This window comes from Lagenorhynchus albirostris, chromosome 7 (genome assembly GCF_949774975.1).
Source record: "Lagenorhynchus albirostris chromosome 7, mLagAlb1.1, whole genome shotgun sequence".
Classification (NCBI taxonomy): domain Eukaryota; kingdom Metazoa; phylum Chordata; class Mammalia; order Artiodactyla; family Delphinidae; genus Lagenorhynchus; species Lagenorhynchus albirostris.
In genome coordinates this window covers 1,791,505-1,931,158 of record NC_083101.1, presented here as the reverse complement: position 1 = coordinate 1,931,158, position 139,654 = coordinate 1,791,505, and the positions used below count along the sequence as shown (strand labels likewise).

Sequence of the window (139,654 nt, the reverse complement as noted above, 5' to 3'; positions counted from 1 at the left end):
ACTCCCCAGGAATACATTTTTTTAAATGAACTGAAGTCCATCCTCTATCAGGTTTCCTCAGTTTTCCCCTAAGTCCCTGTCCTGTCCCAGGACCCGCGTGGCAGTTGGTCCTCATGTCTCCTGGGGCTCCTCTGGGCTGTGACAGTTTCTCAGGCTTCACCAGCGTTTGATGACCTTGACTGGCGGAGGACTGGACAGAGATCCCGTAGATTGTCTCTCCGTCAGGCTTTGTCTGATGTTTTGACCGGACTGGGGTGGTGGTGACTGGGGAGACCTCGGAGGTGAGGTGCCCTTCTCACGCCATGGAACCAGGGGTGCAGGCCATCACCATGCCCTGTCACTGCCGAGGTGACCCTGGTCACCGGCTGAGCTGTAGTCAGGTTTCTCCCCGTACATCGCTCCTTCCCTCCCCCTGCATGTTTTATCCTCTGGAAGGAGTCTGCGCACAGCCCACTCCTGGGGGGGTATCCTGCCCCCCAGCGTGTCTGCACGTATTACCTGGGGCTCTGCACGGAGGGCTGCCCCTGGTCTCCCGTTTCTGTGTCTGTTCAGCCATTTCTCTACGGCCGTGTGCTCACGCGGACGCTGGTTTTGCACTTTGGAGTACACACTGCATTACTTTTCACTTTACTGTCCCAGCTTTGGCCCCGGGGGGTGGGGTGTGGCTTTCAGGGCTCCTGTGTCCTTTACCATACTCCACCAACGTGGGTCCTTTTCTCTCCCCTGGGAATTTTTTAAATATATATTTAAAAATTGTGGTAAAATACACATAACAAGATTTACCATGTTTAAGGGTCCAGTTCTCTTGCATTAAGCACATTTCTCACTGTTGTGCAGTCATCCCCACCTCTGTCTCCGGAACTTTCTCATCTTCCAAAACGGACACTCTGTCCCCCCTAGACGCTCACTCCCCATCACCCCCCGCACCGAGCCCCGGCCCCGCCCCCTCCTTTCTGTCTCTGTGGATGCGATTCCCCTAGGGCTTCCTGTGAGCGGATCCTACAGGACCTGTCCTGCTGTGTGGGCTCACTTCACTCGGCAGGACATCCTCCAGGTCCATCCATGCTCCACGGCGTCAGGATTCCCTCCCTTCTAATGTGGAATTGTTCGTCTGCACCCTCACTGACCACCACGGGATCTGTCACTTCCCAGGAAGGCACCCTACCCTTGGGGGAGGGGGCAAGCCTGAGATGCAGGCGGAGGGGGCCGTCCCGGACCCTCTGATCCCCCAGGAGAGCCTGGGCTGACCTGCTTCCGCACACAGCTGTCATCAGCTCAGCACAGGTGTCGCTGAGGGGGGCTGGGCCTGGGGATGGGGACCACTGAGGAGACTCCTGCACCCTCATCCGGGGCTGTCAGGGCGGGTGGTAGTGGCCAGGCCCCAGCTCTCAGGCTCCGGGGACCCCACACCAGCCTTGGCCCCGCGCCCCCCCGGAGCAGCCCCTAGCCCCCATGGTGCCTTAGCGTGTCTGGAGAGTTTCCAAACCCCTATCGTAGCATCCCACAAACCAGAGCTGTTGAGAGCCCCTGAGAGGCACCATGCAGATACACCGCCAGCAGGCATGATTTGAACGAAACAAAATTAATTTCTTTCCGGGAATGAACGACCTCTTCCAGAGGCATCTCCCCACAGGGGCTCGCCTGCCCGAGAGGTGCCCTGGGTCGCCCCCCGCCTCCGCGGCTGAGACCCCAGAGACCCCAGCCTGGCTCTGCAGCGTCATCGCCACGCACCCCTTGGGAGAAACTCAGGCTTGAAGGTCTGGCCCGAGGACACGCTGAGGGTGACCAAGGAGAGCCAGCATTCTGCCTCCGCCACCTCGGCTGACACACAGGCGGCCTCAGGCCAAGCTGGGCGTCCCCAGGGGCTCTTGGCCACCAGGTAAGGGACTTGAGCACAGTCCTTGTGCTGGTTGTCCCCTCTCCCCACCCCCCGGGGCCAACGCACACTTAGGGTGGCCCTCCAGGGGTCTGCCCTCCACAGAGGGCTCACCTCTGACAGAGGCGCCTGGACCGGAGGCCGCAGGGGCCGAGCCCCGCCAGCTGATGCCTCTCTCCGCCCAGACTTTTGTCTCCCCACCTTTTAACTAGAGATGAGCCTGGCCCCGCCTCCCCGGCAGGCTGTGGGTGGGGGCGGATCCCAGGAGAAGGATGCGGGTCCGCCTTGTGAAGGGCAGAACGTCTCACAACGTGAAATCAAAACTGAGCGAAGGCCCAGGCCACCAGCCCTTGTCCCGCACCAGAGCCTTTGGGGTGCGCCGGCGCTCAGGCTGGGTGGGGCTTGAAGTGAGGCCGTCCCTGCACGCAGGGGCCCCCTGTGACGTGGGGTGCGAGAGTGGAGCAAGTCTGTGCAGGACCAGGGCGCCCCCCTGCCACGTCTGTCCGGGTGGGCAGTGAGCTGGAAACTGGGGGCAGGGCGGGCAGAGTGCCGTGACCTCGTGACCTCGGTCCCACACGCGCAGCTGCACCTGCAAATCCCTGCCACTCACGCGGCACCACTCCTGCCTCGGGGGCCAGGCCACTAAGAGGAGGGGAAACTGAGGCACGGGGGGGGCTCCTTGAGATGAACTGGCTAACCTCCCACCCCTACTCGCCCCCGGTTCCTCCAGCAACACCAGAACTTTCAGGGAGGGGCGGGTTTCTGAGAGGCCCCACCTCAGTCAGATGATTCTGCCATGAGGGGCGCCCCTGCCCCTCGGAACAGTCACGGACGAGCCCACAGCCAACCCCATTCTCCCTCCCCTCCCCCGCCCCGGCATCCCTGGAGTCCGGCCACTGCGGACCACACGCGCTGCATTGAGAAGGGTCCCCGCCGAGGAGGCACTGGGAACACGGCGTCCCTTGGTGCCCGGCCAGGCAGCCCGCCTGCCCTCCCTCTCCGCAGCCCCCGGGAGGACCCTTGCAGCAGGAGCTGCTGAGTTCTCGGGCACTGCCCACCTCCAGACACGCTCCGTGCGCGGCGCAGGCCCCGAGGACGCCCGGCCTGCCTGTGAGCCGAGGAGGTGATGGCGGTCGCTCCCACCTGCCCTGGACAGCGGGGCGCCAGGAGCCCACCCACCCGCCTGGGCTGCACTGGGCGGTGGTTCCAGGTCACCCCTCCTTCCTCTGGGTCTGGCCAGCTCGGGTCTCAGGGCTGACCCCGGTTTGGTGCTGGCTCTGCCCCCTTCTGCACGTCTCAGGTTCTCGCGGGGACACTGGTCATTTTGAATGTCCAGCGCTGGGCACCCGCATGTAACCATCCCCAGGCCGTGCTTGGTAAGCGCTGCAGGGTTGTTGCTCCCGCACGGGGCCCCTCAGGCAGCGGCGGGCCCAGCACAGCCCCGCGTGCCGAGGCCTCTTCCATCTGCCCCTCCCAGGGCTCCTCTCCATCTTGCTCCCAACCACCCCAGTCCTTGCATCCCCCCTGCAGGCTTGTTCCTTCCCCGGCCCTGACTCGTGCTGGACACAGGGTCTTCTCCACTGCACCTCCTCCATGAAGCCTCCCCAGATTGCTCCTCCAGCATCACCTGGCCGAGGTGGACCTGACTTGTCCTTCCAGGGCTTAGGGGACAGGGCTCCCTCCCAGAGGCTCACCCTACCTGTACTCACCACGACCCGCAGCAGCACTGCCAGGACAGAAGGTGGGTGTGGAGGTTGTGGTGTGGGCTTGTCTGAGGTCACCAGACCCTGGCTGGCAGAATTGGGACCTGACCCAAGCCTTACTCAGGCCCTGAGTGTGGGGTCAGTCGGCCTGACCTCTGTAGGGAGGATTCAGGGGCCGGACACTGGAGGGCCCCCGGCTGCAGCCAGCCAGGGGACCCGCAGGCGAGGGCCGCCAGGCCTCCTCGTACTTGGGGTGGGCTGGGAGGCGAGGGTGCAGTGGCTGGACAGGAAAGGCCCAGGCGTTGGGGAGAGCGGCTGCGGCTCCGTCGTGGCCCGCGAGCAGCAGGCAGCGTCGCGTCTCGGCACGAGTCCCCTCGGCATCCCGCCCGGGCCCTGGAGCAGACGCCTCCCGACGCCCCCAGAGCCATTTGAACCCCCTTCCAGCCTGGGAGACCCTTGGAGTCCCCTCAGGCCCCGGCCCAGCCACCACCCCTCACAGACGCCACCCTGAGCTGGGACGGACCAAGATCTGCACCCCATCCAAGAGCAGACAGCCCGCAGGCCCCCTAGGAAGGGTCCCTACCCTTGTGCTCTTGTCAAAGCCTGAGCCGCCAGAGGCACAGCTGACCATCCCCCAGGGAGCGAGCAAGGCTTGGGGGGTGGATGGAGGACACGTGGGTCGGGGCCGAGGGACCACCGCCTCCTACAGCTTCCCAGCAAGGTGACCCTCCCGGCTCCGGCTGGGTGCACAGCAGAGGCTGGAAAAAAACTTTCCAGCGAGAAATTGCCTGTGCGGGTGACCCCAGCCAGTCCACTCTCACCCAGGCCCCTCACCACGGTGGGAGGACAGGCAAGCCCAGCCCAGGCCAACCAGGAAGGGGGATCGGGCCGGAGCTGGAGGGGCCCCACCCTGGCTGTCTCCAGCCCTGGGACCAGGGTCCCCCCCTGCAGTTGACCCTTGGCCTGTCTTCCACCTCACGCCTAGGTGGCCTCCGTGGTCTCTTGGGCCCCAAACACCTGCTGGGAGCTGCCCGGGCCGAGGCCTCTCCCGGAGCCCCCGAGACCCCCCCATCCCAGCTTCCTGTCAGCCCCCAGCATGGGCCGAAAGGGCCCTCCTGCCCCAGCTGACGCCTGCAAGTGACACCGGAGTAGTAATTCCCGGTTAAATAGGCACAAAACTGAGGACTGCGGAGCGATTACCCAAACGGACTGGGTATTGAAAACAAATACCCGGTTAGCGCCGCTTCTGCCGGGTGCACATGGCCATACACGGGGACAGGGCGGCCACTGGGCCATGAATATGGAAACCTGCTTCCTTGGGGTTGCGGGCTCTTCAACGAGGCTGCGTCTCAGAGTCAGCAGAGGGGAGAGGACTGCTCCATGCCTGATTTATCGGCAGGAAGGCTTTGCAGTCCTTCAGATTAATAAAAATATTTAATAAAGAATCAGGATGGTTTATCTGTAATGCAAAGAGAATCACATTGCCTATATTTTTATTACTGCAAACTTGGAAGCGGGAAGAACTGATGATATAACCTACTGTATAAATGGCAAAAATACCCATTCTGGTTATGGGCTCCGCTCCACAGTCTCCCTCTGCCCTATAGACATAACGTATTCGCTTGCCTCTTCCGGCTGATTTCCGCGTTGTAGAGTTTCATATCACCCTGCTCTCAGCAGCACAGGGAAGTGATTAAATAAGAAATAAATTTGGCTGTCATTGCATTCAAAATCAAATCAAGGATCATTTGTTACCCCAAATGAACCAGTTCTCCTTCCCTGCCCATAAGTAGGCTGCTGTTTGCCGAACCATTTAGAAAAGTATATATAGTCAGCTCGGCGCATAACGGCTTGTACTATAATATGATCTTCACGGGGCCGCCTCGCTGAGCTGCTGGGAGAACACATAAACAGCACGTGGCTTTTTTAATTTAAAGTTATAGGCCTGAGACTTTGCAGGCTCACCTGAGGTCCATCTGAGTCTCGCTGGGAGAAGCCCATGGCAAATCCTGGGGGCCCCCGGGACCCCCTCTCCACTCGTACCACCTGCCCTGGGAGGGAGGAGGGGCCGAAGCAGGTCCTGGGTGTGCACAGCCTCACCCGAAGCCACCCTAGTGGGGAGGAGGGGCCTGGGTGCTGCTTTGGGAAGCAGGGCCTGGACAGGGGAGATGTGAGGTGAACGCCCACACCCGGGACACTTTCTCAAGCTGAGTTAGGTCTCTGGCTTGGGCGCCCACCCGTGGCTGAGGAACAGAGGGGGCTGCAGGACACAGACGGAGGGGCCGAGGGGCTGGAACTTGGGCCTGCCCCATGGTGACCTGTCCATGGTGCTCAGTGGGCCCTCCTGCGCAGGCAGGGCACCAGGAGGCGGCTTTTAGAAGGGCTTCCAACAGAAACAGTTTCCCAGGGTCTAGCATTTAGAGGGACCAAGCTTCAGGAAATGCACTAACCCCTAATGCTGCGCCTCCAACCCGATGACGCCAGAGAAGAACCGCGTGAGGGTGACTGCAGTGCGCCTCGGGTGGTGGGCGTCCCTCCCACAGGCCCAGAGAACTTGTCCAAAGGCCAAGAAACCCGGCCAGGAGCAGGCCTGTCCCCCAGCCCAGACCACGATACCCGGCTGCCCTCTTGGTTAAACTGTGTCTGCTCAAGTCGAGGCCGTCTGCTGCTCAGGCATCAGAGGGTCTGAGACACCATCACCCGTGCGGCCGTGAGACGCTCACTCACACCCCTTTTCCTGGCACCCCGGCCCCTCCGAGGGAAAGCCAGGCACAGAGCCTGCGGAGGGAGCATCGGGTGTACCTGAGGGGCAGCGAGGCTAGGGAAGGTCCCATGCGGCCCCCACCTTGGCCCCCGGGGCCCCCTGAGCTGTAGTGGGAGTAGCGTCCCTGCCTCGACCGATGACAGCAGCAGGTAAAGGTGGGAGAGGACCCCCAGGTGGGGGGGACCGAGGCCCAGAGATAGGCAGGAGTGCTGGCCGTGCCGCGTGACCTTGAGCCCAGCACAGCATGGGGAAGGCGGGGCGATGGGAGGAGGCATTCCAAGATGGGAGGAGGCTCCCCCCTCCCGCCCGCGCCAGGACGTTAGCTGTGTGGGTCCCGGGGCCTGGAGCCGGGCGGTGTCCCAGCGGGCCAGGGCACTGCGGCTCCGGGCAACAGGTCAGCGACAGGACCCTGGCAGGGGCCCGTCAGCCCGCCTCTGACCTCCGACCTGACCTCTGACCCCTCCCCAGACTGAGCCCTGCATCACTGGACCCTCGCCTGTGTCTATCGAGCTGCCGGACACGCAGTGACAGGAAGGTCTGGGCAGCCCACCCAACCCCGTCCTCTGCCTCCCGGGGCTCGGGGACCCGCCGACCAGGCTGGGCGCCGGGGGGAGTCTGGTGCTGGGCCCGTCTGGAGAGTGTCCGCGGCTCTTTGCCAAGTACAGGGAGGTTAATGCCTGCACCTCGTTAATGGCTCGCTGTGCTATAATGTTCAGCATAAACTTAAAAATTAATTGCCTCACCTTCCGAGGCATCTTTAACTGCTCCTGAAAGGAGATATGGCTAATACATCGCTTTAAAGTCAATTCTCGTTAGAAGATGATGTTGGACCAAATTTCTTTTGCTGGCTCATTATTTCACACTTTCCCCTCCCTTGCAAAAACCTCTGTATGCACGTTTTGGCCTAATTTTTTAAATGCTCAAAGGAGAACAGCCAAGCCCTGGGCCTGGGGCTGGATCTGCGGCTGTGGGACGGGCCGTGGGCTCAGACCCCTGCCGGCCTCGGCCCGGGCGAGAGCGTCGGGGGCAGACTGACTAATGTCAGCCCCCAGGGACCCTCCTCCTTTCCAGGGCCCCTTGGAGTCCGTGAGGATGTTGAGGCATGACCCCTGGGTCATGGGACCAGCAGCCGCGTCCTATGGCTTTGGCACCCAGGCAGGGTCCGCCTGTCTCCCCCAGGACCTGAGCACCACATCCAGCTCCTCTGGGCCTCACTGTCCGACACTTGCAAAAACTAACGGGCACATCCTCTCCTGGCTGGGAGCAGGGGGGCTCTGCAATCGTCCTGTGCTGGACACACAGGAGGCGTGGGCCTCAGTGGACCCTGCGGGGTGGCTCCCCAGTGACCTGGCTCACAAACCAGGGGCCCCAGGAGGCGGGCGCCCAGACACGCTCAGGGAGGGACTGCAGGACCAGGCAAGGTGGCCCTGGCCCCGAGGGCCTGGCCAGTGGCTGGAAGTGCTACAAGGTCCACTGTGCGGGGGCGGGGCACATCACTGGCTCCTCCCGCCATTGGGCAGAACCCCCTCCGTCCCTCCCACCTAGGAGACGGGATAGGGTGATCGTCACCCCATTTCTGATGGTGGAGGAACTGAGGCCCAAGTGGGGCTCCTGATGGAAGAGCCAAGGCTAACAGGCCCAGGACCCCCATCTGCACCTCACCTGCAGCACCTCCCCCAGCCCCAAAAGCCACGCTTCTGTCTTTTTCTTTTCTTTTTAACTTTTTAAATTATTTTTTGCACCGCGCGGCACGTAGGATCTTAGCTCCCCGACCAGGGATTGAACCCGTGCCCCTGCAGTGGAAGCGTGCAGTCCTAACCACTGGACCGCCAGGGAAGTCCCTGCCTTTCCGTCCTAATATGACCTGTTCCCACGCATGTGCACAGTCGGGGCACACCTGGAGCCACCCACACTCTCTCGTTGAACCCTGAGCCCCTGCAGTTCCCCACCCCCTGCCCCTCGCTCTGCCTGTCAGTCCCCAAATGTCACCTCGGAGCCAAGGCCGAGGGTCCCCCGGCCAGAGAGGTGGGCGCCGGCCCCTCCTCTGGGCTCCTGGCTGCAGCTGGGGGCGAGGGTACCAGCTGCCCCAGGCTCCTGCCTAAAGCAGGTTGATTTTTATTACCCAGAGAGCAACAAATCACTCTCTGACAATAATCGGGATGAACAGACACTTAATTATGAGGCCACGAGACAGCACGATTATTAATTTTAAATTGTGCAACTCATTTCTGAAGACTGAGCCTGAGAGCTGCCGCGGGGCTCCTGGGGGCCTGGGAGCAGCTCAGAGGCTGGGGGGCTCCAGTGGGGCCCCAAAGCTCCTGCCAGCAGAGGGTCTGAGGAGACGGGGTCTGCAGGACCAGGTGTGGTCTGGGCACCGGGGGAGCCAGTGGGGCCCAGGCTCTGGGCCCCCAGAGGCTGCCCTGCCAGCAAGTACCTGGGTCCAACTGGGGCGCGGAGGCTGCACCTTTCCCAAAAGGATGGGGAAAGCCCCTTCAGCACAGGAGTGGTCGGCCTGAGCTCCCGATAAGAAGGGCCCCGGGACTGCACCCCTTCCTCTGGCCAAAGTGGGTCCTGGTATCAGTGTCTGCACAGGGAAAGGGACACCCCAGAGAACCCCAGGTGCTTGTGACCCTGATTGGCCACCAGGGGCCAGTGGAGGGGACCCGAGAGCAGACCAGGGCTGCCGGAGGGCCCAGGGCCCTGGCGCAGGGCTGACCTCAAGAAGCAGCCTGTCCCCAAGGCTCAGTGACACCTGCCCCTCAGCGCTTCCCAGATTTACCGTCTCCACAGAGCTCTGGAATTCCCCCTACGGTGTCTCCCGGCGAGGGGGGTGGTCCCAGATTCCTCCTGGGCCTGTGGGGCCTTAAGGACTGCAGAGGCCCCTGGGGGGACATGGGGGGGCTGGAGCTCCGTCACGAGGCTGCAGGGCCCCGAGTGCTGTGGGGACAGCCCGCCCCAGCCAGCTCCCCAGGGAGCCCGGCGGGAGCCCGGTGCCAGGCCGGGCAGCTTGCGTGAGCCGGCTGTGAGCCAAGCTGGCGGCTGGCAGCGCTTGGCAGGCGGCACGGAGGAGCGGGAAGGGTTGTTTGCAGACTGCGGACGACAGTTTCCCAGCTGAAACCTCGCTGGTTAAACAGAAGAAGGGAGCAGTGCCCACAGCAGATCCCCGCAGGCAGAGACAGAGGGCGGGGCCAGCCTGGGCTGCGGGCCGGGCATCACCGTGGGAACCTGGGAGAGATCTGGGGGCCTTGGAGCCCTGTGACGGGGTTCCCCCAGGTGGACTCCCTGGCGGGGGTGGGCTGACCACCCCGTCCTGGGAAGGAATTAGAGCAGGAATTAGACCCCTTTCCTTCTGGGTCCCAGGAGCGGCCCTCACTGCTCTCCACCAAGGCCCCCATGGCGCTGCACGGTGGGTGGGTGGGTGCCCGTTGACCCCCCCACCCTACGCAGGGGAGGGGGGTGCCTGGGGGCCTCAGTCTCCCTGAGTGTTCCAGCCCCTGTGTGTGTGTGCGTGTGTGTGTGTATGTGTGTCCAGGTGTGGAGTGGCTCTGCCGCACTCAGACTGCCTGGGATCCCGTCCGAGCACTAACCTCCTTGGCAATGTTGGGGGGATGGGGGACCCCCTGAAGCTCCCTGGGGAGCCCAGAGGGTGTGGGACTCCAATGTGGGGTGGGGGGTGGAGTGTGGAGCAGAGGAGGAGGGAGAGAAAGACAGAAGGGGAGGCTGGGAGGCCAGACCACAGGGAGTGAAGGGTTAGCAGCACAGACGGGCGTTCCTGCCCAGGAGGAGCCAGATAAAATACAGAAGACCCAGTTAAATCCGAATTTCAAATAAGCAATGGTTTTTTAAAGTATAAAGTATAGGTACGTCCCAAAACTGCGTAGGACATACTTATGCTAAAACAATTATTTCCTGTGAGTGTGAAATTCAGTTTTAACAAGGTGTTATGTATTTTCACTTGATAAATCTGGCCACCCTAGCCAGGGGAGACAGACGCTCGGGGCGCCCACCTTGCTGCAGGGCAGACCCCCAGCCCACAGCTTGCCCCTGCTCAGGGGTCCTGCTTGGTAGACACCGAGGGCGGCTGCCTCCCTCCTGGCTCTCCGGTTCCTTCACCCCACGGTCCTTTCTTGGAGGGACCAAGGACGAGAGGCCAGCGTTGAGCCAATCAGCCCCTTTCACAGAGGAAACGCTGGACCTAACTCTGTCCCTGGAAGCCCCGCTCCAGGTGTCTGGCGCCCAGCACTGGCGGACCCGCTGCAGGCCTCAGGTAGGTCCCGCAACCCCAGCCTCCCCTCCGGGCCACCCACAGAGGCCGCTCCTGTCCTCCTGAAGCAGGTGATAAATGTTCGCTTTTAGGGCCAACTGATAGATTATTAGAGATTATTAACAGCGTGGCTGCCAGTTACAGGAAGCGCGGTGCGGGGCGTTAGCCTGGTGGAGGTCAGAGAGCTAGTTTCCTCCGGTGTGGAGCCCGGAGCGCCCTCCCCTCTGTCTCAGGAGGGACGAAGTGACCAGATTTATTGCGGCCACAAGCGTTCATCAGGCACTTAGCGGCTTCCAGCCCCTGGTGTGAGGGGCAGTGGGGGGCTCTGGGGGCTGAGGTGGGAGAGTACTCCCGGAATTGCCCCTGCCTCTCCCACGGGGTGGGAGGGGGAGGGAGAGCCGGGGGAGGTAGGTGCTGGGGGTGTCCTGCTCCCCCCAGTGGCCCGTGCTCAGCAAAGCTTTGCTCTCCAGGCTCCGTGTCCACCCAGCCAACCCCCCACAGGTCCCCTCCCAGGCCCATCTCCTCCTGGCCACTGCGTATCCCTCCCCGCCCCCTGCCCCCCCCACCCCGCAGCCAGCCAGCCACGCAGAGGGGCCTGAACCGAGTCCCTTTCCCTCTCTGAGCCTCGGTCTCCTTTCCTGCAAAACGAACTAAGTGAGAGCTGCTTCTGGAGGGTTCCATGGCTTCCGCCAGGCCCACCCAAGGGTGGTAACTGCCCAAGGGTGGTAACTGCCGCACGTGGGACTCAAGCATGCGAGCTGTTCAGCTCTGGAGCGAGGACGGGGGGACAAGGGCTTCGGAAACCGAGGATGGGAAAGCCGCCCCCCCCCCCCCCGTCCCTACACGCCCTCCTGAGCGTCCCTGCAATTAAGGTGGTGATTGGATGTGGTACGGCCGCACCTCCATACTCTGAGGATAATCAATGGGTCTTTAATTTCCAGACAATAACGCTCTTATCAAATCTAAATTTCATGTGCTTCTGGAATCCTGAGAGTGTTGCTGCCCCACCGTCCGCTCCACTCTCAGTACAAACGCGGGAGCACGGGACTCAGAACAGCGACGTGCACCGAGGTGCTGGGGTTGACGGCACAGCTGCCCCTCCTGGGGGCGGCCCCTCCTCCCGCCCAGGCTGGCCCGCGGGTGGCCCGGCCCCAGAGCCAGCTGAGGAGTCTGACGGGAGAGACGGGTGTCGCAGGCCCAGCCTCAAGGCCACAGCAGTGTCCCGTCTCTCCAGGGCTGAGGCTCACTCGGCCACCGACCCAGAGCGGCTGGATCTGGGCCCCATCTTTGTTCAGGCCGTGCCTTTGCCCTCACCTCCTTCGGAGCCGCTCTGGGGCACTGCCGGCAGGAAACCTGTCCCGACCCACTGGCCACTGCCCAGGTCGCCCCCGGACCCTCTGCCCCTCCTCACAGGTGCCAGGGTGTCTCTGGGACTCGTTATGGGTGTCCGTGGGCGCTGGACTCAGAGCCCTGGGTCGGGTCTTGGCTTCTCCTCCAAACATCCATGTAGCTTAGACCCCTCCATAAAGGGGACAAGACGCTCACGTCCCGGGTGGCTGAGGGGCTTGGGGGGGTGGGGGCAACTTCCTCTCGCAGTCTGGGGGGCTGTGGTTCAGGGGTGGACGTGGGCTTGGGGGTGGGCCCACTGCGGACTCTGCAGTCCCTCCTCCCCTTCCCCTGCTACCTGGCCGCCTTGCCTCCACTTTGGTGGCCTGGCCTGCCCCTCAGGTTTCTAGAAGTTGCCCTGGAAGCCCCCCCACTGCGTCCCGGTCACCCCTGGTCTGGAAGGGGGTCAGGTAGTCCCTCCTGGGATCAGAGCGCCCTGGGCCAGCCCCGGACTGCAGCACACTTCCCCTTCCTGGCTCCTCCCATGATAACAGTGTCCCCTGCGTGGGCCAGTCACCTCCAGCCCTTTGTTTTGACCCCGAAGCTCTGGCAGAGCAGATCTCTCATCAGACACGAGCTCAATTAGTACAGAAGCACATCCCACCTCCACTGGGCTGCCCACCTGGGAAGCAAAGTAACCCACTGTCCCCCTGGGGTCGACAGGACCCCCACCTGCACTCGTGAGGCACCCCACCTGCGAGGTGGGCCCCTGTTCCGGGGAGTGTTGGGTGGAGGGTGATGCCCAGGCCAGCCTGACTCAGCTTCCCACCTCAGCTCCGTCACTCACTGGCCGTGAGGATTTTTTTTTAATTGTGATAACTAAAATACACAAAACATAAAATTTACCATTTTTAACCATAGTAACCTGAACGATTCAGTGGCATTAAGTACATTCCCTATGATGTTGTGCGGTCAACACCACTATCTAGTTTCAGGACTTTTCCCCCAGAATGAGACCCTGTACCATTAAGTAGTCACTCGCGTCCTTCCCTCCCTCCCTCGGCCCCCGGCAACCACGGATCTGCTTCGCCTCTCCTGGACATTTCACACACATGGAATCATACAATATCGGGTCCGGTTTCCTTGACTCATCCTGTGTTCAAGGACATCCACAGGGTAGCGTGAATCAGCCCTTCGTTCTTTTTTATGGTTGAATAATATTCCATCGTGTGGAGGGACCACATTTTGTTTATCCTTCATCTGTTGATGGACAGGCGGCTTGTTTCTACTTTTGGTTACTGTGAACACGCTGCAGTGAACAACGGTGTGCGATTTTGTTTAAACATCTGTCTTCAAGTCTCCGCGGTGTAAGCCTTGGAGTGCAATTCTTGGGTCCCATTGTGATTCTATGTTTGGCGCTTTGAGGAACTGCCAGGCTGTTTTCCACTTTGGCTGCACTACTTCAGTGTCACCAGCCGTGAGACTGGAGCCAGGCTCTGGCAGCCTTGGATTTTCCCATCTGTTAAACGGAAACCATCACCTCTCTCTCTCGGGCGTGTGAGGCAGAGTGAGGTGGGGGTGGTGTCCGCCACGTGGAAGGCCCTCCGCACGGGGCCCTGACGCGGGGGCCACAGTCCCTGTGCGCCTGCAGAGCGCTAGCCTCCTGTTCTTGAACGTGCCGGGCTGGTGCCCCCAGTGGACCCTGCGTCCCCCTTGGCCAGCGAAACCGTGAACACCGGAGCTCCTGTCTGCGGGCAACTGCCACGCACCAGCCACTGAGTTTGGTGCACCGAGTAGATGCTCTATAAATACTGAGTGGAGGGGTGATTTCTCCTTTCCATGACACCGCAGCAAGATAGAAACTGTTCTCTCTATTTTACAAAACCTCACACAAGTGACTTAGAAAGTCCCCAGCCAGAGGATGGAGCTGGGAGCCTGTCACAGGCCCGTCTGGCTCCTGAGTGCAGGGCCGGACATCAGGTTGTTCACTGCACGAGGACATCCGGCAGGGGGGATGGACGGAGCAAGTCTCCTGTCCCCATTCTGTCCCCTCCATCAGGCACCCGGAGATCCGCACAGAGGCACTGCAAGGTCTGGTGGAGGCCTGGGCAGGTCCTGGGGGGGCCCACACCTTGCCGGGCCTACCCGGGAAGCTCCGGGCCACCCCCTGCCGGGCCACCCCCTGACACAGGCACAGCTCATCTCTGACGCAGGAGTAAGCGGAGGCCAGACACAGGCCCGAGAGGGCCTGGACCCCAGAATAGCCCAGACCCAGCCTCTGTGGGAGGCCGGCTTTCCCTGGATTCTTGGTACAGAATCACCAGCTGAAATCCCCCAGGGCTCTGAGTGTGTGCGTGTGCTGGGAGCTGAATTTCTGCTTTGCCCTCACAGAACCCCCCGGGCCAGCATTCCCTGCACATACACCGTGCACCAGGCACCAGAGTGCGCCCTGTGAGCGCAGCCCTTTGAGGCCCCCAAACCCTGAGAGGCGGCGTCAGCACGATCCCATTTTATGGAGGAGAAACCCGGGCGCTTACCGAGGCCAAGCAGGGAATGAGCTCGGGACCCCTCCACCCCTCCCAACCTGGGGTGTGGGCGGGGCTGGGGTGCCCCCCAGGAGGCCAGCCCTGCCCCCACCCCGCCCCCTCCCTCCTGGAGCCTCCCCTGCCCCGTGGGCATTTCCTCGGAGAGTTTCCCATGTTTTGCAGAGCTGGATGGCAGCCTCATCCTCACGGTAATTGACTGCTCTCTAATCAAATTGATTTCCATTCCAGGGAGGCCTGCCGGGCCCCTCCATTCCAGGAACAGTATTTTGAGCACCGATGTATAATCAAATAGCAAAAAAGCAGAGGGCACCGTGGGCCTCGATGCCAATCGTATAAAAGCTAAATGGCCCGAGCTTTTAGGCCTAATCACTTCTGTGTTCCCACTCGGAGTGGGTCTGCAGCAACGCCCCAGCCTCTCCGGGTGGGGTCCGAGTGATCCACTTTCCCCGCCCCTCAGCCAGGCCGCCTTGCCAAGGCCAGCCTCCCCTCTGCTCTGCCCACTGCTCTGACTCTCTTCCCCTCCGGAGGGGCTCTGCCACTCGGTCTTGGAGGAACCTCTGGGGCCCAGCACTGGGGAGGCTGCAGAGCCGGGCGCGGAGTCAGCTCCAGCTCAGACTGCCTCTGGGTCTGCAGGAGGGGCAGGTGGAGGTCCTGACTCGAGTGAGTGCCCAGGGCCCGGGTGGAGACAGAGCCCAGCGCCGAGCTCCACGGCCCGCTGTAGCTCCCGGGAGCCCCGCAGCCAGTCCCTGAGCCCAGAGGGGCCCTTACCAGCCCCGACCTCTCCATGCTTCTCCCTCACCCCGCCCCTCAGGGGGCTTCATCTCTCCCCAGCTGGGGTGGGCCAGTCCAAGGCCCGTGTGTCCCTCGTCAGGGATGGGGTGCCTTGTGGCACAGGTGCCCTGAGGCAGCGCCTTCGCTCGCCCCCCCTGCTCTCAGACCTCGGGGTTGGATGCCTGGTGTGGCCGGCAGGGGCTCTGTGGGCTTCCATGGGGCGGGGCAGAGGTCAAGGGCATGGGCCTCCTTCCCACACCGCTGGCCAGCTGTGTGCTATGGCCACGCCCCTCTGCAGGCCTCAGGCTCGTCTGCTAGGTGTAACGGGGAGTGTGAGCATAGGCGATGGTTTCCTTGTCAGGATCGGGGTGACATGGATTTGGGGACCTCCTGGAACTGATGGGGGCCCTGGGGGCTGAGCTGCAGTCCTCAGGCCCCCACCGGAGGGACTGCTCAGGGTCAGAGCTCTGTAACAGCTGCAGTGCTGCCCTCAAAGCATCCCTGCTGACCCTCAGCTGAGGCCCCAGCCTCCCTTCCGGGACTTCAGCTCTCATCCCAGAAACTGAAAGCAGAATGGGTGCAGGCGTCTGTGCAGGGTCCCAGCTGAGACGGAGCTGCCCCACACCCTGGGGCAGAGGGGCGCCACGTCCCTCTGAGTCAAGGTCCAGACGCCCTCCCTGGCCCTCGGCCCTGACCCTGTGGTCTCGTCGGGCCTGTCCTGCAGGAGGAGACGGCTCATGCCTCCCGAGGTCCCTGCAAAGCCCCCACTGGTGGATCAGCCTGTGGTGACACTAAGATGGGTCTGGGGCAGCCCCTCCCCGGGACCAGCCGGCCCTCCACCCGCCTCCGGCAGGCAGCTCCGGGTCTATGGAACCAGCTCCAGTGCAGCCACGTAAGTAAGGTGGTGGGGCCCCGGCCCTGCAGTAAATCCTGCTGCCGTAGTTGGCAGCCCAGTGGGGAGACCCTTCCCCGGAGGATGGGCCTTGGCAGGCCGGGTCCTCCCTCCCACCTGAAGGGCCCCCAGCTCAGCAGACTGGGATGGCCGGAATCTGAGTCTGGGAGGAAGCCGCCCGGCACGTTTCTGCCGTCCTGGGTGGGGGAGGACCGCAAGGCAAGTGGATATAAAAGTTCAGAGCCTCTGTTTGGCCGTCACCCACCCCCCACCCCCAAGAGAACACCGCCAGCTGCGGGCAGGCCAGTAGGCCTTTACACGAGAGCTCCTCGGATGCACAAGGACAAGGTAACCCCCCCTTCAGAAAACGGGCAGAGGGGTGGGAGACACCTCACCAAAGTCAGGGGTCGGTCGGTCGGTGGCCAGCAGACGTGAACGGGGCCGTCACTCCGAGATGTTTAGAGCGAGCGGAGTGTGCTTTGCAGCCTAACTGATATGGCGAAAGTTGAAACCCCCCCGTCAAGCCCCGGTGTTGGTGAGAAGCGTGCCCCCCCCGCCCGCCCCGGGGGCTCCCAGGAGCCCAGCCTAGAGGAGCGGGCAAGGATGTGTGGCCCACAGCAAAAGTCTGGGGCCACTGCTGGGGACCCCGCCCGTCCCCCCCCGCTCCGCCAGCCCCAGGTGGGCGGGCGCCCAGGGCAGGGGCTTCAGCTCTGGGCCCTCGCCCCCCACAGGTGTCCCGAGTGGACCCCCCTTGCGGTGGGGACGAGGCTCAGGCCATGCACGCCACAGTCTGACCGGAGCGGCGGATGGACAGGTGGCACCTGGTGGTGGAGGAGCCGGTTCACCCTCTGCTGGTCCCGGCTGAGCCCATCCAACCTGCCAGCCTGGGGAAGCTCCCTCCCCTCAGCTAGGGGTCAGCCCAGTGAGGTCAGCCCAGGCAGGGGCCTGGTTCAAATGCTGGCTTTTCCCCCCTTCCAGCTATGTCCAGCTGACTTCATAAACTTCTCTGAGCCTCAGTTTCCCTGTCTGAAAAATGGGGCTGTGGTTGGCTCACTTCACAGGATTGTGGTGGGACTCCAGTGAGGCCCTGCATGGGCAGTGGGCGGGCAGAGGTCAGCCGGGGTTAAGCTCCATCCACCCCTGTGAGGCCCGAGGCATGCTGGGCGGAGACAGCTGAGGAAGGAGACCCAGACCACAGGTCCTCTGGAGGTCAAGTTCCCCACTCCTGCCTCAGGGGCTGTCCCCAGGGGGGCTGCCTAGGGAATCCTGCCAGGAGGCCAGCTTTGAACACCTGCCATTAGGAGTGACTTCCCCTCCCCCCCTTCCCGAGTGCAGCCCCCAAGCTGGGCGCCATGACCTCTGCCTCTGCCCCTGCCCCTGCTCCAGGGGAAGGGAGGCTGAGGGCCTGAGTGGAGTGAGGGCCAGAGATGGGGTGGCTTAACCAGCAGCCGGGGCCTGTCTGGGGTACAGGTGCGGGGCACCCTGGAACGTCCTGGGCCAGGAGAGCTGCCTGCTGGCGTGGCGCCCTAGCCGCCCTGCGCAAGGGGCCCTGTGCTACCTGGAACCGGTCCAACCGCGGAGAGTCCACGGGGCAAACCTGGCTGGCTCCTTGCCGGGCCACCCTGTCCTTACCTGATGGAACCCGGACAGAGCCACATACCTGGGCCAGCCCCGCCCTCAGGCAGGAGGGGAAACTGAGGCCTGGAGCCCAGTGCAGGTGGGCTCTGCCCCCGCCTGGTCAAGGCCTCTCCGCTCCCTACCTCTGACCGCCCTCCCTGGAGAATCAGGCTGCCTTTCCTGGAAACTGGGGCCTCCGCGGCCCTCCCCGCGAGGCAATGCGCCATCCATCTCCCAGCCCCACTTGTCTGGAGCTGTTAGTAAATTACGGTCCCAGGAGGCTGGGACCAGCTTCCCCTCCGCTGCTTCTCTGCTCAGCGAGGCCCGCTTCCAGAGGGTGGGGTGGGGGGGGCGGCTTTGGGTCTGGACGAGACCCCCAGCACCACCGCAGGACAGACTCCTCAGGCCCCCTCCCAGCTCCAGGCCTGGCCACTGGCCACAGACACCCCAGGGAAGCCCAAGCAGCCGGCCCAAGGGGGGAGATGGCCACGTGGTCTGAAACCCCCACTCTGTCACAGCAGGAGTCCTGTTGACACAATGTCACCGAATCCACCTTCTGCTTATCTCCCACCTCCCATGTGCCCTGACCTGTGTGTGGGGGGGCCCCAGGTGGCCGAAAGGTCTCAGAGCTGGGTGCCCCGGGGCAGCACAGAGAGGCAGGCACCATCCCTCCTGCCCTGCGGGCTCAGGACCCCACCCCCACCGGGCTCTGACCCTTTGTTCCTGAGGACAAAGGGCTCCCGGCTGAGCCTCCGGGTCCTGCTGACTCCGCACCCCCTCCCAGAGCAGGACAAAGGGGTGGGATGCAAAGGTTCTGATGCCTCAGCCAGTTTCTGTGGAGGCTACAAGGGCAGGGAGGCTGGCTGAAGGACGGAGGCTGGAGGGGACAGAGCCAGGCTGGCAGGTGCTCGAATCCCCTCCTCCTAGGACACCGGGAGGCTCGCATGGGGAAAGCAGCTGGGCTGGGCTGGGCGGCTGGAGCCAGAAGAACCCGGCAGGACCCCTGGGTTCAGAGCGGAGCCCTTCCTCAAGATACCCACCTCCCCACCCCCACCCCGGGCCCCAGCTCTTCCCGCCGCGGGGGCTCGGGGCCCGCCTGAATGGGGGCGTTTGGGGGCCCTCCAGGGGTGCAGCCTGTGGCCCCGAGGTTGGGTGTCTCCACCAGCCCAGGTGCGAGACCCGGAACCCACTGATTCAGCAGCTCTGAGGTCCCGGGCAGGAAGGGGAAGGGGCTTGTACAGGCCCAGCTGGCGGGTGAACCGGGCTCCGGGCAGCAGGGCGCAGCTCTGAACACAGGACCTGAAGCGCTCGGCCATCGGGGCTGGGCCCTGGGGTCGGCAGGCGCGCCTGGCTCTCCCCAAGCTTGCCCCTGTGTGTGATGTGGCCCCTGCAGGAGGGGGCAGATCAGGGCGACCCCAAACCAGCAGACCCACTGCTGCAGGGGCCCATCGGGAAGCCACGCCCACCCGTTTTAGACTCTGTGTCTGCTCCATGCTGGCCATGGCTCCAGGGGACCCTGTTCTGGGAAAGTCACACGAAGCAGACCTACAGACCCCTGCCCCTGGGGGAGGCAAGGTAAACAAGTGAGCAAATAAATCCACCCCTAGCTTGGGCACAGCAGCTGCTACAAAGCCTGAGAAAGCAGCAGAGGCCGGGGATGCTTCTAGAAGCAGGTCAGAGGTGAGCCTTCTGGACAAGACCTCGCAGCACAGAGCAGATGAGGAGCCCACCATCCAGGTGTCCGAGCGTCGGAATCGCGCGTGAGGGCCCCAGACCTGACCCGTGTCTGTGGGACACACTGACGCAAGGCCTCATCCACCGGGGCCCAGGGGAGCCCAGAAAGGTCCTATGGGTACAGCAGAGGAGCGCAGGGGGGACAGAGCTGCCAGGCCTGAATCAGAGAACCCCAGCCCTGGGCTGGCCTGGAGGGACGGTTCCAGGGACGGTCAGGGGATGGAGTAGCCTGGCCTGGCCCCGGGGCGGGGGGCGGGGGTTCCAGTCGAGCCAGGTGACCTGCTCCACCCATGTGCAATTTCCCCCTCCATCCACCTGGGGGCAGACCTAGCCCAGGAGCAGGGGAGGAAGGGGAGGGAGGCAGCCGCACACCTAGAGTGGCAGGCAGGTGAGCCAGGTGAGGTGGATGCCCCAGTTTGCAGACAAGAAAAAGAAAAGGAGAGCCTCACCAGTTCACCCGGAGCTCAGGGCCCTCCCCCAGGCACTGGACCTGAAGGACATCCTACCCGCCAGCCCCCTTCCCTTGTAAGATACTGGGGGGAGGGGGAGGTAAGTGGGGCAGGTGTGGATGGTGGGCAGCGAGGCTGGGGATGGCCCTTCCCCCGCCCAGGGCTCCCGGGTCTTGAGGGTGTCCTGGGATGGTTGACCACCCTGCTTCCAACAGCCCACCCCCTCCCTGGCTTCTCAATGTCGCCCCCCAACACCACTGGGCGAGCAAAGTGCAGGCAACCTGGGTTTGAACTGACTTTATTATTCTGTAAATGTGAATTTTACAAAGCGCTTTACAATGAACGATCACATCCTTTTGTTTGTTTGTAACGGATTTCGCCTCCTGAACCCGCTCTGAGCACACTGCAAGCCCTCGGTTTCCTGGTCGCTGGCGGACGTTGTCTTCTGAGTTACGATACGGTGTCAGCCGTGGCGAAAAAGCAACAGTCTGGACTCTGCCAATTAGCAGCACGGAAGAGAGGGAGGCGCCGGAGGAGCAAACAGAGGTTTCCTCCTTCTTCTTCAAAAAACAAAAAACAAAAAAAAAAAAAAAAAAAAAAGAAAAGTAAAACAAACAAAAAAAGCCAGCCTCTTCTGCAGCTGAAATGGAACTCAGTGTTACCGTGAAACAGGCCTCCTTTATACAGCACAGGACAATTTATTGATTTATTTTTAACAGTCGTGAGTTACAGTACTACATAACCGCTCCATGGACTCTTTACAGCAACCGTCTCCTTGTCAAAAGTCTCTTTTCCCCAAACATTCCGTCCAAAGGATGAATGGTCTATTTGCACCCAGTGCCATCCAAGTGTTCAAGTCAAAAATATTTATACATTTTATATTTAGTTCTTTTATTTTTTTTTGCTAAAAATAGTATTGCAAGTTTTGGCTTCTTTTGACATAAAAATTACAATCATCTGCAAAACGCTAACAGGGAAGCACTGACCAGAATTCAAGCAGGTCGTCCGATCTGAACGCTTTAGACGCTGCGTCACTTTCCTTTCCGTTTTTCTCAAATAAACAAAACAACAAACAAACAAACAGAACCCACAAACCCTTGCTAGGTTAGAAACACCTTGTACCGAGCCCCCCGTGGTCTCCGGCCACCGGCGGGTGACGCGCCCGGAGCTGGCTGGATGACGTAACGACAGATTCATGCAGCAGCAACATTTGGAAACAGTAGTTAAAGCTCAGGACGGCTCTGAACTCTCAATTCTGTGTTTAGGGTTTACTGCTGGCAGAGGCAAACAGAGGTTTTCTCTGAGTTTTCAGTTGGTTAATGGGCCCTAGGCCTTTTTCTACTTGCAGCAAGATATTTCCATAAAGATAACCCGTTGGAGGGGCATCTAAGCCATCAACGGCTAGGGTGGCACGCACGGGGCCAGTGCTGGAGGGTTCCGGCCATCAAATGGGGACAGGTCAGGGCCGGGCACACAGCAGACCCCTCCCAGGGCGAGCCTCTCTCTGCATTCCTCCTTCCTCTAAGGCCGCCGAGGAATGCGTTTTCACGGAGGAGAAACAGGCCCGGCTCTGGGACAGCGGGCAGGGGCCAAGGGCTGCACCTCAGAGGCCTCTCCCCTCGCCTCTCGTCCACATTCAGGGGCAAGGAAAGCCAATCAAATCAAATGCAAGGTTAAGCAACCACAGAGGACTCTGGGCGAGACCAGGCATGTGCAGAAAGCAAGATGGGATTCAAGTACCAAGGCCGCCGGCCCCGTGGGCGGCCCCACCGAGCTCACAGTATGTCGCATCTTCCCGTCCCTTCTCCTGGACCTTTGCACTCGTCCCAGCTGCTTCCCCAGCACACCCCGGCCGCTGGGGAGGGCAGGAGAGGGCAGGTGGCCGCTGGAGCTCAGGCCAGCCGCCCGCCACAGCCGCTGGGACGGGCCCAGTCCTTCTCTCCTCCAAAGGCGCTGACAGGACTTAGCTCTATGTAATAGTCTCTATGTAGTTATATGCGTATTGCTAATAGTCAAGCTTAGGGATAAAGGTGCAGACATCTCATAAATACTGAGTGGCTTGTCTCTCGGTCTACAGGGTCTGGGTGAGTCAGGATCACGCTCACAGGACAGGAATTAGTCGTCTTGTAAACAGAGGAGGGGGAGGGTCTGGTTCTCTTAATTGGTTTTCCTTGGGAAAAATGATCAGAAGATGCTAAGGCACTCTGGAAGGCCCCTCTGAGCCCAGGCCCGCCGCCGCCCACCCCGAGGAACATTCAGGACGCAGAGGGAGCGCCCCGGCAGATACAGTCATCAGCCACGCCCGTCTGCAACGCTCCCAACCCACGTCCACCGCGGGACACATTAGTGCAAAACGCTCGGCCTGGCCCGCCCGGGGCGCAGGGAGAGCTCAGAACCCATTCACATTTGATTATTATTAAAGTTTCACCTGTAGCTCTTGCCTTCCTTACCCAGAACAACAAAACAGACGGCGATTATAAACAATGAAAGGACAGAGGTCACGGGACATTGTGCTAGCCTGAGCGGCGGTGAGGCCGTCTCAGGGAGGCCGCCGTCTCAGGGAGGCCCCCGCCTCCCCCGCTGGACCAGCGGCACCCCTCCTCGTCCTGGCCTCGGGTGAGGGCCGTGCCCACCTTGGAGTGGAGGAGAAGGGAAGAGCGAGCCCTTCTGTCAACAGCCAGGACGGGCAGCCAGCCCCCAAAGGTCCCCAGGGATGGTGGAATGAAAGTGCAAACGTGGGGCAGGGACAGATGAGGGGACCTCCGTCTGGAGCGGGGGACGGTGGGGTCTGCCTCACCCACCACGCCCCGCCCCACAGCCTCCTGACAGCTTAGGGGGTGTGGCCTCCTCCCAACCCCAGGAGGACTTGGTCCTGGCCCCTGGTGGGCTGTGGGCCTGGGGGGGGGCCCTGCCAGCTCCAATCCCACCTGGGCCTGAGACAGAGGAGGCCCGCCTCTGGGCCAGGTGGTTGGTCCGAAGCCCCAGCAGGAAGGAGCTGCAGCCCCTTGGGCCGGGACCACAGGGCTCGGCCCTCCCTGCGCCAGTGCCCACCCAGGGTCCCCCGACCCCGGCCCGGAGCCATCAGCGCTCTCTGGAGGGCAGGCACCTGTGTGGCCTGGCTGGAAGGCGCCCCCGCCCACCCCCCCAGGTCTCCCCCAAGGGCCCTCCACAAGGGAGGGCTGCAGTCAGCAGGACGAGCCTAGCCCCCCGCTCTGTCCCCAGGCTGCCTCCCGCTGGGACCCACACGAGGGCGGCTCCACTTTGCGCGTCAGGAGGGTTGAGCCACGCCTGCCCGACAGGGGACGAGACGGGGGGAAGCAGCAGGCCCGCTCAAGTCTGGGGGTGGGGTGTGCCTCTGGCCAGGCCTGGGGGCTGCCTGGGACTCGAGGGGAAGGCAGCCCCTGGACGTCTGGACACGAGCACTTCGGACAGCCTGCGCCCCTCCCCGCAAACAGCAATTAAACTTCACAGTGAGCTTTCCAGCCTCAAACCAACACTTCCACGCCCCCGCCACCCCGCCCGCCATGCATTCCAGAACCCGTGCACCTGCAAATCGCCCCAGCTCAGGCCTGTGCCCACCATCCACCCACCCACCCACCGCGTCAGAGGCGTGCATACCCCAGGGCTCGGAGCACATCCGGGGGAGCCCAGCACCGAGGGGCCTGGCTCCAGCCCCATCCCAGCCCCCCGCTCCCTTCCTCCGGAACACACCCTGGCTGCACTTCAACAGGAGGTGAGTGGGACCTGGCCGGGGCGGGCAGGGGGACATGGTATCCAGGTGGACCCACCCCCAAGCCGTAGTGGGTTGGGGCAGGGACCCCAATCCTCCCTAATTTTTTTGCTCTTTTGGGTCTGAAAGTTTCCAAACCATACATGAAATAGATCTGAATTAAGACGAAAACAAATAAACAAACAAACATAAACCCAACGTGGCTGCGGACTGCGTGGGCTGCCCCGGGGCAGCGGCCCCACCTCACAGGATGGTGGGCGGGTGGCCAGGCTGGAGCCAGCAGGTGCCAGGGCCGGCAGCCCAGGCCCTGGGTCCCAGGTGGACCGAGGGTCCATGGAGCCGCAGGGGTCGGGCAGACCCCATGGGCGCGGGGCAGGAGAGCAGACGCAGCCCAGATCGCTTCCACCGCCCACAGTGACCAGCACAGCCCACCACTGTGCCGTCACCACCGCCCCCGCGTACGCTCACACACGCTCCGCACACACACCCACACCCCACACGCACGGCGGACCCGGCGGGCCTGAGCCCCGAGTCTCAGGAAGAAGGGAGAACAAGGAGTTTGGCCCCTGGGGGCCCAGCCCTGGCCCGTGGTCCCGGAGGAGTGGGGGGGTCCCCACGGGAAAGGAACGAGGGTCCCGAGACACGTGCTCCCGCCCCACAGGCCCCTGGCTTCGCCCCAGGCAGAGGGAGCCGTGGGGGCAGGAGGCCGGGCACCAGGGTCTGGCGGCCTCTCGCCCCCTCCCCGAACAGGGGGGAGGGAAAGCTACAACGTGGAGACTAACCTCTCGAATATCAAAAAGGAGCCCCGGGACCTTCCTCGCAACTAGGTCGCCAGGGGCCTAATCGTTTACAGTATAACGAATGCATTTGTTTCCTTCATGAATTTTAAATACAAGCAGAATAAAAATCACATTTTTTTCAGGCAACAGTAGCAGTTCAGTAGGTAAGTGGCTTGACCACATCTGTCTGTATTAGTAACGCATGCAAGCAGCTTCAGTACCCGCCTTGGCGCCCCGTCCGGCCTCGGGCCCCTACAAGGTCCCTGCGTACGGGCCCTCCGGTCTCCTCCCTGCGGCCGGCGTCGCGGGCCGGCTGCTGCTGGCGCTGCCCTGCTCGAAGGGCTGCGGGGGGCTCTGGCCCTCGGCGGGCAGCGGCTCGGGCGCGGCCACCTCCTGGACGACCGAGCCGGCCCCGTCGGCCTCCGAGCCGGCCTCGAAAGTGGGGTTGGCGGAGGTGCCCAGGTCGACATTCACAGCGTCAGTTCTCAGAGCCACGATGGCGGCCGCGTCGCCCCGCCGCTCGGCATAGATGCGCTGCTCAAACACCTGCGCGGTGGCAGGCGGGAACTCGGGGTCCAGGGGCGCGCTGGCGGCCGAGGAGCCCATGACCGTGCGGTACATCTCCACGCCCTCGGGCAGCATGGACTTGATCTTGGGCAGCCAGCGCTTGCGGACGCGGCGGGCATTGGTGCACATGTCCGCGGCGATCACGTTCATCTCGCTCTCCTTGAAGCTGGGGGCGAAGTTCTGACAGTACACTGCAAGGACAGGGCGTCAGGAGGTGGCGTGAGCGGCCACCCACCCGCAGGAATCCCACGATGCCGGCCCTCTGCCTCCTGAGGGGCCACGGGACTGAGATACCCTGGACAAGCCGGGGGCAGAGCACTCTGGGCCGGAGAGGCCGCCGCGGGGCCAGTGGGGCAGGCCGGGCACCTCCAGGGTCTCCTCCACTCTGTTCCCCTCTGGCAAGGGAGACCACAGGGCCACCGAGGCCTCTCCTGGGTCAGCCTGAAGACCAGCGGTCACCTTTCTCACTGCTGGAAGCCCCACCCTGCTCCTCTGGGACAGCCTGGGGGAACCTTCAGGGGAGGGGCAGTCAGAGCAAACAGGACCCCAGCCTGTGGCTCTAGCGGGAGCACAGAGGGCCCAGGGGGCTCTGGCTCCTCCGGACCACTGGCTGGCAGTGCGGCCTTGGGTGGGCCCCCATCTCTGGACCTCGCTTTCCCACTCTGTCCCACCCACCTTGCATCCTTGGTCAGACAAGCCTTTGAGAATCCCTGCCCTGGTGGAGTGGGAATTGGGGCGGGGCCTGGGCACCCACTCAGCTGTGAGGCTCGGGTCTCTCTGGGCCCGATCAAAGGGCTGGCATGGAGTGAGGAGGGGGCCGGCTGACACCTGTCTTCAGCCCAGTGCCCGGCCCGGAGACCCCAGCCCAGCAGTGGCGTCATCAACCGCAATAAGAACGATACGCCCTCTCCCTCCTCCTCTAGGAGCCTCACGACCCAGCCCTCCGAACAGCACGGAACCCAGAGGCGGGGCCCCCAGGGTGAGCCCCCTCCACTGTGAGCCCTGCTCTGGGGCAACACCAGCTGCACCCCCTCTCGGCATCTTCCCAGAGCCGCTGCCGGCACCCCACCCATGCTTTGGGACGCGATTACTGGCTGCAAAGGCCCCTCTTTGCTCTAAAACAGAATTAGCCTCACAAGAGAGATTTTTTAAGCCAGAAAACTAAGACAGTGTTTCGCGTGCCGACAGCTACAGGAGGACGTGCTCTTGGCTGGCCCGTGCCGGGCACCGGTGGCTTCCTCCTCGTCTGGGGGGTGCAGGGGGGGACGGGGGCGGCGGTCTGCCACCGAGATGGACCAGACTCCGCCCCCACGGGCCCGGCAGCGGGAGGCAGAAGCGGGCCGAGCAGATGGCAAAGGCTCAAAATAACCCCAAAATGTAAATAAGCGGTTTTGTTCCAAAAGGAAAATTAGATCTATTTCACATATTAAAATAGTTTCGCAGCTGAATTCATCACGCTTGGAAACCTACCAAGAATGTTAACACCTCGAGACCGGGCCCCCGCGAGCTGCTCTTTTCTCCCCCTCGACCCTGCGGCCCGGCTTGCTCCTGGGGAGAAGCCACCTTTCCCAGGCTAACATCCGAGGGCCTGGGGGCTCCTGGAGCTCCTCGAGATGCCTCCCCACCCCCGAGACCCCAGTCCTCCTCTTACATTTCACAGCGTTCAGGACGCGGCTGTCCAGCGGCTTGCGGCTCGGGTCACTGGTGGACGAGCGGATGCCCGTGCCACAGCTGTTGGCTAGCGTGTTCCTGGAGGGAGGACAGGAAGGGGGGCAGCGTGAGGCCGCCGGCTGGAGGGGACGCACGGGAACGGGGTCCCTGCCTGCACGCCCCACCGCCCCTTAGGGGAAGGAGCCCCCCCCAGTGGCGTGGAGCCGGTGTGGTTCTTCGCTTTGCGGGGACGGGGGTCCACAAGCCCTCCCCAGACCCGGGTCTGGCCGACGGCCTTGGGCTGACACCTGTGAGGTCGGGAAGGTGGGGGAGGCTGGACGCACGGCCTCGTCTAGAGAAGATTCTAGAGACCGCAGGGCCCGCGGGGGACCTACCTGTCGAAGAAGGTGGCGAGGAGGCGCCGCAGCAGCACCTTGTGCTTCACCCCTGCGCACAGGTGGCAGTTCATCAGCTGGCCACGCGTGATGTAGACGCCGGAGCCTGCGGCCGCCACACACAGAAGGGAGGCCCTCAGCCCCAGGCCCAGGGCCACGGGCGGCCCAGGGGCTGCTGCGGCCGGGGCGGGCGGCCCGCGGGTGAGGCAGGGTCTGGGGCAGCCCCCCTCCAGGCCTGGGACCCCACGCTCCAGGCCTTCCCCGCTGCACTGGGGCCCTGTCACCAGGAGCAGGCAGCCTTGGTCACACGCCTCAAAGGGCTGTCCCCGAACTGCCCTCCCAGCCTCGAGGGGGTGGCCTGGAGCCGACCTGCGTTTGCGTTTGGGAAACACTCATCTTGCCTCTCAGTTCTCCCTGAACACCGAAGAGCCGTGGGCAGTGATGGGAGCTGGAATCATGGAGGTCGGGCTGCAGCTCTCCCCTGCCCAGCACTGACCTCTCTGGGTGCCGGGACGGAAGAGCCGGCCCAGGGCGGAGACGGGACCGGTGAGCCCCGCAGCGCTCTTCACCCCGCAGTCTGGCCAGGCCGGGCCCCCGCCAGGGTTCAGGCCAACGAAGGACAGGGAGGACAGGAGCCTCGGGGAGGCCTGTTTACCCTGGACGCTGCCCGTGGAGAGGAGCTTCTGCAAGAGTCAGCCGTCGTGAAGAACACGGGCGCCTGCAGGGCCTCATCCGGGCCTCTGTCTACGATCTGACTTTTTACAGGGCCCGTGCTGAATCTCCTCATGGGAAAACATGAACATGGTTCCCTTCTGGGCGGCGGGGGGCAGGGCAGAGATGCGAGGACCCCTGTGAAAGCTGCCACTCCGGCCGCGGGGGCCCTTCCCCGCCTTAACGTTTTGTTCCCCACGAGCCAGGTCTCCAGAGAAGCCCACAGGCACCGGCTAAGAAGCACGTGGCTGACTCTAGATGGAGACCACCATTGGGCGTCTCCGGCCACGACACACCCAGGGCCCCGCAGGGCCTCACCCCACCCCAGGTCTGCAGAGCCTCAAACCCAAGGGCAGGGCAGGTCACCCTGAGCCACATGGGCCGGACGGCCCCCTCGCGGTGGGGAGATCTGTAAAGGGGGGCTTAGCAGGAGGCCTGGGGCCAGGTGGGGCCTGGCCAGGGAAGGCGGCCGGCCTGCGCCCTTCCCAACCCCCAACTGATAGGCCTCCCTGGGGACCACACCCATCCCCAGGGCCCCGAGAACCCAGCGTAGCCTGACGCTGGCGCTCCCTGAACAGAGAAGCTGGGTGCTGCTTGGAACGACGCCAGGCAGCAGGGGCGGGGGGGCTCGGGCATGGCCGGGGGCATCCCCACCCCACCCAGGTCCACCCAGACCAGCCAACACCGCCCAGCTGCCCTCCTGTCGGCTGAAAGGCGAGGCCGCCTGCTGAGGCGTGGTTCCAGAGGGGGGACGGCTCAGGCAGAAGGAACCCCATAACGTTGCCCAGGCGCGGCAGGCGGGTGCCGGTCAGGAGTGATGGCCCAGCAGCTCACGGAGGAAGAGGCAAGGCCCCATCAATCCTCATCTTCCCGCCAGACAGCCTTAAAAGTCTACAAGGAGGGACTTCCCTGGCGGTCCAGCGATTAGGGCTCTGCGCTCTCACTGCCCAGGGCCCGGGTTCAATCCCTGGTCGGGGAACTAAGATCCCACACTCCTCACAGCACGGACCAAAAAAAATCTACAAGGAGCTGTGAGGCCGAATGAATCCCAACACTGAGAAGATAAATATTTCCGACAGGCACGAGCCCTAAGGGGCTTTGGACCCCACCGTGTTGTTTGTTTTTACAGAAGAAACAAGTCCATTGCTGCCTGGGAGCTGCCTTTTGGAAGCTCTGGTCACTTACCCCTGGAAGAAGGCAATTGGACACTTGGGGAGCTGGGGGTGGGGTGGGGGGACTAGTAAACTGCAGGGACTTGGTTTTATCCCCGACCTAAATTAAAACACAAGCATGATTGCAGTCCCTGCCAATCAGAAGCCCGACCAGCCCAGGGGATTCAATTAAAATGCTAAATTAATTCAATTGAATAACTCCTCTTAATGACACATTCTTCTAAAAGGAAATTAGAGGAAATTTAAGATGTTCTTTTTTTTGACTGACTGGTGATGAGTCCATTGTTCACAGCTCGGAAGAAAAACTAAACGGCAGGGCAGCTGCATACAATAGACAGGGTGGGGGCGAGGCCTCACCTGCCACCAGCTCCAGCTTCTCGCCGGGGTCCCCCTCGGAGTAGAGCTTGGGGTGGCAGCGGTACCCGATCTGGCTGATGAGGCTGGCGGGCAGGGCCACCAGGTCGCGGCGGATGAGGACGCAGGAACGGCTCTCCAGTGGCACGGGCTCCGGCTTCTCTTGCACTGTGGGCCCAGACGCCACCCAGTCAGGGACACAGCAGATCTCCCCTCCTGCCCACCCAGGCCCGGAGCAGGCCTGCCGCATGCCCACCCTCCCGGCCCACCAGGTGCTGCCCCTGCCGGGAGGACCCGAGTGAACCAGAGAGCAGAGAAGGCAGGCGAGGGACTCCCAGCCGGCCTGGGAGCAAGTCGCTGGGGCCCTGGGAGGCTCCCAGGGTGGGGATGTCCAGCAGGCTGAGGCCTGCAGGGCGAGCGGGAATGAGGGCTCAGGGCTGGGGGTGGGGGCAGGGCGGAGGTTGGGCAGAGCGGGGGAGGGGAACAGATCTGTACGGTCAACCGCTCCCCAGCCTGTCTCCTCACAGCAGCCCCCCTGCACGCGGGCACCCCGCCCCCAGAGGCTGCACCACATATTCCTGGCCAAGAGCAGCGCCATGAGTGTTCGCCACCAGTAAAGCCAGGCGGTGGCGGCCGGGCAGCGCTGACGCCGTCTCCACGCCGGCTCCGGGCCTCCAGGCCGTCTGGGGGTGTTCCTGACAAACCACTCCTGGGGGCCATCCAGGGACCCCCGGGGTGCCAGCACCTGCAGCTACGATGGGGCGGGAGGATGGGGAGCGGGGGAGGGCCCCCGGAGTCCCCGCCCCACACCCTGAGCCCGAGCACCACGCACGGGACACCCAGCAGAGGATGGCCTCGGCCCCGCCCCCCCGCCCGGCCTCCTAACCACCCACCTACCCACGGGCCCTCTGGAGGGGCTCAAGGCTGGGCTGGGGGTTCCCTCTCGGGCTCATGGGGTGGAGGGGCCAGTCTATCGGGCACTTGCTGGGCACCCAGCACACCCAGGTGCCTCCCCAGGCGCTGGGAGGCCGAGGGCCTGCCCCCTGCTTGCAGGGAGTGCCCAGCCCTGAGGGTTCAGCAGGCGGCCAGGCCGGGTGAGGGCAGCGGCCACGTGGAGGCCCCCATGGTGGGCAGGACCCCACCTCACCAGGCTCGGCGCCCCAAGACCCTACAAGCAGGCCCCCACTTCCTGCCCTGCGCCTGCCCCCCGTCCCCTCCTCATTTTCCTGCCCGGCGCCTGCAGCCCAGGCAGCATCACATGCCCGGCCCCCACTGCACGGTCAGCTGCAGGCCCGTACCTGGCCGGGCTCTACCGCAGGCCGGCCTCCCCGTTCAGGCTCACACGCGGCCACCCGTCCAGCACTCCTCACCCTGCGGCCCGCACTCAAGCCATCCTGGCCAGACACAGGGCAGGGGCACGGCCTCCCTCCTCTGTGTCCCCAGCACATGGTGATCCTGGGTCACTCCTGGGAGGGCCACCTGCTCCCGGCAGCTGTCGTCGTTGAGAAATCACAGCTGCTCCAGGGCGGGCCCACGCCACACACCTGGCTGAGCAGCAAGGCCTGCAGGTGAAGGCCCCAGGGCCCGTCCCCCGGGCACCCACCCGTCACGCGGGCACCCAGGCAGGGTCTGCAGGTTGGAAAGGCTCCGGGCTGCTCTGATGGCCACCCAGGGCTGGGTTTTCCTTGCTGAGGACGGCGGCTCTCATTAGCAGCCTCAGTGACCGCTGTGGGGGAGAGCGCAGCTTGTAAACCTCTCAGGGCCCAGACACCCAGAGGGCAAGGCTGGGCTGGAAGCCCTCCTCCAGCAGCCTCAGGGCAGGGGCTGAGTGGCAGAGCCTGTGGCGGCGGGTCCAGAGGCCACTCCAAGATGGTCAGAGGCAGCCCCTTGGGCTGGCCGGTGTCCCATCCCCTCTGCACTGTGACACCCCTTTGGGGTCACAGGGAAATTCAGCAGAGGCACCTAAGTCTGGGGGAGGCCAGGTGGGGCTGGGAGAAGGACCTGGAAGCCCTTCAGGAGGGGGAGGTTGGCAAGGAAGGGTGCCCAAGCCCCAGACCTGGCACCGTGTGAGCATGGATTAGCCCCTAGTTATCTCTGCACCAAGCTCTTGTGGGGGAAAGGTCAGGGCTGCCCAGTCCCTGAAGGGCCAGCACCCCCCAAACCACAGGGCGAGTCCCGCGGGAGAAGGCAGGATGGTCAGTTCCAGCCCCGAGGATGGGTTGGGGACCCACCTGTTGCTCTAGCCCACCCGGCCTGGGTCTGGAATCACCCGCCCCGGAGTCAGCCCCAGTCCCCACCAGGGGACCCCCAGGCCACCCCTCCCCCTGTCCCCTCGGGGCTCAGCCGTTCCTAGGGAGGCACCTGTCAGCATGCACAGGGTGAGGGTGGCACGCGGTGCCTTCGGCCTGGCGGCGGCCGGTTCCAGTTCAAAGGAGGGAGTTTTCCTGAATCAGCCCAGCCCTGGGCGAGGCTGCAGCACAGCTCAGGGCAGAAGTCCGAAGGGTGGCCGCTCGGGGGGCTCGGGCAGCATTTCCCACCTGGCATGTTTGGGGAACGCTGACAGTGGGTGGGGGCAGGTCAGCAGAGAGCCACCAGAATCTTCCAAACCCGGAATTACCCAGGGGCTCAGGGAGCACAGGAAAAACCACCCGGATGATATTTTAAAACATAATTACCCGCCCGCCCCTCCCCCTCCCCTCCCCTCCCCCTCCCCCTCCGCCAAGTCTGCTGTGATTACACTCGCAGACGCAGACGCAGACTCCGGAGCAGGGCGCCGGCGCTGGCGCCGTGGCATTTACATAAAGAGCGCTCACCAGCAGACATAATCCCCACGTACAACTCCTCGGCCTCGATGTTCCTCACAGCAGAAGTTGTCTGCGCTCCACACGACTCCCGCCCCCCCAGCCCCAGCACGGCTCCCCTAGAGCCAGAGGCTGTCAGATCCAGAAGAGCCAAAAGAACCACTTCTATTTCTGCTCCGCCATGTGCCGGATACTCTGCACCCGCTAAAAATACCACCAGAGCGGCGGCTCATCTGGAAAGGTGCTCCGAGCTGCTTCACGTGCCCCCGGCCCTCCCCGCCCCGAATTACCCCCCACGGCCCGGCCCGAGCTTCCAGCGGCCTCCTTCTAGGGAGGGGCGCCGAGTTACAGACAGGTTCTGGAAACCCAGGAGAGTCTGTGCACCAGGGCTTAGTGACGGGGCCGCTCCAGTCTCCCCGGCGGCCTCTGGCGGGGTCACTCCAGTGCCTGACGGCAAGGGTGATGGGAGACCCCTCGGTGGGCTGTGGGCAGGGGTGTGGCAGCCTGCAGAGACCCCTCGGATCACACCCAGGTCTCCCTGCGCACGGGGGGATAACCGGCGGCCGCCTGCATCGTCAACGGCCCCGGTTATAACCCTTTATAACGTTGGTTTCTAGGATCGTGGGCTCCAAATACTTAGGCCCCGTGAAATTTGGAGAGAAGCGCGTGAAAGCAATTAGCTGTTTGTATCGGGGGGTGAGCAGTCCCTCTGTGTGTAGGGAAGGTGAGTCACGGTGGTAAAGGTCCCGATGGAACCATCTGGAACAGCAGCTAATCTGGGCAAACGGGCAGCAGGGACAGAGGCAGGCAGAAGCTTCCCTCAGACCACAAGGGCCGAAGAAGACACCAGTGTGTTCACAGGGTGCATGGTGGGCCCTGCAGGGTCTTCAAGGTCCTGCTGCCCCCACCACGACACCTGCCTGAACCCAAACAGGGGAGACATCACACAAGGGAGGTGAGCCCGACACGGACGGACACAGCCTGCAGGACCCACTCGTGTGAGGTCCCTGAAGGAGTCAGACCCACGGAGGCAGGAAGTGGACGGTGGGGCCTGGGGCTGGGGTGGGGGCAGGGGAGCAAGTGTCGAGTGGGGACAGTTTGGAAGATGAGAAAGTTCTGGAGGTGATGGCGGCACAATGTGCACGTACCTGGTTCTGTGCACTCAGAAGTGGTCTTAACAGTAAATCTTGTATCAGCTACGCTCTACCACAATAAAAAAAATTTCTTTAGAAGAATGAATGGGGGACTTCCCTGGTGGCGCAGTGGTTAAGAATCCACCTGCCAACGCAGGGGACACAGGTTCGAGCCCTGGTCCGGGAAGATCCCACATGCCGTGGAGCAACTAAGCCCGTGAGCCACAAGTGCTGAGCCCGCGTGCCACAACTACTGAAGCCCGTGTGCCTAGAGCCCGTGTTCTGCAACAAGAGAATCCACCGCAATGAGAAGCTCGTGCACCGCAACAAAGAGTAGCCCCCTCTCGCCGCAACTAGAGAAAGCCCACGCGCAGCAACGAAGACCCAACACGGCCAAAAAAAAAAAATGAATGGAAGGAGGGAAACTGGGAGGGTCACGTTGACCTCAGTCCTGAACTTCCTCAACCTCCTAAGGGTCAAAGACTGGGAATCTGAAGAAATCACTGGACCCTCTCCTTGGGCAACACACACCAAGACACCCGACCACAGGATGCTGTCATGTCCAGGAAGCCCCAAAGGGCCCCTGTTCCCGTCCCCAAATCCATAGTGTGTCCTAGGGAGTCACCATCAGAGACAGCATAAGCAGCCCCCGCCCCCGGGAGCCCCGGCAAGGTGGGTGACCACCGGCAGGTGCCCGAGCCGCCCTGGTCCAGCCGCAGTGTAGCTTTGCTGAGGTTGGGTGGGGCGGACAGGGGACAAAAAAGGTGATGCCCCCTCCACGGAAGTGTATGCCATTGGTTCAGATGGCAGCATAAGAAACCGAACCCCTAGTTCTTAATTATATAGAAAAATACAACTGAAAACCAAATGGAAAGAAAAATGCTGCACCACACCACCCGACACTGGCCCCCCACAGTGCACAGTGACCAGGCCTGCCAGACACACAGTGCACGGTCCGGAGACAGACCCACACAAGTACGCTCGGCCGGTCTGTGATAAGGATGCACACGTACCCAAAGAAGGAGGCGACAGTCTGCCAACAAACGGTGCCAGGTCACAGGTCACACACAGGCACAGACCCACGCGCTGAACCTCACACCTTACGCGAAGATGAACACGAGTGGGTCGCAGATCTAAACGTAAAACACAAAACTACAAAACTTTCACCAGAAAGTCTGTGATCTTGGCTTCAGCTAAAAGCCTAGACATGACTCCAAAAGCACAATCCCTAAAAGAAATTAAATGAGAAACTAAACTTCATCAAAATGAAAAACTCGTGTCTATAAAAGACGAGAAAACAAGCCAGCTACCACCGACCGAGGAAAGATCTGCAAACCACGTGTCTCCAGGGAGGCCTCTCGAAACTCAACAGGAGGAAAACGAAAAGCCCAATTTTAAAAACGGGCAGGGCTTCCCTGGTGGCGCAGTGGTTGAGAGTCCACCTGCCGATGCAGGGGACGCGGGTTCGTGCCCCGGTACGGGAAGATCCCACATGCCGCGGAGCGGCTGGGCCCGTGAGCCATGGCCGCTGAGCCTGCGCGTCCGGAGCCTGTGCTCCGCAACGGGAGAGGCCACAACAGTGAGAGGCTCGCGAATCGCAAAAAAAAAAAAAAAAAAAAAAAAAAACGGGCAAAAGCAGAAAGTAACACACCATTGTAAAGCAGTTATACTCCAATACAGATGCTAAAAGAAAACAAATGGGCGGAAGATCTGAACAGACACTTCGCCAGAGAACACATAGATGGAGATGCTCGACGTCCTGAGCCGTTAGAAAAATGGAAACTAAAGCCATGCTGAGACACCACCGCTCGTGATTAGGACGGCTCAGTGGGACCTGGGCGCAGCACGTGCCGGCAAGGACACGGAGCCACTGGAATGCTCGTCCCGGTGGTGAGGACACTGGAAACCATATGCACAGCTGAGCCAGCAATTCCACTTTTAGGTATTTACCCAGGAGAAGAAAGAGATGAGGGCTGGACGCGACGAACCCCGTACAGAAATGTCCACACCCACTCTGCTCACAGATGCCCCAAACGGGAAACACCCAATGTCCTGCGTCAGGGGAAGGGACAGCCAGGAAGCCATCCACGTGACAGTCACCACAGGGCCGCAAGAAGGAACAAATTATTGATGCACAACTTGGATGGATCCCAGGTTCACTGCGCCCAGCAGAGGGGCCAGTGTCCGGGGTTATCTCCCGGGCAGGTCCGTGTGTCGGACACGCTCCAAAGACAGAACCATGGGGACAGAGAACAGTGGCTGCCAGGGGATAGGGTTGGGGGGTGCCTGTCGGAGCAGCACGGTGGAGTCTTGGGGCGCTGGGGGTTGGTTGACGGAGCTGTTCTGGGCGGTGGACACTCAGACCACACCACCCCATGCCAGGTGGCCGCCTGGCCCTCCCCAGCCCCCTCCCGCTCAGCTCCGGGTGGCCTCCACTCGTGACAAACGCACCACGGGTGGGCGATCTAGCCCATCTCTGCAGCTGCCAGCTCAGTGCCAACCAGACTGGCAGTTTTGAAAGGGCCACACCCGTGAAGGACATCTGTGCACTGAACACACCTGTATCAGCATCCCAGGAACAGGGCAGGTGGTGGTTCCTACAGATGCACTTGGGCCCAGGCGGCTGGGGGGGTCACCACGGGCATCATTCTGTCTTTTACGTGACACCGACGTAACTGTGATACACCACCGACTGTAAGATGCATCCCATTTCTTGGATCTAAAACGGGGGCACGAAATGCATCCAAGAGCCAATGCAATTTGGCATGTGGGGTAAAAAATAGCAAAAGTCTGGCAGGGAAAAGCCAGTAAGAAAGAAAAATAAAGGTGGAAACAGAAACACGCGGCCAAGAGCCGGGAGGACCTGTGTGTAAACCCCAGCTGCCAGGACACAAAGGGACACAGCGGGTCTCCAGGCCCCGTGCTCAGGAAGTTACAGGCGTAGCTGCTGGGGAAGACGCAGGGCCGAGACCAGACCCCGGACGGTGCTCCAGCAGGGCTTTGTGGCCACCCGACCTGGTGACTGGCCCCGCGGGCCACGGCTCAGTACACCCGCAACTCCCTCTGGGCAGCTCCCCCTCCCACTGAATGGAAGCCCATCCCAATGAAACCTGGTGCTGCCCCTCCCCAGGCCCACGGTTCTGGGTTTTTCTGTCTCCTGCGCCCAAATCTGGCCCTAGGAGACCCCACCGGTCCCCTACCTGGTCTCCTCACCCCCACCACAGCGATCCCGGCAGCTCTTCTATCGCCAATCTGACCACGTCCCTTTTCTGTTCTCCATCCTCCTGTCCGGTGCTGACCTTGAGACGCTCGCAGCCTCTCCGCCCACCCGTGGATGCCTCTGGGGACCAGAGTGGGAGGCGGAGGGGCCACGTGGGAGAATGGCTTTTCACTGTATGATCGTTCTACATTCTTTAAGATAACGAGCACACGTGAGCTACACAAAAATACATGCACTGAACTTGTAAAATACCCCGGAGACGCCCACTGTGAGTAGGAGGCAGTAGCCAATAGTGGACTGAGTCCCTCGGCAAGAACAACTCTAAAAGCTGCATTTAAAAGAGTCGCCCAGTCGAGAGTATCATACTAAGTGAAGTAAATCAGACAGAGAAAGTGGTATCGTGAGATACCACTTATATGTGGAAACTTAAAAAATGATACAAATGAACTATTTACAAAACAGAAACAGACTCAACAGACATAGAAAACAAACTTACGGCGGCTTCCCTGGTGGCGCGGTGGTTAAGAATCCGCCTGGCAATGCAGGGGACATGGGTTTGAGCCCTGGTCCAGGAAGATCCCACATGCCACAGAGCAACTAAGCCTGTGCGCCACAACTACTGAGCCCACAAGCCACAACTACTGAGCCTGTGCTCTGGATCCCGTGAGTCACAACTACTGAGCCCATGTGCCACAACTACTGAAGCCCGCGTGCCTAGAGCCCATGCTCTGTCTGCAACAAGGGAAGCCACTGCAATGAGAAGCCAGCGTGCCACAACGAAGAGTAGCCCCTGCTCGCCGCAACTAGAGAAAGCTCGTGCACAGCAACGAAGACCCAACTCAGCCAAAAATGAAATAAATAAATTAATAAAAGAATGTGGTGTCCCGCGTATGGGCTGGACAAACACCGAGATTTGGGGCCTGCTGAGGAGGCGGTGCTCTGGGGAACACCCAGGCTTTCCGCCAAGACCTGGGAACAGCCAGGGCCCAGGAGCAGGGCAACCAGGAACGTCCAGCCTGACTTACTCCAGGAGGTCACATCACTGCTTGATAAATCCGACGGCCGCTCAGGCAAACCTCTAACAGGTCCCAGACCCTCTCTGGAGCAGCTCTGCTTAGAGCTTCCAAAATGTCTTCACACAATGTGAAGCATCCAATAAAAAATTACCAGCAATACAAGAAAGCAAAGCCAAATGATTAAAAAAAAAAAACCCCACAATTTACAAAGAGACATTAGATCAGACCCGTGGGCGGTCTGTAACAGGTTCAACAGGCAGACACCGCAGTTTCAAATAACTACTCTTAATTTGTGCAAGAAATGTACAAGATGGAGAATTTCACCAGAAAACTAGAATCAATAAAAACAATCAAATCCTAGAAATATGATTGGTTGAAAAGGAAATTAAACAGAGCACATGAGAAGACTGGTGAAGTGGAAAATAATTCAATCCAAAACTTCCAGGTTAAAGCAGCAGAAGAAAAAAGAAATAGAAAAGTCATAATACAGAATAAAAGTCACCTGGAATTCCCAGGACGTGGTGAATGCACACCATGTGTGTCACGGGAACCTGGGAAGGAGGGCGGGTGTGTGTAGGAAGCTATAATGACCCAGAACTCCAAACTGATTAAAGACATGAAGCCACATGAAGGAAGTGATCCCAGATAAGAGGGCGAGGGTAGGGAATTCCCTGGCGGTCCAATGGTGAGGACTCAGCGCTTTCAGTGCTGAGGGCGCAGGTTCAATCCCTGGTTGGGGAACTAAGATCCTGTAAGCTTCGCGTCAGGTGAACATCAGAGAGAAGGGTGCCAGGGCAGCTCTGCTGATGTAAGACCACGCAGACTTCAAAGCAAGAAACTCTCCTGGTGCTACAGGATATTTCACGATGGTAAGAGGACCAGGTCACCAGGAAGATGAAACAAGCCTGCAATTGACAGGCACCCAAATCAACACTTCATAATAACAGGCAGAACTAGAAGGAGAAATGGCAAACCTATAAGCCTCCCTGGAGATCTGAGCACCCCATCTCTTGAGCCAACATAAGAAGATAAAAACAAATCTGAAAGAGTATGCAAGATTTGATTTAACTATTGGTGCAACATAGCTTTTGTCTAGTGCCTATGGGACATTTGCTGGGGCACAGAGTCTCAAAAGACGTCAGAGCAATGAAGTGACCACAGGAAATTTAATTCAGAAATTACAACAAATAGATGACCGGAAAATCCAAAACATGTTTGAAAATTTAAGCAACACACCAGGACATACCCCAAGGGTCAAGAAAAGAAAAATCACGAAAGCACTGGGAAATATGTTTGATTGAATGATGATGGAAACACGACATATCAAAATGGGTTGGGTAGAATTAAGCTGTGCTGACCAGGAAATGGACAGCCCTGAAGTGCATATATTTTAAAAGGCTGAGAAATCAATCGATCAGAAAACTAGGAAAAGAATAGCAGATTAGGGCTTCCCTGGTGGCGCAGTGGTTGAGAGTCCGCCTGCCGATGCAGGAGACGCGGGTTCGTGCCCCGGTCCGCGAGGATCCCACATGCCGCGGAGCGGCTGGGCCCGTGAGCCATGGCCGCTGAGCCTGCGCGTCCGGAGCCTGTGCTCCGCAACGGAAGAGGCCACAACAGTGAGAGGCCCGCGTACCGCAAAAAAAAAAGAATAGCAGATTAACTCAGAGGAAGTAGAAATAAATTGAAATTAAAAAAATATATACGTAAGTACAGTGGACCCTTCGACAATGTGAGGGTTGGTGCGCTGACCCCCCTGAGCAGTTGAAAAGCTGCATATAACTTCTGTCTCCCCCCTAAACTTAACTACTAATAGCTTACTGTTAACCAAAAGCCTTACATGTGCAGTCAGTTCACACACATTTTGTGTATTTGTACTGTATTCTTAGTCCGCTAGAGAAAAGAAAATGTTAAGAAAATCATAAGGAAGAGAAAATACATTTACAGTACTAGACCGTATTCACCGAATATCTTAAGTTTACATCGTCTGTTTACAAGACGAATCACCTGTCTCTCAGTACCTGCATCAATATTGTCTTATGTGATATGGAACACTGTAGGTATTATACGTGTTACCAGCACTAGACATCAAAACAGAAATGTGAAAAAGAAATGCATATTTATTTATAGGTACTGTATTTATTGCAAAAGATCTGTGTATAAGTGGACCCGTGCAGTTCCAAGGTCAACTGTACACATGAGAGAGAAAAAGCCAAAAGTTGGTTCTTTGAAAAGACTCATATGTTGGAAAAATCTCTAGCAAGACTGAATGAAGGATAATGAGGCAAAAAGACACAAATTAACAATATTAATTGTTAATATGATATTAAAGTGACACAGCAGAGTCTACGGAACAGGGGCTGGCAAACTTCTACTGTAAAGGGCCAGAGGGTCGTCAGTCTTTTAGGCTGGGTTCTGTTGAATGTCCTTCGTTTTTGCTTTTTCTCCTTTACACACCACTTTAAAAATATAAACAGCATCGCTAGTTTGTGGGCTGTACCAAAACAGGCCATGGGGCAGATCTGACTCAAGTCACAGCCTGCCACTTTCTTCGATAAACATTAGGAAGATTTTAAGAGGATATAAGTAGTAGATTCATGCCAATAAATCTAAAAATTAGATGAAACCTATAAGCTTGAAGAGAAACACAACTTACCAACACTGACACAAGAAAAAGAAATTTGAACTTGGACCTAATAAAGACATGAATCTAATAAACACCGTCCTGCAAAACACTCCAGGCCTAAGTGGCTTCACCTGGGCATTACTTCAAATATTTAAGAAATGGACTAAGGTTATACAAACTCTTCCAGGTCATTTTTAAAAGGGGGGAAGGGTGATAATTGTCGAATCATTTTATGAGGCCAGATAACCTTGCTAGCGAAAAAGGGAGAGATTACCTTAAAGGAAAATGAGAGGGCACCCTCTCTCGTCCACAGAGTGGCAAAAATCCTAGAGAAAATATGAGGCAATATGAGAAGCATGGGCTTGTCCCACGCAGCCGGTGGCCCAGGCGCTGGGTCCAAACTCCCGCGCCTCTGATGTGGGTCTGGGGTACCTACACTGGCGCCCACACTGCGTGTGCCTTGTGTGGGTGGGGGGTATGCATTTAACAGGTTTCCCAATGTTTAGGCTGGAGCTCTGTGGTGGGCAGGGGGGCACCCCCGGCAGAAGCAGGGGCTCCACGCTCAGGGTCCGGCCAGATGGGAGCGGCTCCCTCGATGTAGCAACTGCTGGACACCTGGCAACCCACCTGAGGCCTCCTTCTAGGAGATGAACCCTGACTGGGGGTGGTCACAGCTCCAGAGAGCCCCCCCAAAAAGGGCAAAAAAATTAGGCAGTTGAACCCAGAGGGATGTAAAAAGGATACTACATCACAACGAGGTTGAGCTTATTCCCGAAACACAAGGTTTTTTAATATTCGAAAAAGCAATTTATAACATTAACAGAGCAGAAGAGGAAAACTATATGACCATTTCAATATTTAAAGAAAAGGCTGGGGCTTCCCTGGTGGCGCAGTGGTTGAGAATCTGCCTGCCAGTGCAGGGGACACAGGTCAAGCCCTGGTCCAGGAAGATCCCACATGTCACGGAGCGACTAAGCCCGTGCGCTACAACTACCGAAGCCCGTGCACCACAACTACTGAAGCCCATGCGCCACAACTACTGAAGCCCATGAGCCTAGAGCCCATGCTCCGCATCGAGAGAAGCCACTGCAACCAGAAGCCCTCGCACCACAACAAAGAGTAGCCCACACTCACTGCAACTAGAGAAAGCCCGCGCACAGCAACGAAGACCCAATGCAGCCAAAAATAAACAAACAAATAAATAAAAGGTCTCATTAAAAAAAAAAATAATAATCCACCACCTGCCAATGCAGGGGACACGGGTTCGAGCCCTGGTCCAGGAAGATCCCACATGCGCGAAGCAACTAAGCCCACGAGCCACAACTACTGAAGCCCGCGCGCCTAGAGCCCATGCTCCACAACAAGAGAAGCCACCGCAGTGAGAAGCCCACGCACCGCAAGGAAGAGTAGCCCCCGCTCGCCACAACTAAAGAAACCCACACGGAGCAACGTAAGACCCAATGCAGCCAAAAATATTTTTAAAATCCCCTTTAAAAAAAAAAAAAAAGTAAATCTTGAGCCCCACATCACACCACATTAAAAAAAAATCAATTCCAGATATACTTACTACAGAGAGAAAAGCCTTAATAACAAAGCAGGGGAGTCTGAATCTTGACTGTTAGAGGGGAAAACAGACGTAAGGAAGAGAGGAGGCTGGGAGAAGCCTAGGACATTGAGTTAAATTTGGAGATACCAGTACAAACTCGTGATTTTTAAATATATAAATTCCTAGCTCTGACTACTAAAAGGGTATAAAAACAGCACCCTAGTAGCAATAAGCAAACGTAGCACCCAGATCTTGGTTCCTAAATACCATTCCCCACTCAGAGGGAAAAAAGCTGACTCCAGGGCTGGGGAACAGAAAGCATAAGATGAGCCTGGGATATTTTGCTGAAAAAGACAATATGAAAATGCTTAAAAAAAAAAAGTAACTTTATACTAACACCAAATAAACAACAACAATAAGTGAAGGAATAAAATAAATAAGTAGGGGGTCTGGAGAAGCTCTTCCCTACAAAAGACCACCAACTAATAAATGTAGGAGTTACGGAGTTCTGATCACCACTTTGCAACCATCAGAGTAGTGATCAATCCAGGCAAGAGTCATCAACAAACACTAAAAGCGTTGGGTGAAAGGCTAATGACACACCTTCTCTTCTCACAGTGACTCTACCTGGCAGAGATCACCTTGACCAAACGACCTAAGGGGCCAGCACCAACACTGAGCCAGACCAGGGTCGTGGCTGGAGGAGGACACGGCATTGCTCCTGTGGAATTCCAGCAGAAACGCACACCAGGCACCCAACCCAGCAGACCCAGAGGGACCTTCTGCAAAACAGTCAGCCCATGTTCTTCCAAAAGGAAAGTCTCATGAAGGATAAAGGCTGAGAATCTATTCCAGAATAAAAGAAGAACCAGAAATGCAACGTGTGATTCTGAACTGAATACTGGATCAGAAAAACCCACATGACCACAAAGGACAATATTGAGACAACTGGAGGAATTTAAGCATGGAAATTTAAGCATCGTTGATTATATAGTAGTGCTGGGTCAAAACTGAATTTCCTGGGGACCTCCCTGGTGGTGCACTGGGTAAGACTCCGTGCTCCCAATGCAGGGCGCCCGGGTGCGATCCCTGGTCAGGGAGCTAGGTCCTGCACGCATACCGCAACGAAGATCCCACGTGCTGCAGCTGAAGACCCAGCACAGCCAAAAAAAATTTCCTGAGTTTTGAACACTGTCCTGTGTTTATGCAAGAGAATGTCCCGTTTGTAAGCAATGCTCAGTATTTTGGGGTAAAAGAGCATAATATCTGCAACTTGCCTTCAAATGGTTCAGAGAAAAAAAAAACAAACCTATACTTAAAAAAAGAAAAAGAACGACAAAGCAAAATGTGGCAAATTCTTACCAGCTAGTGAGTCTGAGGCAAAGGTATACAGGAGTTCTTTGTGCTTGTCTTGAAACACTTCTGTAAATTTAAAATGATTTCAAATCAAAAAGACAACTTTAAGGTACACAGAACATTACACTGATCTGGAGGTAAAGGAAGATTTCTTTAAACAAGATATAATAGCTATTGATAAAGAGAAAAAAGTTAATACACTTATTACATCAAAATTCTATTAAGAAGATGATAAGTTGCAGAGTGGGAGAAGATATTTACGACACTTGTCTGACAGAAGCGGTCTATTTGGAGTACAGAGAAGCTCACGAAAAGTTGTGAGAAAAGGACAGACAACTCACTCTACAAGTGTGGGAAAGAAGATTTAAATGGGCACTTCACAAAGGAAGACAGATAACCTGTCGAGAGTATGAAAAAACACTCAAAATCATTACTCATTATGGAAATTCCACTTAACTCCACTATGAGAGACTCAGGACAAGACTGCTGGTGCTCTACATCCACGATGTCCAGCACCTGTTACAAAATTAATAGATACGTGAAGAACCACAAAAAGGGGATCCCAAAGAGGAGAAAAATCAGTAGGTAGAAACACACCGAGAAATAACAAAGCGGAGAGCATTAGCAGGCAAAGGCTTTAACACCAGCTAGAAAATACCATCAGAACTTTAAAAAAAATGGAAAAGCAGGAACTCAATGAGGGCAGAAACGGAACATACAAATAAGAACAAAACGGAACTGCAGAAAAGATCGGCAACCATGAAGAAACAGCAATGGAAACGACGCCATCTAAAGCCTAAACAGAAAAAAAGGCTAAAAACTAATAAATAAACAGAGCCTGGGACCTCAGGGACAAAAACATGTTTAATTGGAGTTGTGGGGGGAGGGGCACAAGACATTTGAAGGAATAATGGTAGAAACGCACACGTCCAAAAAGCTCAATAAAATGTAAGCAGAAATAAAAGCTGCCTGAAAAGAAAAGACACAACTCGTACAGAGAAACTCAGAGAAGAATGACTATGATTTCCCGAGGAAAAAATATGCATTTCAGAAGACAAGAGAACGTCTACTGAAAGCAGAAAGTAACAGTCAGCCTAGGATTCTACATCCAGCAAAAACACCCTTCAAGAATGAAGGTGACAACTGTACAATGAAAACTGACTAATTTTATTATACATAAACTATACTTCAATAAGGCAGATTTTTTAAAAGGTGATATAAAGACCTCTTTGTGATTTTTCAGAATCCACTACTAGTCCATCACTAGGTTGAAGGAAATTCTTCAAGCAGAAGAAAAATAACACCAGGTAGAAACTCTAATCTATACGAAGTATGAGGAACTGGACAAGGTAAATATGTGGGTAAACATAATAGGCATTTTTTCATATGCTAAATTTCTTAAAAAAAATTAGACATCCACGTGGAAAAAAAATCAGAACCTCGATCCATGTCTCACACCTTATACAAAAATTAACTCAAAATGGGCCACAGACTAAATGTCAAACCCAAAGCCATAAGACATCTAGAAGAAAACACAGGGGAAAAAAAATTCTTATAATCTTGTTAGGTAAAGAATCAAATACACCACCAAAAGCATCATCTGTAAGAGAAATTACTGACCATTTAAACCTCATCAGGGGACTTCCCTGGCGGTCCAGTGGTTAAGAATCCGCCTTCCAACCCAGGGGACGTGGGTTCGATCTCTGGTCAGGGAACTAAGATCCCACATGCCGTGGGGCAACAAAGCCCGCGGACCACAACTACTGAGCCCGCACGCCGCAACTAGAGAGAAGCCTGCTTGCTGCAAAGAAGAGCCCTTGTGCCACAATTAAGACCCGACGCAGCCAAAAATAAGATTTAAAAATTTAAAAAATAAACTTCATCAAAATGTTAAAATGTCTATGAAAGACTCTAGTAAGAGAAAGAAAAGACCAACTGCAGTCTAGTAGAATATGTTTATGAGTCACATATCCAACACAGGACTTTCACACCTAGAATGTATAAGGAACACACCATATCAACAATACTCAATATTCAAACCACCCAATAAAAAGAGGGCAAAAGACTCGAAGAGGCACTTGACCAGAGCAGGTATACAGATGGCAAATAAATACACAAAGGGTGTTCCACATCATTAGACATTAGAGAAATACAAATGAACACTGCAGTGTGACACCACTATAGACCATGAGAATGGCTTTTAAAAAAAAGACAAACCCAAGTGCTGACAAGATCATGGAATGACAGGAACTCTCCTGCTTTGCTGGTGGCGATATAAAGTGACAGAACTATTTTAGACAAGAGTTTGGGCAATTTCTTATAAAGTTAAATATGCACTTACCATATGACCCACTATCTCATTCCTAGGCCAATTTACCAAAAAGAACTGACAATTCAAGTGTGCACAAAAACCTAGATGCCACGTTTGCAGCAGCTCAATCCATCACCACTAAAAACTAGAAATAAACCAAAGGTGCTTCGACTGGCAACTAGATAAACCCATCGTGGGAATACTATTCAGCAGTCCAAAAAAAAAAAAAAGAACCACGAACTCACACAACACGAATGGACCTCAAATGCATTCAATCAAAAGGCCACACACTGTGTGATTCCACTGATGAGACAGAAAACAGACCAGTGGTCGCAGGAGTTGGGAGAGAGGAAGAAAAGACTACAAAGGGGCCACAGGGGGATGATAAAATGTGGGAGGTGACTGCTCTGCATCTTGATTATGGAGGTGATCACATGACTATATACATTTGTTTAAACTCAGAGAACAATTTGCCCCAAAGAGTAAATTCTACTCTATTTAAATTTTAAAAGTGACTACAAGTGGAAAAAAGACAACTGTCGGTTTCAAGTAAAAACAATAACATCACCATAAGGCTTATAGCCTACGAAGAAGTAAAATACGTGACAACAATTTCACTAAGGACCGGAGCGGGGAAATGAAAACACACAGTTTTGAAAGTCTGAGTTCCACAGGAGGGGGTGATATACCTGAGAAGGTTGATGGGATAAGTCAAATATTCATGAGTCAGCTCCAGACGACCGAAGCATGGCGGGGGTGTGGGGGGGATGTCTAACCACTGGGTCGACAGCAGAGCTAAAGAGAAACTCTGGAAAAATTCAATCAGAAAGTGGTGGAAAAGAGGAAAAAAAGAAAACATGACTAATAAAAAACTAATAGTGAGATGACAGACCTGAACCTAACCCCCTTGAAAATTACACTAAATGTAAATGGTTGAAAGATTCCCAATAAAAGATGGTCAGACCGGATAAAAAAGCAGATCTCAATCATGTGCTATCTATAAGAATTGAGCTTTAAGACACAGGTAGGTTAACAGGAAAAGGGTGAAAACAGCCAACACCAGGTAAATAGTAAACATAAGAGAGCTGGTACGGCTATATTAATACCTGCATAGATCAGAAATGGATAAATTCCTTGAAAGACACAAATTACCATGGCTCGAACAAGATGTGAGAGAAATCTGAACAGTTCTACATCTAAACTAACAGAATGTATAATTGAAAACCTTCCCATAAGGAACAAAAACAACAACAAAACTGCAGGCCCAAGTGGCTTCACTGGTGAATGAATTCTATCAAATGCTTAAGAAAGAAATAACATCAAACTTACACACACTTTCAGAAAATTAAGGAGAAGAGACATAAGGTTAGCATATCCTCCTACAAAACCAGACACAGATACTACAGGCAAACTACGGATAATTAACCTTCATGAACTAGATGCAAAATTCCTTAAGAAAACATTAGCGAATTGAATTCAGCAATATATAAAACAATAAAACATAATGACCAAGTGGGACTTATCCCAGGAGTTCAAGGGTGGTACAACATTTAAAAATTAACTGATGATGGGCTTCCCTGGTGGCGCAGCGGTTGAGAGTCCGCCTGCCAATGCAGGGGACGCGGGTTCGTGCCCCGGTCCGGGAAGGTCCCACATGCCGCGGAGCGGCTGGGCCCGTGAGCCATGGCCGCTGAGCCTGCGCGTCCAGAGCCTGTGCTCCGCAACGGGAGAGGCCACGACAGTGAGAGGCCCGCGTACCGCAAAAAAAAAAAAAAAAAAAAAATTAACTGATGCAATACACCACATCAGTAAAATTAAGGAGAAAACCCACATCATAATTTCAGTAGATGAACAAAAAAGCAGTCCCGCGTGTACGTGGATGTTCACAGCAGCCCGATGATAGCGGCCACACACGACTGCCACTGGTGGCATGCCCACGGCATAGGAGAACACCATCCACCACAAGGACCAAGGACCCACACTCAGACCACACGGATGAATCAATCTCAAGATACAGTAAATGAAAAACGTCAAAAATAGAAGACTCCGTTCTGTGTGATCCCACTTAAGGAAAAATGATAGTGATGGAGACCAACGGGGGCTGCGGTGGTGGGATGGGGTGGGGAGGACGCGGGGAAACATCTGAGGGGAGTAAATTGTTGTGTATCTTGACCGTGGTACTTGACTCATTACAATGGCCAAACTCATCACCTGTATACTTGAAATAAAAAAGACGGGGAGAAAAAGGTGGGACTGCCCACCCAGCACAGGCAAGTCTCAAACTCATTCTGCTGACGAGACAGCCGGACCAGAGTGCAGACAGCCTGACTCTGTTTACGTGACGGACAAAAGTACCCAGAGGACAGAAAGCAGATCCGAGGCTGCCCGCGGCTGGGGGTGGGGGAGGGGATGCCAGCAAAGGGGCGCAAGGGCCTCCAGGGTGACGGACACGTCCTCCATCTGACTGTGCTAGTGGCGCCTCGCCCACATCTCAAACGGGTAACTTCATACCCGTGTCACCGAGGTATGTAAGTTACACCTCAATAAAACTGGTTTAAGAAGAACTCTCAGGGTGTTTGGGGGTGTGAGGGTTAAACGTGACACTGCATGGAAGCTGAGGCCAGGGAGCCAGGGGGCCGCGCCTGGAGGCCCTCAGGGATGAGCCCCGGATGGTGCCTGGGGTGCCCGGCCAGCCCTCAGGGCAGCCTCCGGGGTATACAGTGGGACAGACACATTGGTGTTGGCACCTCCTTCGCCTGGCCTGAGCTGCCAGGATGCTGCCTTAAAAGAGCGGGAACCCCCCGAGCCTGGGCAGGCCGCCCCCACCTGGGCACCACTGTAGGCAGGCCAGGGGTTGTGCTGGGCTCTAACGGTGCGGACGCTCCTGGCCCAGGGCAGGAGGCAGTGTGGGTGGCGGGGAGTGGGGCTTGCAGAACCCATCCTGACTGCTCCCTCTCTGTGGGACCCCCAAGCGACAGCTCGTGAGCTCTGAGCTGTGGGTGGGAGCAGCCGCCAACCCGGCTCCCCAGAGGCTCTGCTGGAGGGACGCCCTGCCGTGCGGAGGGGGGACGCTGCAGGCTGGGCCCGCCCCCCGTAAGATGGGACAGCAGCCGCGCTGACCTCACAGGCCATGCTGGGAAGGCCTGGCCCGGGGCGGGGCTCTGTCCTCCGGCGTGCGGCGGCCACCTGCAGCCTCTGCTCTGAGCGGCGGAACCCGGGAACAGACGTGCTGCCGCGTGCCAGGACCCCCTCCCGCGCACCACCAGGGTCCGTCCCACGTCCAGGCGTGGGGCAGCGGGCAGACCTGGAGGGGAAGGGAGAGCAGGGCCACACAGGGCCACCAGCTCACTGGCCACCAGCAGGGCACCCCGCGGCAGTCCCCTCCTGGGAAAGGGTGAAGGTGGAGGCTCGGGGCTGGTGCGTAAACACCTAGGCGGGCCTGTGGCTCAGAAGCCCATAGGGAGCACATCCGCCTGCCGGATTCAACATCTGCCCAGTGAGGGGGGTGGGCCTGGAGGCCAGAAGGGGGTCGGAACCGCAGAGACCAGGGGAGGGGGCCCGGGTTGGTGTGGGAACCTCCCCTCCATGCCCTCTGTCGTCTCATCCCCGCACCCCTCAGTCTCACTCCTGGGCCAAGGGGCAGCCTGCCCTGACGGTGGCCCCCCGCCACGATGAAACACCACGTCAGGGTCCAGTCTGGTGTCTCTCTGTGTCCACAGCAGGCAAGGGCAGGGACTACGCCCATCCTGGCCACCACTGCTCACAGCCTGTGGGTACAGGTGTGCCCAAAGAGAGTGAACAAGTAGAGACCATGGGAGCGGACCCCTCATGGCGGGGGGGGGGGTGCCCTCTGTGCCCTGCCCACCCCCGGAACCAAAACCAAGCCCCCCAGACCCGCGCTGCCTTGACCGGGCCGCCCCTGGCTCCTGCCCCACTCCCGGCTAGAGGCTGATGTGCAGAGAGATGCCCACCGGCTCTGGGCCCTGCGGAGCTGAAGCGCGAGCTGCCCTGAGCCCTGGGGTGGGGGGCTGAGCCCACTGCGATGTGGGGTGGGTCTGATCAGCCCCATCATGGTTAGGGCCTTCCCAGTGGCACCTCTCCTAACCTAACCAATTAGGAACCACCCAATATCCTCCAACAGGGAAGTGGATAAATCAACCACGGCATCTCCACGAACGGACGATGACACAGGACTTGGACAGAATGGAGGAACACACAGCATGGAAACGGGAAACCACGCGGGGGCTGCTGGGGGGAGGGATCCAGAGCCCATCCACTCATCTGTAACATTCAATTCCTCGATTTCCCAACAAGAAGCCCATCACGTGGGAGCTGCTAACAGCCCTTCACGGGGATGAGGGTGGGGACGGGGTCTCCAGTGCAGGGCTCTGCGCCCTTCGCCTTCCTGCACACGGCGTGCTGGAGAGAAGACCCCTGAGGGTCACTCAGGCCACCCCCTCCCTTGGCAGGTGGGGAAACCGAAAGGAGAAGGGACTCCTGAGACCCCTTACGGGCCAGTTCACCACAGAACCTTCCGGATTCCACCAGCTCGAGAGCCCTGCCCAACCCCTGTCCAGGCCCCGGCACGGGGCACCTGGCTATTCGGCTGCCCACGCGGGGTGTGAGGATGCCCCCTGGCCAGGCCAGGCCAGCACAGAGGGAGCCCGGGTTACGGGAAACCAGCGCCCAAGGGGCAGCCAGCCTTTGGGGACGGGCCCCTCTCTGCCTGCCCGGCCCCCACGGACCCTCCCCCCCAACCCTCTTCCCAGCGTGCCAGGTGCCCAGTGATGCCAGCGACGTCACTGCCGATAACCTAGATTTTAACCAAGAAATCACACACCCCCTCCCTGCCCCACTTACGGGCTCAGGGAGGAGAAAACCCAGACCGGAGCCTCCCAAGTCCTGTTGGAGACAGGCTCCCAGGCCACCGCCCCCAGTCTCGCAGCTTCCCTCCACCCCGTCCCACCTCCGACGCTCCCAGGGATGTGGGATGAGGGGCTCACAGGCCTTGGCTGACCCGTGCCCGGCCCCAGTAGGACCCAGCAGCTGGTCTCAGTGCGGGAGGGGCTGGTGAGGAAGCCCAGTCACAGTCAAGGCAGTGGGGCAGCTCGGTCTCCCAGGCCGCACCCCCAGCTGTCCACGGCCACCTCCCTTGGCTCCTTGGAAAATCCAAGGGTGCAGGTGAGGAGGGGGTCCAGGCTCATGCAGCCAGAGGGGCAGGTGCCCTCAGACGGGCTACCGCCCTGCACCCACACCTAGCAATTCCAACACCTGTGGTGTCTCTCACCGTCTCATACACACCAAGGCCCGAGGCCACACTGGCGGGAAGGGGGCCGTACAGGGAGGACCCTGGGGTGACACGTGAACTAGGGTCCTCTCCTGGTTCGGCACTGCACCACCAGGGACCACCGTTGGGCAGCCCCGCCCCTGGGCCCTCAGCCGATTCTGTCCTGACCCCTCCATTGAGCCCTGTCCAGCTGCTGGCATTGGGGTGTGGGCGGTCCTGCAGGGTTTGCCCTGAGCCCGTGTAGCCTGTTTTCCTGGGGGAGGGGCTTGGGAGCCAACCCAGCTCCCTCTGGCCCAGTCTGGGTGCCAACGGATCTTTCTACCCCCTGGGGGCTGTCAGGGAGATGGCGGGGTCAGGCAGGAGAAACTGCACACGGGTGGTTCCCGGGGTCCCGGCCAGGCCTAACCCACACCAGAGCTTGCGGGTTTCTTGGTGTCAGGAACACCAAGCCCTCCCCGCTACCACTAAGAGGAAAACACCCAGTCCAGACGGAGGTGGTCTGTGTGCTAGTACACTGCGCAATTCATACAAATATGACAAAACACATTCAGATAAAGTCATGAGCCCTGGGAAAACCAAGGCCCAGGGCCCCTGGGGGGAGCTGCCCGGGGCAGTGCCTCCCCCGCAGCTCTGAGAGGGACCCTGAGAAGGGCCCACGTTGGCCAGACCAGAGACCGAAACCCAGCCGCCCAGTGCCACATGGGGATCGGCTGTCCCAACGGCCCGAGCTGGCCAGTGCACCAGGCTCCCTCCGCTCCTGCCCCCCAGGACTGACAGACCAGTGCCCGCCTGGAGGCGGAGGAGTGGAAGGGGGAGGACGAGGAGGGGCAGCGTCGGCCCCATCAGGGCGCAAGGACGTGGTGGGTCTCAGGGGCGGAAAGAGTCCCCAAACTGCACTTTGGGGCCCCAGCTCTGGGATGCCACTTCCCCCTGGCAGCGTGCATCCGGGCCAGTCACCAGATACGGGCCCCGCATGCAAATCAGGACAGGCAGCCGGCCCAGGCGCACAGCCAGTTTTCGGGGAACACAGAAGGCAAGAGGACACCTGACCTGGGGCCTCAACTACGGGACCCTTCACGCGGCAAATCCTGAACCATCTCTGGCGACTGTGATGCAGTTTACAGGCAACACCAGGCATCGCAAATCAGTGCGTGTTGGGCTTATAGATCCCAAATGCGGGAGTTCCCCCCAGAATAAGTTGGGGGGCAGCACGTTCAGTTCAAGAGGCACTCTCTGGCCGGCCACCTGGTGCTAGCCCCAGGGAGACGGCCGCGACTGGGAGGGGCCCAAGGGACTCTCTGGCCTCCCTGAGTCAGAGGGAAGGCAAAAGCACATGGGTGGGGAAAGGGCTGAGGTCAAAGGGCTGAGGTCAAAGGGCTGAGGTCAAAGGCAGCGAAGATGGGCCTGCTGGGGCAGGCACCTCAGCGACAGGGACGCTGAGGCCTCAAGCAGGTGAGTGACGAGTCTGGGTCACACACTGCCCTGTGAGCCCTCAGGCAGGTCCCTGGTCCACTGAGGCCCTCAGTCTCTTCATCAGTCCGGTGAAAGCCGGGGCTCTGTCCCACACGCTACGCTGCGGCTGAACTTTCCCGTGGCCTCTCATCTCACCCAGGATGAGTTTAGAGTCCCTAGCTAAGGCCCTGCAAGACGGACCTGGGTCCTGCTCCTGCCTCGGGTGTCAGCTCCTGCCAGCTCGTCCAGTCTGGGCTGTACAGGGAACTGTCCCTGTACACCTGCAGCACAGTGCCCCCGGACGTGTCCGTCTCCCTGCCAGGCTGTGAGGGGCCCGGGGTAAGGCCAGGTTGGCCTCGGTGCCCACACAGGAGGTGCCGGGAGGTCCACCGTGCCGGCAGGCAGGCGGCCGAGGTGGCGGGTGGGGATTACCTGCGTAGCTGCCCGCGGCCTTGACGTACATGTGGCCGTACTGCTCCTCCACCATGGTGTCGTAGGCCTCGTCATCCTCGTCATCCTCTTCGTTGTGGTAGGAGGTGGGGCTGTCGGTGGTGGGCAGGCTGCTGGCCCCCGGGCTGGTCCGCTCCCCCTGGGAGTACTGCGCCTGCTGGATGCTGGGGATGAGGGTGGCCAGGCTGGGCACCCCGTAGTAGGAGACCCGGGGCAGCTTGAGGGGGGCCGTGCCTGCCGCCACCGCGGGGCCCGTCGCCGCTGCCGCGCCGTCCCGGGCCCCTGTCTCCAGCGGGCGCTTGGGGGCCAGGCCTGGGCCCGCGGCCAGCGGCAGCTCCACGGCTTCATGCTTGACGCGGGTCAGCAGCGGGATGGGCACGGAGGGGGACACGACGTAGGGGGGCGCGGCGGTGACCGGCTGCAGCTGGTTGCAGGGGCTCTGGGGCTCGGAGCTGGCATCCTCGATCATAGCGGTCTGCGAGTCGCAGTGGGGCGAGCTCACCTTGAACATGAGGTCCGTGCCGCGCTCCACGATGTGCTGGATCTGCAGGAAGCCGGCCGTGTACATGACCACGAGCTGCTCGCTGGCCGCCATGGTCAGCCTGCCCGTGTAGCAGAAGGACAGGATCTGCTGGAAGCAGGCGGGCGGCACGGTGCCCGGCAGCTCGAAGGCGCTCTTGCTGTTGCCGCTGAACAGGTCGCGGAAGTAGAGGCTGCTGGCGGCCAGGACGGCCCGATGGGCCTTGAAGGCCTGGCCCTTGACCACAATGGACACATCGCAGTAGAGGCCCAGCAGACGCTGCTCGTTGAGGCAGCCGAGCACGGTGTTCCCGAAGTTGGGGATCTCGATGTGCAGCATCTGCGACATGGCGGGCGGGGGCGGCGGGCGGGCCTCAGACTCTCAGTGCGGGAGCGGCCGAGCGGGGCGCATCTGCGGGAGAGAGGGCGCGGGGCGCCGCCGTCAGGGTCGGGCTCCGGACGTCCAGCGGCCCACTGGCAGGGCCGGGCCCCGCACCACCCTGCTCTGCCACAGTGCCCAGGCCCCCCTGCGGGGCACCCCCAGACCCTCCAGCCGCCACGAGCCAGACCAGGTCTCGCCGCAGACCCGGCCGATGGTGGGACCCTGGCAGGGCCGTCAGTGCCGCCCAGGATACTAGAAGCCCCAGCTGGGTTTCCAGCCGGGGTGGGGGTGTGGGGGCCCCCCACACCCCCACCCCGGGACGCTCCCAGAGTCCACCCAGCAGAGCATGTAAGCCCTCGGGGCCGAGAGACACCCTGTCCTGGCAGAAGACGAGAACAGGCCTGCAGGCGGCGGACAGACGGGAGGACGGGAGGACGGGAGGGGGCGGTCCACCCACAGCACTGGAGGGGCGAGGGCGGCAGGCCCGCGTCTGCATAACTCTTCTCCCAGGAAAAAGTTAGCAGCAAAGGAGCCCCTTGCCGCCTGGCCCCTGGGAGGGACCCGAACCCGGAGCGAGAGGCAGGGCACCGCGGTGTGTGTGGCGGGGGTCTCGTGGCGGGCGGTTTCTCGGAGGCTTTGCTTTCGGTTTGCTTTTCCCGTTTTCCCTAGAGCAGCCGTGCAGAGGGCCCGCCAGAGGGGGCATTCTGCCCCGCCGGCTGAGAAGCCGCCCCTTCGGCCCTCGGGAGAGGCGGGCAGGAGTGGTTGCCCAGGGAAGTGAGCTGAAGCTGGGAGAACTCAGCCTCTCCGCCGCCTCTGCTCGCCCTCCAGGCAAAGGAGACCTCGGGCCAGAGGTGCTCCGAGCCGCGCCCGGCTCCCCCAGCCCGAACTGCCTCGGGGACCCGGCTGCCAGCCCAGGAGTTGGGACCCTGTCGCAGCCCCACCTGCGCGCCCTCCCGGCCCCCCAGCTCCCGATGCCGGCCGATCCCTGCTGGCTCGCTCCCAGCCCAGGTGACTAAAGGGGTCGTGGGGAGACAGGGGAGGGCCGAGCAAGGGATTGGCCGTGGTCGGGATGCTGCCGGCCCGCGGGGTCTGGGGATGGGGCTCCCGCGCTGTGGAGCTGGTGTCCGACTCAGAGAAACGGGGCCGGGACGGACGGGCCGGAGAAGGCGCCGGCCCAACTCCGCGCAGCCGGCGCCCGTACAAAGGGCCGCTCGGTCCCGCGGGAGGAAAGTGCGGGCGGCCGCAGAGGCGCCGGGCGGCCGGCGAGAGGAGGGCGGAGCGCCGGCCCGGCCGCCGACAGGAGTTGAGCAGGTGGGCGGCCGCTCGGGGTGGGGGGAGGGCCCGCAGCGCCCCCGCTGCGGAGAAGTTGCCGGCCTGGCCGATGGCACCGGCGGCAGGGGAGACCTACCTTTGGCCGCTGCCGCCGTGGCCCCGGCACTGCCCGCTCAGCCTGGCAGGGGCAGGCTCGCCCGCACACCGGCCGCCCGCAGCCGCCAGCTGCTCCGGGAATGCAGCAAACGGAGCGGGAGCCCTTGGGGTGGGGAGGGCGAGAGGAGCTGCGGGGGGAGGAGGGGGGAGGGGGGAAGAGGAGGAGGGTGGGGGGAGGAGGGGGACAGAGAGTCTCGGCTGGGCCGGGCCGCAGCTCAGCTGCACCCAGCCCGGCTCTCCGGGGCAGCGCACAGCATCTAAATGAAGAGGCCGGATGCAGACGGACATTCAGGCAGCTCTCGGGAATGAATAGCCGCCTTTGATTTGGGAGCCGAAGTAATGCCAGCTCCCAGCCCCGGCTTTAAAAACAGTGGAGTGTTGGTGCCAGAGGAATGCACGGCTCCGGGTGTTGGTACAAGACAGACTTTTGATGACTCACTGCAAATGCAAACAAAGATGGCAGCAATACTGTACTGTGCGCGGAGAGACGCTCGTGGTGCCGCGGCAACCGAGACGGCCTGGAAACGTATAGTGCGGTTCTGCATATGAATTACCCAGTAAACTACCACCCTGCCATCCAGTACAGCCCGAGTGTCAAAGCATTTAAACTATGCCAAACAGTCTGCAGGGCTGGCAGAGCGGCCTAACTCCTGCAGTGCAGGCAGGGGGGTGCCGGGTGGGGGCCGGCGAGGGGGGCAGGGAGGCCAGGGGGTCGGGGCAGACAGGGCAGGAGCTGGGTGAGCAGGGGAGGAAAAGAAGGGAGATGAGAAAATGAGGCAGAGAGAGGTGAGAGCAAGGGGCCAGGGAGGAAGAGACCCAGCTCCCCTTCCCCCGGCACCCTGCAGGCCCCAGTGCCCGCCTTCCCCCCTTCTTGGGGTCCCAGAGCGGCAGGCCCAGCTAGTCCGGCCCCAAAACCCCAGGTAATCACCCTGTACCCCCAACTCCCCAGCCGGGGCAGCTCTCTTAAAGAAGTACAACTTTGTGATTACAACCGGGGGCCAGGCCCGTGGTGGCCAGCGACCAGGAGCCCCCGAAGGACCCGCCCTGGTCCCTGATGGACCTGCCCCGGGGAGGTGGCAGCCAAGGCACCGCCCCCAGGTTACCCGTGTGGCCGGGCCATTGGTGCGGGGTCCACAGTGTCTGCCGTCTACTGAACCTCTCCTGGGCAGGGGCGGCTGTGCTGTGCACACTGCCTGTTTGGCTGCAGAGGATGTGGGACCTCGTTCTAGGCTCAAGCCCCCACCTGCTGGACAGCATGGGCCCTGGGGCAAACCACTGGCCTGCCCAGCCTCAGTTTCCCTGCTTGCCACCAACTGTGGCAGCCTGCAAGAAGGGGCAGGGTTGAGAGTGGAGATGGCCAAGGAAGGTCTGTCTCCTGCAGCGCCCAGCGTCGTCACCATCAGGTGATGCTGGGGCAAGGCGGGGGCGGGGGGTGGGCTACAGGCAGCACCCCTCCCACCGTCCCTTCCGAGGCATCCAGAGAGAAAGAAAGAGCCATCTGGCGCCTCCCCGTTCACACACCGTGGGCTCAGCTTCCGAGACCAGATAAAATGCTGCGAATGGAGAGAGGGAAGAAGTCCAGGTGTAGGGAAGCCGCCCAGCGAGCAGCGGCCAGCAGAGGCGGCTCAATGCCTCCTGCACGGGGCTGCTGACAACTCGAGGGGTGACGGCAACACAGGCCCGCACGCGGAGCACTAACAGAAATGTCCCCGCTCGGCGCTCTGGGGACCCGGGGGCTGTGTGGGGAGAGAGAGCAGGGCTTGGCCGGCCTTCCTCCGGCTCGAGGCCCAGGTGGGGCGGCCATCATCTCAGCACCACCAGGTTTCACATCCTGGCTTGGCCTCGGCCACCAGGTGACGGACCGAGGGCCCTTCCGCACCGCACTCTCGGGTCCACGTGGACGCCCGGGTCTGCACACCTCCCCTCACCCCCACTGGGTAGCCTTGCCAGGCCCCCCAGACTGGGCTGTGTCATCCTGGTGGTGCCCCTCTCCTGGGGCCCAGGAGAAGCCCACTAGCTCCAAGATGAGGGACTGGGGCCTCGGGGGGCGGGGTGTGCGAGTGCGGGCCCAGCCCCATGTGCCTGCCCAGCCACAAAGGGGGGCAGACTGGGCACACATGGAGCCAGTGTGGAGAAACAGAGGGACACTCAGAGGCCCAAGGACAGTGGGACCCGTGATGGGTAGGGTAGGCTCCTGGCCTGGGTGCAGGACACCCAGCCTTCCACCGCCCTCCACGAGCTCTCCCCTCCGCTGTGCTGCACCCAGGCCCTCCCTGGGTGGAGGAGAGCGACCATCTTCAGGCCCCTGTTTCATTGCCAGCTCCGCAGGGAAGTCCCCCAGGTGCCACGCGGGAGCTTGCTGAGGCTGGGAGAGTCTGTCCGATGCCTGACGGGCGTTTCACCCAATGCTGGGCACAGCCAGGGAGGGCCGCAAGAGAGGGGCTGTGCGGCCCAGGGACACACAGCACAGTGGGGAGGGCCGCCACGGGGCCCCCGCACCCACCACCGGGAGCCTCCCAGAGAGTGAGGTGGGGCCTCCTGAGCCAGATGGGGGCTCTCGTGCCGTGAGAGGGGAGGGGGTGAGCAAGCCTGGCTGGGGTGGGCGGAAGCTGCAAAGGTGCAGTGCGCACCGGCCCCCAGAGGGTCCCAACTGCCCAGGGCTGGGCAGGGAGCAGCCAGGTTCTGAACTGAGAGCGGGGGCCAGCGAGGTCTGCAGAGCCGACCCTTCCAAGAGCGGCTCCTGGGTTCCGCTGGGTACCACCCCACATGCCGGGCCCGGCGCCAGCCACCTCAAATGCAGGTCCTATGGCCTCCAGCAGAGGACTCCACGTCTGGGATGCCCGCCTGGGAGGGGGGTCACGTTCGCCCTCCGACGGTGACCACGGGGTCGAGGCAGACGATGTTATTAGGAAAGCGCTCGGCTAGAGACGCACACGGCTAGAGACCGGCGCCCGCCTAGGCCCCGTCCGTGCTTCGTGGGCCGGCCCCCGGGGCTGCGGCCAGACCGTTCACCGGAGAGGGGACCATCCCCCCCTGGAAGGTGACGGAGCCGTCTGGCCCCGGGGATGGGGACAACCAGCCCTGTTGTTGCCGTGTCCTCAAGCCACCTGTGCGGGTGAGGCCGCCGCCCCACGGCCCAGCCCAGGACAGCCCAGCACGAGCTGGTTTCAGGTTGCTTTCTTAGAAGCCTCGGCCGGAGCGAGAACAAAGCTGAACTTTAGGAGAAAAGAATAAAATAAAGGCTTGACTTACACACCCAGGACTGTGAAAGCAGGACGTGCCGAGGGCCGATCCGTGCGCGGTGGCCGGAGAGGAGAGGGGCCGGGGCCTGAGCTGGCCTCCCTGCCCAGCCCTACACGACCTCCTTCCCCCTCTGTGCCTCTGTTTCCCCACCCCTGCTACCCAAGCAGCACCACCTCTTCTGTTTCCCTCCACAGCAAGACTCCTGTGCCGTCCACTCACAGAAGATCCGGAAGAGCCGGGAGGAACGTCCGAGATCCTATCTTTGTTCGTCCCGGCCGTCCTCAAAGCCACTGCACCACGGAACCCTCCCCCTCATAATGCCCTTCAGAATGGAACCCACTTTGGGACATAACAAAGCCAGAGTCCAGCCCCTGCAGCTGTGCTAGCCTCAGGGGAGAAGCCCGTTCCACACAGACTCTAGACCTCCCCAGGAGGAAGTAGATGGGGGGGTCTCTTCTCTGTGGACCCTCCCTTGGGAACGGCTGGGATTATGGGCTGTCCACCAGAATGCCTCCCAGCCCCCGGCGGGCCACGCACCCGCAGGTGGCCGAGAGAAGGATGTGGGGCTATGAGCCCCCAGAGCTGCAGACACGCATGCACACAGGGGCCAGGGGGCGTCAGAGTCCAGCCTCCCCACGCACCCCAGATCCTCAGGGGCCTGCTACGGCAGGGGCACGGCGCCGCGCAGGGGCGCAGCGTTTAATTTCTGCAGAAGCACCACCAGCGAGGGAAGAGGAGGCGAGACAAATTAAACTAAATTAAATTATTTTGCAGGATTTAATTTCACCAACCTAATAAGCGGACTGGACCTCGGCAAATGCACAGCCATTAAACACACACCGCAGGGGAAGAAGGGGGCAGGTGCGCCAGGGAACATTCCGGCAGCAGAAAAAGGAGCCCCTCTCACCCCCAGCACCTAGCCCCCAGCCGGGGGCCCATCCCCGTGGCAGCCCCGCTGCCCGGCCGCCAAGCCCTGCCATCTCAGGACCTCGGGAGAAGCCGGCCCGGCAGCAAGGCCACCTCCTAAAAGGCAGGGCGCTCCGGAGTTGCCTTTTAGGCAGGGCCGTGTCCTGCAGGGAGGTGGGCAGGTTACTGAGTCAGCATGAACACACGTGGGCGCGTCGGGGCATCAGGAATACCGCCCAGGCTGCCCCGCGGAGGCTGTCAGGAGAGCGTGGGCGGGGCGGGGTGTCACTCTGGACAGCAGCCATCAGAGCTACGGCCTTGCTTTCCGATTACGATTAGGGCGCAGGCTCCAGTGACCAGGCTCTCTGGCACCCCCATCTGCAGTCCCCCGTTCATGCTCTGGCTCTGCCGTGAGCTCTGCTCCTGCGAAGGGCAAGGGGGAAGCGTCTGGGGGCTGACCCTTCGGAGGTCCGGGTGGCCGTTTGAAGCAAGGCTGCTCGGCTCGGGCGTGCCAGGCCCCCTGAAAGCTGGGCGAGGCACCGGCCTGCTGGAGCCTCAGGTCTGCATTAAACTTTTAATACACCACAAAGCAGGGCTGGGCTGTCAGGGGGCCGGGCTGCTAATGGAAGGCCCCGGGCAGGGAACCAGGGCTCCAGGGTGGGGTCTCAGCTGCTCGGAGCCCCTCCCCACGGTCCCGACGTGTGTGCTCGCCTCCCAGCCCCACCCCCTCCAGGTGGGCGCAGAACAGGAGGCTGAGGTACCCAGAGGACGAGCTTCCTGCCCAGGCCTCTGGCCTGGGCTGCACCCAGTCACCACCCTCCCCAGCTGCCTGCTTTCAACACCCATGATCCCGGGCAACCGAGGTCATCAAGAGGGTGGGGACTGACCCTGCTGGGCAGAGGGTCGCTGAGGCCTGGACTTGCCCCGGGCCTCCAGGACTCTGCTGCAGAGGTGAGAATTCCACCTCAGCCTCTGCGCCTGGCTGTCCTGGAGTCCCCTGTGCCCAGGGCAGGGGGCGCACAGGCCTTCGAAACCTCAGGGCCACTCGGGTCCCGGGCTGTGGCCACACCTCCAATACACCCCCCCCCCATCACCAGCTCACTGAGCCCCAGCCCAACTGGCAGAGGCAAGACGCCTCCGGTGTTCAGCCAGGCACCTGGGCAGCCTCCACCCAGACCACAGCCTGGACCGGCATCAGGCATAAAAGCCGGTTTTAACTGCACTAACAAATGTTTGCCTAGAAGCTTTTTTTTTTTTTTTTCCCAACCAGAGAAGGGCAGCCTGCGAGAATCTGCAAATTCAAAGATGTGCTTATCAGTCCGTCCCCTGCCGCCCTGGAGGGAGCCACAGATGCAGGGCTGGTCCTCAGAGACAGAGCACACACCTAAGTTCCCTGCCGGCCCTCCACACAGCACCTCCAGCCCCCCGAGGGCCCAGGGCCCTGGGTGCCGCACCCAGAGCCTGGCCCCATCAGCCCCACTGGCCGCAGGACCGCGGGGGCTGGGCAGGGGCTGGGGGGACGCCCTCCCAGAGGGGACAGCGGGCCCTGCGTCACACAGCACGTGGCCCACGCGGTGGGCTCTGAAGAGGGTCCAGCCTGGGGGTCTGGGTGGCCCAGCTCATCCCATGGGCAGGAGGGAAACTGCAGCTGGGGCTCCTTCCGACATGCCACCGCCCACCAGGCATGACTGCCTGCCACTGACACGCCAGCCTCTGACCCTCCGCTCAGATATTCCGTGCGGAGAGGGGGTCGGGAGCTAAACAAACAGGGCGTGAACCTAAAGAAACAGGAGTGGCCGGCCCAGAGGGAGGGCAGCGGCCCCCATGAGCCCACCCGCCCACCCTGCACCCACCATGTCCACGGATTAGCCATCAAATGGTTCCAGAAGGCTTGGGAAGAAGTAAGCAGTGTTTTGAACAGAGAGACAATCTCTCTCGCCCGTGTTTGTAACTCAAATACCGTAAGCTTGAAGAGTGTGCCCCTCGGGCATCGTTTAGTAACTTAAAAAGGCAGACCCACGCCTGCAGACGCCACCCTACTCCTCCCTCGGAGGCTGAAGCTGGGTCTCCCCCGCCCTGCACCCAGGCTGGGGGCACTGGGGGGCCGGCACTGAGAGCAGGGGCTGCCCGGGCCGGGCAGCTGGGCCCCTGGAGCCAGGCTCGCCCCCCTCGGCCCTACAGCACCTTGCTGTCCCCCCCGAGGGCTGACGGGGGTCCTCGAGGCGGCCAGGTCCCGGGCGGCAGGTGGAGGGGGCGCGCGTGCCAGGCCCGGCCAGTCACCCAGCTCATTAGCGACGGCGCCTCTGCACACACTCACGTCTTTAATATTCATAGCTCTCCTCATCTGCATATCGTGCCATAAATAGTCGAGGTGAGACACAAAGCTCCCTGCATTTCTAATTATGCTTAAAAATCTAACGTAAATCAGACGACACAGAAATACCAAATCAGCTGCTGGGGTGGGGGGCGCACATAGGCTGAGACGGGGTCACGGCACACCAGCTCCCACCTCCAAGCTCACGCCAAGGTGGTTGCCGATGGGCGCCGGCCCAGGGTCCCCCCGGCCGGGAGCTGGGCGGCGGTGTCCCAGGCCACTCCCTAGCCAGCCTCACCTCCGCGGCCCTAAAGAAAGAGACAAGTGGGGGCAGGGGATACACCCGCCGCTCCTCCCCTGGGGCCAGCCAGCCTGTCCCACCTTCTCCCGAGGGGCTCCTGCCACCGTGCCTCCTTACCCTCCGCACTGGGGGACACCCAGCCACCCACCCCACCCAGGGGCCCAGTTCCTGGGCTCCCCTGTATCCACATTTAACCGGCTCTCCAGAGGGATGTGAGTCCACAGCAGAGGAGAATCAGAGCAGATGCGCCCCAGCCCCAGGCAGTGCCCGACTCTGGGGATGGGATTTGGCAGGCAGGAGGCACAGCCGGAGCGCCAGGCCCCTGAAGGGCGCGGGGACAGGACTGGACGTGACAGTGGGCCCCTGACCCCCGAGGGGGCTCCAGCCCTGCACGGGCAGGAGAGGCCCGCGTGGGCCTCGGCTCTGCACTCGGGGCCCAGTCCCCCTGTCTGCGGGGAGACACAGAGGAGGGGCTACAGAACTGAAGGCTCCGGGCAACTCGGAGCCCAACACAGCACCAACCCTCACGGGGGGCGCCAGAGGGGCATCCGGGGCCCTGGTGGGCGGCACTGACACCAGACCTCAGGGTCCCTGGGGGCTGAGGCGCAGCTGGGGCGGTGGGGGCACCTGGGGGCAAAGCTGCTGCCCAGGGAGCCCAGGAGGTGCAGAGCCAACAACAGGTGACCCGGCCCGCATCAGAGCACACGCCTGTCTCCATTTCTTCAAACAGACCCCAGCACCCCGGGCCCCCATGTTCCCGGGCAGCCCCGAACACTAGCGCTCAGCACATACCCTGCCCAGCCCTGGCCCCAGCCCCCCCAAATGCAGCCTGGAGTCAGGGCCCCTGGGCTGGCGCACCTCTGCCTGTCCTGGGGTGCAGAGGCGGGGCCCCCAGAGGGACCCTCAGGAGACACAGGCCCGAGTGACACGGGGGTTACCCCGCTCTGCCTTTAGAGAGAGACGCAGAGATGCCTGCTGCCCACATCTGCCTGGCATCACGCCCAGACCTATTTTTAAGCCCATTTACTAGAAATCCCACAAATTAAAGGAAATACAGATAATGCAGTAAGAATCCTGGGGGCCAAATAAAAGCTGCACATAACCGTCCTCGTGCTCCAGCGTGAGAATCTCAACCACAAAACCAGATCTCCCCGAAGCACCCCTGCGACACGGACACGTCCTGGGCGAGGAGGGAAGTCCAGCGTGCAGGCTGAGGCCGCCAGCACGGCCATAAAAGGCAGCTACCGATATGAGAAATAAAGACCATGAATACAAACACGTGACTGGACGGCGGGAATGCCGATCGCCGGCAGCTACTGACAGCATGTTGGGTGGCGTGTTCTCTCCTAGAGGCGCGTCCAGGCTGTGGGCAGGACCCCCCTCTCCCCCTCCCGTGGAGGCAGCTCCTCTGTGGGGCAGGCTGGGGGGGGGGGGCGCCAGGCGGGGACCAGGGGACCGGGGGCCTCCCTCCCAGCACCTGGCCACGGCCACAGCTCTGTCGCTTCCGCCCCCCCACCCACCGAGTTTCACGTGGTTCCCAAGACAAGCCAGGAGGTGGGGGCTACGGAGACCCAGATCTCCAGAAACCGAGGCCCACGGAGGGAACCAGCCAACTGGGTTTGCCAGGGAACGGGGGGTGGGGGCTCCGTGGGCACCCCGGGAAGGGCCAGGCCCCCCAGGACAAGCTGGTTGGCTGAGGTGAGAGGTTGAAAGGCCTCACATGTGGTCCCCCAGGGTCAGGCCCAGGCCTCCTGGCCTCCAAGGTCAAGGGCCGTCCTGTAGGCTCACAGGCTCGCCAAGGCCTCAAAGATGTGATCAGGACAGAGGGCAAACAGTCAGATCGCTCCTGGGTAAAAAGCATCAAAGGCGCGTCTGGGTGGGCACCAAGCCCCTGCAGACCCTCAGGAGCCCCGGGCATGTCCGCCCCAGCCCTCCCCTGCTCGTTCCACCTGCCAGGTATCCAGGTATCCGCCATCCAGCCACCCCTTCACCAGAACCTCCCCCTCTGCATCTTGAAGCCCACCAGCCCCAGACACACCGGGTGCCCTGAGAGGCTGTGGGTGTCGGCGGGTGTGCACGGGTGGAAGGGGAGCCCGCGATGGGGAGGTGCGTGTGTGCATCTGTGTGTGTGTGAGAGAGAGAGAGAGAGAGAGAGAGAGAGAGATGTCCCTGATCCCTTGGCCGGAGGTCACGCGGTTCATCCTAAGCTGTCACTGGGTGGGGATAAGGCCCACCGGTCCCACCACATTCTAGGATGGAACAGACCCTCCCCTCGGGGGCTCGGGAAGAGGAAGCAATGCCAGGTGGGTCAGCTCTGCCCCAGGCCTGCTCCCCTGACCGCCCTGGAGGTGCAGGAAGCCACAGCCACATATGAACTCATATCCCGCCAGACGCTGGGTGGTCTCCTGCTGCCTGGTGGGGTGGGCGGTGCTCCCGACACGCCAGGCACACTGAAGTGGGTCACGGGTACCCCCAGCCACTGGGACCACAGCAAGGGCCCTGCGACCGACACCACTGAGTACTGGGAACTCGCCTCACTCAGATGCTTCCCCCGCTCTACAGAGCACGAGGCTGGTCCTCACGGGGACCTGGCCGTGGAGGCGTCACCTGGGAGCCCAGCCTGCAAGAGAGGCTGGTGGCAGAAAGAAGGGCAGAGCCCCTGCAGCACCTGCTCCAGCAACACCACCCCAGCCGCTGGCCCCGACGCCACCAGGTCGGGAAAGGCCGGACAGAGTGGCTCTACCTGCCCCGTGACGGGCAGGCAGCCGGGTGGGGGGCAAGCTCATGGGACACGCAAACGTCAGTTCCAGGTGGGTGGGCGACGGTTCACAGATTATTAGAAACGTGGAAATTAAGCAAAATATCGACTGCTCGACCCTTCACCATCACAGGGGCTGCCCAGGGGATTATCCAAGGACGAGGACCACTCTTCTGCCCGTGCTCCACCCAGGCTCTGTCCAGTGACGTGCACACTCATTCATTTTTTTTGTCCAGGAAAGGTGCAAAGATATCTCTCCATGGAAGAGACGCCCCCAAAGGTTACGGGTTCTGCCCTGCAGGTCCAGGACATCCCTCCCCCTCCCCGGGGGGCCCACCCTGCCGCTTCCATTGCACTCTGACATGCACTCTCTATATCTGTACGAGGGTCCTGTTTACAACCTTTAAACAACTATACCTGACAGGTACCCAGGTGGACTTGCCTGCAGGAACAGTCCGAGCTGCTTGGTGGCAGTCTGTCAGTCCACCTGTATCCTAACGTGTGGTTTGGGTCACGTCCCTTTTCTGCGGTGAGGACCAGGGATGGGCAGTTGCCGGGACCACTAGGCTGGTCTCAGCCACGCTGTCCAGAGCACCCCAAGGAGGCGGCAGCGAGTGGGGAGACTCTGTAGGGAGGATGACGGGGTCCTGTCTATCCCCACCGGTCATCTATTTGTCTATCTGTCAATCAAGGAAATAGCTCACGTCCCCTGCAAAGGAAAACATCTCTCGGAGACAGGGAGAAGAAACATTTTCCGTGTTTATTTCTGACCCATGGCTGAAGCGGAGAGTTCCCTGTGTCTAGACTCGAGGGAAGCCCTACCTTCACATCGAGGGTGGAGTTTTTTCTTCCCTCTGAAGAGATTCCATGAATTACAGACTCTGAAGAGCTGCGTCCTCGCGGGCTAAGAGACGAGCAGCTTTATAAGCAAATATTTTCAGAATTCCCGGAACATCGACGTAACTTCTAATATTTTAAATGACCTAGCATGTGAAGGGGAGGGGACCCTTTTCAGAGAAACCACTAGACCAAAAAGCACTTCCATGTAATACCCCAAATGCCTGCAGTCAGGGGAATCCTGGGCAAATCAGACTGCTTTGATAATGGGTTAAAAAGACAACACAACGTCTTTTCCCTGATTTGTAAATCCGGCACATATTTTATTTTCAAGATCCAGATGTGTTTTCTCATGAGGAAAGGAATTAATCTGAATTTCCTAAACTCCATATACTGTTTCAACCAGAGAAGCTAGCATCTCTTTTCCATGATGCTCAAGGCCATGGAAACTATAAAAGTATAAAGTCAACTATATTGAAGAATTCTGACAAGCTGACGTCAAAGTTAATTGTGACTATGGAATACTGCAGTGTTGCTTTAAAACCTGTCAGATAAACAACAAAACAACAATACAAAAACAAACAAAACAAGACCAAAAAAACCTCTGTCGGACGATTCTAACGTCTTTCATCTAAAAACGCACAGCACGTAAATAACACATAAAAACACTCAGCACCTCAAAAATACTCAACCGGCTAGGAATGGGGGGAACTTCCTCAATCTGATGCAGGACATGTGTGGAAAACCCACAAGTAACACCATAGCCCATGGTGAAAGACAGGATGCTGTCCCACTAACCTCAAAGACAAGGCAAGGAGGTCAACATGGTACAAGTTCTACGTTTGAGTGAGGGAAATTAGGCAAGACAATAAAATAAAAGACATATAGTTGGAAAAGAAAAAGAAAAACTATCTCGATTCACAGATGACATGATCTTGTACGAAGAAAGTTCTAAGGAATCAATCCAAAGACTATTAGAACTAAGAAACAAGTTCAGCAAGGTTGCAGGATATAAGATCAATAGACAAAAATCAAATGTATTTCTACACACTTACAATGAACAATCTGAAAATGAAATTCAATATGAAATTCCATTTATAATGACCACAAAAAGCATACAATACCTAAGAATAAATCGAACAAAAGTGGTGTAAAACTTATACTTTGAAAACTACAAAACTTTGTTGAAAGAAACTAAAGATCTAAATAAATAGAAAGGCATCCATGTTCATGGATTAGATCTAATATTGCTAAGATGGAAATACTCCCCAAATTGATCTACAGAACAAATGCAAACCTAATCAAAATCCCAGCTGACATCTTTGTAGAAATTGACAAGCCAGTTCTAAAATTCATATGGAAATGCAAGGGACCCAGAAGAGCCAAAACAATACTGCAAAGGAAGAACAAAGTTAGAACACTAGTACCTCCCAATTTTAAAACTTACTACAAAGCTACAGTAATTAAGAGAGTGTGGTATTGGTATGAGGCTAGACATATAGATCAATGGAACAGAATTGAGAGTCTAGAAATAAATCCATGTATCTATGGTCAACAAGGGTGCCAAGACCATCCAGTGGGGGAAAAACTGTGTTTCAATATATGGTGCTGGGACAACTAGATATTCACATGTTAAAGAATGAAGCTGGACTCTTACCTCACACCATACACAGAACTTAAAGTGAATCAAAGACCTCAATGTTAAGAGCTAAAACTGTAAAACACTAAATCTTTGTGACCTTAGACTAGGCAGTAGATTCTTAAACACCAAAAGCACAAGAAAAGAAAAAAGATAAATTAGAATTCACAAAAATTAAACACTTTTGTGGTTCAAAGAATACAACAAAGAGGGCTTCCCTGGTGGCGCAGTGGTTGAGAGTCCGCCTGCCGATGCAGGGGACACGGGTTCGTGCCCCGGTCCGGGAGGATCCCACATGCTGCGGAGCGGCTGGGCCCGTGAGCCATGGCCGCTGAGCCTGCGCGTCCGGAGCCTGTGCTCCGCAATGGGAGAGGCCACAGCAGTGAGAGGCCCGCGTACCGCAAAAAAAAAAAAAAAAAGAAAAAGAATACCACAAAGAAAGTGAAAAAACAAAAAATGGGAAGGAATATCTGTAAATCATATTTCTGACCACAGACTTGTATGCAGAATATATTAAAAAAACTCTGACAAACTCAACAGTAAGACAAATAACCCAATTTTAAAATGAGTAAGAGACATTTCTCCAAAGAGAATACATAAATGTCCAATATGCATATGAAAAGATACTGAACATCGTTAGCCATTAGGGAAATGCAAATTAAAACCACAATGAAATAGCATTTTACACTCACTAGAATGGCTATAATAAAAAACACATTAAAAATGCAGGTGAAGATCTGGTGGGATTGTAAAATGGTGTAGCCCTTTTTGGAAAACAGTCTGCCAACTCTTCAAACGGTTAAACACAGAGTTATTACATGACCCAGCAATTCCACTCCTAGGTAACTACCCAGGAGAAGTGAATACATATACTCACGCAAAAACTTGTGTCTGAATGCTCACAGCACCATTACTCATAACAGCCAAAAAGTGGAAACAACCCAAATGTCCATCAATGGAAGAATGGATAAACAAAATGTGGTCTATCCATATGATGAAATATTGTTTAGCCCTGAAAAAGAATGAAGTACCGTCATGCTACCACATGGGTGAACCTCAAAAACATGATGCTAAGTGAAAAAAGCCAGACACAAAAGGCTACATGTTGTATGATTCGATTTATATGAAATGTCCAGAACGGTTTATGGAGATATAAAGTTGACCAGTGATTGCCTAAAACTAGGAGTAGTGAAGTTAGGGAGGGATGGAGGAAATGAGAGTGACTGATGAAAGTCAGGGGGTTTCTTTCAGAGTGATGAAAGTGTTCTAAAACTGATTGTAGTGATGGTTACACAACTCTGAATAGACTAAAAACTACTGACTTGTACACTGTATGGGTAAATTATATGGTATGGAAGTATAGCTCAATAGAGCTGTTACTTTTAAAAAACACACTCGTGGCTTTTTGACCATCTAGAGGGGTGGGATAGGGAGGGTGGGAAGGAGACACAAGAGAGAGGAGATATGGGGATACATGTATCTATATATAGCTGGTTCACATTGTTATAAAGCAGAAACTAACACACCATTGTAAAGCTATACTCCAATAAAGATGTTTAAAAATAATAATAATAAAATAAAAAACACAGACACAGGGCTTCCCTGGTGGCGCAGTGGTTAAGAATCTGCTTGCCAATGCAGGGGACCCAGGTTCGAGCCCTGGTCCAGGAAGATCCCACATGCCGCAGAGGAACTAAACCCATGCGCCACGACTACTGAGCCTGCGCTCTACAGCTCACAGGCCACAACTACTGAAGCCTGCACGTCTAGAGCCCATGCTCCACAGCAAGAGAAGCCACAGCAATGAGAAGCCTGCACACCACAACGAAGAGTAGCCCCTGCTCGCTGCAACTAGAGAAAGCCCACGTGCTGCAATGAAGACCCAATGCAGCCAAAAATAAATAAAATAATTTTTTTAAAAAAAAGGAGGACTTGTACCCTTCTTAAAAAAAAAATACAGATACATCAAAATAAAATTTTTTAAAATGTTCAAGTGACCCACAGGAAGGCAAGGAAAAAAAACCCAGAGAAACAATCAAGAAGAAAATACAGAATCAAAAAATAAAATGGCAGGGCTTCCCTGGTGGCACAGTGGTTCAGAGTCCGCCTGCCGATGCAGGGGACATGGGTTCGTGCCCCGGTCCGGGAAGATCCCACGTGCCGCGGAACGGCTGGGCCCATGAGCCATGGCCACTGAGCCTGCGCATCCGGAGCCTGTGCTCCGCAACGGGAGAGGCCACAGCAGTGAGAGGCCCGCGTACCGCAAAAAATAATAATAATAATAAAATAAAATGGCAGATTTAAGCCCTGACATATCAATAATTCCATTAAATGTAAATGGCCTAAATGGACCAATTAAAAGACAGAGATTGGCAGAATAGATTTTTTTTTAAAGACTCAATTATATGCTGTCAACAAGAAACTCACTTCGAACATGATGATAAAAGCAAGTTAAAAAAATATATATACATATATATATGGCTGAATCACTTCGCTGTACACCTGAAACTATACACTTTGCTGTACACCTGGAACTAACTTGATTTAAATCAACTATATTTAATAAAACTTTGAAAAATTAAAAAATAAATCATGCAAACTTAAAAGAAAACAAGGGTTTCTATATTAATATCAAATAAAGCAGATTTCAGAGCAAAGAAAATTATCAGAGACAGAGAGGGACATTTCACAATGGTCAAGGGGTCAATCACCAAGAAGACATAGCAATCTTCTGTATGTACCAGACAACAGAACAGCAAAATATATGAAGCACAAACCAGTAGAAAGAGAAAAGAGAGTTGGGGACTTCAAAACCCTCTCTTGAACAACTGAAAGAACTAGAAAGTTAATCAACAAAGATACAGAGAACTAAACATCAGCTAACAGGATCCAAAAGACATTTACAGAACCGTCCACCACAAAACAGCAGAATACACATTCTTTCCAAGTGCCTATGAAACTTACACCAAGATCCTGGGCCAGGAAACAAACTTCAAGAAATTTAAAAGAACCGAAATCATACAGAACGTGTTCTCCAACCACAGCGCAATCAAACTGGAAATTAATAACAGAAAAGTAAGAGGGAAATCTCCAAACACTTGGAAACAAGCAACATTCCTCTAACTCATCCATGTGTCAGAGAGGAAGTCTCAAGGAAATCGGATTAAAAGAAAATGAAAATGCAATATATCAAAACTTGTGGGACACCACTTAAGAGCTGTGAGGAGAATTTACAGCACTAAGTACATGTGGTTCTCTTCTAGCAAGAGTGACAAAGAAAAAAGAGAAAAAAGACTAATTAATTACCAATATCAGAAAGGTATTGGGGGTATCACTACAGACCCTGCGGATGTCAAAAGAATAATAAGGCAATAATAGGGACAACTTTAACACATAAACTTGACAATCTAAATTAAATGAACCAATTCCTAAGGGAGGAGGGGACTACCACAATGAACAGAGCATTCAAATAGTCTTATAACTATTTTAAAAATTGAATTTTTAGTTTCAAAATTCTCAAAAAAGAAATCTCTAAGCACAGATGGTTTCCCTGGAGAACGCTACCAAACATTTAAAGGAAAATTAGCACCACATATATACAATCTTTTCCAGAAAACAGAAGAGAAAGAAACACTTTCCAATTCATTTTATGATTTATCCCAATACCAAAACCAAAGATGATACAAAGAAAGAAAACTACAGACCAGGGGTCCTTCGTGATATAGATGCAAAAATCCTCAACAAAATATTAACAAACAGATTTTAACAACATTTAAAAGGAATTATATACCATGACCAAGTGGGATTTATTCCAGGGATGCAAGCTGGTACAATATCTGAAAATCAGTGAAACCACATGAAAATATCATTCAATGCTTAAGAAGGATTTGACAATATTCAACATCCATCCATGATAAAAACTCTCAGAGAATTTCCTCAACTTGATATAGAGCATCTACAAAAATCTTACAGTTAACACTTTCTCCTCAAGATGGGGAACACAGCAAGGATGTCTGCTCACCACTCGTACTCAACACAGTGTAAGAGGCAAGAAAATGCACACAGATTGGAAGGAAGAAATAAAGCTGTCCCCGTTTGCAGGTGACAGGGTTGTCTTCGTAGACAACGTCACAGGATATAAGATAAACTGTACTTCTATTACAATTACTAGATTACTAAAATTAAGCAATTTTAAAAATTACTAAAATTAAGAATACAATACCATCTACAATCACTCAAAAAAAATACACCTACATGTAAATCTAACAAAACACTCACAGGACTTACATGCTGAAAACTACAAATTGAAAGAAATCTAGGTCTAACTAAATGGAGAGACATACCATGTTCATGGATTGAAAGACTCAACACAGTAAAGATGTCAATTCTCCCCAAATTGATATACAGGTTTAACACAATTCCTTTCAAAATTCCAGCAAGATTTTTTTGTAACCACAGACAAGATTATTCTAAAATTTATATAGCAGGGCAACAAAACTAGAATAATTAAGACCATTTTGGAAAAGAATTACATGGGAGGAATCAGTCTACCTGATTTCAAGACTTACTATATAGTTACAGTAATCAAGACTGTAGCGGGGGACTTCCCTGGTGGTGCAGTGGTTAAGTGTCCGCCTGCCAATGCAGGGGACACGGGCTCGAGCCCTGGTCCAGGAAGATCCCACATGCCGTGGAGCAGCTAAGCCCGTGCGCCACAACTACTGAGCTTATGCTCTAGAGCCTGCGAGCCACAACTACTGAGCCCACGAGCCACAACTACTAAAGCCCGCGCGCCTAGAGCCTGTGCTCCGCAACAAGAGAAGCCACCGCAATGAGAAGCCCGTGCACTGCAACGAAGAGTAGCCCCCACTTGCCGCAACTAGAGAAAGCCTGTGCACAGCAACAAAGACCCAATACAGCCATAAATAAATAAATAAATAAGAAATGGTAATTAAAAAAAAAAAAGACTGTATGGGGATAGACAGACGGCTAATGAACAGAATAGATAACCTTAAAACAGACCCACAAGTATGCCTAACTGATGCTTTACAAAGATGCAGAGCAATCAGTGGAGGATTGCCTTTTCAGCAAGTGGTAGTGGAGCAACGGCACGTCCAGAGGCAAAAAAAGTGACCCTCAAACTAAACTTCATGCTGATACAAAAATTAACCCAGAAAAAAAAAAAAAAATTAACCCAGAATGGATCAGAACCTAAATGTACAACTTAAAACTAGAAGAAAGTATAGGAGAATATTTTGGGGATCTAGGACTATGCAAAGAATTCTTCCATAAGGAAAAACTGAAAAACTTGATGACTTTATCCAAATTTAAAACCTCTGCTTGGAACCCCCCACCCCCCGCAGTGCAATAATGTTAAAAAAAAAAAAATCTGGAACAAGACAAGGATGCCCACTCTCACCAATTCTATTCAACATAGTATTGGAAGTCCTAGCCACAGCAATCAGACAAGAAAAAGAAATGAAAGGCATCCAAATTGGAAGGAAAGAGGTAAAACTGTATGCAGATGACATGACACTATATATAGATAACCCTAAAGACTCCACACAAAAACTACTAGAACCGATCAACAAATTCAGCAAGGTAGCAGGATACAAGATTAACCTACAAAAGTCTGTTGCATTTCTTTACAGTGAAAGTGAAATATCAGAAAGGGAAAATAAAAAAACAATCCCCTTGAAAATCGCATCAAAAAAATAATATACTTAAGAATAAACCTGAAAGACTTATATGCCGAGAACTATAAAACAGAGGAAACTGAAGATGATTCAAAGAAATGGAAAGATATCCCATGCTCTAGGATTGGAAGAATTAATATTGTTAAAATGGCCTTACTACCCAAAGCAATATACAGATTCAATGCAATCCCTAACAAATTACTCATGACATGACATTTTTCACAGAACTAGAACAGATAATCCTAAAATCTATATGGAACCATGAAAGACCCAGAATTGCCAAAGCAATCCTTAGGAAAAAGAACAAAGCTAGAGGCATAACCCTCCCAGACTGCAGACAATACTACAAAGCTACAGTAAGGTGTTGGCACAAACAACAGACATATGGATCAGTGGAACAGAATAGAGAGCCCAAAAATAAACCCATACACCTACAGTCAATTAATCTTCAACAAAGGAAGCAAGAATATACATTAGAGAAAAGACAGTCTCTTCAGCAAGTGGCATTGGAAAAGCTGGACAGCTGCATGTAAATCAATGAACTTAGAACACTCCCTCACACCATACACACACACACACACAACTCAAAATGGCTTAAAGCCTTAAATATAAGACACGATACCATAAAACTCCTAAAAGAGGACATGGGCAAAAAATTCTCCGACATAAAGCATAGCAATATTTTCTTAGGTCAGTCTCCCAAAAAAAGGAAAAATAAGTAAATGGGACCTAATCAAATGTATAAGCTTTTGCACAGCAAAGGAAACCATTAAAAAAAATGAAAAGACAACCTACAGAATGGGAGAAAATGTGTGCCAACAATGCGACCTACAGGGGATTAATTTCCAAAATACACAAACAGCTCATATAACTCAGTAACAAAAGAAACAATCAAAAAGTAGGCAGAAGACCTACATAGACATTTCTCCAAAGAAGATATACAGATGGCCAATAGGCACATGAAAAGAGGCTCAACATCACTAATTATGAGAGCAATGCAAATCAAAACTACCATGAGGTATCACCTCACACTGGTCAGAATGGCCATCATTAAAAAGTCTACAAATAATAAATGCTGGAGAGGGTGTGGAGAGAAGGGAACCCTCCTACGCTGTTGCTGGGAATATAAATTGGTGCAACCACTGTGGAAAACAGTAGGGAAGTTTCTTAAAAAACTAAAAATAGAGTTGCCATACGACCCAGCAATCCCACTCCTGGGCAATATACCCAGACAAAACTATAATTCAAAAAGATATACATGCACCCAATGTTCACAGCAGCACTATTCCCAATAGCCAAGACATGGAAGCAACCTAAGTGTCCATCGACAGATGAATGGATAAAGAAGATGTGGTACATATATACACTGGAATATTACTCAGCCATAAAAAAAGAATGAAATAATTCTTCATTTGCAGCAACATGGATGGACCTAGAGATTATCACACTAAGTGAAGTAAGTCAGACAAAGACAAATACCATATGGTAACACTTATATGTGGAATCTAAAATGTGATACAAATAAACTTATTTACAAAACAGAAATAGACTCACAGACATAGAAAACAAATTTATGGTTACCAAAGGAGAAAGTGGGTAGGGATGGGTAAATTAGGAGTTCGGGACTAGCAGATACAAACTACTATATACAAAATAGATAAACAACAAGATTCTACTATATAGCACAGGGAACTATATTCAGTATCTTGTAATAAACCATAATGGAAAAGAATACGAAAATGAGTATTATAGTACCTTGTAATAAGCCATGATGGAAAATAATATATATATATATATATATCACTTTGCTGTACACCAGAAACTAACATATCATAAATCAACTATACTTCAATTAAAGAAAACTCACAGGAGAATATTGATAACATGAAAAGAATTTGCAGTATGTTAACTGAAGACACCAAACTGTAAAACCGAATGTATGCTCAGAACCCAGTTTTTAAAATAAATGATATACATACACACGTGCTGGAAAAAAAAGAGGCAACTGGCTAAAGTCATAGACACTTCTCATGAAAGAGGACACACAGATGACACATTAGCACATGAAAGATGTCCACCACCTTTAGCCATCTAGGAAATGCAAATTACTACAAACGGATGCACTACAGACCTATCAGAATGGCTGAAACGAAAAACAACAACGCACCAAACGCTGGCAAGCATAGGGGAGAAGGACCGCTTCCAGAAACAGAGACCCGGGCAGTTACCGACTGTCAGAGGGGCGGGAGAGAGGAGGTGGGGGGCTACGAAAGGGCAGCCCCAGGGGCTTCCCGCAAAGGGTCCACTGCGTCTCTCAGTATTATCTTTCTTTTTTTCTTTTTTTTTTTTTTAATTTCATTTATTTATTTATTTTTGGCTGTGCTGGGTCTTTTCTGTGCGAGGGCTTTCTCTAGTTGCGGTGAGCGGGGGCCACTCCTCATCGCAGTGCGCGGGCCTCTCACTATCGCGGCCTCTCTTGTTGCGGAGCACAGGCTCCAGACGCACAGGCTCAGTAGTTGGGGCTCACGGGCCTAGTTGCTCCGCGGCATGTGGGATCTTCCCAGACCAGGGCTCGAACCTGTGTCCCCTGCATTGGCAGGCAGACTCTCAACCACTGCGCCACCAGGGAAGCCCTCGGTATTATCTTTCTTAATAGCAGCTGTAATAAGATATAACTCATACATTATAAAATTCACCCATTTCAAGGGTACTTCACTCCTTTCTATGGTCAAACAATACTCCGTCACAGGGATGGACCACTTCTGTTTATCCATCCATTCTGTACTATTCACAGCAGCACGTGAATCTATAATTATCTCAAAATACAAAGTTAAAAAAAAAAAGCAAGGGAAGAGATATGGGAACACGTATATATGTATAACTGACTCACTTTGTTATAAAGCAGAAACTAACACACCATTGTAAAGCAATTATACCCCAATAAAGATGTCAAAAAAAAAAAAAGCAACTGTGTGGTATATCAACCTAAAATTCCCGAAGTCCTCATTTACTTTAACACCCTATACTGATATTAAATTTAATTAACTACTAATGTTTAGATAGATGGATAATTTGTAAGGATAGGATCCAAACACTGGTCGGTAAGCTGAGCTTTAACACACACACTCTGCTTCCTACGCGTGCTCATCAGATTCCATGTCCACGTTCCCGGCCACTTTAACAAGGTGTGAGAGGCACGTGTGTGTGTTGGGGGGATGCTGACAGGTGTGCTCTGAGTTCGCCTGATGTGCTAAGACGTTTACGTAAGACAAGCAGGTCCCTATCGTGTCCCTCCTATCACCTGCAGCCCTCCTGATCAGGGAGAAGTTAGTTACGGGAGTTAAAAGGCGCAACTAATAAAACGGGGCTACTAGCAGCGCGGCTCACACCCAAGCACACCGAAGGGTGTGTTTCCTTATCACGGGGAAAAGAGGCATTCTGCCCTAAAGTGAAATGTCTGGTTGCCCCAGCACGTGAAAGCGGATGGGGAAGATAAAAACTAGGATGGACACAGGGAACACTGTGGGGGGTGCATAGAGAGGAATCTTTATTTCCTTGGGTTTATAATACCTGGACATGACAAGTCTGAAAAGAAGCCGTGAAACGTTAAAATTTGGGCAAAATTTGCTTGGTTTTGATGGGCTTATTCATAAGACAATTTTTTTAAGGTGCCTGTGGGTCCTTTACTGCCAAGCATTATATTTTGTAAAAGAAGAACCTGGTGTCATGTGAAAACGGTGACGGGTGCTGGTGTGTCGCCTCCGCATCGCTGCGGGATGAGGAGACCTGGGTGCTTCACCACCACCCTGACCGCACATCCGATCGCCCCAGGGTAACTTTCAGTACTTTGCACTAGTCACATCCTTGGTATTTTTTTTTTAATTAACATCCTTCTCTCCCCAAGCAGTTAAGGTTCCTTAGAAAGGTGTTACTGATTTCTAAGATTATTTTGTTAAATGTGTTGGGGAATGCTGGATTTGATGTCCTGCAGTTCTCAACTCCACGGGAAGAACTGCCCAGGAAGAGGCGTCAAGTCCGGAGCCAGCCTTCCTGGGCTCAGCTTGGCCCATCCAGTGCCGTCCATGGGAACAGAATCCTCACGTGTTCCCTTCCAGGAGCTCCACGCTGGCCTCCACCCTCACCGTCCATTTATGCTCTTAACTCTGGGAAACAGCAAGCAAACCCTCATGCTACGATTCTGCCTGATGCCCCTGCAGGATGTCCCTGCCTCCAGGCTGGCACTGCTCGCTGCCCTGTGAAAGAAGCCGACCCCATCTGGTCATCCACAGGCGGCTTCTGCTCCCTGGAAGCTGCAGGCCAGAAGGGGGCTGTCCACAAAGAGGGACGTGCTTGCCCACGTGCGCATCTCCCGAGGCGGCGCCCTGCGTGGGCTCGCCCTTAGACGGCTCCTACCCGACTATGGCAGGGGGCCAGGTCTCCAGATGTCTTTAGGTCCACGAAGTGATGGGCTGCTGCCCAAGGTCCATGCTGACCGCAATGACCAAGACCTAACTGTGGGGCTGGTCTTGGAATATTGGGGAAGAAAACCCTCCTCTTCCATCCCAAAGCAGCTCGAGCCCTCCAGGCAGCAGATTCACTTCTGCAAACTACACAAAACGTTCTGTACACTGTGTGCCTTCTCCCCAAGGCCTCAGAATTCAGAAACAAATACTTTTCCGGAGTCTCTTTCCCTTTCATGGCAATGTAGCCATCTGCAGCAGTTCCATGGGAATCTGGTCTCTTTTATTCCCTGACGGAGCTGGACAAGCTGAGCCTGAAGCCGGGGCCACCGCTGGCAACACGCGTGGGCTCCCAGGCTCTGGGGGGAGACCGGTAAGAGCAAAAACCCCCCTCTGCAGTGAGCGAGCTTCTTGAAAACGGACCTGAGCCTCCCTGTGAAATGCAGAGAAACTGACCAGCTCTAGCAGCTCCCCCGTGCCGCACAGCTCCGGTGGTGTCCTCCCCAGGGTGCCCTCTTCCCATGGCGTGTGATGAATCAGAACACAAAACCCGCTTCTAAAAACTATACTTGGAAATTACGATCACAGAGGGATGCTGAGTGATTATCGAAAGCTTGGAAATATGGTAAAGGGTGACTGTGCCCTTTCCATGTCACAGGAGGGACTGGCCAACGAGGCCACCAGGACTGTTTCATTCTCCAGGGGACTGTAGGTACCTCTGTTTGGTTTGCTCTCTGATATTGATTATGTCCCAGACGCTGTGACCCGCTAACTCTTAAACAAGGCTGTGCCCAGAAGAGATGCAAGTGATGATTTCTGCCCAGGAGCAAAGAGCGTTGCCCAAGGGGACCGGTGCTCTTGCCTGGGGGACACCCAGCAATTGTGTAACTAACTGAACAGTCTGAGTGCAACGTTCTTTCTTCAGTGGCTATAAATACACTCAGTTCCTCAAATGCTCTTTGATCGAGCTTTCCTGCTCAGACCATGAAATATTACTCAGCCTTAAAAAGGAAGGGAATTCTGACATGGGTACAACAAGGATGACCTGGAGAACATCGTGTCCAGTGAAATAAGCCGGTCTCCAGAAGACAAATCCTGTGGCATTCCACCCACGGGAGGACCTAGAGAAGTCAGCTTCATGGAGACAGTGGGGGCCGGGGGCTGGAGAAGAGGAGGGGCAGTGCGAGTTTTGTGGGGACAGAGCTTCAGTTTGAGAAGATGGGAAAATTCTGGAGACGGTGATGGTTGCACAACGATAAGAATATACTTAAAGCCACACTGAACTATACACTTAAAAATGGTTCAGATGGGGGCTTCCCTGGTGGCGCAGTGGTTAAGAGCCCGCCTGCCAATGCAGGGGACACAGGTTTGAGCCCTGGTCCGGGAAGATCCCACATGCTGCGGAGCAGCTAAGCCCGTGCGCCACACTACTGAGCCTGCGCTCTAGAGCCCACGAGCCACAACTACTGAAGCCTGAGAGCCACAACTAGTGAAGCCCACACGCCTAGAGCCCGCGCTCCACAACAAGAGGAGCCACCGCAATGAGAAGCACGCGCACCGCGACGAAGAGTAGCCCCCGCTCGCTGCAACCGGAGAAAGCCCGGGCACAGCAACGAAGATCCAACGCAGCCAAAAATAAATTAAGAAAAAAAATACATCAAACTGTGCGCTTGAGATCTTTGCCCTTTTCTGTAGGCTACACGGCCAAGTGTGCTTAAGATATCCACTTACATGGTAATAAAAGGTAGGCGGAAGCAGTGTGAGAACTGAACAATGAATTTAAATATTAGTTTGTCCTTCGTTACACAAAGGTGTGCTTTTTATTTTTTATTTTTTTATTTATTTATTTTGTTGTTGATGTTGCGGTACGCGGGCCTCTCACTGCTGTGGCCTCTCCCGTTGCGGAGCACAGGCTCCGGACGCGCAGGCTCAGCGGCCATGGCTCATGGACCCAGCCGCTCCGCGGCATGTGGGATCTTCCCGAACCGGGGCACGAACCCGTGTCCCCTGCATTGGCAGGCGGACTCTCAACCACTGCGCCACCAGGGGAGCCCTATTAATAGTTTTTTGATCATAAAATTTTCAGTGCTGCATATAAAAAAATCCAGGCACAAGTTTTTAAAAATATAGTGTCGAGGGCATAGGGGGCAATGCCTACCCACAGACACTGTGTCCACAGGCCCAAGGCCCAGGCATGTGCCCCACCCTGTGGTGGGGCAGCCCGGGTCTCCCCAAGACCCTCACTCCCCTAAGCCCTGAATCCAGAAAACCTCAGGTCCTTTGACCTCAGAATCCAGTTTCCTTGAGAAGAGCAGACATGTGTGTGGGGCGGGGCGGGGGAGGGGAGGCTCCCTAAATAATCCCAGGGCTGGTTTCAATGGCCTAAATTCCCAGGTCCTGTGTCCTCTTTTAATTCAAGTTCAGAATAAATGCCATTACCCCATTTTACAGATTGGGAAACTGAGGCTCTGGGTGGGGCAGGAACTTGCTCACTGGCCTGAGAACTGGAGCCTGGGTCTTGAGAGTAGACATGAGACCTCTTCATCCACAGACAGGACTCAGGACAAAATGCTCCTGGGCCAAAAGCAGACACCAGAGAGAGGAGGACGAAGGCCCTGGGCGTTGGCCACAAGGGCTGAGCAAAGCCCAGAGGAAAGAGCCACCACGGTGGGTGGGGTAGGTGGGGTCACGGGTCCTCAGGGCCACAGCACAGTCCCCTGCCTGGTTTCCTCTGCCTCATCCAGGGCCCCTGCGAGCGTCAGGGGAGCTGCAGGGGAGGCTGGGGGTGAGCGCTTGTGAGAACCACCTGCCCGGGAGGCCTGGAGAGCCGGGTGCCACCCTCGCCAGCAGCGGGCACTGTCACTGCACACTGCAGCCGCCGTTGCACCCCTGCGATTCCCTAACGGTTCCCCTGGGAGCACCGAAGGGAAATATGTTAATTCGACTTCAATCATGGCTTTTTAAAACAAAGTGCACACTACACTAATTTAGGGCACAGAACCTGAAAACTACTCATGCATGTGTCTGAGCCTCCCGTCCCGGGCGAGGGGGACCCCGAACATGAGGGGGCCAAGGGGGCAGGCGGCCAAGAGGGAGGCCCACCCGCCCAATCCCCAAAGGCGAGCCGCAGCGGGGGCCTGAGCCCGGTGGCATCAGCCGGGGTGCCGCCCCTCAGCTTCCAGGCAGAGGACGCTCCCTACCAGCAAGAGGCCCGACGGCCAGGGCCGGGCAGGTGGAGCAGGGTCTGCAGACCCCGGGCTGCCCAGGACCCCTGGGAGGGCCCAGCTCCCTGGTTCCTCAGCCCGTGACCACATCAAGGCACAGCCTGGAAGCGGGACCCCAGGCCCGCCCACCTCACCTCCGTCTCCAGCCTTGTGGGCTCTACAGCGGCCCGCAGGTCAGCCCACCGAGTGGGGTCTTAGACAGTGTTGTTAAGGTCACGGTCAGTGCAGAAGTGGCCCGGCCCAGACTGCACGGAATCAGCTGACAAAGGACACTGGTGCCCTTGCTCGGCGTAGTTTTCAGGGGGTGGCGCAGGTGGGGGCTCTCCTCTCCAAGCACCCGGGAGGGGGTGCCCTCCAATACCCCAAAGCAGAAAGGGCCCGGGGAGAGGACGCCAGCCAGACGCCTGAGCCAGGAGGCCCGTGGGCAGCACAGACTCTCCAGCAGCCCCGGGACCCGCCAAGCACCCTACACACCTGGGGTGTCACATGTTTCCAGACGGTGCACTTTGGGGTGAGGGGGCTGGAAGGCAGTGAGAGAAACAGACCAGTTCCCAGCACTCGTGTTAAGGCGACTTTAAGGATGAGTAACCACACCTGTGCTGTTCATCACCATGACGACAGCACTTCCGGGCCCTCCCGGCACCCGAGGTCCCACTGGTCCCTCTCCGTCACAAGCAGCTGTGACTGTGGCCCCAGGAAGGCCCCGTCTCCACGTGGGCCTGGGCAGGAGCCAGTGCCCTGCTTCTCCAGCTGCATGGGGGCAGCGGGGCCGGCCTGGGGGCCGGCAGCCCCTCCAGGAGGCACGGGGACGAAGGGAGGTGCTGGAAGAGGCTGACCTAGAAACACCGCAGCCCGGGGTCACGGGTCTCCAATGGTCTCGGGGAAAAGAAGGTCCGTTCACACGTGTCCGTATGTTCTGGAACCAACGAGGGACACAGGAAGGAGTTCCCTAGAAGAGAGACCAAATCAAACTCAGAACTCGGGACCCACCAGGCTCCCAGGCCGCTGGAAACCCAGAGGGAAGGGTGGCCGGGGGGACGCAGGCCGGCCAGCTCCCAAGGGACTACCTTGGCCCACCTCGTTAACCAACGCCCTGCAAGCATCACTCCCCTGGCCGCCCGGACCAGCCGAGGCCAGGGCAACAGGCCAGCACCAGCCCTTCGTCCTGCCCAGGCCGGGCAAGTGCTCCCCCCGCTACGAGCTGTCGGGAAGGCGGTGCCGGGCACCCGCGTCCACCGCGGCTGTAACAAATTCCCTCGTGAGGTTTCTTGGAAATCAGTGGCTGCAATGTAATCACAGCTGCCGGGACTCGGAATGAGCCCGCTCGGGGGCTCTGTGCAGTTAAAGTTATTACGAAAGCTCAGTTAAGAAACACTGAGGAAGGGCTTTCCTGGTGGCGCAGTGGTTGAGAATCTGCCTGCCAGTGCAGGGGACACGGGTTCGAGCCCTGGTCTGGGAAGATCCCACATGCCGTGGAGCAACTAGGCCCGTGAGCCACAACTACTGAGCCTGCGCGTCTGGAGCCTGTGTTTCCGCAACAAGAGAGGCCGCGATAGTGAGAGACCCACGCACCGCGATTTAGAGTGGCCCCCGCTTGCCACAACTAGAGAAAGCCCTCGCACAGAAATGAAGACCCAACACAGCCAAAAGTAAATACATAAATAAATAAAATTTTAAAAAAAAGAAACACTGAGGAAGAACTGAAACCTTCAGGAATACCCGAGAGCCAGGGGAGGGGCGACCCCTCACCCCCACCCCACCCAGGATGAGGACACGCTGCCCCTTCCTGCTGGTCCCTCGTGCGGCCATCCTCACCCAGGGTCAGTCTGTCCTGACCCAGCTCCGTCCACCCGGATGCACCTGGCCCAGGTAGCCGCTGCCACCCGGGGGCTCCGGCTGTCTTTGCCCCACCACAGCCCACCAGGGCAGCACCCTGGAACCCCAAGAAACCCACAAGTGGGCACAGCTATCACCACCCCCGGCTCTGCTCTGTGACTCACCCCTCAGGCCCTTGTTTCCTCACATGACATGAGCGGGCACAAGACGCTCTCCAAGACGCTCGGCCCTGGCGTGGCCTGACGGCAGCTCTGGGCCAGCTCACCATCGAGGCAAGACCATGACCGCCTGGGATTCCCTGCAGAGGGCGGGGCCGGGGGGGTCTGACGAAAGGGAGCAGCCAGCGGGGCCATCCCAAGCCTCCCCCTTGTGGCCTTGTGCCCGTGGCTAGACCTGCCTTCTCCCCGGTGCCCGTGGGGTGCCCTCACCCAAAAGGCATGGGGCAGGGCCCTCGGAGTCACGCCGAGCGACACACAGGGGAGTCAAGGTGAGGCCTCGTGGGCGCTGCGGAGCAAGGCCCCCAGGCAGTGCCTCCCCTTCTGGCACAAAACCCACCCCCAGAGCCCCCGGTGGGAGGAAGGCCGGCCCTGCCCACACGCCTAGAGACAGGCCGGCGGGTGGAGGGGTCCCGGGCCGCTATGCCCAACGCCCGTCAGCGGCCAGCCGGCCACCGCAGAGCCCTGGTCCCACCATCCTCGTGCAGGTGAGGCCGGCTCGCAGGCAGAGCGGTCCCACCGGCCACTCCCAACCTGCAGGTGTTTCCTCCTGTCCTTCTCCCCGCAAGGAAAAACAGACACGTTTGCCAGAAGCAGCCGATCTGATCTTGCTAACTGTACCCTCACATACGGACCACTTCTGACCAGGGTTTCATGCCGACTGCCTCGACCCTGTCCAACCTCGGAGCCAGAGGGCTGATCCTGTGAGTTCTGAGGCTGCGAAACTCCTACCACTCCTAACTCCTACTCCATGAGACGTGCACGCTGACATGAAAGTCATCAGACCAAACCCCCCACGCCCTCTTTCCGATGGAGAACTCCACGCGGGCAAACAGCCTTTCTGGCGCTGGGCTGGACACCTCACAACCCTCTGAGCTGCAGAAGTGGGGCCATCCCACCAGACAGGAGGCCTGGGCGCTCCAGCCATCCCCAAGAGAGCGGAGCCAGTGGCCAAACAGCCCGGCTGGGCGTTCTAGAGGACCTGCACAGGAGGTCAGAGGGCGGGGGGCCCAGCCTGAGATCAGGAGACACGGGGACAGTACGGCAGCTCCTTCCAGGATTGGGGAGGGGGCAGCAGCCATGGAGAAAAGGGAACAGGGGCAGGTAGACACTTTGGCCTTCACCCCTCCGCTGGGGTGAATAGGGTTCCCCAAATCCATGTCCACCTGGAACCTCAGAATGTGACCATAAGTAAACCAAGTTCTCTGCAGGAGCAATTAGTTAAGATGAGGTCTTAGAGTATTTAGGGTGGGCCCTGAAGCCAACGACTGGTGTCCTAAGAAGAGGGAAACCTGGACACAGGAGAAGCCGTGCGGCCGGGGGCTGGGAGAGGCGGGAGGGAGCTCGGCCCTGCGATGCCTTGACGGGGGGCTCTGGCCTCGGAACGGGGGAGCGTACACCTCTGCTGGTTCAGTCGGCCCAGTTGGCAGGGCTGTGTCTCAGAGTCCTAGGAAACTCACAACCCCCCAGCCCGCTGACGCCGACCTTGACCCGGGATCTGAGGGAACAGGGGCCTGCTGGTTTCGGACAGACCTGATCAGACTCAGACAACACCTGCCAAGTACCAGGATGGCCCCGGTGCAGCCCCAGGTCGGGAGATGGAGGACACACGGGAAACGGTGCTAGGGAAGCCGCTTCTCCCCACCCCCGCTCCTTCCCAGGGCTCATCGTGGGCAGGAGGGGGCCAGGCTTGGGTACACCTCCTACTTCATCCTCGCAGAGCCCCACAGCCCAGAGGAAGAGTGGGCCAGGGGCCAGAGGCTGTGACAGCAGCAGCCCAGAGCCCAGCTCAGAGCTTCTCCATGGGGGACACTGGAGGGACGTGGCCACTGACAGCCAGGACGGGACCCGCCTTTCTGGGAGCAGCCGGTGCTGATGAGACCCGACACCCCTCGCCACTCAAGAGCCTCCCGTTCCAGGGCCAAACACCCAACTCCCCCCCGCACACAGGGTCCTGTGCAGCCCACCGCTCACCCCTGCCCCGCACCCCGTATCCTGCCCTGCTCCCACACACAACCCTGGCCGCGACCCCCATGCTGGGGTTGCTTTAGAAACACACACACCAGACAAATTCCCCCAAGTGACTGGACAAAATCCCCACGGGCCACCGCCAGCCGGCAGGACAGGGGCACGGCCGCAGCGCCGCTGTCCGAGACGCGCCCAGACCGGGGGCCTTCTGCAAAACTGGCCCGGGCTCTGGGGGCAAGGTCACGAGAGCCAGGGAAAGACCTCAGATCCTGCAGCGGCTGAAGAAGCCTAAGAGACACAACGAGACTTGGATAGACACGAGCACATCCGTGTTCACACAGCGCCACTCACAACAGCCAACCGTGGAAACAGCCACGTGTCCTCGGACAGAGGAAGGATAAACCCAACGGGGTCCATCCACGCGGTGGACTAAACTCAGCCTTAAAAAGGAAGGAGATCCTGACACAGGCCCAGCAGGGACGAGCCTCACAGACATCATGCTGACCAAAGGCCAGACGCAGAGGACAAATCCTGTGTGATGCCACTCGTGTGCGGCCCTAGAGGAGTCAAACCCACAGAGACACAAAGTGGACGGCGGGGCCCGGGGCTGGCGGGGGGGAGGGGAGCGAGTGTTTAATGGGGACAGAGTGTCAGTTTGGGAAGATGAAAGAGTCCTGGAGACGGATGTGGTGACGGTTGCACAACAATGTGAATGGACTCAATGCCCCTGAACTGTGTGCTGGAAAGTGGTTAAGATGGTAGGTTTTACGTGCAAGTAACTATAATTTTTTTTAATTAAAATTTTAAAAGCAGACCTGACAGGTGCCTGGGACAGGAACTCCACAGTGACCCTCTGGCTGTACAGGGCCCAGGCATGGGAGCCACTGGGGCCGTTCGGTGACCGCTGGAGCTGCGGTGAGGCGGGGAGCGGGCAGCCCTCGTTTCAGTGGGTCACCCAGCAATAAGGGGCCACTACTCTCAAACGGTCTGGAAGAAGTTCTGTGGTCGGTACGTGCAGTTTCTCTGTAAGTTTAATATTGTGCATCTTTTAACCCTTTCCTCAGGAATCAGAACTAGCGTCCCCAGCTGCCAGCGCTGGGCAGAGGGTAGGGGCACCTCCACCACACTCAAGACCTGTGACGGTGACAGCGGGGCCAGGAGGCTGGAGGAAGCCAAGTCACCGTGCCCCCACCCCGGAGAAGGGGTGCCTAGTCCTGGGTAACGCCCACCCCCTGGGGTCCACCCCAAGTCCTGGCCAGACGTCCTGAAAACCCCCAGAAACGAGTCTCTGAACGTGGCGGGGACCCCCCCTTCTGAGCTTGAGCACTGAGCAGCAAATCACGTCGCCTGTCCTCCCAGGAGAGAAGCCCCATGATGCCAGGCAGCGGGGGGGGGGACAGAGGAGCCCCCCAAGCAGAGCTGGGGGCCAACTCCCAAGGAGGCCTGGTGGGGGGACTTCCCACTTTCCCTGGGTTACCGAGAATGTGAAGCAAGGCCCAGCGCAAAACTGCACGGCAGCCTCCCAGGCCCTCAGGCCCTCGCCCGGCCGGGCGGCCACCTGCACCGGGGCCACACTGGGGCCGCTGGGCTGGCAGAGCCGCGCGGGAAGAGGAGCGAGGGGCACCCGAGGACCCAGCTCCTCCTCCAGGAGAGACCCCGAGGCCCATGCCATGAGCCCCCTGCCAACGTGCCCCCTCTCAGCCCCGCCACAGCTGCCTGAGGTCTCGGTCCGGGAATGGCAGGGCCCCCGAGGTCCAGAGGCACAACGCCCGGTGCCCCGCCTCACCGCCTGGACGCCGTGGCCTCCTCCAGACCCGTCCTGGGCACCCACCTCCTCCCGAGGCATCTCCGCTCTTACTTTCTCTTTGCCCCCATTTCTTGGCCATTTCTTCTCACGTCATGCCCTTATTTTTCTTCTGCGGGACGGAAGAGACACGGGGAGGAAGGACTTGGAGGGCCGCGGTGGCCCCAGTCTGCGCTGCAGTTTGGGGTCCAGCCCCAAGGACTCCGCTGAGACCCACCTCCCTCTCCTTTCCAGGCTGCTTCCCGGGACAAGGATGGGCCGCTAAACTGGGTTATGACAATTAACACAAATTCTGCCTCCTGTCCCCAAACTTATGTAACCGCAGACACTCTTGTCTCAGGAAAATCCTCCTCTGTCGGTGGCCCCATTTCCCGCCCTCGACCCCGGCTTAGCTCCTGAGCCAAAGGTCCTTCCAGAATTCCCAGCCTGCGCTGGCCCTTCATGCCCGCGGTCCAGGCGCTCGTCGGGGCAGTGGCGACTGTCCATACGTCTGGCTGTCCACCCCCCTGGGCAAGCACAGGGTGGAGCCAGACGGCCAGCAAGGCCGCCCCTACTTCTGAGACGGCCCCTCCCCTCCAGGCACTAAAGGGTTTCTGCGCCCACCTGGCCACACCGGGTTGACTAGGGTCCCCCCAGAATTCCTGCCCATCTGGAACCTCAGAATGTGACCTTATTTGCAAACAGGGTCTTTGCAGATGTAATTAGTTAATATCTTGAGATGGGAGTGATACGACTACAGGCCAAGGAACGTCCAGGATTGCCGGCACCGCCAGACGCTGGAAGAGGCCAGGATTCTCCCCTACAGCCTCCAGACGGAGCCAGCCCTGCCCACACGTTGATTCTGGACCTCTGGCCTCTAGACCGTGAGAGAGTAAATTTCTGTTGCTTTAAGCCCCCAGGTTTACGGTCATTTGTTACCCAACCCCAGGAAACTGATCTCACCCCCGCCCCTGTTACACGCCAGGGCGACTGCAAGGCTCACGCCCCTTCCAGCCTGTCCTCTCCACCGGCAAACAAACATCGCTGCCCTCCTGGAGCTGAAGGACCCCACGGGGAACCCCCAGAGCAGTGTTCACAAAATAGGGGGGATGCACCACCCTTGGTAAGGAAGGGAGCCACCTTCAGACTCGAGGAGGGGGCAGGTGTGAGTGGGCAGTCAGGGCCACACGCCAATCCCACCACCGCTTTCCCACGCGTCTGCCGGGCCCGACATCGCGGCAACACTCACTCAACAGGTAGCACAGGGACCAGTGGCGAGCCTGGGGGACGTGAGCCTCCAGCCCCTACCCTGCCCGGAAGCCTCCACTGGGTCCATCCTGCCCCACTGCTCCCCGTGTCCCCCCCCCCACCTCCTCCCAACGCAGACAAGGGGTGAGGGATGGTGTGGAGGAAGGGGACAGACTCGGCCCAGTGTCCTGAGACACGGCCAGGAACCGATGATGGCTGATGGGCCGGCCATGCAGGGGTGTGGCCCCGGAGGGACCCGCCCGTGCCGCACACCCCACGCACATCCCCATCCCGGCAGAAGGTTTCCCGGAGAAGCCAGCGGGCAATTTGCATAATATTCTTTGCAAGTTAATATCAGCCTCTGATAATGATCTCGGCATAGCTGGAGCGCTGAGGCGGCTGTTACAACACTAAGTAATCATATTTTAAATTATGTTTCCCTTTATAGAAAGGTGTTGCAAAAACACACAGACATGAAATCTGTTGCAGCCCCCTGCCAACCACCTGACCAGCTTCCCAGCGCCACGGCTGTCACTGCAGCACGGGGGCTGGCGAGACCCGGGCCGCCCGGGCCAGCCCCGCGTCCCACACTGCCCGGGCCTCACCCGGGCCAGGGGTGCGTCCCAGCAGGGGCACCGCCCAGATCTGAACCACCACGGGCTCCGGCCACGGTCAAGGGTGAGTCCGTGCAGAGAAGTTAACAGAGCACCTAGGGCTTGCTCTCATCGGGGGTCCCAACTCCCCTGGGGGTAGGTCAGGGGGGCGCTCCCCATCCCCACAGCCCCCAGCCCCTGCGTCGGGCTGGAGACTCCAGTGCCCACGCCACCAGACTTCCAGGCGCGTGTCGTGTGGCGGACGCGGGATCCTGAAAACTCAAAACCATCGGCGCTTCCAGAACTTCCCTGTTGCAGCCCCTTACCCAGCAGCTGGACTCGGGGACCCAGCCCCGAAAGGCGAGCTCATCCTTGACCCCTGCACACCCACAGCCCGACTGCGGCCACGGCACACCCTCCCGCCACGGGTGAGCCGGTCCTGGCATGGACGCAGGTCTGAGCACACGGCCACACTCGGTCCCCCTGGGGGCGCCACAGGAGCAGGGCCTGCGTGGACGGTCACCCACAGGGATGCAGAGAGGACCGAGGCCAGGACCTGGAGGAGACAGGGGGCCCACGGCCGCCACCAAGGGGAGCCCCTTCTCTCCTTTTCTCTTCATGCAGGAGCGGGGCCCACCACTCAAGCTCTATTTTCTTAAAAGCTTTCTTTTTTTTATTAAAAAAAAAAAATCCAATTATAGCACAAATCTCTCAGCAGGGGTCAGTGTGGAATACGAATAACTGAAGTTAATGGACATGACACAGGCGAGATTAATGCCTAAAGGGTTTCAAAAGTTGTATGATGCAGATTTCATCAACATTTTAATTGTAATGTATCTTTTTAATCTTCTCTCACCCTAATGGCTTTACATGGCCAAAAAAACTGCTGACAACAACAGAAAGTATCAATATACAAAATTTCACAAAGGCGCTTAGCAGTGCAATGGAAACTAAATTAAAGGAGCAAAACTATGTTAACACTGTGATTTTAACAGCACAAAAGTCGGAATGGAGCAGAGGCGGCTGCTTCTCCTTTCTTGGCGCAGAGACTGGGATGGGCGAGTTAGGAAGACAGGCAGATGCCCAGGGCTAGGGTGGGGACCCAGGACAACCCGGGGGCACAGGGAGCAGACTTCCTGCAAAGACCACCAGCAGCGTGGGGAACGCCCGGCCCCTTCCCCACTAGCTGGACTCCAGGCAGTGTCCAGGAGGCGGAGGGAGGGAGGCACTCATCCAGAAAATGCCAGCCATCTCTGGGGATGGGGAGGGGACATCTACAGGTGTCACCATAATGAAGGGGGCATTTTGTGGGGCAAGGGCTGTGTGCAGACGAGCTGGCACCCCGCCCCCAGCCCACAGTGAGGGGCCCTCGGTGGCTACGGCCTCCAACTTTCAAAAATGGCGTCTCAAGACATACACTTGGCCCAGACTACCAAGTATCCAGGAGATTTTTATTTTCAATCAACAAACACTCCTGGAGCACCAAACCTGTGCCTGCTGCTATATCTGATGCTTCGCCCCAAATCGAGGACCTGGGGGCTGGGCCTGATGCTGGGCCTGGGGGCCAGCCAGCCCTGGGCCTGGGACACAGCCCCACAGCCGGCGGCCGGGCTCACTGCTCACCCCAGTGACTATATATGGGCACTTTCAGGCCCCTGCGGTCCCCGCCCCCGGCCCTGCTGCTTCCCAGGCACACAGGCAGACACGGGGCGGGGCCCAGGAGCTCCCGGCCCATCCATGGCCATGTGCCCTCCTGGATGCCAGGGCCCAGGGCCAAGAGGGAGGGGGAAGATTCCTTCAGAGAGACCCAGAGCCAGCCTCTCCTTTCCGTGGGACCAGAGACCAACACCTCAGAGAAAAGTATGCCTCCATCCGCCCTGGAGACCGAGAAGCAGCCTCCCCTTAAAGGGGCATGAACCCCTCACTGGCTCTGGTCCACCTCCAGGGAGGGGGCACCTCCACAGGGCCCCCAGGCGGGGCCTGCTCACCTTGGGCCTCGCAGCAGTAGCATCACGACACACAGGCCAGGGTGGGGCTCAGAGGGGGTACGTTACCCACCCAAGGTCACAAAGCCTTGAGCTGGATGTGACCTGAGAGAGACCTCCGAGGTCCTGCTCCCAAGGGCCTCCTTGCCCGGACCCAGGTCCAGCCAGCGGAAGCTGGGGGCGGGGCAGGCCCCAGAGAGCCGGCGCCGCAGCGGATTCCAGCTCCGTTTCTCCTGCTCAGACCGGCTCCCAGGCCCAGGCAGGGGTAAGCGGCCCCCCACTGTCCATGTCCTCATGGGGGCTGCGCCACTCTGAGGATGCCAACCACAAAGGCAGCCACCAGGGAGCTCGGCTCCCAAGTTCACGTCCCAAACACCTCTGTGCCTGCCCCACCTGCTGAGACCCTCCCCCACAGGGCGCCTTCTTCCAAAACCTGAACTTTAAATGACAAAGGCCAGAGGCCAGGGCAGAGCAAGGCCAGCTCCCAGCGAGCAGGCAGCTGCAGGTGACAGACACAATGAGGGAGCCGGGGCCAGCCGGGAAGCATACTTTGCAAATGATCTCATCGAGAGCCAGGCCTGGTGAGAGCAAGGATTTGCTAAAAGAGAAACAGAGGTCGCCAGGATCCCTGGCTGCTCAGAGGCAGGGTGGGTGGCAGTGGCGCCTCGGGCCTCGGCCTCGCTAAGGGGACTGCTTCCCCCGGCCAGCGGGCTGGGTTCCTGGAGCCCAGGATGGCTGGGGGGGGGGGGGCTCGGGGGGGCGGGGGGGGGATGTAGCCTCCCAGGCACAACCTCGGTGGCTCAGGACACAAGGAAAGAGGGAACGAGGCTGCGGCGGGCAGGGGAGGACACACAGGCTTCACCCAGGGCCACGGCGTGAGGGGGTCGCTCTCATCTCTGAACTGAGGCGAGGACACCAATGAAGATGCTGGCTCTGGTCCTAAATTCCGGCCCCACCTGGAAGTACCCGAGGGCCAGACGGCTCACCTCGGGGAGGACCAAGGGGATGCCCGGGAAAGCGTGCTGAACGCAAATGAGGCGTTCGGAGAGGCCTGGGCAGGGTCTAGAACGCGGACGGGCCGGGCAGCGCTCTCTGCAGACCCGGCAGGCGGGCAGGCAGGCAGTGAGAGGCCCTGAAGCCCCTCACCAGCCCCCAGTCGGACCCCAGCCCCAACCAAACTTTACAAGCTCCTGAAGTGGGGCTGCCCACAGCCAGCAACAGCTCTGGGTCCAGCCAGGGACCGGCGGCCCCTGTCCCTGTGGAGGGAGACACCCCTCCAACTGTACCGAAGACATTGCTCCCCTTCAAAAGACCAGGCCTGAAGGCCAGGTTCCTTGGGCCGGGACACCCCTCGGGGACACCGGCCACGGGAAGGAGCCAGGCCCAGGCCAGCTAACACGATAGATCCTCAGCTGGAAGGCAGCTTGTCTTGTCCCAAGAACGCAGCCCGGGTCAAGTTCCCCAAGCGCGCCTGTTACACGGGGGTCTGCAGGCTCTTGGGAGAAACACGCTGGAGAATCAGGAGCGAAGGGCCGTGATCTGGGCCGCAGTTCCCGCTCAAACGGCTCAGCAGACGTTCCCCACCCTGCCCCCAGCCAGGGCAGCTCATCTCACCCCCCACACCCCAGCAGGACAACAGAACCCAGGGAGGGACCAGGTCGGAGAAGAGCCGGGCGAGACGGGACAGGGTAACCTGGAAGGGGGCAGATTGGCCATGGGCCGCAGGGACAAGACTTGCTTCCCCGGGGTGGAGGGAATGAGGCCTCTGTAGGCCTGAGACTCCCAACCCTACAGATGGTGAGTGCAGTGGATGGTACCAGAAGGCCCACGGCCTGGAGGGAGTCCGTGTCCGGTGCAGCCCATACCTGCCTCTGCATTCCTGGGAGCACAGACCTCAGAGGAAGAGGCGGGGGGTGGAGCCCTGGGAACATCCTTGAAAGGGTCAAAGCCACATTTCTTACTTTCTGTCCCAGGAGGGGTCCCAGGCCCACCCCAGCCCAGGCTGCAAGTCAAGCACGCTGAGCCCTAGAGGCAGAGGTGCCCGAGGAACGTAGGCTGTGAATGTCAGCTCAGCACTTACCATCAGCACCGTCTCTCTTGTATGAATAATGCATCTCACGTGTTCGTTGGAAAACAGAGAGAGGCTTTAAGGGTTCTGTTAAAAGTCACCCACGAGCCCACCTCCCAAAGACAGGCTCTCTTGAGTGTCCCAGCACATCCAGGACAAAGAACCCAGACGCACTCCGGGCAGCCAGGGTGGCCTGGTGTCCCCGTGTCAGAAAATGCACAAGCTTTTTCTCCTGGTCCAAGATTCTGCAGGAGGCTCGGAACGGCTGCAGAGCAGAGGCCGGCCGAAGCCGGCTCCGAGTCAGCGCGGTTTCAGACACCACGTCCGGCGCCCACCCCGCCTGGGTGTGACCACCGAGAACCGATCTCTGCCACTGAGAGGGGACGAGGGATATCCTGTTCTACTGCTGTGCCCCTTCCAGCCAGCTCACCGAAACAGCAGGGGGCCAACCACCCTGGGTCTCCCCCCTCCCATCTCCTTCACTCAGGCTCCAGCCAAGGTACCAACAAACGGTGGCTTGTCCCACGGGAGAATGCCAGCGGCCTCCTGGGAGGGGTGGACACCACAGAGGGCCACGGGGAGAGGGGGAGGGGGGTTGTTGGAAGGTGGAGGGCAGTGCCCGCTGCTTGACCCTTCACCTAACTCCTTGTTTCCTCATCTCTAAAATGGAGCCAACACTTGAAGATACCTCTCCTGGGATCTGTGCGGAGCTTAGACGACACCCCGCACGGAGTGCTGAGAAGCACCTGTGCCGAGACCAGGAGAACCGCGTCCTTTGTCATCAGGGCAAACTGGGGGGAGCGAGGGGAGAGGGGTCTGGAGCTCAAGAGGGAAGCGGAGGGGAAGGTGGGGGGATGGGAAGGGGAGACCTGGAGAGAGACCCGGACCAGACCAGACCAGACGGGTACAGGGGTGTGCGTGCAGGGTGCTCAGAAGACCAGCTCTACCAGATGGCCAGCCCACGGACGGTGCTCTCCCCCCGCCCAGCCCCCCACCACACAGGACAGGCTCAGCTAGAACAGCCAGCCAGGGGACACATGGCTGGGTGCCCAACAGGTCCCTCCCTCGGACGGCCCAGGAGGGAGGGGCGTGTCCCCGGGGCCGTGTCCCCAGGCCGAGCCCGCGCGGGTTGCCCACCCCAGAGAGCTGGGCTCCGTCCGTCCGGTCGGGGGAGACCTAGTGTCCCGAGCGCCCCGAGAAAGCCGGCAGGAGAGGAGACGCTCGGAGCCCGGGTCCCCGCTCGGCGGGGCGGGGCGCGGCCCGGCCCGGGCGAGCGCCTCCCCAGGCCCGGACGCCGCCGGCCAGCTCCGCGGGCGGCGCGCGGCGCGAACTTGGGCACTGCGGCAGGCGAGGGCGGGCGCGCCGCGGAGTTCGCGGGAAGTGCGGCGGTGGGACCCGCGGGCGGCGCGAAGTTGGGGTACCTGCGGGCGCCGGCCCGGTCCGGCCTGCAGTAGGAAGTGCTCCGGCGGCCCGGCGCTCCGGCTCACATGGACTTTCTCCGGCCGCGCCCAGCACCGGGCCGCACCGCGGCGGGCGGGGCGCGCGGGGGAGGCGCCGCGGGCCGTTTAAAGGGACAGCGCGCCGGCCGCGCGCGCGCACTCGCCGCCCCGGGGCGCGCCGCCCCGCCGCCAGGTGGGCGCCCTGGGAGGGGCAGGGGCGGGGGGATCCCCGGCCCTGAGGTCCGGGGTTGGTGGGGGTGGGGGGGCGGCCGTTCCGCGCCCCCTCCGTGCGCCCCCTCCGCAAACTCCTGGCGTGCGACTCTGCGCCGGGCACTGAGCCGGGGCCGGACGCGGGAAGGGCAGGGGCGCCGACCCACACCCTCTCGAGGTGTGGAGCCCCCGGTCCTGGGGCGTCCCCTCTCCGCGGCGGCCGCGCTTGCACGGGGCAGGCTCCGGGATGCTGGGCCAAGTGGCGCCGCCGGCTGGAGCGGGTACGCGGCCTCGGCTGCACCGACGCCCCGGAGGCCGGAAAGCGGGGACGTGGGAGCGCCCTTGGGCGAAGCGCGCGTCGCCGGCGCCTCCTGCGCGGATCCCGGTAACTGCGAGCTGCGTAGACGCGGCGGGGTCTGCTTTCAGGCCCGGCGTGATCCGGCCGCGCTGGCCGCTAGTGACTGCCGCCACCCCCCCCCCGCCCCCCGCCCCCCGTGGCTCCCGGTTTGCTCGAGGTCACCCTCCTGTGGACAGAGGTGAGGTTTTAAAACAAGTGCGCAGAGATAGAATCAGCCACAAACCGGAAAGGACCCACAGAAGGCCCCTCAGTCGCCCCACCCTAACCTGAGGCCTGGGGTCAGGACAGGCTGCAGTGGTCCTCCAAGACTAGAGACCTCCTGGCTCCCTCACCCCTACAGGGTCCTGGCAGGAAAATGGGGGTGGCACCAGGACAGTGGTCCTGAGCATAACGTCGCCAGGAGGACGGAGTTGATGTGAAGAGCAAGATGCCCCCCCCACTCCCCCCCCCCCCGCTGAGCACATTCTGGGCCCCTTGGGGGTCAGGGGCTGGGGCTAAAGCCCTGCAGGACAGTTGACCAAGGTCACTCCTAGGACAGTGGTCAGAAGCCTGGTCTAAGTACTTCTGTCCCCAGTCTCATGGTAGGTCCTTGACCTTGGTCGTGGACTGACCCCTGACCCGCAACGTGAGGGTCTGCACAGAAAGCTTCCCCCCACCAGCTCACTCCTGCCTTGCCCTCTGGGCGATGGGTATGAACCCTCAAAGACTCCCTGGGCACATCCCCAGAACCCCACTTAGATCTAAGCTTGTCCCACGTCCCACCCCCCCAGCGCAGCGCATGCCCCAGCCTGCAGGGCAGTCTGACTGTCCTGAGGGGCCTCTACCGGTTGCCGGCACAGTCCCGTGCATTGGCGTGTGGTCCCAGCCCAAGAGGTGCACGGAGAGAGTGACAGGTAACGCCACCTGCTCAGCTTGGGGACCAGCTGAGGCCCTGGGCCGGGAGGGAGGCCATGCGTTGGCCTAGGGCAGCTCAGCAGCCCCAAGGTTGCAGCTAGCTACTAAGTGTTATTTAGGATCTCGGGGCCCTGGGAAACTGGGGCTTCTGCCAACACCACCTGTGAGCAGAACATCTAGCTGCTTCCAGGCAAGGGGTCAGGACTCGAGAAGCCCTCCACGAGGCACCAAGGTCCTCCCCTGCCCAGGGCTGGGGTCACCGTGTGGATGGGGTCTAGAGGTGAAGCTGGGCGGGGGTGCTGACTGTTGTACACACTCCCGGTGGGAACACACTCGCCCGGGGGGCTGGTCGCAAATCTGCACGTTCCAGTTGTTTTCCTCTCTTGTATTTTCTAACTATTAAAGAGATTCTTTCTTCTTTAATGAGGGACATTTGGAAAGTGTTGATAAGTTTTTAGAAGACAACAGATAACCAGAAACCCGTCCCAAGGATAAGGGGCTTCGGTGCAGTTTCCCTGTGCATGTGTGCGCGTGTAAACCACACTTGCACACTTTCAACGCTACCGCTGAATACCTACTAAAATCCAGGCCTGTGCTACACGTTCTGCGTGTTATCTCACTTAATTTTCACAACAGTTCTATAAAGCTGGTTCTCTATTCCTGTTTTACTTATGAGAAGAATGCAGCTTAGGAAGAAAATGCAGCTGGGCTGGGGGTCCCTCACGCCGGGCCCCCCAGCAGGCAGGGTGGGGCGCGGTCCTGCAAAGCTCCCTGCCTCCGCCTGTTGACCCTCAGGACTCTTAGACGGTACAGACGATTCGCCTGGGCCGGCTGGTGTACAGGCCTGGCAGCGGCCCCAGCCCCCTCTTGCGGGATCTGATTAGCACTGCAACCCCCCGAGATGCCAGCGAGGGTTTTCTCAGCTCGGGGAGGCCTGGCCTGGCCTCTGGTCCTGAGCTTTCGTGGCCTGCAGCTTGAGTTTCCCCCTTTTATCCAGAGAGCGTCAGGCTGGGGAAAGAGGGTAGGCACAAGAGGGAAATCTGCAAACAAACTGCTGAGCAGGGTGTCGGGGGCGGGGGCTCGGGGTGCACTTGGGAGCAAGGGCTGGTCACCTGTCTGTCCTTCCCTGGACGGTGGAAGCATTTGGTAGCCGGCCAGGTGCTGCTTCGGCAGTCCTGCAGGTGGCCGAGTGCTCAGCGGAGGCCTGTTGGAGCAGCGGCCGGATGGAGCCGGGCTCCTGGGGAGGAGGGACCTGAAGGGACGCCTTCCTCCTCCGGGCTCCCCGTGTCCACACCAGTCAGCTGAGACCGCTGCGCCGTGCACCCGGGCTCTGCTCTTGTCCTGGGCTCCGTGTCGCACGGGGCTCCCACCCTGGGGGCTGTGGTCATGCAGGGATCCCTGAAATCAAATGCAGACGGGCGGGTCTGCCCCAGTTGGCCTCACCAGTTCTGGGAAGAGGCTGCTTCCTCCACCCAAGGCTCATCTCGAAGACGCATTAAGACCCATGAAACACACCCAGCCCAAGTCTCACTTAGCCAGGCGCTTCCCCGGCCTGTCCACTTGGGTGGCTGATAGATGTCTCAACGTGACACGGCTGAACAGACCCTGACTGTGCCCCAAAACTGCCCCCCGACACGCCCTTTGCCTCAGCAAATGGCAACTCTTCCTTCTGGGAGCTCCATCCTTCAGCAGCTCAGGCCAACCTTGGATTCTCCTCGCTTTTCTCACACCCCAGTCCTGACAGCTCTGCCTCAAGGCTGTGTCAGGAATCCTACCACTTCTTACCGCCCCCCCGCTGCTACCTTCCTGCTCCGGCCCCCCCCCCCCCCGTTCTCAGGTCACTGCAACAGCCCCATAACTGGCCTCCCCGTCTGCCCTCTCTTGCCCCTGCCTGTGTCTGTCACCACATGGCAGCACAGAGATGCTTCTAAACATGTCAGATCATGACCTTCCCCTGCTCAGGTCCCTCGGCGGCCCCCATCTCACTTCTCACTCAGAACGCAAGTCCTTACAGTGGCCGGGACCTGGCTCCTCATGCTACACTCACCCCCGCTTGGTCGCTCTCCAGCTCTAGCCCCACTGGTTTCTGCATGGGTCCTCCACATGCTGGCATCCTTCTGCCTCAGGGCCTTTGCACCTGCTGTTCCCACTGCCTATACCTTCTTCCCCCAGTGTCTTTAAGGCTTACCCTATCACTTCTTTTGGGTCTCTGCCCAGATGTCCCTGGACCGTGGGCCTTCCTGACCCTCCCATATGAAAGAGCCAGTTGGGCCATTGCCAGTCGGCTCTCCCTGACCCAACCCTGGTACTAATCCACTCTGACGTTCACAGCCCCCGTCTCGTCCACTACCCCGGCCCTGGGGGGTACCACGCACAGACAAGAGGCCCACGGACATCTGCAGAGTGTGAGTGCCTGAGGGGTGCTGTGTGCTCACTGATGAGGGGCCGGGACTCCCCACCCACCTGCCTGAGTTCTCGGTGCCACTTTCCCGTCCTCAGAGTGTCCACGGTGCCCGGTCGGCAGGAAGGGAAGGAGCAGGCGGGGAACCCCGGGGTCAGACCCTCGGCCAGGACTGCGGGGCTGAGAACAGACTCCAGCGTCAAAACCGGCAGAGCGAGAAAGCAGTGCTGCCCCACGAGGGTCCTGTCGGCTGCCCTGCGTGAGAGCCAGCCGCCCAGCCGAGACAGCCCCTTGGCCCAGGCAGCCCAGAGAGCAAAGGGAGGCTTGTCTGCCTCCTGGCTTGACCTTTGCCAGTAGGACACGGAAAAGCCTGGGGTGGCATGGCCAGCGTTTACGTTCTCAGGGGAAGCCTCTAGGTCTGGGGCAGAGGGGATACCTGACTCCAGGTCCAGTCCCTCCTTGGAAGCGGCCCCCAGGTGGGGGCTTCCCGGGCCTTCATCGGGAGGGGCTCGTGGGGGGTTTTCCTGCAAGCATCGGAGCATCTGTGTTCCCGGCAAGGGTACAGTCAGCGAAGACCCCCACCCCACACCAGGCGACTGTCAGGAAAGGGGTGAGGCTCCCTTTCCGGCTCCGAGAGGGGCCCTGGCCACCCCATTAGCGGCCGCACGCCAGCAGCCCACAAAGCACCTCTTTGTTAGGACACCGCTCCGTGCCAACCAGGCCATCCACTCGCGGTTGGGCTTTGAGCAGGGCCCCCGCCCTCCCCTAGACCCGCAGAAGTCAGGCCCTCCAGTTTAGCTGGGTTTCTGCCCACCCCGTCCCCGGCTCGGGGTTCATCGAGGCCACCCCCTCTCTTAATACCAATCCTTCGGCCCACCTGAGGAGCCCCCCCAGGAAGTCTGCCAGGACCCCAAGGTGGTGACCACCCAGGCTTGGAGGGGAGCATGGGACTGCTCCCCATCACAGCCTCTCAGGGCGATGACAGCCCGGGACAGCGGGCACGGACCTCCCCAGCCACCCAGGGCCCAGGCTACCCACCGGCCAAAGCCCTGCACAGGCCGGTCAGGCTGGGCACCTCTCCGAGGAAGGCCCCAGCTGCCCTCCCAGGGAAACCATCTCTGCTTGGGTTCCTGGCGGAGCCTGGAGATCCCGTTTGCCCGCAGGGGCACATTGTGTGCGGATTCCAGCACAAGGGGCTGGACGCTGGGGAGGTGTTGGCTGGGGCTGGCGAGTCTGAAGGGCTCCCCCGCCCCCGCAGATCCTCTGACAAAGCTGCTGGCAGCCTGGCCTCCTGGAGATAAGCCCCCCCGGCCCTTGGCCCCCCCTCCACTGCCACTGCTGTTTCTCTGGCAGATATTCTGCAGAACCAGGGAGACCCCTGGGGAAGGGCCACCCCCCAGGTGTCCCTCCACTCCCCTCTGGGGCCGTGCTGGGCCGCGGGCACCTGTGGGCACCTGTGGGCACTGTGGGCACTTTTTTTTTTTGCGGTACGCGGGCCTCTCCCTGCTGTGGCCTCTCCCGTTGTGGAGCACAGGCTCCGGACGCGCAGACTCAGCAGCCATGGCTCACGGGCCCAGCCGCTCCGCAGCACGTGGGATCCTCCCAGACTGGGGCACGAACCCGCGTCCCCTGCATCGGCAGGCGGACTCTCAGCAACTGCGCCACCAGGGAAGCCCCTGTTGGCACTTTTCAGTGTCATTGCTGAGCTTGCTCTGAAGCCCGGTGTGGCCTGCAGTGCCCAGTGGCACCTGGCTCTGCCTGCCAGGTGCCCGTCATCCCCTGCAAAGCCTGCATTGGGGGGCATCCTCCTACATCAGAACTGGGACCAAGCTTGTCCTGCAGTGAATCTGGGAACAGACTCCCAGGGCTCCAGGCCCCCAGCCAGCCCATGTTCCCCTGTGGGTGGCAACTGGACCCCATGGAGGGGGTGTGGTTCTTAAACTTCTGTGCATCCGATGGAAAAGTCCGGTTGTACTGCAGACACGGGAGCTGGGGACTAGGGTGATGCCCAAGGACAAAGTGTGGGGCGGAGTGGGGGTAGATGTAGTGGAGAGAAAGGCTGGCGAGACCCCACTTTGTGTCTCTTCTGTGATCAGTGACGTCCCACCAGGCCACTCCGCAGCCTTGGTCCTCTTCCTACCCACGCACACTGTCTTCGCAGGACCCAGGCTGCCTGACTGCGCTGGCTGCTCCCCCTGTGCCTGCGGCCGCAGGGCCTTTGCACCTGCAATTCCCCTGCCTGGGACACCTCCTCTCCGGCGTTGGCAAGTGAACTCCGGCTGGTTCATCCTTCAGGCCCGGGTAATTCACCTGGGCCCTCGGGGAAGCCATCCCGACCCCCCAGCTGGCTCTCACAGTTCTGGGCCCCCTCCTCGCGGCCCTAGGTATGGCTGAACTGCTACGCTTGTGAGCAGATGGTTTAATCAGGAAGAAGAGACAGGACTTGCTCAGAGGGAGGCTCCGGCAGCCTGGGTGGGCTGCAGGCGAGCGAGCAGGTACCTGTCTCCAGACATCAGGTCCTCCTGGAAGTCCTGCTCTGTGTCAGCCCTCGGACCCTGGAGAACATGATGGGCCAGGGCTGCTCCCCTGGGGCTGCTGTCCTAGTCAGGGAGACGGACAGCTAAAAAAAACCCAAAATATCACGGACTGAAAAGTGCCGTGCACACAGTGAGATACTACTTCATCCATTAGGATGGCTAGAAAAAAAACCAAAAAACAAAAAACCCAGAAGATAACCAGTGCTGGGGAGGATATGTCAGGAGACGAGGGTGCAACGCTGCCATGGAGAAGTGTGGGCCGTTCTTCAAAAAATTAAACATGGAGCTACCGTATGATCTGGCAACCCCCCTCCTGCGTGTGCACCCCGAAGAATTAGAAGCAGGGTCTACGAGAGACGTGTGCACCTGTTCACAACAGCCAAAATGGGAAAACAGCCTGGGTGTCCACAAAGGGATGAACAAAATGTAGTATATATGGTACTTTTGATGGACTATTGCTCAGCCTTAAAAAGGGGAGGAAATTCTGTACAGGCTGCAGCACGGATGAGCCTTGAGGACATTGTGCTGAGTGAAACGAGCCCAACACAGCAGGTCAGATCCTGTAGGATCCACTCACAGGAAGCCCTAGGGGAGTTATATCCACAGAGACAGAAAGGAGGGGGCGGGGCCGGGGCTGGGGGTGGGGGTGGGGATGGGGAGTGAGTGCCCAGTGGGGACAGAGTGTCAGTTTGGGAAGACGAGAAAGTCCTGGAGACGGATGTGGGGATGGTTACACGACAGTGTGAATGTGCTCGATGCCCCTGAACTGTATTCTGAAGAGTGGTCAAGACGGTGGATTTTATGTTATGCATATTTTCCACAAGAAGAAAACAAAGGGCCGTGCGGGGCACTGAGAGGAGGAGGCTGTTGGCTGAGGAGACCTGGGGGCTGGGGGCGGCAGGTGGGCAGGGCCGAGGGAGCAGGGATCCAGGTACCACCAGGAACAGGCTCCGAGGGGGCGGGGCCAGGCGGCGAGGGGCGGGGCCAGGACTCCGCCTTGTTCTGACCTGCCTGCAGATGAAGAGGTCTCCTGGCTGCTGGGCGAAGGAGAATGTTCTGCTAGACCCGCTGGGGCCTCTCCCGGGGTCCAGGGAGGGCTGAGGGGCATGGACTGGATCTGGAGGGGGAGCCAGAAGGACCGAGGGATCGGGGGTGCAGCGCTCAGACTGTTGCTGGGAAGGTGGCCCATGATGGCCATTTCCCCAGACGGGGAGGTGGGAGAACAGTTTGGGGAATCAAGCCCCCCGTGGAAATGACAAGTAGCAGTTGTTGCTCCTGTGTCGAGGCCCTGGGGAGTCAGACCAGGCTCAGCTGGGGGTCAAAGGCTCGGGGACGGAGGCCCCGCTGTCACCGGTGGTCACATGGTCTGCCCTGACCTCTCGGCATCTGGCCACACGGCTGACCCTCCCTCCTCCTCCAAACACCTTCTAGTGACTTCCTGAGCCACGCTGCTGTCCTGGGTCCCCTACTCGCTGTGCTTCCCCTCTGCCCTCCGCCCCAGGCCCTGATACACGAATCACAGAGTGCAGGGCCCCAGGTGACAGGTGTGTGCATTAGGGTCTGAGGTGCGCTTGTCCACGCCGGGGTCTGTGGGGAGTGTCCTGGGGCCGGCCTGGCCTGCCCTCCCTGCTGCAGGACCCGAGCCCTTGCCTGGGATTCACGGGCCCTGCCAGCTGTGTGCCCAGGGTACGCGGGGGATGGCTGGGAGGCTGGGCCGGGGAGATGCCCGGACCCCAGGCAGACACACAGAGTCCGGCGTCTGCACTTGAGACAGCAGCTCACGCCCCGGGGCTTTCACCTGAGGCCGGCCCAGAGTGCTGGCCCCAGGATTTGGATCCCGGTCTGGTCCTGTGAGGAAAACCAAGTGCTTGGGGTCTGAGGCACATGCGACTAAAAATCATTCCTTCTCCGGGGTGATGGGGTCCACACAGGGAACTGAGGGGAGGCCCACAGGGCGCGGCCATCAGCAGAGCCTTCCCCGAAGGGCAGGGGCCGGACTCACCCGCAGGTGCCCAGGGTCAGCTCTCACCCGGCCCGCTCCCCAAGGTGGTACTCAAGGGGCTGAATGCTGCCCCAGGCCCTGTGGATCGGGGCCTCCGTGGGGGGAGGAGGTGACATGTCCAGTTGACCCCGTTGGCCTCTGACCCCACTGGACCATCATTCCCGTGCCCCTGGCTACACGTGGGCCTGGCACCTCCTGGGCCTCTCCAAGGGCAGCCTCACCTGCTCCATAGGGGGTCATGAGGTTTGGGTAACAAAGTCCACATGGCCATCCCTGGCCCTGGGAATCTTCCCCCAAAGCGGCGGCTTCACTGAACTCCTAACACCTCACCGTGGGCTGGGATCATCCCTCGCCCTGGGCTGGGGGGGTCCCCACGGAGCCCTGCACTTCTGGGAATCGAGTGCCCAGCAGCAGTGCCCCCGTGATGGCCGAGTCACTCTCTGAGCCCCCTCCAGCTCTGTCTGCTTCTGGGCCCACCAGAGGCATGGCCTGACCCTGGGAGAGGGGCGTGGAGGGGCGGTGCTGCCCAAGCTGGCTCTGGGCCTCTGGGGATCGTGTGGGGCCTGGCCAAGGCCCGGTGGGCAGTGGGGAGCCCGAGGGACACCCCAGCGCGGCTCCGCCCCTCCTGCCGCGCCTGCCGTCTGGCTCAGGGACGAGCTGAGGCCTCCTGCCTGTTTCCCAGGTCCCACGGAGGGGCCGGGACCCACTCTCTGCTTAGGGGGTAGGCACAGAGAAGGGACGCACAGGGTCCTCTGCTCTCCAAGCCCGACCCAAGTGAGACCCTCCCACGCAGACCCTCAGGGAATCAGGGCAGAGAGGGGAGCCATGGCCCAACGCCCACAGCAGGTCCCTGACAAGCGTGGCCCTGAGCCGGCAGGCAGGAGGGTGGATGGAGGTGAGGTCCCTGCACTTTGAGGCACTAACTGTCTGTACCCGGGGCGCTTGGGATGGCAGGGATGACCGAATCCAGCTCTGCCCTTCAGTTTCACGGACCCAGTCCCTGCTGGCCATTGCCATCCCCGTGTCATCTTTCTTTTACCCTGGGAAGTTCCGGGCAAGGACCCGGCAGCTCAGATCCAGGCTGCCAGAGCGGGGCGTCCAGCCTGGGGGAGGGGCGGGTAGGTCTTTTGGTCACCAGATATGGCCTTAGCTCAGGCCTGGGCTTTGTGCTAACAGCCAAGTCCCATCTGTCCCCGGTCCCATCGCCGCCAGAGCCCGAGCCTCACCAGGGAGCTCCCGCCTCACGGCCGTGGATCTGCCAGTGTCCAGGGAACGAAGCCCTATGGGCACTTCTGTGCAGGAAAAGCCAATCCAGGGAACTAGGTGCCTACAGACCACAGGAAGGGGGGGTTCCCTGGTGGCGCAGTGGTTAAGAATCCGCCTGCCAATGCAGGGCACACGGGTTCGAGCCCTGGTGCAGGGAGATCCCACATGCCGCGGAGCAACTAAGCCCATGCGCCACAACTACTGAGCCCGTGCGCCACAACTACTGAGCCCGTGCACCACAACTACTGAGCCTGCGCTCTAGAGCCCGCGTGCCACAACTACTGAAGGCCGTGCGCCTAGAGCCCTAGAGAAAGCCCACTTGCGGCAACGAAGACCCAACGCAGCCAAAAATAAATAAATAAATAAATTTATTTTAAAAACCCATAAAACACAGGAAGGGCCAGGAGGGAGGAGCCGGGCTGAGTATCGGCCACAAAGAGCGAGGAGGCTGAGGGTGCAGAGCGTGGCCACCTTGCCCTGTGTCCATGGGGACCTGCCTGCTCCTCTCACCCCTGCCCCGACCTGAGCAAGCCACTGGGTCGGGGGTAGCCTGGCCCCAGGCAGGCTGCAGGGGTGCGGACACCTGGAGATGGTGCCTCTCTCCCTGACAGCCTACCAAGCTCCCTCCTCTTTAGTCTCTACAGTGGGAGGGGGCATTTTACTCACAGCTGAAGGACTGAGCAGGCACTGGGTTGAGTACCATTTATCTATCACGTAATCCACCGCCCTTGCCCTTCCAAACCCCAGGCAGAGCGGCGTTCCTTTCCTTCTGTTAGTTCCCTTTACAGACGGGGCAGGAGTGCCCACCCCTCTCAGGTCCTACCTGCGGCTCCAGCACGGGTCTGTGATGGGGGTACAGACTGGCTTCGGAGAACCGGGGATCCCTAAACACCCCTGGCAGGGACCCGGTGTCAGCACACAGACCCCATCCAGCCTGGAGGCTGAGTCAGGGCCCAGCGGGGTGGACAAAGCCAGCAGGTGTGAAGTCAAGCCTGCAGCTCAGGGCTGGGCCCCTGTTGGGGAGGGGATCCAGAGGCCCAGCTCCTGCCCTCTTGCTGTCTTACAGATCAGCCCGCAGCAGCCGGGCCTGGCAGTTCCACTGAGGGTGGGGTCCTCATTAAGGGGCAGGAAGTTGCCGAAGGCTACGCTGGGGATTAAGCCTTGCTCACCTGGCCCCAGACTCCTCCCCGAAAGCCCTTCTCTGGGGTCAGCCTCTGCTTCCACTGCACCGTCTTCTCCAGCTGGGAGCCTTGTCCAAGAGCGCACCCACAGCTGGGGCGCAAGAGTCCGGCACTGCTAGGGTGAGGCACCGCCTCCCAGACCCCGCGTGGCCTTGGGCTGGAGGTGCAGCTGGGGGTGGGGCACCTGTCTGCGCAAGTGCCTCTGGCCCCTTCCCCATCCCCTCCAGGCCTCAAGCGGGCCTGCAGGGCAGGTGCACCGGCCAGAGTGAGGGGCCTGCGGTGCCCCGGGCCGGCGGAGGCTCCTGGGCAGGCGAATTTGGGTCCCTCGCACGGAAGGAAACTGGGTGAGAATTCTGGTTTCTCGTTACAAGCTGCAAACCCGTGGCTCTCTCTGCACGTGAATTAGGGCAGCACCGTTTTGGTTTCTGGATGCCTCCCCTCGGTTTAAATTGGACGCTCCAATCTTCTTCCTCTTTTGTCCTAAATTTCCCTCTAACATTTAGTGCAGCTGTTAAGCAGCTGCTGGCTGCTCCTGCTCCCGAGAAGGCTGAGGGCCAGGCGGCTGCGGTGACTCACCTCCTCCCAGGAAGGACAGCAGGGTCTGGCGCGGAGTCATGCCAGGGTGGGCACGGCAGCTTGGGGGGCAGTCAGTGCCTCCACAGGATGCAGGTGAGAGCTGGGCATAAGCTCCCCGGGGAGGAGGAGGACAGGATGCAGACAGGACTTGGGAAAGGCTTCAGCCGCTGCAGCTAGAGACACCCAGGTGAGACAAGCAGAAGGACTTCCGGGGGCCAGGTCCTAAACAGTGGGGCCGCCTTTCCAGGAATAACTCAGCAAAATGCAAGCACCCATGCCCGTGGGCATTTCTGGAGGGAGACACCCCGCCCCTGAGACCCAGCTTACAGAGGCCTTGAGTGACCCTGGACACCGTCGTTGAGAAAGTAGAGGGCCTACTGAGTGCGATCCCTGGGGATGCAGGGGCACCTATGGTCTGAGTGTGTGTGTGTCCCCCAGGTTCATATGTTAAATCCTAGACTCCAGGTGATGGTATTAGGAGGTGAGCCCTCGGGGAGATGACTAGGTCATGAGGGTTCCATCCTCAAGAATGGGATTAGTGTGGTGACCGTATAAAAGAGGCCTCGGGCTTCCCTGGTGGCACAGTGGTTGAGAGTCCGCCTGCCGATGCAGGGGACGCAGCTTCGTGCCCCGGTCCAGGAAGATCCCACGTGCCGCAGAGCAGCTGGGCCCATGAGCCATGGCCGCTGAGCCTGCGTGTCCGGAGCCTGTGCTCCGCAACGGGAGAGGCCACAGCAGTGAGAGGCCCGCGTACCGCAAAAAAAAAAGAGGCCTCAGAGACTCTCGCCCCCTCCACCACGTGAGGGCTCAGAGAAGACGGTGTCTGTGATCTGGGAAGCCGTCCTCATCAGACATCGACTCTGCCCATTCCAGGACCTTGGACTTCCAACCCCACAAGTGTCAGAACAGATGTTTGCTGTTTGCGAGCCACCAGGTCTGCGATATTCTGCCCTGAAAGGGCCGAGACAGGACAACCCCATCCACTCACCGCTCATTCGTTCGACCACTGTGTGCAGAGTGCCAGGTCCCCTCGAGAAGGGCCTTCTACAGGCTGTCCCCTTGGGACGTGTCTCTGAGGTCAAGACCAGGGCCATCCAATCTGCACCCCCCAGCAGGGCCTGCAGTCCCCACCCCTGGCTTCCGGCACCTTCCTGGAGAAGGGAGCCAGGAGAGCTCGGCCACAGGCCGGTCTGGGTCGCAGGGGACATCAGAGCCCGCTGCACCCTCTTCTGCAGCCCCCGCCCCGGGAGGAAATGCTGGCCTTGGGCGGTACTCCCCAGAGCCCTCTCCCCGCCCCACTGGGAAGAGCCATGTCCAGCAGCCCCGTCCACTCGGGCTGTGAGTCCAGACTCCCCCTATCTCACAGGAGGAGCTGGTGGTGGAGAGAAGCAACCCCTCCCTCCCCAGGGGCAGGGCACAAGGCCCTTCCCCACGTGGTGGGCTCCGACAACAGTGACCAGCTGACCCCAAGCAGGAAAGGCAAACGGAGCCAGGACACCAGCCTCCCAGCTGAGTACAGCCCACTGTCTTCCAGGCAGGAGCACGTGGATAATGGCCATCAGGGGCCTCCCGTTCCCGGGGGCCCGAGCCCCCCAGCGCTCTCCAAGAGCACCTAGAGGGAGCCCTGGGCACAGAGGGTGGCAGGGCCGGGACCCATCCACCTGCCCTGCTCAGAGCCTGGGTGAACAGGGTAGGACCTGAAACTGAGGACACACACAGGCACGTACACGTGTACATACGCACACACAGGCACGTGCACGTGTACATACGCACACACAGGCACGTGCACGTGCACATACGCACACACAGGACTTGGGACGCACCGGCCAGCACATGGCAAGAGGAGGGGGGTGGGTCAAAAATGGCGGCAGCTGCTCCGAAGTGCGCCTCGGTGGCCCGTCTGCTCGGGACACGGGTGGGTATCGAGCGCGGGCTGAGTCAGCCCAGGCTGTGGATTAGGAAGATAGTCGTGTTCACGGGGCACTTTTAGGCATTGAGGGAGCTGGGGAAACAGGGTCATCGCAGTACCATTTGAAAAACATACAAATAATTCGTGTTACCATTACGTCACCATGCTGTGGTAAACGACGAATTCCCACTTAAAAGCCAGATTTCTATCATCGAAGGGCTGCCCACAGCCACAGGCGGCAGAGGCCCTCTCGGTTCTGCAAACTCCACAGGTGGGCATCCGGGCAGCAGCCCAGGCCTGGAGGAGCCAGAGCTGAGCGGTGGGGCCAGGGGGGCCCCCGGGCTCATGGGACAGAAGGGACAGGGGTGCTCCGGGCCGGAGCGAGGCCCAGCCAAGGTGGCAGCACGGTGGGGGGAGGGGAGAGGGCACAGGCACACACCGGAAGCAACTGGAAACCCGTGCTCTGGTCAGGTGAATCCCTTCACAAGAGCAGCCGGTGGTCAGAGTGGGGAGCAACATTCCTACCAGCGGGGCCCAGGTTGTATGTGGGAGCTCCCCGCACACCTGGCTGTGCCCGGCCCTGGGCCAGACCGTCCGCCTCCCCATCTCGGCCTTGGCCAGCCGGTGCCTGGCTCCTGACCCCAGTGAGGGCAGGAAGGTGGCCTCCACTGCAGGACGGCCGGCTCCTTCCGCACGCACAGGAAGGAAGGGCCCACAGCCCTGCCCAGCCTCCGGGGCCCTCAGCTCGGGGACGGGCCTGCTCCCGGGGCCCCTAGTCTGCACTGAGTCTGTATGAACATCCATGCAGCGTGTCAGCCGGGACTGGTCGTTGGTGTCTAAGGAAGCAGAATGGAGCACTGTCCTGGTCCCCTCGGGTAACGAACAAGGGTCAGACACTTGCTTTGGACTCCGGGGCTTTTGTCTGAAGAAGACGCTCTCTAACCAACCACGGTTGGCAGGGGTGAACTGCAGTGTCCAGAGGGACAGGCTGGCGGGGGGTGGGGCGGGGGGCGGGCGCGGCTGCCCCAGGCCCCACCCACTCTGACCGCACGGCCCTCCAGCCCGCACGTCCCCCCCTTCCCGGGATGCTCGCCCCACTTCCATGGCCCTCCCTATACCGGGGATGCCGAGGAAGGTCCTGCATCTTACGGGGCCCACAGAGCTGGCATCTGCCTGCCCTGGGCTCAGGGCCTGCCCAGCGTCCACCTGGGCTGCCTGTCATTCGGGGCCCTTGGGGGTCCTGGCTTATGCCCTGCCCCCTCTGGCCCAGGCTGCTCCCATCAGCTGGCCAGTCCGCACGGGTGGCAGTGCCCGCCCTTTTCAGCCTGTGCCTGCCCCGGGGCTCCGGGCCACCCGGGTCAGGGCGGCAGGTGACCACTGTTGGACCAGCCAGAGGTGGGGGAACTCTGCCCGCCCTGGGCTCCTGGGAGCCTGCACGTGGCCAGGTTGGCATAGTTGCCGTCTCTTAGGAGGACGAGCTGACTTCCTGGCTGTGGTGGCCGTGCCCGAGCACCCTCCCGCGGGCCTCTTCTGCATCGGACCGTGGATACGCCTGTACAGGGGCGCCTGGCACGCCGCCCGCCCGCCCGCGCAGGCCCTCCCAGCATCAGTCTGCCACCCCCACCCCCGCCCCCGCCCCGGGTGCAGTGCGGGCCACACAGCGAGAGCCACAGCAACCCTGCCTGAGGCCCCGGGTGACACAGCTGCCAGCCTGCCTGGGCATGTTGCCCGGCGGCGGCTGGGGGAGGGGCGGGCCCACGAGCACTGAATCAGCTGCTCCCGCGTGGCCCTGTCCCCTCCAGGGCAAGGATGCTGGTGAGGCGGGGGGAGGGGATGGGGGGTGGGCCCTCCATCTTTGGGGAGCTGTCAGGCTGCCGGGGATTTTCTGGAAAGCCGCCCCTGCAGGAACCAGGCCTCCTGGGGGATGAGAGGAAGGACCTTCCCGGAAGAGGGCCTTTTCCAAACAACACCAAAAAGGGAGAAGGGAGAGGACCAGCCTGTGCCGAGGGAAGGAAGCGCTGAGTCAGCAGCAAGCCCTGCCATCCTCCCTCCTCCAATCAGGCGCTGGAGCAGACAGGGACCTCTCAAGGTCAGGGAACATCAATGTCCACAGGCGGGTCCCAGCGGACGGCCCTCCCTCCGCAGCGGCCCGGGGGTCAAGCTCCGGTCCGGAGGTGGGCTGCGCCCGCCCTGGCCGCCCTCGGCGCAGGTGCTGCGTCCCTCCCGCTGGGCTGTGCTCCCAGGCAGGCGGGGAGGTGGTCCCACCGGGGGTCCGGCTACCATCCCCTCCCGGGGCTGCCAGCAGCAGCTACAGGGACGAAGAGGGCGTCTTCGAGGGCACCTCGTCCACCCCTGCCCGGGGCCTGGGCGGCACCTGGACTTTCTCAGAGAACCGTGTGGCTTCTAGAAATTCCTTCTTGCCATTGCCTCCCTCCCACTGTTGGCTCACCTCCCACCGGCAGCCCCTCCCACCCTCCAGGCCGGGGTCCCTCAGCACAGGGAGGGCCGGCCCCACGGGCAGGCCAGCAAGAGGCCCCCACACCCGGTGCAAAGGAGGCCACCACGAGGCCCTGTTCTTTGTTGAAGGGAAGCCCCTCTCCCCTCCTCCCCGCCCCCACCCCACTGCTGCCGGCTTCTGCCCCAGCCTTGACCTCCTGCTGCCCGGGATGGCCGCCCCCAGATCTGACCGTCCTCTCCCCAGGCCGCCAGGCTCCCAGTGCCCCCTCCGACTCTCCCAGGCCTCGCCCCGCCCCCAGCTCTCGCTGGGGCACTGCTCGTCCCCTCCCCTGGCCAGCTCCCTTCTCTGTGGTCACACTGCCTGCCCGCCCTCCCCCACCCTCCCCGACTCCCAAAATCAAGGCCCGGTGTCACCACCACCGTCCAGGTGCTGTCTCCCCCCCAGCAGCGGCGCTGCTGCCGGGGTCCCCGGGCAGAGACCCCTCTCTGGACGGTGCCCAAACTGGTAACTAGGGCACAGTCTGGGCAGAATGCCCCTGCCTCCCTGCGGTGGCCGGCTCAGCGTGTGCTCTTTGAAAATGGTGACTGTCCCCCCAGGAGGACATCGGGTTCGTTCAGCCCGGAGGACGGGCTGGTGGTTCCCGCACCAGACGGGGTCAGACAGCACCCCCACCACACACGAGTCCTGCTGGACAGCGCCGGTCTAGAGACCCACTGAAGAAAACACTCCAACCTGCGCAAAACCAGGGGAGGCCAGGCCAGGAGGCCTGTGGACGCTGCAGAAGGTGGGCAAACCCGAGGCTCCGGCGCGGCGAGAGGACAGATCTGGGACAGTGCTGCCCACTGCCAGCCGCTCCCAGTGAAGCCAGCACGCCCGAGAGGGGTCTCCCGGCCGGGAAGCCGCACCCCCACCCGCTCCTCGGCCAGGCTTTGTGCAGCAAACTGCCCCTCCCAAGGGTCCTCTGCTACTGCTCGGGGGGCCAGGGCTTTTGCGAGGACTTTACCAACTCTGCCACCACAGGCTGAACCCCAAAAGGACTCGGATTGTTTTTTTCTGAAATGTCAAGTTCCACAAAATTCCAGAGATGGCAGCTATGCCGCTCTGTCATGGACCCCCAGCTCTTCCGGGGCCACATTTTCTGGCCACACTGGCTGCGTGGAAGGGCATCACCCTCATCATCACGTGGGAGGAAGTCTTTGCAAGGGAGAAACGTGAGCATCCCCTGCACAGAAGCCAGGGAAGCCTTTACACGATAGAGATACTAACTAATAACCTGTCGCTTGTTTTTCCAATTGCTTTTTGGTTACACAAGGATTCCTAACCTTGGTTTCCTTCCAGTTTTTCTCCTGTGGGTAAGCGTCTCCCCATCCGGCTGCCGTCCTGGCACTTGAGGGCGTCATCTGTCTGATAAGGACGATACACACTCGCCTGTTGGTTGAACTCAGCCCTCCTGGACCTCACCAGGCCCCCCGCTTGGCCAGCGCTGACAAATTCTCGCTGCCACCCCAGCCAAATCCCCAGGACAGGCTCCAGCGGTGGGGCCCCTGGACTCATGGCAGGGTGGCCCTACAGCCCATCACACTCCTTCTCCAGCATGGCAGACGGCTGCTTTGCAAGGTTCGGATCTGACTCATGAAGAATGGCATCTGTGGCATTTGGGGCTGCTTATATCCTTTAAAAAAGGTATAAACGTTTTGAGCTTCAAAGAGTCACGCTGTCAATGTGTTAAAAAAATAAGTTTAATGCAGGTGGCTCACTTCATAAAGAATTTCACAGGCACTCAAGACACCAAGCAGCTCTGTGTCCACACCACCGTGACCCCCCTGCTGCCCCAGCCCCGTGGACACGTGCCCACCTCAGAGGGGGCCTCAGAGTAACGTGAGTCAACTAACACAAAACAAAGCTTTTAGGAAACAGCATGATTTGGTGCAAAACGTCCTCTGCAGCGCCGAGAAGTGGGGTCCGTGTGGGTCGGCTCCTTGCCTGCCGTCCAGGTAACCGGGAGAGACTCACCCCCCGATTCCCTCGGAGGAGCCGTCCACTGACCTCGAGTGGACAATCGTCCGACAGAAGCTGGCTACAAATTAAAGAGCACAGTTTACAGCCAAGTGTTTTTTGCCTCCTTTACCTGATTTGGCTTTTTTTTCCAGTGGCACACAACTGCCCCGACAGCTCCCCCTGGCCACTGGGGGACCCGGCCAGGCAGGGTTGAAGGGGCTACCGCCCGTGCCTGCGGGTGTGGGGACAACTTGGGGTGAAGTAGCATCGGCCTCCCTGTCACCCTCAATATGGGGCCCTATGTCCCGCCTCTGGCTGTTGTCCCAGCTGAATTATTCAGTGCCCCTCGCCTGCCCACAAGGCCTGCGGCTACCCTGTCCCCATCTGATGGAGGCCACGGTGAGGGGTCTGGGCAAAATGCTGGCCCTCTGGTATGTTCTCTCTGCAACCGAAAGCCCCCCTGGACCACTGGTTCTTTCCTGGCCCACATTCATTTTTGCCTTGTACTCCCAGCGGCTCTAACAACCGCCGAGGCAGGGACAAAGGGGCCGCCGAGCCCCTCACTCGGAGGTCCAGCCCTGGTGCAACCCTGATTCCAAGAGGTGTTTCTTCCAACAGACACGTCTCGAACCTGGACGTCCCCTGAGGGGAAGAGACTGAAAGCCCCCTGAGGCCAGAAAGAGACTGAGTTGCCTCCCCAGAAATCCACACTTGAAGAGTGGTGCCCTGGACCCGGCACTCCCCTGGGCTGGCCCCTGATCTAGGCACTGACAGGCAAACCGAGGTGCCACTGAAGCCCGGCCTGGGACTCAGGACCCCCACGCCTCTCAGGGTAACAAATGGAGGAGCGTCCGTGGGCTGAGCGAGGACTCGGTGGCCCAGGGCAGAGTGAAGAGCTTGGTGGCAGTGTGGTGCACCAGCTGGTGGAGGCTGACGCTTCCCCAAGGCTAGGGCGGGGGGCCGGGCGTGCACAGGAGGGGGCTGTGCGGCCAGGAGGATCTCCCCTCCAGATCTGCACCTGGGTAGCACACCCCGCCCGGGGACCTCCAACACCACTGGTGACACCATTGCCCTGGAGAGGGGACAGGGACACAAGCTCTCCAAGTATAGACTGGACCCATACCCGTCCCCCCCCGCCCCCCCGCCCCGGGGATAGCTTGGAAAGTGCAGGCTGGAACCACAAGCAGGTGGCGCAGGGGACACCGCACCGAAACCACACACAGAAAGGGGCCGAGCAAAGGCCAGCAGGAGGGAGGGCACCAGTGTCCCCTTCACAGAAGTCTCAGCCCTTTCCTGAGCCAGAGACGCAGGCGCCGGGGGGGGGGGGGTGTTCATGCCTCTGACACAGGGCAGAAAGGGCCCCAACCTACCGCGTCGAGAAAAGCGCCCACTGCAGGTGCATCTACGGCCGGGTCACCAGCAACCGTCCCCGGAAGAGCCCGCGGCGCCCTCACATGTCCACGAAGACCATGAAGCACCAGCCCAGGCCCCCGACCAGCAGCATGGTCACGTGGATGCCGTAGACCAGCAGCTCGTTGAGGAGGCGGAAGTCCACGCGCCGCCGGCCCAGCAGCAGCAGCAGCGCCGACAGCTTGAGCTGGAAGCGCAGCAGGACGCGCACGCCCAGGTACTGCAGGCAGAAGAGGGCGGCCAGCGCGCCCCACAGCGCGGCCGTGAAGAGGCTGCAGCTGAAGTAGAGCAGGAAGCGGATGAAGCCGTAGAGCCAGCGTGCCCGGACGTACACATCGAAGTTGTTGTACTTGGTGCGGGCCGGGCGGGAGGCGCGCGCCGGGCCGCAGGCGGCGTGCAGGCAGGTGGTGTGCGGGCCCTGGAAGGAGCGCACCCGCCGGGGGATGGGCATGACCGGCATTGGGCCCAGGGCGGCAGTCAGCATAGGCGTCGCGGGTGCCTGGGCCTGGGAGGCCGAGGCTGAGTCCCGGGGGAGGCGTGGGCCTGCAGGAAGAGCGACACGGAGAGGAGCCAGGTCAGCCGGGACATCAGCCAGCGCGGGGCCGCAGGGAGACCGAGTCTGGGACTTGGGATCCGCTCACATCCCCCGGGGTTACTCTTTTCATAATTGCTACCGAGGACACTCCAAAGGGAGCCCCAATCACGTGGGAACCAAAATTCCACCAGCGACTCCGGGAAGAAGGGTCAGGACAGTGGCCGCAGGCCCCCTGGCAGTCAATGCCAAGACCCACGAGGAAGGGCCGACAGAAACCCTGGCTAACCGCCCCCTCCCCCAGGCTCGGCGAGTCCCCTTCACTGGACTCACCGTCCGGCTTTGATCTGGGATGCCCATGCCTGCCTGCGCTTCTGTGGCTGCTTTATCCAGGGCGAATAAGTCCCCGAGTGGCAGCCACACAACAGGACAGGAGGAGGGAGAGGGTGTCCACAGGGCAGACGGGGGCCGTTCTCTTCAGCAACTTGACAGGCCAAGTGCTGGGGACCAGGCAGCCGGCACCGGGCTCTGGGCTCCCCTGCGGGGCCTGAACCCTCGTGCTGTCGTTCACCAGGAGTGACCTTTGCCAGGTCACCTCACCCCCCGAGACCGTCCCTGCTCTGCACAACGGGGATGTCGAGCGCTGGGCTCGCAGGGGTGCTGTGGTTATAGGCAAATGGAACGTTTCCGGGCAAGTGCTGCCCGTGCCTGGCGGAGAGGATGGCGGCCCAGGGCCAGTGGTGGTGTCGCAGGGCACGGGCCCTGTGGCTTGGGCCGCCACAGGAGAGGAGAAACGGCAAGTGGTTCTCTAGTTCTGCCTGGCAAGTGTCATTTATAGCTCGCCTGAATCGTAGCTGGAAACACAGAACTGGGAGTTCGGGACGTGTAAAATCGGAGCAGCAAAGTTGGTTACAGGCTCTGGGGAGGCACTGCCGAGGGCATCTGCGTCCCATCGCATGGCTTGTAGCCTGAGGGCCTGCAGGGGGATTTCTGCTAGCTCACTCTCCGGCCGCCCACGTGGTGCTCTGGCCGGAGGCGGAGGAGGGGGAGGCCGGGCGCGTCCACCCGCCCCTGCCCACAGGCCCAGCCCTTCCCACAGGCTTCGGTCTGAACGCGGTCTGACAGCAGCTAATGGCACTCAGATGTCGGTGCTCCCTTCACGCGGCGGAGTCGCGGCCTCGGGCGGGCCGCTCGCCATCCTCTCATCACCACCTGGCCGCGGGCAACGCATGTGCGCCACGGGCTTCCAGATCGGGGCCGGGGCGTCCGCGCGGCACCCACGCGCTCGCTTCTGGCGGTGCCGGGCCCCAGATCCCGGAGGCAGGGCCGACCCGTAGCGCCCCCGGGAGCCGCCCCCGCCCCGCCCGGGCACCCCCGCCCGCTCACCGGGTGCCCTCTCAGCGCCGGCGTCCCGAGCCGCGCGGCCCCCTGTCCCTCGGGGCTCCGGGAGCAGGGCGGCCGCATGGTGCCGACGGCGCGGCCCGGACCCTCACGCGTCCCCGCCCGGGGCCGCCCCGAAGGGCCAGGGGCTCCCGCGCCCGGTGGCCGGCGGCGTTTGGCCTAGCGTGGGAGCCGTAGCGCCGTCCCTCTGCGGCCACCGTAGGACTTCCCTCACGCCCCTCCGCCCGAGCTGACACGGAGAGCGCCTCCCTTCCCCCAGCTCCGTGCGGACACCGAGCGCCCGGAACTCGGCGCTTCCCCTGGGCGTACGTGCGTGCGTGCGTGCGCGCGCGGCGCGGCGCGCGGCCCCTGACTTTGCCAGCCGACTACACCACCCCGCCTACGCCGCCGGCGCCTCGGCCCGTCCTGCGCAGGCGCAGATAGCGGACCTGCGCCGCGGAGCCCCCGGGCAGCTCCTCTGCTCATGCGCCGCCGCACCCGAGGCGGTTGGCAGTGCGCAGGCGCGGGCCCTACGGGCGCAGCTGTTCTTCCGGCCCTGGGAGAGCGCTTGCCAATGGTCCCGGGATCGGCCGCGGTCCTGCGTGTCTGCCGCCCGGCGAGTCTGAAGCGGACTGCGTGACACCACCCATGGACGCACGTCCCCAAATGTAGGGAAGACTGGCCGGCTGACCACCCACGGACACCAAGGTCCCCAAGTGTAGGGAGTCAGGGCGGGCTGGCTGACACCCACGGAGCCCTGGGGTTGCCCTTTGCCAGGAGAATGAGGATTTCCGTGTAGACGTGTTTAAACATTTTAATCCGATCGAGGTTAGGGTGGGGGAAACTTCACGCGCCTTGGATTTAGTCGGCAAGTTCTATTTGCCTGAATTCTATCAATTGTGGAGAAGCTGCTAGTTGCACACACGTGGGAACGGCTGGTTCTGTTCCCCAGTGCCTGCGGGTCCTGGTCCTGGTCGCTGTTTTGGATACTGGACGCTCTGATAGAGGCCAACTCCTCGGGCATCCTTTACAGAAGACGGCTGACCCGCCAGGGCGGAGAGCCTCCACCTGCAGGAGCCCCTACCTGCAAGCCCGTCACCTCCCCTTGCAAGTCCTGACCCCGACCCGCCCACACCCTCGCCCTGTCGTGTAGGAAGGGGTCAGATGCCTGCGGGCACGTGTGGTCCTATCCCTTCAGCTGCAGCTTTGCTGGTGAGGAGAGTCTGGCAGGGTCATGCTGGAGAGGGGAAGAAGGGGCCCAGAGAATTTTGAGAAGTTTCTAGATCAGGCGAAGTGGCAGCAGGAGAGGATGGGAGAGAAGAGGGATATTTTAAGAAGTGATTCTTAAAATGCATCTTCTCTGCTGCTGGGTTTCCACAGTGGCCCCCCTGCTTTGCACCCTACCCCAGGGTGCTGGTTTTTTTCCCTAGACCCTGGTCCAGCTCTGTCCCCTTGAGATGCCCTATACAGGCCCCCCTCCCCGGCTCTGTGAGGAGGCCCCATTGCTTCTATCCATGACGTGTCCCTTCACACTTCCTTTTTCTGTCCCTCTACCTGTCCTCCACCCAACGAGCTCCTACTCACCCTTTAAGACCCCGATCAATATCCCCACCTCTGAGAAGCCACCTCCAACTATGTGCCACCCCTTCCCCCGCCTTGGCAGGGGGGATTCTCAGTCCTGCCTTTCTTACACCCCGAAAGCTACCTTTATGGACCAGCCTCTCCCACTAGCTCAGTTTTCTTACCATGGCCCACACAGTCAGATGTATCTTTTCATTGTGATCTAGTCCACACACGCACATGTTTAAACAACTCCAGAAGCTTCACAAACAGTACTTCTCCTGACCATGCGCTCTGCTGTGTTCTGTTGCTTCATTCAGTAGCCCCGAGGACGAAGACAAGGCTTGTCCTCACAGCCAGCTCAGTGGCAGGGCCGGGGGAGCCCCGCCGAAGTGTGCCGTGTTTGTTCGCAGGCTCGGCCCGGTGTGGGGATTCAGTGGGGGTTTCCTTCATGCCCTCCATCCCCCCAGGCATCCCTCCCTCCCCTCCTGTCCCCGCCCTTCCCGTGGGTGTCCAGGCTGTGGGCAGTGGCCTGGCGCCACCTGCTGGGACGGTGCATGTGGTGTCGCAGAGCCGGCCGCTGTGATACCTCGTGAAGGGCCTGAGAAGCGCCTGAGTCCATCAGAGGCTTCGAGGCCCCGGCCGTAAACCAGGGCACCCTGGGCCAAATCGCACCCGCTCCCTGGTTGTCTGTGGCTGCTTTGGAGTTACCGTGGAGCTGAGTAGCCTCCTACAGCAGGCCTGATGGCGCACAAACCCTCTACTCTGTGCCTTTGCAGAAACCTAGTTTAAACCTGGTTTTATATATATATATATGTATATATATATATATAGGCTTCACCACACGGCATTTGGGATCTTAGTTCCACGACTAGGAATCGAACTCAGGCCTCCTGCATTAGAAGCTCGGAGTCTTACCCACTGGACCGCCAGGGAATTCCCTCACCCAGGTTTAAACAAGCATTTATCACAGGGCGCACAGGGAATGCTAAAGGCGTAGACTGCCAGGTTTGGGACGGCTTTAGCCACCCACAACCTCCACTGTCCCTGCACTTGCTAGGGAGTGAGGATCCAGTCACTTCAGGGGCCAGACAAGGAGTGGCTCTTGCTGCCCGGACAGTAGAGGCTGAGTGAACCCAGACATCAGGCTGTCCTGCAGGTTTGGGTGTGGGGAGGGGCTGACCTCTCTGCGGTCATTTTTTTTAAAAAAACATTTATTTATTTGGTTGCGCTGGGTGTTAGTTGTGGCAGGTGGGCTCCTTAGTTGTGGCATGTGAACTCTTAGTTGCGGCATGCATGTGGGATCTAGTTCTCTGACCAGCAATGGAACTCGGGCCCCCTGCATTGGGAGCACAGCGTCTTAACCACTGTGCCACCAGGGAAGGCCCCGCAGTCATGTTTTAACTGTCCAGTCCTCGGGCAGGGCCAGTGTGACTTCCAGCCCCGTGACAGTGGGTTTAATCCTCACAAATATCCCGACAACGGAGTCAGGCACGTTAGCGTGCAGCGACCGCACAGTCCTTGTAAACGGCCCTGCAGTCACCTCGCCATCAAGCGACAGACTACCATGTGATCCAGCAACCCCACTCCTGGGCATATACCCAGACAAAACTCTGGTTCAAAAAGATACACACACCCCTATGTTCCTAGTAGCACTATTCACAATGGCCAAGACATGGAAACAACCTAAATGTCGGTCGACAGATGAATGGATAAAGAAGATGTGGTACATATATATAATGGAATACTACTCAGCCATAGAAAGACTGAAATAATGCCCTTTGCAGCAACATAGATGCAGTTGGAGATTATCGTACTAAGTAAAATAAGTCAGAAAAAGAAAGACAAGCACCATATGATGTCACCTATATGTGGAATCTGAAATACGACCCAAATGAACCTGTCTACGAAACAGAAACAGACTCAGGGACGTAGAGAACAGACGGGTGGTTGCCAAGGGGGAGGGGGCTTGGGGAAGGATGGAGTGGGAGTTTGGGGTTAGCAGATACAAACTATTAAATATAGGATGGATAAAGAACGAAGCCCTACCATATAGCACTGAGAACTGTATTCAATATCATATGATAAACTGGAATGAAAAAATGTTTTTAAAAGGATGTAAAAAAAAAGAACGTAAAATGTGTGAAAATGATAATGTGCTCAAGGGAGTGAAATTGAAAACCACCGAAAAAGAAAAAGAGACGGACTCGAATTCCCTCCCCTTAGCTTTGGACTGCCTTAGTGACCAGACCCTGAGGCCCAAGTGACGCCCGTGATTCTGGGGCTGTGCAGCTTCGTCCTCAGCCTCCGGGACGCTCCCTGGGAGCACCAGCTGCTGCTCTGTGAGATGCAGGCCCACGTGGGGGTGTGTGGACAGCCTGTCATGGGCAGCCCAGCTCAGCCCAGCCTTCGGGTGTCCCTGGGCAGGTGTCAGACCTGCGAGTGAATGGCCCTCCAGGTGACTTTGGCTCCAGCCCTCTGGGTCACCCTCTGACTTTTGAGTCTTCCCAGCTGAGCCCCCAGATGGCGCAGAGCAGGGAAGCCCTGTCTGGGCCCTGTCCAAATCCCCGCCTCATGGACCCTGAGGTTACTGCTTTACGGTACTAGGTTTGGGGTGGTCTTGTCACATGCCCAGATGGTTTGAGCGAACATATTTCACATCCTTATAACCACCTTCAAGGGAAATAGCCTTGCCTCCACTTTACAGACGAGGAAAGAGATTTCTGCTCAAGTCAGGCCTGACTCCCAAACTCCTCACCACCCACGGGTGGCTAATACGTGGCATGCATACTGGGCCATCTCCTCCGGACTCGCTGCAGACATCACTAGTTGATTTGGCACTCTGGCAAAATCCCTAGTCATCTCACCAACGGCTGTTTCCTTGCTGGTCCTCGGTTACAGAATCCCAGCCTATCTTTGGGGGGCATCGTGCCTGGCTAACAGATCACAGCATCTCCCACTCCTGATGTGATTCCTCCTTTAGCCCTGTGAGTCCAGAGAGGATGCCCTCTCCTCAAGGTGGATTCTCGGCCAGTGTGTCACAGGGGCCAGTAGGACCCCCAGAGGTCGCCACAGAAGCAGTGGACAGCAGTTACGGAAGGCAGGGGAATGGCCGGAGCGTGTGCTCCAGACCCAGCCTGCCTGGTTGAGCTCTGGCTCCAGCACTTTCTAGCTGTGGGCACCCCACTCTCAGCATGGTGGTGCCTGGCAGGGAGGCCTCCCGCCGCCCCCCACCCCACCCCACCCCTCTGGAGCTGGAGCTCCAGCTGTAGCCCTGGTACCTGGCACACAGCCGGCCCAGTACTACTTGAGTTGTTGGTTGGTGGGTTGGTTGGTTGGTTGATTAAGTGCCTGCCCTGTGCCAGGCATTCAGAACTGGGGGCCCAGGCTTTGGAGGGAAACAAGCCTCAGCCTGGCACCGCCCAGTGACATCCGCGGGCATTAGCTCGCCCGGCTCCAGTCCAGGCACCCTGGGCGCACGGTGCAGGGGTAAAGGGCGTGGGAGGGAAGCAGCTGGGGCTGCTTGCCGGGGCAGCACGGAGATCCCCGGCTCCAGGCTTGGGGGGTGACGCCGGGGGGTGGCCCAGGCAGCTGGACTTGCCCTGATTTCAGAGGTGTGTCCACCCTCCCTCCCCACTCCCCCCGGGCTCTGCAGTGGGTGGGCTAAGCTACGTAACCCCCCTAAGTGTCCAGCCTCCATCCGTGAGCTGGATGTCGCATCCCCAGTGGCTGTTGGTGAGGGTTTCAGAGTGTGGAGCCCTCAGCCAGGGCCGGGGCAGGGTGCGTGCGCGTTAAATGCTTCCAGTGACCGAGCTCCCGGACCGGGACCCGGCCTCTCACCGTGGGAAGGAGACCACACGGCCCGTCTCCTTGGTGGTCCTGACCTCCTCCCGGGTGGCAGGCCCACCATCTCACGGACGTGCCCTCCTGAAACCCAGACCCAGGCCGTGAAGCGGGCAGGGGAGGCTTGGCCCCTTTCCAGCACCCACCGCCCCGCTCCCCGGCCCAGGTTGTATTTTCTCCTGTGCTAATTTCACAAAAGACAGAACTCACACTCCCGTTGATTGAACAGTTTTGTGCTGACAGGAGGGAAGATTTGTGGCAGAGTCACCATCACCCCCGAGGGTGTGCGATTTGTCAGGCTCGGAGGAGACGGGCGGGGCGGGTATGTTTTATGGCGCGCTTGGAAAAAAAACATAGGCATTTATATGTCACTTGTTGCAATATAAATGCTAACCTGCACTTCTTTCAAAACTTTTAATGAATTGTGTACATTCCGGAAGATTTATAAGGTGAACGCGATGGCTCAAAATGTTACTTTTAACATATTTGTCAGTTTGGCAACAGCACCAAAAAAATCTGGAAGATACTGCATTCAGAAATAAATCATAAATAGATGCATCTTAAAAGAGGTTTATTTTGGTCGTTAATGGTTGATGGGCCCCCCAGTGCAGGATTTAAAGGTAAATTATGCAAAATCAAAAACAAACCTTATAATACTTAATCAAACATGCATAAAACTGTCAGGACCAAATAAATCCTCTCAATTAACTTGCTTCAGATTGTGATTACATTCGCTAATTTAATCAGCCCCAGAATAATCTGGAGGCCCGGAAAGGATGGATGGCTGTGCGTCACGCCCCCGGGGGCAGGGGCGGGGCTAAGCCGTAGCAGGACGGGGAGGTCAGGGCCCACCTGTCTCCACAGGGCGGCCCTTTCCCTCTCCCACTCGCGGAGGTCTAGCGCATCACCAGGCGCTTGGCTGGATCCCCGTCAGCTGCTGCCCTGGGGATGCAGCAGCCTTCACATGTGTCACCTGGATGGCCGGGCCTGGAAGTCACCATCTGGAACCAGTCCCACTCTGGTTTCGCTTGGCTCCAGAAGCCCTGGCATTCACATCGGTGTGGATGCCAGCTCCCTCCTGGTCTTTTCCAGAACAGCGGAGCCGAAATGGACTGGGAACGGTTCCCTTGGCGTCTGTCCGTTCCTCCCTCTGATTCTTGATTAAATGAGGGTTTTGACTTAAACTGTGTTTTGTCCATTTTGCGGGGGGTGGGGGGTGGGGGGTGGGGGGGTGGTGACAGGCAGTCAGGCCAGGGTGAACCTGCGCCTGGGCCTGCACGGGGAGGAGGTGGTCTCCACTCAAGGTCTGGCCCGAGGTGGGCACGGAGCCGAGCTCGCCCAGTGCACCCTGTGGTGGGGACCCAGGCAGTCCCGTTGCCCCATCACTTTGCTTCCCTTCTGACCAAGGCTGTGTGCCTGTTTCCCTTGGTACCTGCTAAAGACCTCCCTGTCCAACAGGACCACCCAGACCAGCGCAAATCACCAAGGAGAACCGCACGAGGCTTTGTGCTTTAAGAAGGGAACCGAAGCTTTGTGAAGTGTTTCTTTTTGTAAAATCTGGCGAGTGTATTTCAACCAGAACCGAATCTGCTTCCTGTGTAATTCTAGCAGAGGAGAAAAGGAAAACACACACGAGGAGGGAGAGACAGAGAGAGGGAGAGGGGAGGCCATGTACACCTGGTCGAGCTGATCGGGGCGGTTGGGTCTCCGTGCTTCAGTCTGAGCTCCTGACTGCTGCGCGGATCTCGGGACCCCACCTCGGGACCCCCCTCTCTCCCAGGGCCCCTCTTTACCCCTCTCCCTACGTTTTGGTGGACGTGGCCTCTGCTAAGCCATCAGCACACACCCTGCCTCCGCTGCTTCCCCAGCTGCCCTGTGGGGCCCCTTGGGGACAAGCCCGGCTTTGCCCTGGGACGCGGGGGGACAAGCTGTGTTCCCTGGTGCCTGCACTCCTCCGGCGAAGTGCTCTAGTATTGTATTTAATTGTCAAAGCGGGACTCTGTTGGGTACCTGGCTTTGCATTCTGCTCTCTCCCACTTGGCCTTTCGTAAGGAACGCTTTCCATGTCAGTGGACACTCTTCATAAATCTGGCCTTTGGGGCCACCTGTGTTCTGGTGCACAATGTCCTGTCACCTCATCATTCCTCTCCAGCTGGACACGAGCCTTGGTGTCAGTGTTTTGTGAGCATATACAATGCTGTGATGCGCACCCTGGTCCATAAACCTGGGTGTGCACATCTTTCACCTTCCCCTGGGATGGATCGCCGACGCTGGCTAACTTTTTAAGGCCCCTGACGATTGCTGTGGCTGGACCCCTGCTCTCTCTGCTGCAGACAATGACTGAGGCGCGAGGTTCGGGGCTGGGGGGCGGGGAACTCCCCGCCTGCGGTTCTGCCTTCACACCCCTTGCCTGCTCTCGCTGGTACGGACAGAGCCTCCTGAGAACCGGCAGCCTCTCCTGCCAAGGGGAATCTTTCCTCCCGTCATTTGCAAAACAAGCCGCAAAGGTGTCCATGCCTCTGAGAAGGAGAGCTGCGACCTGATCATTCTGGGGGCCTTGGAGCCATGGGTGGTCCGGGACACGGCAAAGGGGGACACTTATTTGGAACACGGTGTCCAGGCTCAACATGGTCTTAGCCAGCAAATGCACTGAGGGTCACTGGGGCCAAAGAACAGCCTGTCTGCTGGACTGTCAGCCCATAGGGGCAGCAAACTCCTTCAGTAAAAGGCAGTGAACCTGGAAAGCATCGCGCTCAGCGAGATCAGCCGACGCAACAGACAAGTACTGTGCGATCCCGACCCTGTGAGGCCCTAGAGGAGTCAAACCCACAGACAGGAAGCAGATGGCGGAGCCAGGGCTGGGGGAGGGGAGGGGAGCGAGTGTTTCATGGGGACAGAGTTTCAGTTTGGGAAGATGAGAAAGTTCTGGAGAGGATGGTAGTGATGGTTGCACAACAACGAGAATGTACTTAATGCCCCTGAACTGTGCACTTAAAAATGGTTAAGATGGGGCTTCCCTGGTGGCGCAGTGGTTGAGAGTCCTCCTGCCGATGCAGGGGACGCGGGTTCGTGCCCCGGTCCGGGAGGATCCCACATGCCGCGGAGCGGCTGGGCCCGTGAGCCGTGGCCGCTGAGCCTGCGCGTCCGGAGCCTGTGCTTCGCGACAGGAGAGGCCACAGCAGTGAGAGGCCGGCGTACCGCGAGAAAAAAAAAAAGAAAAAAAAGGTTAAGATGGTTAAAAAAAAAAAAAGGTTAAGATGGTAAATTTTGTGTTATGTATATTTTACCACAATAAAAAGAAAAAGAAACGGGGGCAATAAAAACATACATTCCTAAATACTTGAATTTGCATAAAAAGCGCTGGAAGGGCAAGAAGGCTTGGGGTGGAGGAGCAGGTGAGAGGGGCCCCCCCTGTGCAGACGGCGGGGTGTGGGCCTCACGTGCCAGCTGATGGGACCCAGGCCTCAGCCCTCACACAAGCCGAGCGGGTGGCCTTGTGTGGGCGTCCACCAAGGCGTGCACGCGTCCGGCTGTGTTCACGCCTTTTCAGCTGACCCGTCCCCTCCCCGCCACACCCTATATCCTTCCAGATGCTTTCAATGGTCCTCCTGCAGCTGCCTCCACTGGGACTCTGAGCTCCTCTCTGCGCCCCTAGAAGCTCTCCAGCCCGGCCAAAGGTCCTAGGCCCTCCGGCCCCTCTGGGCTTTGAGGGTTTAGTGGAGGGAAATAAACTAAACGCAACCCGGGCAGGGGCAGAGCGTCGGTCAGCACGTGCCCCTGGAGGGAGGCCGGGGGTGAGGGACTCCGGGCCCATCCAGTTTCCTGGCTGGCAGAGGCAGCAGCCCCAGCCTGGGCGGCAGTCACCTGGCCAGGGTCCTCGTGGCGTCCCCACTCCGTGGAGACGCAAGGCCCCTGGACTCCGACATTCCAGCATGCAGGTGTCCTGAGCAGTAAAGGGATTCTAGGGGCTGGTCTGTTGACCCTCCGAGAAGGACAGCGGAATCTGTGTGCCCCAGTTTAAGTCATCTCAGCACGCAAGGCTGTGGATGATGGAGCCGCAGCACCAGAAGACTCTCCCGGGACAGAGGCGCCCCAGCTCCGCGGCCCGGGCTCGGTCCGGCTGGTGCGCGCGGCAGCCGGCAGGGGGCACCCCCGGGCCGGGCCGCGCACTCGAGCCGCGGCCTCGGTCTCTCCAGGGCGGGGCCGTAGGTCTCCCGGAGACCAAGCAGGCGCTGGGCGACTGGAGCCCGCCGAGCACCCCGGCTCACCCCCGCTCACCGCGGGGACCCAGGGGCGCCCTTGCTCACCCCCACGCGCCCGGGGCACCCTGGCTCATCCCTGCTCACCCCGGGGCACCCCCGCTCACCTCCGCACACCCTGGCTCATCTTGGGGCACCCCTCCCTGCTCACCCCCGCGCACCCGGGGCGCCCTGGCGCATCCCGGGGCCGGGCTGGTCGTCCGCGCTCTCCGTGCCAGTGTCTTCCCCGGGTAGCTGGGCGTGAAACGGGCCGCGTTGCCGCCTGGCCCTAGCTCTGGGGAGTCCTCAAGATGAGGAGTGCGCTGCTGCGGGTCAGGGTGCAGCCGCGCCGGGAGCCCAGGCTTTTTTGGGTGAGCTGAGCGCTGATCCCAGGAGGAACTTGTACCCCCTGTACATGGGACCCCCGCAGCAGAGCAGGTGGGGAGCACTCGGGTATGGAGAGAGTGGACCGCTCCAAGAGGAGGGCTTTGTGTCCTGACCCGCCCACTCCGGGGTCCGCACCCGCCCACTTGACCGGCCGAGCGACCTCACCCGGCAGACCCCACCCCCTCGAGGGGCGTGTCTCCCTCCCGCCGCGGGCGGGGAGGCTCAGCGAGGAGCCTGGAGCCGCGCTCCTCCAGCGGCGCTAGGGGACGCCCGCTCCCTTTCCACCGGCTCCTGGGAACCCTGGTCCTCCTGTTCCGCGGGGGGGCGGGGGGGGCAGGCAGTGGCAGGACTCGCTCTGCAGCCCCACCCCCACCCCAGCAGCCTTCCTCCTGAAACAGGACGAGTCCTGATCAGGTGGGGCTGGAGGGGCTGCAGGTGTTTCTTGCAGGGACGCACCGGATGGGGGATGACCCGCAGCACAGGCCTGGGCTTGTGTGTAGAGAGAAGAGACAGAGAGAGATGCATATACAAGGGGAGGAGGTGGGTAAGGAAATGAAGGTGCAGACGTTAAGGAGCCTGACTCCGGACAGAGGTCTAGGATGGCTAAGGCCGGCACCAGACACCTACCCAAGAAACCCGGTGGGGTCATGGGTCCAGCAGAACGATCGATCACCCAGGCTCCTGCTGCCCGGGTGGGGCCACCCCTAGGAGATGGGCATTATGACCTCCCATTAAAGGAGGTGAGTGGGGCTGCTGGGCACTGGTTGGGCCCTCGGGGGGCCGCTGTAGTGCTGCGGAGAATGTCGAGGGCCCCGAAGACAAGCGCCAGCCTTGCAGGAGCCCGCCACTGATTTCCTGGCCCAAGTGTCTGGTGGGTGGTCAGGGCTGCTGGGCAGGTGCGGGCAGGAGTCTCACAGCCCCGTCGACTGGCTCCTGCTCTCTTCTCCCCGGGGGTTTGGGGCACAGCCTGGGTCTGCCCCACCCCAGGCAGCGGTGCCCCTGCCCACCGTGTCCAGACAGCTCCTCGGGTTTGAGACAGAAACATCTCTTGGGCAAAGGAGTCTTCCAGGCACAAGGGGGACTCGCGGACCTGCGAGCCTGAGGAAGCCAGTTCCTTTAGGTCTGGGGGGACCACCCAGCAAGCTGAGAAAGTCTTCTTATAAGGAGTTGTGCTGAAAAAACGCTTACGTAAAAATGGCAATGACCTCTGACGGTGTCACTTTAAATATGTATGTATAGACCACTTTTTTAGAGCAGTTTTAGGTTCGCAGCAAAAGTGAGAGGAAGGTACAGAGATTTCCCCGTTTACCACTCCCCTCCCCGCACAAGCACAGGCTCTCCCATTACCATCCCCCCCCAGAGCAGTCCATTTATTACAATTGATGAACCTGTGTTGACACTCGTAATCACCCAAAGTCCACAGTTTCGTATTCACGCGCTTCAGATGGGGAGACTCAGGCTTGGGGGTGAAGGAACGCACACCCTCAGGACCGGCCAGCCAGGAGGAGGACGGACCGCCGGCCTCAGCGCGCAGCTCCCAATGGCAGCGCCAGACTCCACTCAGAGGACAAACACCTGGGAAGCACATCCTTCCGGTGGCCAGTCGGGCAGTGCAGTGGCGCCCCCTCTGTGGGCCACTCATGCTCCTGGGCAGAATCACGGCCACACTGAGCTGTTTCGTCGTCACATGCTAAATGGAAGAGCCAGGGCTGCCAAAACTGTAGGCCACGGGCAGGCAAGGCACCTGACCAGCTCTCAGTCAAGGGCACAGGGAAAGTCTACAGGGGGGTGTCACTCAGCGCTGAGCGGGCCGCTTGGAGGTCAGCAATCTGCTCGTGTGTCCAGCGGCTCCCCCAGAGGCTCCTGTCCGGCCCACCTCGCTCACTGCTGTACCCCACGTCCTTTTGTCGAACGTGTGAATGATTCCGCGGATGAACAAGTGCCTTCTTCCATGAATCGTCTTGCTGCCCTGGGAGGAAGGACCAGAGGCCACACCACCTGGCTGTCAGAGTCGCGGGGAGACTCAACTGTGTCTACCCCGCCCGCCCCCAGGGTCACTTATCTGCAGACCGGATCCCCACGGGAGCCAGAGCTCAGCAAGGACCCCCATTTGACCAGCCACAGAACACTCACCCACCTCATGCCAGCTCCAGGTAACAGTTGGGGACAGTCACCCCTGGTGGGGCCACGCCTTGCTGCTCTGGCCGGACACGGTCATAGGGGCGCCGTATGCATTAGCATGGAAGCAGTGTTGATATCAGCACTTCAGGGTTATTTATGAATTCATCTATTTGCAGGGACAGGCTTTTCTGCATTCGGTTGCCATGGTTGCCTTAAAGCCGGTATCTTATTAATTCTGCATGTTATGAAATAAATTTAGATCAGACAATCGCTGTGAAGGTTCTTTTTTTATTATTATGCTGTTTAGTTCTTGACGCCCGGGGTAGGAAGTTTCCAGCACAGAGAGTCACGTCGACACACATCCATCAGATTCTGGGCACCTGGGCGGGGTGCAGGGAGGAGGGGGAGGGGGACAGGATGCTGCAGGGGGGAAGGGTGAGGCCAGAAGGACCCAAGTGGCCTCAGCAGCTCCTGAAGGGGTTGCACAGCTGGATGGACAGTGCCGTCAGGGAGGGAGGCGGGGTTCCCTCTGGGGTGTCTCAGCTGCGATTGCAAGGCGGACTGCTGGGTACCGAGGGTACCAGGGTGAGGGGCCGCTCCCTGCCCTGGGGCTGCCTGGGACAGCTGGCAGAAATTCATCAGAAACAGCATGAGCTCCCAATGGGGTGAGTTCAGGCTGGCTTGGGAAGCCTGGCTGAAGCGTCCAGGAGGGGCCCTGCTGGGGTCTCTTTTGGTCAAACTGGCTGCATTTGATGTAGTTTCTGTTCATTACCTGCCCCGGATGGCCTTGAATCTGCCTGGCGGCCTCAGGAAACACCACTGTTTGACCTCCGATCTACAGAAGAGGCAAGAGGTCAAAAGCACACAATTCTGTGATGGCCGGGACGGGGTGCAGGTCCGTTTACTGCCCACACAGGGCCCTCGAGGGCCCCTCCGCAGCCTCTGGAGCAAGGCCTCCCCATGAACCCTGAAAAGCCCCCAGGCCTGTTCCCCTGGCCCACTGCAGCCCGGGCAGCCACTGCATCCTGCTTGGCCGCAGGCTCACCCCCATGGAGCTCAGCGCGTGGGGCTGGGCAGCTGGTGGCCTGAGGGCCAGTGGGGCTGGTGCCCAGTGCCCAGGCCCCGGCACAGATGGCTTCTATGGAAGCACGACAGCTCTGGCCAGGCCTGGCCTTTGCTTCCACTGACTGCTAAGACCCTGGGCTCAGGACCAATAGGGCATGAGGAGGCCATACGGAGAGGAGGAGGTACGTGGGCGGAGGGGGGCCCAGCCCGGGGCTCTGGAGGCGGAGAGGACCAGCCTGGTCGTGGAGTCCGGGCTGGGAGCTGCCTCGGCTGCCGCTGCTGCCTCTGCCCTAGGACACCGAGACCCCTGGAGCCGGGCCACCGCAAGAAGAGGGGGCTGGGGCTCGGCTGCCAGGTGCCCTAGGCCAAGTAGTGGGGAGGCCTGGTGCCAGCTTGCTGTGTGACCTCGAGCTGTCGCTGGCTCTCGGGGGGCCTCAGTCCCCTCTGTCGAATGGCCGGGCGTCTCCAAGGTCTTCCCAGCTGAGCCAGGAGGTGTTGACTCTCTGCAGGGTGACCCCGTCACGTCGCCACACCTGCCGTCCTGAAACACGCTACCCCACCCCCGAGCCCTGTGGATGCGGCCCATCGATCCCCCTCCCACCAGCGCCGTGCGGTCTCCTCGGAGGCTCCGAGCCCCCCAGGGCCTGATCAGGGCATCGACAGAGCCGGGCTCACCATTTAATTAAGCTGAGTTTAATTAAAAACCTGGGGTTCGTTATTAGACTTGGTAATTGATTTCATTTTCTGTGGAATCCAAGTGCCCAAATCCTCTATTCCGCGAACTCCCAAATTCTGGGGGGTGGAGTTGGACGGACCAAAAGGAAAAGCTTCCTGAAGTGGGAGGTTTGCCCCCACCCTCCGGTCCGCAGGGTCCCTGTGGCCGTCCCTCCCTCCCACCGCTCCTCCCCCCAGCGCCTCACCTCCCACCCCCTTTCCCAGCCCCCCACACATACCTTAGGTTTTGTCAGTTGAAGATTCCCACCTGGAGCTGCGGGTTCCCCTCAACCAGGCAGTTTCCCTAACAGGAAAGGTGGGCAGGGCCATGACCTTGCTGCCCGGCGGGGTTTCTGGAAACCCTGCAGCACAAGTGCCTACAGTGGCTCAGGCCTCTGCTGGTGCCCCCAGCCTGGGGGATGGACAGGGGTCTCCTCGAGAGGTCCCAGCAGACAATGACATGTGCTCTGATTCGGAGGGGCTCTGGATTGGGGGAACGGGGCTGCCCCGCCCTCTCTCCCAGTGTATGAGGGGCGAGTGGGCCTGCCCTCCGGAGACCCCTACTGCAGCGATGCCGCCAGAGGGCAGAGTGCCAGGCGGTGGCTGCACTGGGACCTGATGGCCTAGGTGAGAAGGGGAGGCAAGAAAACCAGCGATGCTCGTAGCAGAAACGCCTCTGCTCATCCTCTGAGAGAGAAGGCAGGAGTTGTGGACCCTGAGGTCACCTGTGAGATCAAACGCCTGGACCGTCTAGGGCAGGGCATGGGGCAGCGATCTTTCATTCCCAAACGCCTCGGGAGGACTGGACACCCTCCTGCCTGATACGCAATGGCGATCTTTGACCCCCGGGTCCTCCCTGGGCTGAGAACATCTTCTGTAAAGGGAAATTTCTCCTCCCTAATCATGGTGAATCCCGAAACCACCTTTAAAAAGTAGAGGTTGGGAGCAGCCTGGTGGTCCCTCCAACACCCGAACCTGGAGTGAGCGTTTGCCCCAGCGATTCCACTGCTGGGTCCACACCGAGAGGACCGCAAACACGCGTCCACGCGGGAGATTGTGCACGTGTGACCAAAGCGGCTTTATGCCTAAAGGTCAAAGGGGAAACAACCCAGATGTCCATCACTGGATGAATGGGTAAACAAAACGCGCTCCATCCACCGGATGGCATATTATTAGGTGATAAAAAGGGGTGAAGCACCGACACGTACAGCACGGAGGGACCTCAGAAACACGATGCCGAGTGAGAGGAACCAGACACAAAAGCCCGCTTGGGTGGGGTCCCGTTTATGTGAAGTGTGCAACGGACAGACAGTGGACCAGCGATCGCCAGGGGCTGGGATGGGGGGTTTGCGGTGAGAACCAAGGGGTACAAGACTTCTTTCCTTCTTTTACTTTTTAAGTTGCAAAATACACATGACACGAAATCCACCATCTTAACCACTCAAGGGCATCGAAAAGCACATTCACGTTGTTGTGCCACTGTCACCACATCTGTTTCCAGATGGTTCTCATCTTCCCAGACTGAAGCTCTGTCCCCACTAGACACTCCCTTCCCCGCTCCCCCGGACCCTGACCCCGCCCACCGCATCTACTTCCTGTCTCTGTGGGTTTGACTCCTCCAGGCCCTCCCATGAATGGACCCCGTAGACATCTGGCTTTTTCACTCAGCACAGCGTCCTCCAGGTTCCTCCTTCTCGGAGCCCGCGTCGGGATTTCCCAGGGCTTCTTTCCGAGATGATGAAAATGTTCGAAAATTGACCTTGGTGATGGCAGCACACATCTGTGAATACATTAAAAGCCACGGAACTGTACGCTGCAACTGGGCGAACTGTACGGTGTGTGAATTATAAATAGAGGTGGATCCAGGCTGCCTGCCCGCCTTCCCTTCTCCCGTCCTGCAAGGGGCTGAGCTTGAGAAGCCAGAGGCCGTGGGCTTTGCAGCCACATCCTAGTGACAGGGGCACGTATGTGGCTCCCTGGTGATGAGAGGCTTCTGGAAACTCTTGGGCTGAGGGACTCTGCCAGCTTTCTTCCCTGCTGGGACCTGTCCCACCCTGACGCAGCCCCTCCATCCACCCCACCTGGAGCCTGAGGACCTCAGCCGCTGCAGGGCTCTGGCCACCCCAGCAGCACGGGGAGCGTTCCAGGGCAGCAACTGTGTCAACGTTGTCACTGCCGCTCTCTGCGGCTTAATCCTGCCCTCACCTGGTCCCAGCCAAACGCCTGGTGCAGCTGTGCCCGGCGCCCGTCCCAAGACACTCAGCCCTCTTCCCAGGGCTGTGACGGTAGACGCCCGAGTGGATAAAGCCCTGGCGTGTGGTGCCCAGTGAAAGGCGGGTCAGACCAGCGTGCGGCGGGGTCTCCGCTGGCCACGTCCCCGCCGGGCCTTCGGCTGGCAGCGAGGCAGTAGGGGGCTTGTGCAGTTGGCACCATCTGCAAAGCTTGGCGCACTTCCTGGGCTGAGTCACGCACTCGCCTTCCCCAGACGCACATCCGCTGTTCGGATTAAAGAACTTTCAACGAGCAGAGGGTTCGACGGGCAGCAGGAGGCCCTAGGACACCCGGCCTGCGGTTCTGCCCGGGCGCCTGGCCGACCCTGCCAGCCCCACAGTTCCCCTTTGAGGTCAGGGAGGGTCCTCCAGGATGCCCACTGTCCCCCCGTGCGCCCGGGGCCCTTCCCCCAGCCTGAAGCCGGGCTGCGGTTTATTCTGCCTGTTTTACATCGCGATACGGATGGGCTTGCTGTGTCCACAGCTATTGATTTTGCTCTATCTTCCTGGCTCTAACTTAATGACTAGAAACCCCAAACAAATAAAATTTGCTTTAAAAACTCAGGGAGATCAATGAGTGAGGGCTGGAATCACTATTCTGTGAGTCGAAGGGACGGTCCCCCAGGCCTCCTGGCGTCATCACTCATGGCCAGAGGTTCCCCAGGGAGGGAGTCCTGGGGTGACGACGGGGCGTGCGTGCCTGGGGCCTCCGCGCTTCCCTCATAAAGCCAGACCCCCACCTCTCTGCACAGTGCGGCTGTTTGAAGGCCTGTCTCCGGGTTGTAAAACTGGAAAAATCTAAACTTGTTATTCATGTTTCCATGAGTCTCAGGTGGCCTCCACCCTCGGTGACCTTGGAGGCTGGCCAAGGATAGAGATGGCCCAGGCCAGGCCAGGTCGCAGAACCCCCGGGGAGGAGACGGCTCCTTCCGAGTTGGGTTCGCCTGGGTGGCTGCTGGGCCAGGTCTGGGGAAGGGGCTGCTGGCAGCCCAGGAAGAGGGGCCCTGGTGATGTTTCCCTTGGGGGCAAGCAGGGTGGGAACCTGTGTTTGTCTTGTTGGTGCCCAGTGCCCCGCACCCCTGGCCCTGTGTGTGGGTGCAGAGGTGGGAGGCCTCCTGGGAAGGCCCAGCCAGAGTCACCATGAGGGTTCCACCCTCCCTTACTGATGGGCTGGGGGTGAGGGGAGTGACGGTCCTGCAGCCCGGTGATGGGGCCCCTCCCACTGCTCCCCCTACCTGGACTGGAGGCCGCCCCGTGGCCCGGCTGCCTTTCTGACACCAGGGTCTCCAGTCCATCTTGGGAAGGGGAAGCTGAAGGGGGACCCTGGACAGGGAGTCCCGGCTACACCCTCTCCCGTGAGGCCTGGAGCAAGGCCCCCACCCAGGGCCCTTGTGGGCGCTCACTTCCACAGATCCGTTTCCTCTGTGTTGACGTGTGGGCACCCCAGCCACAGGGACCGACAGGGGGCAGGAGAAGAGAAGGCCCTGCCTCCCCTCTGCTTCCCCGATGTGCCCCAGCCCTGCGGGAGGGGGAATGGCAGAACTCCCCCTGTGCACCGAGGGCACCCAGCCTGGCCTGTCCCAAGTCTGGGGCCCAGGAAGGCACCTCCTCGTCCTTCCCCACCAGGGGTCTGGGTCAAGGTCTGGGGGGCTTTCTTGGGACAGGCTCCCACCCCCACCACCCATGAGCATCACTTGGGAAGGTTTTGGACCAGCTGGGACCAGTTACTGGGAAATCGGAGTCCCTGAGCCTGGTGAGGCTGGCGGGGATGTGCAGAGCCGCGTGGGACCCCCCTCCCCCAGGGCAGCCCCCCCAACCCCTTCCCAGCTGCAGGGCCAGGGGCTCATCTACTCTTTGCCCACCGACCCCAGCCCATCCCCTGATTGCCCTGGCGGGGGGGGTGAGTTCAGACAAAACAGTCAGTTTCCATCTGGGGACGCAGAGTGTTTCTGAGCGCAGGCTCTTCCCAGCCTTTGGCGGGCGCCCTGCCCCACCGAGGTCTGAGCGCTGCTGCAGCCCACCCATCCCCCTTCTCCACGGCGGGCGGTTCCCAGGTGCCCCGGGTCACAGGTCCCGTCTGGGGCAGGCTCACGGAGGGAGTTTCTGGACCCACAGGGATGCTGCCCCCACACCCCGCCCAGCTCCACAGTCTAGGGGCCTCTGCTTTGAGGGAGGTGGGGGGCAGGGCCACGTGGACACAATACCACCCCGCGCCCCGGGCAGGGTCAAGGTTGGCAGAAACGTCGACCGGAAGACACCCTTGGAAGTCCAGTAACTTAGGGACAACTAAGGGACGCTTCTGTAACGACGAAATCATTGACTTGGGTGGGGCTGGGGAGGTGGGGCGCACTTCCCAGGTGCGGGGTGCCAGTGGGCGGGGCTGCTCCTGCTGGGCGGGTCCTGCAGGACCCAGAGTGTCAGGTGCCCCCTGGCTGGGGCTGGGCTTGGGAGGCGGGGAAGGCAGGCGAGTGTCCGAGACCCTCACTTGGCACTGGCTTGCTTATCCCAGCCACCCATCCAGGGCCCCTGGGCTGGGGATGCATGCTACCCCGCCCCCCCAGCTCCTCCTCAACCCCAAACAAGGGGCGTGGATGGCTTTGGGAGCTCTTCCGTTTCCTCTCCACAGACATCACTCCGAGACCTAGTACCTGAGTCCAGAAAGCCCCGGAGCTGGCTGCCCCTTCACCAACCCCCACCAGCCCACAGGTGCCCCCTGCCCCTCGGGCCTCCAGGCAGAGTGCGAGCGGGCTTTACACCAGCTCAGGAGGAGGATGGTGCCATTGACCGGGTGGGCACGGACCAGGAGCCCCCTGCCCGCCGAGCCAGCCGTCCAGGCTGCCAGGAGCCCACGGGACATGGGGGGGGCGGTGCAGGGGGAGGTAAGAGTGAGGACTCGGGCATCGGGGCACCGGGTTTGGAGCTGGGCAGCATCGGGCAAGTCCTTCTCCGCCCCAGGCCTCAGTTTCCTCAGCTGCAAAATGGGATGATGCTGTTGAGCTATGAGGATTAAACTGAGTGTAACGAGCGAAGGGGCCAGGGGGCCGCTCATTCCGTCCCGAGAGCAGCCGATTCAGGGTGAAGGGATGCCCTGTGCATCCCTCTGTTGGACTCTGATGGGTCTGAGAGAGCAAAGCCCTCCCTGGGGACCAGTGGTCAGCAAACCGCACCCCCCCGCCAGGCCCCAGGGGTCTGGCTGCCTCTCCGGCCCCTTGCCCCCAATCACCACATCACCCTGCCCGCAGCCTGCAGTCACCGGCCCACACCTCCACCCCCCGGCCCCTCGCACCCAGGTCTGCGTCCTAAGGCTCCCGCCCGCTCCGGCATGGTCGGACCTCAGCAGGAAAGACGCTGGCCAGTCGGTCTGCCAGTTGCTGCTTCTACAACCAGGGTGCAGGACTGCCCGTTCTTCTTTCCCACCTCCAGGGTGGGGCAAGGAAGGAACTTCCCAACCTGGGCTGGAAGAGGTCCCTGCCGTCCCCGGAGCCAGTTGAGATGGCAGGTCGCCCTCACGAAGGGACTGTGCACGTGTATGTGGTGTGTGCATCAGTGTAAGTGCACGCACGTGTGCAAGCAAGCACGTGCACGCACAACCTGCCGTGTGCTCATGGGAAGTGTGCGTGCCCAGGCGTGCAAGTGCGCATGTGTGTGTCGTGCACGGTGCATGAGTGTACGTGTGACGTGTTTGCACGTGTGTGTGCAGCGTTGTGTACATGTGTGGTGTGTGTGACTGGTGTGTCTGTACGTGCTTGTGGGGGGTGAGAGTGTGTACTCGTGAGCGCCTGCCCCAGCCCGGGCACCCGGCAGCCCCCTTTGCAGAGGGACACCCCTGCCCCGGCAAACCCCATGTTGCAGAGAGGGTGCCCTGGTCGTGGGGGCCAGGCGGGGGCAGGGAGTGGGCACAGCTCAGTGCCCTGCCCCCCACCCAGCCAGCACCCCTCCTTCTGCAAAGTCAGTTGAACCTGATGCTGCTGCCTGGGTGAAAAGCCCTCCACCTGCCAGATGTTCGGCAGGGTCAATTGTTAATGCCGTTCATCAATTATTTAAGGGGAGGGAGCCCTCTTTTCTGGAAAAAGCAGCAGCAGCAGCAGAGGAGCGGGCTCAGGTTACCTGGCCTGCAGGTGCCCACGCGAGAAGAGAGCAGGGGGTGCCTAACCCTGGGCCACGATGGGCAGGCGCAGCGCCCCAGGAACTGGCAGGCCTGGGAGGGTTTCCTGGGGTCCTGGGTGAGCCCCTCCCCGCCTGGGCTCTCGCCTGTTTTAGTCCCCACAACACCTTTCCAAGCGGGACCCCTGGACCGAGAAGGAGGGGGCAGAGGCCCTGGCGGTGGCCACACTACAGAGGATGCCTTCTCTCTGCTCAGCTTGGCCACGCTCCCCGGGGGCCAGGAGTCTGGGGGAGATGAGGTTAGGGCAGCTTTGTGGTCCTGGAGGTTGGCTCCTCTGTGCCTGGGTGTCCTGAGAGCGTGTGGCCGGGCCGAGGTCCTGCTGGAAGCAGCCAGCAGCAGATGGGGTCATGCGGAGCAAGCTTGCCCCACCCCCCATTCTCTGTCCAGGCTGAGAACTCCTTGTGGTGATTATACCTGAGATTCAGGCCAGGACGTCCTGCGAAGGGTCAGCCCCTGCCCGGTGTCCTCCCTGGAGAGGGGGGCAGTGAGCTATCCCATCACCCAGTGGCCCGTGGCAAGGCCGGGATGAAGAGCCCCGAAGCCCGGACCTCCAGGGAAACCCACAAGCGTCAGGACAGAGATGCGGTGGCTGCTCCGTGGCCCCTCGGGGATGGCTGGGCGCTCTGGGTGCTGCAGACCGAGGTCTGAGATCTCATTTTAGAGTCAGACGTGAGAGGCCAGAACCACCTCTCCAGTTTCATCAAGCGAGAGGGCGTGGCCTGGGGAGGGGAGGACGTGCCCTGAGGGCCAGAGCAGCCGCCCAGGCTCCAGTCTGGGTCTCCAGGACTCCAGCCTCCAGAGGCCACGGCTGGCCGTGCCTTGGGGCAGCCCTCACCGGTGCTCATCCTCTTGCCTTTCCGACCGTGAGTGGCAGGGCCTGCCCTGGGTCCATTTCACAGATGAGGAGACTGAGGCCTGAGGGCTGCCACCAGCAGGAGAGGGGTGGGGCTGGGGTCCGAGCCAACCGCTGCCCACAGCCCACTGGAGCAGCCCAACCCCTGGCTGTGTCTGGGGCACCTGCAGCCAACAGAGCCCCCCACACCCGGGAGACCACCCACACTGCTCCCTGCCCACTGTCACCAAAGCCCAGACGGGCAAAAGGACACCCGTCCTGCTCATCGCGTGTCCGATGTCACGACATCCGATCAGGCCCGTCGGGCCTCGTCAGTGCTCGTTCGCTGGGGCCTCTCCAAGGCACCTGAATTATGCACAAGGCCCGGCCACGTGGGTGGCAGATGGAGACGCATGCGGTAACCAGAGCCGGGGGTGGGGGGGGTGGGGGGGGATGTGGGGTGGGGGGGATGGGGTGTGGGGGGTGGGGGGGTGGGCGGGCTGTCCAGGGGGAGGCAGGCAGGCCGCTCTGTCCCCAGGACTCGCCGTGAGGGAGGGAGCCGGTCTGGTCCTGGGCACGTCGTCTCTGAGCCCCTGGCTCTTGCTGTGTGGATTCTGGCCGCCAGGGGCCTGGTCCTCCCAGAACTGCAAGAGCTGGGCAGCCAGGGTTGGGCTGCAACGGGGGACACAGGGCCCAGAGGAGCCTGGGCCGGGGGGCGCACAGCCGGCTGTGCCTGGAGCCTGGCAAGGCCCGTCTTTCATCGAAACACCAAGGTCAGGGAAGTTCCTCTGGTTACAGGAGTGGAGGCGTTGCCCAGGGGACCCAGAGGGGAGGTGGGCGTGCCGGAGGGTGGTACCCGAGGGCAGCAGGGGCACCCTTGTCCCCAGGGTCTGGGGCCAGAGCTCACCATGGGGGCGCGGGGCAGAGATGTGGGGACACTCTTGCCGAGGACGGGGCCTCCCGGGTCATGGGGCTCAGACCTTCCCCACGAGGCCTGTTCCTCCCCAACCCAAGGTGGACCTGCTGTCTCGCGTCTGTTGAAATGGCAGCCCTGAGATTTCTCGAGGAGTCACGGGGTATCCCTCAGCCTCCCCCACAGCCCCTGCCCCCGGCCCCAGGACTGGCCCTCGCACTCACCTCCCCAGCACCAGGAGGGACTTCCAGACCGAATGTGCCCTCGGAATTGCCCATCATTCCAGCCCCGGGGCCGGCTGTGCCCGAGCCCTTCCCCGAGTGCCCCTGGTCCCCTGGGTGGGGTGGGCTGTGCGAGTGTCTCTCCAAACAATGATTTATTTCAGAATTAAGTGTATTACACCGAGAACTTGCCAGTTCCGTCCCGCCAATGTGCATAGGAAATCTGGCTAATTAAATATATTATGCAGTGTAGCTTTGATTGTTGGGAATGAATCAGTTTAATTACGGTTGGAATCACGCATCATAATTAACGTTATAGCTCTAAATCAGAGATGGGGCGCTTTCCTGCTCCCCACCCTGGCATGGCAGACATAGAGGGGCTCCCGTGAGACCCAGGACGCCCGGCACCCCCCTCCTGGTCTACCCACATGTTCCCTTTCGGGGAGACGGGGCCTGGGCTGGCGAGCAGGGCTCTGGGCCCAGTTCTGCCCTTATTAGAGGCGGGTGGCCTGTAAAATGGGGAAACAAGCCCCCGGGGCTGGTGGGAGGGTCAGGGAGACACACGGGCAGGTTCCAGGACAGTGTCTACCGGGGGCTGAGTCCAGGGAGCCCAGCTCTGCTCTCCACAGAGTCCTGGCCTCATAGAGTCAGATGAAGCAAAACACATAACAGGGCAAGTCCAGGATGTCGGGATGGAGGCAGCCGACCGGGCTGATCCCTTCAGCGGCCTGGGAAGTGGCCCGTGAGCTGATTCCTGAGTGGCAGGAAGGAGCGGGCCACACGAGGCCCCGGGGGAGGAAGTGGCAGGTGCAAAGGCCCTGAGGCACCCCGGGAGGCTGGGCTGAGGGCCTGGCCGCGCTGGGCCCTGTGCTGTGGGTCACCTGTCATCCTGCGCACTGCCCCCCCCCCCGCCTCTACCCTCTGCCCCTCGTCATCATGATATGTTTAATTACCCAGATTTCCTACGCACGTTGGCAGGACAGCACTGGCAACTATACCTGGTGGCCCCCGGGGTAGGTCTGGGCCTGAACCGTCCAGTTCCCGGGTGGCCCGAGTGGGGGCAGGGCACCAAGCGTGGCTCGGGAAAGGTTGACCAAGTACTTAGAAGCCACCCTCGTGCCAGGCACGTCCCATAGCCTTCCTGCCTCTGGGCGCAGCCGCAGCCTGGCTTGAGGGCCGTGCAGGGAGGCACGAGGTCATGACCCACGTGAGCCCCCCGGGGCCTGCTCTGGCTTGGGACCGGCGGCCGCTGGGTCCCCACCTGTCTGTACCATGGGACCCCGGGTGGCGGGGCCCCTGGGCAGAGGCTTCGGTCACAGGTCCCGCACCCCCTGTTCCCCAGCCTGAAATCCCACCGCCTCAGAGCCATCCTGGAGGGTTCTGAAGACCCCCTCCCTCTCCTGGAGATCCTCCTTGGGAAGCCACAGTCTGGCTGGCTGGGGGTCCGGGTGGGGACGGGGGGCGGCGTCTCTTCTGTGTCTTCAGGTTCCAGCGCCAGGCCTGGCTTGGGCAGGAGCCCTGGGCGTCCATGGAATGACCTGGGCGCGTGGGTGCAAAGGAGGAAGTTCAGGGGTGGGCATCGAACCCCGAGAGAGGGGAACTGCAGGCTCCCAGAAGCCCCCCTACTGCATTGTGGGGTCTTCCTGGGGTCCAGGGCCTGAATTCCTATCACGTTCACCAGTCAATCTGATTGGGGGTGCACAGGCCACGGGAGGGGACACTTCAGGGACCTGCCTTCCCATGCCAGGGAAGAGGTGCTGGTGGGATCGACCCAGCTGGGAGTCCTGCGGCAGGCGTCCAGCACCCCTGCGCTCTCCGGAAGCTCTCAAGGTCAGGGCCACCCCCGCCCTCTACAGCGGGAGGCAGGGGTCAGGGGCCAGGCAGGCCTCAGAGAGCTGTGTCCAGGCGGACCCCAGCAGCTGAAGGGCAGAGCACGTGGGGCAGCCCCGCAGCCTCCTGGTTCCACTTTAATCTCATTTCCCTGATGAAACTGCAGGATCAATCTGCTAGTCGGTTAGCAAGGTGTCCCCATTTGCATACTTAAAAGATGCTGCTGGGGGGCGGCGGGCTGGGGATGGGAAAACGTGCTGCGGGCTGATTGAAGCCAGGCTCGCTTTGCTAAAGGGAATTTAATTTCCAAGTGCGCACTGCGAATGGATTGGGGCTGAGCCACACACGGGACGCCCATGTACCAGGAGAGCCACGGAGACAGCGTCTTCAGGGAGGTGATGAGCGTTTGCCCGTGTCGCTGCCCCTCAGTGTCTCTGTCCGGCCCTGGGGTCTAGCTCGAGTTATTATTGATTTTCTAAACACTAGAGGTTTCCCAGCCTTCTGGAGAAAGGGGGATTTAGTCCCCAGGAAGGTGACAGATGGATCGACCCCTGGCTTCCCCATCTCCCCAAGAATCTGGGGTGCAAGCGTCCCCCCATCCATCATAGAGAGCGCCCCTAGCACTGGGGCCTGGGGAGGAGCCTGGACCCCGGGAAGCCACGCTGGACCCCGCTGCCTCGGGGCTCAGCACGTCTGGGTGAGGGGGTGGGGCTCCCCTGGGGGTCCAGGCGGCTGCCCTCAGCCAGGCCCCCGTCACGGGACGCGGCCGTGGTGCGGTCCCCGGAGCTGCCTCAGCAGAGGGGCCGTGACCAGGTGAAGTCCCGAGGGAGAGCTGGGCGGGGCCTACGGGGGCGGGGCACTCAGACCCAGACACCCTGGGTCGCTCAGAGCCCTGCGGACGCAGCCTCGTTCTCCTTCAACCGTGAGGGGACCCTGCCCAGGCTCTGTTCAGGACAGCAGCCAGCGCCTTCCTCCTCCGGGATCTGGGCTCCGCCTGGGGCTGGCGGCTGGGCTCAGGGCCCTGTCTGCCCCAGGGATGGGATGCA

At 59.3% G+C, this 139,654-nt stretch overlaps 3 protein-coding genes across 6 annotated transcripts; 1 reads left to right on the top strand and 2 right to left on the bottom strand.

The window, feature by feature from the left end:
- Positions 1–23,543: 23,543 nt before the first annotated feature.
- NACC2 (NACC family member 2) lies at positions 23,544–93,430 on the bottom strand. Of its 3 annotated transcripts, XM_060153779.1 has the most exons (7): positions 54,805–54,904; positions 52,998–53,426; positions 52,478–52,652; positions 29,304–29,468; positions 27,064–27,169; positions 26,670–26,767; positions 23,544–25,209 (listed from the first exon to the last, which is right to left on the bottom strand). In XM_060153779.1, exons 2-7 carry the CDS (start codon positions 53,361–53,363, stop codon positions 24,704–24,706), a joined length of 1,416 nt encoding a protein of 471 aa, XP_060009762.1. In that variant the 5' UTR covers positions 53,364–53,426; positions 54,805–54,904; the 3' UTR covers positions 23,544–24,703. The 3 variants fall into 3 exon arrangements, with proteins under 3 accessions (XP_060009762.1, XP_060009761.1, XP_060009760.1); XM_060153778.1 differs by lacking the exon at positions 54,805–54,904 and adding an exon at positions 93,320–93,430 and having other exon boundaries at positions 52,478–53,426; XM_060153777.1 differs by having other exon boundaries at positions 52,478–53,426.
- Positions 53,362–58,806, top strand: LOC132523119 (uncharacterized). The gene is made up of 3 exons (XM_060153668.1): positions 53,362–53,629; positions 54,030–54,404; positions 58,262–58,806. The coding sequence occupies exons 1-3, from the start codon at positions 53,362–53,364 to the stop codon at positions 58,417–58,419; spliced, it is 801 nt and encodes a 266-aa protein (XP_060009651.1). The 3' UTR covers positions 58,420–58,806.
- A 17,420-nt stretch (positions 93,431–110,850) lies between the features above and the next one.
- TMEM250 (transmembrane protein 250) lies at positions 110,851–114,782 on the bottom strand. Of its 2 annotated transcripts, none has more exons than XM_060153776.1 (3): positions 114,456–114,782; positions 112,498–113,080; positions 110,851–111,206 (listed from the first exon to the last, which is right to left on the bottom strand). In XM_060153776.1, the coding sequence occupies exon 2, from the start codon at positions 113,019–113,021 to the stop codon at positions 112,578–112,580; it is 444 nt and encodes a 147-aa protein (XP_060009759.1). In that variant the 5' UTR covers positions 113,022–113,080; positions 114,456–114,782; the 3' UTR covers positions 110,851–111,206; positions 112,498–112,577. The 2 variants fall into 2 exon arrangements, with proteins under 2 accessions (XP_060009759.1, XP_060009758.1); XM_060153775.1 differs by lacking the exon at positions 114,456–114,782 and adding an exon at positions 113,403–114,429.
- Between the last annotated feature and the right edge of the window lie 24,872 nt (positions 114,783–139,654).

Excerpts from the sequence above, each read along its gene's own strand:
- LOC132523119 (XM_060153668.1), top strand. The coding sequence starts at position 53,362 with ATGGCGGGCGGGGGCGGCGGGCGGGCCTCAGACTCTCAGTGCGGGAGC. Across the intron at positions 53,630-54,029 it reads GGTGGGACCCTGGCAGGGCC|GCTTTGCTTTCGGTTTGCTT; the intron begins GTCAGTGCCGCC and ends GGTTTCTCGGAG. Across the intron at positions 54,405-58,261 it reads CTGGCTCGCTCCCAGCCCAG|CAAGACTCCTGTGCCGTCCA; the intron begins GTGACTAAAGGG and ends TTCCCTCCACAG.
- TMEM250 (XM_060153776.1), bottom strand. The coding sequence starts at position 113,021 with ATGCTGACTGCCGCCCTGGGCCCAATGCCGGTCATGCCCATCCCCCGG.
- NACC2 (XM_060153778.1), bottom strand. The coding sequence starts at position 53,363 with ATGTCGCAGATGCTGCACATCGAGATCCCCAACTTCGGGAACACCGTG. Across the intron at positions 27,170-29,303 it reads GAAGCTGGAGCTGGTGGCAG|GCTCCGGCGTCTACATCACG; the intron begins GTGAGGCCTCGC and ends TGGCGGCCGCAG. Across the intron at positions 26,768-27,063 it reads CTCGCCACCTTCTTCGACAG|GAACACGCTAGCCAACAGCT; the intron begins GTAGGTCCCCCG and ends TCCTCCCTCCAG.